General features: G+C 40.0%; 1 protein-coding gene and 1 long non-coding RNA gene across 2 annotated transcripts; one reads left to right on the top strand and one right to left on the bottom strand.

Moving 5' to 3' along the window:
• Positions 1-435: 435 nt before the first annotated feature.
• On the bottom strand, positions 436-81,592 carry IGF1 (insulin like growth factor 1). The gene is made up of 4 exons (XM_007072268.4): positions 81,207-81,592; positions 77,345-77,501; positions 22,285-22,466; positions 436-4,382 (listed from the first exon to the last, which is right to left on the bottom strand). The coding sequence occupies exons 1-4, from the start codon at positions 81,267-81,269 to the stop codon at positions 4,323-4,325; spliced, it is 462 nt and encodes a 153-aa protein (XP_007072330.1). The 5' UTR covers positions 81,270-81,592; the 3' UTR covers positions 436-4,322.
• On the top strand, positions 73,867-77,417 carry LOC119563841. The gene is made up of 3 exons (XR_005222535.2): positions 73,867-73,994; positions 76,836-76,888; positions 77,278-77,417. It is a non-coding gene; the product is annotated as an uncharacterized LOC119563841 (long non-coding RNA).
• Positions 81,593-144,179: the final 62,587 nt, after the last annotated feature.

The raw sequence follows: 144,179 nt of genomic DNA on the forward strand, positions 1-144,179 counted from the left end.
CGACAATAAATGACCGAGATCCAAACTCTCCCCAGTTTATAACACCCTTTGTTCCTATGTCAAAAAGGAGACCTTAACAATTTTTGTAAAAAAGGTATGTAATGAAGGATGAAATGAAAGAAAACACTTAGGCCAATATTTTTTTAAATTGGGTGCCTAAAGTTAGGGTCTTAAATCCATACTTAGGCACCAAAATAGGTTTTCCTGATTTCTTTTCAATAGAGTCTGTAAATTCACAACATTTTTGCAAATCTGGCCATCTATTTAGAGGCCTAAATATGGATGTTGGATCTATCTTTAGCCACTGATATTTTAAAATCTTGTCCTGAAGTTGGAAGAAACTTGGAAGAAATTTATGAGAAAATGTGAAAGAAGCAGAGAAGAAAAATTTAATATGTTATAGGTCAAATTTCACTGCAGATTTTTTTAAAAAGCACAATATACACCCTTTATGCAACCAGTATGAGACTTCCTAATGTAATGTAAGCATTAGGGAGGTCCTTGTTTTTGTCTCTGTCAGACTGATATCTATACTGTACTATATGTAATCAAGTTTCAGATATTATAACTTTCTTCATGTAAAAATCAAACAAAAGATGTGTATATATCGGGTATTGTGTTGGACATTGATCATCCTGTAAAATATTACAATGCTGTGACAAGCAAAACGTGTAGTGTAGGATTAAAATGAACAAAAAATTGCATTTATGATTTTTTCTCTTTCAAGACAGAACTTTGATCCATTTGCTTTACTTTATGCTATTTCTACAGGTAAAATGGATAATTTGTGAAGAGTCTTGCCAAGGCAGATTTAGACTTTTTGTCAATTTGTGAAAAAAATCCTTTAAAAAAACAAAACAGTGATGCAAAGGCATTTTAGCTAGATTTGCCATTTGAAAAAATAACAATGGAAAAGTCTGTTTGAATGAAACTTTGGCATCTTTAAGATTTGTTTGAATTGAAGAAGTGTTCCTAAAAGAGTAACCAGCTGTATAGGTTGAGTCCCAAATAAATTATCACAATTCCTTTTCAGTCTAAAAATAACTTTAAAATAATTTTAAATAGATGGAATATAACTTCATCAGAACATAAGTATTCTAGCCTATAGGTTCAAAGAATCTCTATTTGGGTTTAACTTACTAACTCTCATTCAAAAAATAATAAAACAATGAACTGTCATTTTTTTGCACATTAAGTTGTCCATAGTGACCATATAAAGTTAAAAAAAAAATTCACAGACTATTAGCCATATCTTTCAACTCTTTCTCACAACTCAGAATTGCTTAGTATTAGAAGATAACCTGTTTTTCATTGGCAATGCTTTTTCTTCATTTCCCAGCATGATCAGAGACGTACTTTGCATTACTTTCTGTACAAGCAAAAACCTTATTGTATGGCTTGAGGATAATAGTGAGGGATGGAGGGCTAGGCAGGAGAAATAGGGAGTTCCAGATTAATCATTCCCCTGAATTAGAACCTGGACTATATCGTGTCACTGCCTATAAGCAGAACCCACCACTGATTTCAATGATATGGGACCTTCCATTGACTTCAGTGGGCTTTGAATCAGACTCATGGTCTCATGACTTTAAATGCTTTCCTTCATCTGTAATACCCACTTGGAATAAAATGTTGATAATTGTATTGTGCTTGAAAGCCCTTACCCTGGCCCAATCCCTATAATTTAGCAGATTTCTTCATGACTTTTTTGTGATTAAAAAATTGAAAAGTTATGGCTAGACATTTCTATTTCAATAAGCTTATCTATATAATTGTCATTTTCATACTTTAAAAAAATATTTATATGCTTTCTTTTATATTTTAGTCAAGTACTTTCTTAAACAAAACAATAGCACCACTTCGGCATTGTTGGCCAAATCGGTAAAAGGTAACGCAAATTGCTACATGTTCTTTTCTGAACTTGAGTTGTAATGCATTTGCTTGTTGAAACCGAGGGTCATTGAGCCATTGTACTTGGCATACCAGAGGCTTCATGCATGCATTCATACATGCCAACCATCAACAGAAAGGGCAATCTGAACATGGCTACTGCTTATGGATGAAATTCACTCCTGCCTAAGGCCCATACAAGGCCTATGGACCACAAGCCTTAAAGACACACCTAGGCTGCATGTTCTCTTGGGCAGGGACCATCTTTTTTATTACATTTGTGAGCTAGTACCGTACAATATGACTCTGTTCTCTGATCGTGGTTCCTATTTATGCCATAATGTAAATAATAATAATAATAAGCCTTGTTCAGGCCCTCCTCACAGGTGTGAATTTCACTCTATATGTACAATTTTCCAGCTGTGCAGAGAATTTATTTGCGCTATCCTTTCAAAACGGTTAATGGTTAGTGCTAATTACGATTGAATGTGGGCTCAAATCTTGCGACCATTGAAGTAAATAGCAAAAAACATATTGATTTCAATATGTAAAAAATTGAGCCCTTTTTGCACTGCTTGTTAGTCAACAGTCAGGTTTAACTCTTTCTTTTCTTTTAAACTTCAGTGAAAGTCTATGTAGTAATTAAGTCTTATTTTGTATCAAATTTTAGAAGGTCAGGATATTTCCTGAAATTTAGTAATTTAAATTTAACACTTTAAAATTTACTAAGGGGTGGAGAGCGCAAAGCTGTCCAGATGCAGAGAGTAGAGCTATGTTGCACATCTTGAAGGGGTGTAGCGTTGTGTGTGCTCCTCCCCATAGTAGGTCATTCTGGTGCTCCCTCTGCAACAGTGTTGGTTCCACATCACCCTTTGTTTCAGAGCTGTTTTAGCCTTGAATCAGAGAGTCACATATGAAGGTTCTGTGAAATGGCAGCGATTAGAAACATGCAGTCTTATTCCTCCATCACCAGGGTATCTGGGTATATAAACGGTACAAAGTTACAGTCTAAAGAACTGCTCTGTCCACTTCTCCTTGCAGATTGTTTCTTCTGTTGTTTGTAACTGATGATCAGGTTAGCTTTTCTGATTTACAAAGGGATGCTGCAGTGTAATTAACACTCGATTTAGTCACATAGGGATGTGGGAAGAAATAAGAATATGATTAACCCCCGTTATAAGAGCAGAATACTAATGTTTCTTAAGGATTTAGGGCCTGATCCTACCTATTGAAGACTGTTAAAGTTTTTCTATTTACTTCAGTGGGCCTATGTGTATATGTCTGTGTTCAGAATTACTGTAACTGTATTCGTGTGTTACTATAAATACTAGAATCCAAATCTCAAAAAGGAAACTACTAGAACTTCACATCGTTATTTTCTTTTGAAGGTGAGAAACAATTTTGAAATAAGAATCTAAAGCACTGAGTCTTTTAAAAAAATATACTTGTGTTTTTTTGACCTACTTTCTTTTATTTCATCTTTGGCTTAGTTTTCTATCTTTACTTTTACCTTTTACAGTTTTGGCCAGACCCTTTCATATAACAGATTACAAAATAGCACCATTGTACTATAAAAGAGAATTTTACATACTGTTTGATATATGTGTATTATTGATATGCTAAATTTTACATATTGCATTATATGGAGGAAAAAAAGTTATTTATACCATTGCAAAACAATTTGTTACCTGAAACAATCATTGATGGTCTAATAGCCTACATATGCTTTAACTGCTTCTAACAATCATTTGCCTCACAAGTTGCAACTATTTGCATGTTAGCAAGATGTGGAAAAATAAAGCTTTGTCTTAAATGTATTTAATCCATATGCTGTCAAAATGCCACAGATGGAATAAATGGATGTCTAAAAGTTGTGTTACTTTACTGCTGCTGCTACTGGGAATATCAGACTGTGCAAATATGAAAGGGGTAGACAAACAAAGTTATCAGACACTGTAAAACAAACAGCCTGTTCTTGTATAGAAGTGCAAAAAAAAAAAAAAAAAAGACCAAACAAAACAAACCCCCAACTCTACGCCAAGGCTGATGAATGACTCCAGCGGCCAGGGTTCATAGGTTAATTTAGTGCAATTGGATCCATCAAAGGCCCATAAATTTGCAGGCTTTTGAGGGGCACAGGATTTTAAGAGTTTTCGTGCAGGACATTTATAACAGGTTAATACTCAAGCAGCATTGTACCAACCTCAGAACATTTTTAGCACTGGGTTGGTTTATAACATTCTGCTCTCTAAAGACTTGATGTTGGAATGTTTACTTGCATTGTTTATTGGGAGAATGCCCACTGGTTGAGATTTCATCAAGCTTATTAAACTATAGTTTTTAAGTCTTCCAATGTTTAACAAATAATTTATTTACAGTGAAGTGTCCTGCAGATGGCACATTCATTCTTCATTCTTGTGGATGGCATTTTCTTACATTCTGTAGTTCCTGTTTCCTGTGTTCCCTCTACTTGTATTCTTCAAATGCACTTCCTGAAAGTTTAAAAAAATATATTTTAATGAGTTTTTAATCTGAGATATGGTTATATGAATAAATTGGGTGGGTGGAATTAGGATTAGGAATCATGAACTCCTCCATTCATAGCCCTGGTTCTGATAGTGATGCTGTCTGCGGCCTTGGGCAAGTCAATCATGCAAAATCTACCTTGTAGATGTTTGTGGCAATTAATGAAGGTTTGTAAAACAACTGGAAGATGTAACTCTCTAGAGCCTGTGCAGTAGTGCATACTCAAAGGCTGATGGTTTCCAGACATGTTTTCTGTCCACCAATACAGATATGAAGATGCAGATATCCTAAGTGCGGGTGGTATTAAAGTTCTAACACCAAAACATACAGCACTGGGTCCTGCAGTCCCTTTGCACCCAGAACTCCCAGTACTCCTGGCATCAGCAGAAAGAAAATTACATCCAGTTATTTATCTGATTTGATCTGTAATCCTGCTCCAATACTCCTGTACCTTTTAACAGTCTCACCAGATAAAAGTTAGCAATCAAGGGATACTCCAATGATTAGTTCAATGAAATACCTACTCCCCTTTACCAGATATTACTTCTTAATGTCACTAATAAATAGTTGCCTCATATACCTTGAACACATGGGTAGACACATTTAAATATGATCTGGATCCACTATAACTTCAGGTCTCATTTGCAGCTTCCTTGTGGAGCCTGATCTATAGATTATGGATTGATTATATTGATTACTTAAGAATGACCATTTAACACTGAGGGTTGATAGGTTCTTGTCCCAAGATCAGGCCCAGTATTATTCAAATTATTATATAGTTGGGAACCCCAATGTACACAGCTGCAACACTCACACTATAGGAACTCCTCTATATTTACAAATAGTTTATTAATACATTTAGCACAGTCACAAACACCCCAACTCAGTAAGGTACATAGCAATGCTACAGAATGTATATCTGCACATCCATATACTCACACCATCCCTTGTAGAACAACCTGAAATGTTAGCCATCATCTTTCTCATCACCATCACCTTCTTCCTCATCATCAGTGGCTATCATTCTGGCAACTCCCAAAGATTACATCTCTTTCTCCTACTGTCGATAGGCTGGGATGCCCCTTTTATAATATGTTGTACTGATGCCACTATGTCTGATGTTTGTTTAGTAGGGATTTCCCCCCTTTTTCTTATTTGTTTATCCTCACGTTACTAATGATGCAGTTTTCTTCTCCTATCAGGTGGTGTATCAGTTATCTCAACTTCTTATAATATACATCAGTTCATTACCATGGCCCTCTTATGGTTCGGTATCTGCTGATGTAGCTCATGTACCTGTTATGTATGTCAAGTCATTGCTATGACATTCTTCTGATTGGACTCATGTTTCTGTGGTTGGAAATTCCTCTTAAACATTCTATTTTCAGCTCCCCAATACTTGAGGTTTTCCGTTGGGCTGTCTATCTGTTCAAAGTTTATCTGTTCAAAGTTCAACGGCCTCAGGCCTTATGATAACTTGCAGAAGCTAATGTTTTTCAGGATACAGGCCTGTAGGTTCCTTGCATTATTGCTGAATATAATAAAAGAAGAATATAATGCAAAGTAGTGACTATAATAAAGGTAAGCTGGCCCAATGTGCTATACTTGATTTGCCTCTCCCAGGCTTGGCCAAATAACTTTTCCTACCTGTGTCTAATTTTTCCCAAATGACTTCTCCTCACATACACTCACCCCAGATGAACCCTTTGGTTTTCACTGATTCATGTTGCATTTATGCTGCTGGCCCCATATCTTAAAGATACCAAGGATCCTACCCTAATCCACCCTGATGACAACAACAAATGGGGAAAGGATAAATTATTTGCATCTTCAGCCTTACAACTTCTGCTATGGCAATGGCTTAAAATACCAGCATGATCATTGTTGCTCCAGGATGTGTACCGCCTCTAAGAAGAATTTACTAAGAGATGGGGAAGGGACAAGTTATTTCACACAATAATTTTTTCCTTAAGTCAAGTATTCCAAAAATTATCCAAGTATATGATCTATAAACTAGAAAGTAGCACAAATGACTGTTCTTGATCTACAGCCGTATTGCATGGTAGAGGAAATGGCTTCCAGAAACTATTAGACTGATAATGAACCATGCAGTTTCCTAATGAGCAGCTATATCTTCTCCACTATTGTTGTACTTTGAATTTATGATAGCTTAGTCATCAAAGCAAAACATAGATTCTGATGGGCCTGGGTAAAATCATGTTTCAGTACTGAGATATGGCCAAATGAGACATTGCTTATTTTCCTGTCATAGCACATGGAATTAGGTTTGAATCTGAGAAAAGGTGGAGTTGCTCCTCTGTTCTGGTCATGGCCTCAGCATTTTCATCCCTGCTGCTAGACAGAGGAGGCATTGGTGGCGGTGGCAGCCACAGTGCACACCAAAAAAAAAAAAGGACTCTGCCCCAAGTAGCACATTTCCTACTAACATGAACAGCTGAGACCATTCAAAACTAACTGGAATGTCTGGTTAGTGTTTGGATCATCTCCCAAGGTCTCACATCTGGCCTCTTCATGCAGACAATGACAGCAATAGCGTAAAAGTATGCGGGGAGCTTGGTCTAGCTCACGTCTGCTGGTTCACACATGTTGGTTTTAATTCGATCATGCAGGGTTTTCTCACCAGTGCATGACCTATCCCAATCACGTTATGCGGAGTCATGCAATGTGTGCCCCCACTTTAATTGATCTCCAAAAGCCTAGGTTGCTCTGTCCCAAATTCAGCTAAAAAGCCCCCTTGCATTTCCGTGTCTCGCTGAATAGATAACAAACAGATGGAATCTAATTCACCGTATTCTTGATGAGAAATCGGTAATCATTAAATACAACATTATATAAAATAAATTGGGGCTGATCATCCAGCCCAGAGTGCCATTCTTTATCTTTTTTTTTTTATGGATCTTGGAACACTCTGGTGTATAAGAATGAAATTCTTCAACTGAACAAATAATACAACAAATTATCCCCAAAACATCCAAAAATGAACAAAGTGAAGAAAAATAAAGACCCTAGTATAGTCCTGATCCAAAGTGCTTTGAAAGTCAACGGAAGCCTTTCCAATGATTTTAATAGGCTTTCAATGAGGCACTTGGTCACTTATGCTGACATTAAAATCCGGAAATATATATATTTTAAATGGCTTTTTTCTTTTTCAACTATTTGAGAATCTGTTAGCAATTATTAAATACAGAGAGCACTAGCTATGGTCTTGTTCAGATGCTGGGTTCTGGGATAGACCTCTCCTTAGTTGCCATAACAGACAGAGATAAGGACTACAGGCAATTTTTAACCGACAAAGCGAAGTAGCCATGCTTTCAATGGCAAAATGCCAAATGCCTGGTTTACCTGCACAGAACCAGCAGAGAGTGCACATTGGCGCCAATCCTTCCTTTACACCTGTACAACTCTAATGAAGACAATCAGGCTGCGGAGGCATGAGAACAGAAATTGACCTTATCTTCTTCAGCTCTGACTTCTTTTACAGAAAGACCAGCCAACCTTTGGAAAATGACTATCTCCATGATCTGAAGGGTCATTTAACTGAAACTGGCAAAGAGGATTAGGAAGCATGCAGTGGTTTTCTTAAGCTTTCACGGTGGACATTCAAACCTAACATTGGCATAAAAAGACCTCTCTGCTTTACTGGTAATAATAATAAAAAGTCCAATGTTTGTAGTTTACAGCCACTATATCTTAGTTACGAACCCTCTAGAGTCTATTTTGAAAAGCTTTTTAGCTTTGTGGGCAATGTGGTCAGCGACAAAATAACTAGACTGAAAAGTCTTAAAGAAAACAGCCCGAATTCTGTTCTCTGTTACACCTACTGCTTCCCGTTGACTTCAGTGGTGTGGCATGAGTCCAAGAGGCGGTAGGATTCATGTCATTGTGCATATTTTGGCCTATGAATGTATATATATGAATTGTTAATTGCCAATCACCAGAGATGCTGCTAATCATTCAGAAATAAGAACTAAATCAGTCTCCACTTTTCCTCTTCTAATGATGTTTTCTTAATATAAAAATATTAACTTCCACAATTTTTTGTTGTCGAAAAGTCTACTTATGGCGAAAAGTATAGATACAATCTTTCTGAGATGACCAAATATCTGAATTTGTTAAAGATCAGCTATACTACTTGTACCTGGATGTTACTACATGGGGGGTAGGGAAAATAAGGCCCTAAAATAAAAGAAAGGGGGAATTAGATCATGAGTTGTCCCCTTCTCTGGCCCTTTTGCTAGAGGGTGAGCGGATGGTCTGGTAGTGAGTCTTTGTCTTCCCCTCTAGCCCTGATGTCTTTCAGGGAGATAAAGTTGGCCCGTTAACTCCAGAATTTGCACAGTACATGGGGTCTAAAACAAGATTTTATTTTCTTGTCCTTAAGGTTGGCTGTGACATCCTTACAAGACTGGCCAGTCATGCATTCCCAGAATACTGGACATTCCAGGAACAGTGTGGGCCTTCCCCTGCCAGTGTGGCCTTGAATGCATGGTGCATGTAAGGTCATGCCACACAGAGAACACCCTTGTGGGGAGTACTCTACCCCCACCAGTGTGACCTTGCATGCTGGCTGGGGCAGAACAGTGCACTTTTCAAAATGACGTTCCCCCCTCCCCCAATCCCTGACACCAGACAAAACTGCATCCGGTTTTGTCTCAGTACTGGACAGGCGACAAACCATTTAAAAACAGGACTGTCCATATTAAAAACCAGATGAATCGCCTGCCTAATCCTTACATGTACAATGGTGATGGTGCCTTTTAAGCTTAAGTCAACAGGCCTTTTTGTGCCCACTGTGGTAACCACAGCACTTCGATGTAGGAAAAGCCATAGCCCTCCCTATATCCTTGATTTATGTACAGGCTGTTGTGGTAATCTCTCTACCTCTTTGCCTGGACTAAAATTAATTTCCTTTGAGAGTGCTGGCCTGTAATTTTTCCAAATAACTGTCAAAACCCAAAACTCAATTTAGGGATAAATTGACTAAGTTTTTGTTGGCAGAAGAGAAAAAAAAAATCAGAAAAATAAAAATGTACGTGCTTAACACAGGATGTACAGCCTACTATATCTAGAACTATAAACTTAAATTCCATAGGAAAGCTGAGGAAAGCAACAATGTTACCTCATGGCCTAAATAATGGAGAGCTGCTCCCACAGTTTTATACTGCAATCTTAGATATTTTATACATGTTCTCCGAAAATCAGATTTCTACCTGAAAACCAGTTTAGTAATTGGTGTAATTCAGACTTTGGTATAAAGGTGTTACAAAGTACAGTGTACTTTGTACTTAAAACATCGCTTTGCTAATTGTAAAAATATAGTGATGTCTTCTTTTCTTGGTATTAGGCACATTAGCATATGATTAGGTTATGTCCTCTGTAGTAATTTGTTTGCTTCTTTACATGGATAACTACATTCACCTTAGCTGGGATTTAGGTATAAAAACTTTTCATCACACAAGGACTTTCAATTTTAGACAACGTCTTATCGTTTAATGATTCTGGCTAGATAAATAAACACTTTTTTTTAAAACAGACTTCAGTTACCTGGCCTATTGTATTGCTAAGAAATCTAGGTAATATCTTCCTGCAGAGTATTCCAATAACATACAAATGAACAAGCACTTTTAGCTACTTTGGATAAGCATAGTTGAGTAAAATAATGAAATCCAAATAAATTTAGGTACGATTAAAATTAGACAGCTATGTCACAATACATACTCAGTGTTTAGGGATATCAGTACCTAAAACTCCATTGGACCATACAGATTGAATCAGAGGTCTATCTCATTAACAATAAACTGTGACCATATGTGGGACTGCCCTTAAACTCAGTGAATGTTCGAAGACTTGGGTTGAAATTCACTCCTGGACAGAGTGCCAACACAAAGGCTGTTCGTCACCTTTAAGTTCTATTTTGAGGAGTTAAGTGGGATATAAGTGGTGCATAAGTTGTGTGCTGACCCTCTGCACAGGGGTGAAATTCATCCTTAATGAATTTGTATATATTTGGTGAAATCATGGCCCCACAGATGTCAATGGCAAAATTCCTATTTACTGCAATGGAGCCGGGATTTTACCCATGAAATTACTGCAAATCCTAAACATATAAAGTATGTTTTGAAAATATTTTTTCAATCTTCCCAGAATGCAACATAATAAAACTTTAGATTTGAAATATTAAATAGACTGTATGTGCTGCAAAAATATAATGATATGTATTCAAAGACTAAAAATTCATTTAAAACTAGTATCTTAAAAACATAGAGTAAAACTGATTTTTAAAAAATGGATTAAATGTGTTAGTTTAAAAGCTGCATAGTCTAGAAATGGCCTGATACTGAAACATCCATCAAATCTCCAACCTGTCAAAAGAGGACACTATTAAGTCCATATGATTTTTACTATAATTACATCTGCTTTAAATACAACTGGTTTAAAAGTAGATTCTGTGTAATTTATTGAATTTAGAGGTTTTTTAGAGGGTTTTAAGCCCCAGCTTGACAAAGCCTTGCCTGGGATGATTTAGTTTGTGTTCGTCCTGTTTTGAGCTGGGGATTGGACTAGATGACCTCCTGAGGTCTCTTCCAACCCTAATATTCTATGAGACTATGAATTCCAATGTATATTTGAGCATATAACTTTTCTTATGAAATTGCAGTATTCTTTTCCCAAAGGTACTTGGGAGCTCACGATTTATATCTTGAAATAATTTATTGAGCAATAGTATGTCATCAAATTGTCCTATGTGTATTTTACATTGCAGTTGTAGCCAGTTGGATCAAATTCTGCTCACGGTTACATTGGTGTAAATCTGGTTTAGCTCCACTGGCATTTTTGTAATTCACTCCCAACTTCGGAATTTTTCATGTGTGGCTTGGAAAACTTTGCAATAAAACATACATCGTTTAACAGTTTAACTGTCATCTAAGGAATCAATGAAGTTGTCTGTGGAACGTAATCTGTTATAGCAAGGGGAAAAATTGCTGCTGTCTGGTACTGGTAAAAACATATGTAGTACTGATAATTGTTCTTGCTAATTTACATGCAACCAAATAAGGTAGAATAGAGGAAAATTACTGGTGACTATTTTTGCTTTTTATGTTTGCAGTCTTATATGTGCTTTATATAGAATAAATATTTAGTTGATCACCACAACATAAAGGCCCCAGGAAAAGATGTGGGTTTGAGTGTTACTGAAATTAAACTCAGCATATGTTGAAAAAAATTAATAACACCTAACTTGCTTGAGAGAGGTTGGAAAATGGTTTTTGACATGGGACATTTTACAGCACTGATTTTACAGATTAGCCTGTGCCACTTCCCGCAGCTCCCATTGGCCGGGAACGGGGAACCATTGCCACTGGCAGCTGTGGGCGGCTGTGCCTGTGGACGGTCAATGTAAACAAACTCTCCCGCAGCCCACCAGCGGATTACCCTGATGGGCCGTGTGCGGGCCGCAGGTTGCCCACCACTGGATTAGCTTGTTCAATGAAAAGCTGGAGTTGGTGAGGATTTTTTGGTTGGCCCTGACCCTGCACACACTTACACACATGCTTAATTTTACACATTGAAATAGTCCAATTAAATTCTATGTTTCAAGTGAAATGTTTGCAGGATTGGGATTGTCATGGCTGGGTCATGGTCAGCCAGACCTAGTAGTCGGAGCCAGAGTCTGCAGTCACAGGACAGGAGCCAATAGTCTACTGGGTAGGGACACTGGAAGATCAGAACCACGAATTGGGGACCAGTCAGGCCAAGTCAGGATATTGGGGCCTGGAGGTTAGGAACTGCAAGTCAGATGCCTGGAGTCAAGCCAGGTTGGAATGCCAGTAGACCAGGGGAAGGAAAAGCAGGTAGTAGGTAGCAGGAAGCACAAGGCACACAGTCCAGAGCAGGATGGAGACCAGTTGTTCATACAGCTTCCTGTTCCTGCTGCTGGCTTAAATAGGGCCAGCGAGCCAATCAGGTGCTTTGGGACTCTGCCAGTTGGACCTCATGGATGGAGCCGGCTTCTTTGGTCTCAGGTAAGTTATTGCCAGCAGGCTGCTAGGTGGAGGGATGGAGTGTGGATGCTCCCATGAACCTTGTGGGCCCAGGTTGGAGACCTATAGGTCATGACAAGGCTCTTGTTTTGTAATAATACTAGAGTGACCTACAAAAGGCAAAGTATTAAATTCCAGTAACTTCACCAATATCTTCACAAGTCATATTAAAAAAAGGCAACTACATCACCTAAAACCATTTCACTTTTTTTATTGCATTTCTCTTTCAGGCTCAGGCCAGCTTCCACTGTGCTGAGATCAGAGTGATCGGAGCACTCTACAGGAGAATGGAGACAGCTTGTAGATGGTAAATGTAAGTTATTTATTTATTTTATGGGAAGTTGTAATGGTCTATACTCTTATGGTCACCACTTTTACAAGACTATGATAAATTTTGTACACCGTATGCCTTATTGAGGTATAATTTGAAAATTGTAATCTGTTGAACATTATTGTCCTGGTAAAATATATGATCAACAGTGTATGTAATGTTATAAATTTCTACAGTATAATGTTGCTGTAACATGTTCCAGAGTTAGACAGGCAGGCTGAAACCAGTTTTTCCGAGACAAAAACACACTAGCACCCCAGACAGGTGTTAGAGGGCCATCACCTATTTAAATGGCCATCCTCCAGCCGGGGAAAAGGAGAGATGTAAACAAGAAATTTACATTTAATCACATGGATAATTCAAACCTCACATCTGCAACGGACTGTGTGTCACCATGACTCAAGAAGGATGTTTCTAGCATTAGCAATTGAGTTATAAAGGGGGAGGAAAACATCTGACTACACCTTTCCTCCTCTTATCTCTCTGTTCATGACATCATCAATGCTCAAAGAACTGAGCTAAAGGGGGAGTGGTCCCAGGCTGGAAGGAGACCCAGCCTGTGAAATTTACAGTAGTGTATGATGAGACAAAACCTTTGCTTTTAAGGCCACTTAGTTTGTTGAGTTAGATATTAGCTTGTGTGTTACTCTTTAATTTTCTTTTGTAACCAATCCTGACTTTTATGCATCAATGTTTAAAATCTCTCTTTCTGTAGTTAATGAAATTATCTTATTGTTTTATTTTAACCAGTGTGTTTGGATTAGCGTGTATGGAAAGCTCCATTTGGGATAACAAGGCTGGTGCACATATCATTTTCCTTTCATGAAATGACAGACTTTCTATGGGCTTACATTGTTCAGAGGTGCGCTGGACAGTACAAGATGCACATTTCTGGGGGAACAAGGCTGGGACTAAGAATTTTCAGGTGTTACTCTGTAGTTTAATTCATGAGTGACTGGTCAGAGAGCTCATGTATTTATCTGGGAATGAATTTGCATGCTGGAGGCTGTGTGAGCAGGCCAGTACTGGATGTTCTGACTGCAAAGCAATGTAACAGGCACCTCAGGCTAGACAATTAAGGGGACACAGCTGTTTCATGGTCCAGATTGTATCCTGAGGAATGTCACAGAAGGCTGATGATTTTCTTTCACAGATCACTTTCAATGGAAGGTTTCAGAGTAACAGCCGTGTTAGTCTGTATTCGTAAAAAGAAAAGGAGTACTTGTGGCACCTTAGAGACTAACCAGTTTATTTGAGCATGAGCTTTCGTGAGCTACAGCTCACTTCATCGGATGCATAGCATATCGTGGAAACTGCAGAAGACATTATATACACACAGAGACCATGAAACAAAACTTCCAAGTTTTGACTATTTAAACTCTTGGTGCTGGCTGGACTGAAAATTCCATTATAGAATTAGGGCATTTTTAAATTAGAAGTGCAACAGTGTTCTCACCTTTGGCAAAGCCTGTGAATTTTGCCAGTTGAGCTTGGAAGTAAAAATTTTTGATATGTCGCTAGAAACAATTGTAGTTTTGTATTGGAGAAAACCATTTTTCATGATTTAAAAAAAAAAAAAAAAAGCATTTCCTGTCCACAAATAGTCCTTTCTGCCCAGAGGAAAAACAACAACCTCCAGTTGGCTGCCCTTGTATGCTGGGACCCCCAAAAAATAGTATCTTGGGACAGGGGACAGCCTTATCTTTCTTGTTAAGTAGGGCACTAAGGCCCAGATCCTTAAAGGTATTTCTGAGCTTAACTCCCACTGAAATGAATGGGAGTTAGGTGCCTAAATACTCTTGAGGCTCTGAATCTAACTCCCTGGTTAGCGAGTGAGTATAGGGGTTCCTTTGGCATCCTTTCAGGTGGCTGCCTGCGAACAGGTTACTTCCCAAGGTTTCCACACTGAGGACCGATAGAAGCTATGTGTCATTGTAGTTTGCAGTCTCCCCTAATTACCCATATCCTGAAATCTTGCTGGAAGGATGCCATATAAGACTGCACTTGCTCAATATGGAGTTTATTGTTGGCCTGCAGCCCCACCAGTTCACCTTTCTGCACCGATCACTTTATCAGATTATTTCCCCCCAATGCTAGCAATTGTGCATGTTTGGTGTAGTAGTTGGCTACGCTGGGAGAGGGCCATTTAGCAGAGCAGTGAAAGGGGGTGATGAGAGGTTCTTAGGAGGGCAGAGTTGCAGTGTGTGGTCAGTAGTGTGCAGTAGTTGTGACAATATTTTTTTAAAAGAGATACCCATCATTGATGAAAAGTAGGACTGCTAAAGAAAAATATGAGCCAAAACCCAAATTCAAAGTCTTCCTGTCAGAAAAAATTTATGAAAAGAAACCAAATAAAAACTACATAGAAAATTCAAAGGGAATAAAAACTAACCACGTGTGAAATTTCACTTTCATTGGCTGTCAAGTTTTAGAGCAAAACAAAAAATTATGCTCCATTTTACAACTCACTTCTAACTGTAGAAATGTCTCCATAACAGGAACTCCCTATATCACAGAGGTATTGTGAGGCTTAAATTTGTTGACACTGTAGCTGTGAAGTGCTTTGAGAGCTCCGGGAGAAAAGCATTGTAGAAGTGCAAATTATTGATTTAGTTCTGGGACCTGCAGGCCTATGAGATGTGGCTCTCATATAGTTTTTCCTCCAGGGAAGAAGGAGCACACATGTGAAACTTCTGTTTCTGAGAAGAAAATATTTATTTTCAGAAGATTCCCCAAGCTCAAAATCTGCATTAACCTCTCATAATGGGAAATCAAATTGAGACTTATTCTATTTCTGTATTATGAAACTCAAATTGCCTTTTGCTGTACTATGGTAGTCTCCTGAATTTGATTTCTGTTGTTCCTCATGCTACATCTTTTTATGCAAAACCTGTATGTAAAGTATCAGCCTGTTACCTTCTATCTGATGAACATACTGGGTCAAATTCCCACTGAAGTCAATGGGGCTGAATGGGTGTAATTGGGTGTAAAATTTATCTCATTGACTTTTATTAATGGTTTTTACTGTAACAGAAAAACTCAAACTTCTCAGAAGACACTCATCAAATCATAGGAAACCATGACTGAAATATAGCTTATTCATAAATAAATATGCTATTCCAATCTTACTTATATTTGTGAATTGGCTCATCACATTAGGTTCACTGAAATTTCTCAGTGAATGTTTAAAAGATTTTCCAATGACCTTATCAGCAGGCTATTATAGGGGTTCTAAAGACCTCCAGAACACCTGCTTTCATGGGCAAGAATAATCACTGTTATATTTGTATTGGCTTAGAGTCATGTTATGATGATGATGATGACCTACTTCTAGTAACTTAATTTCATTCTGTGAAGCTCTATTACAGAAGGATTGAAACATTTAGGCATAGCCCAGAATTGCCAGACTTTGCTCAGACATGCAGGGATAGAGAAGTTGATCCCTTCCTCAGAAAGAAAAGTAGTCTCCTTCCCAAAAGTGCTTATGCTGGCTTTGATTTTCAATGACGTTCAGATATTTTACTGGACTTCAGAGTCTCGTTACTCCCCTAACCTCAGTACTTGTTGCTTAATAGTACACTCCTGCGTTGGTCAGTACACTCCTATGTTGGCCAGCATGTTGGCACCAGCTACACAAGAAATCTTCAACAGTGTCTTTATGTAGGTGGGTAAATATGGGGTCAAATCCTCAGATTCCTACTCAGTTTTTGTTTAGGCAAGTCCCTCTTTGACTTCAATGGGAGATATGCTTGAATAAAGATTGTCAGCCCCAAGGTCCCATTCTTTCAAGCTATTCTGCACAGGAGGATCTTGGTACCCACACAGAGGCCCACTGAAGAGAGTGGGGCTCTGTACAGACACAGGATCTGCTTGCAAGATTAGGGCATAAGCAAGAACTTCAGGATCTGACCCAGAGGGCCTGCTTCAAAGCCCACTGAAGTCATTGGAAAGACTCCCATTGGCTTCAGTGGGCTTTGGAGCAGGCTTGTGTTGAGGAACCATGCAATGGATATTCTAAAGCAGACAAAGAAATTGTGCACAACCCCAGATTTTTTTTCCCATTTAACATAATTAACTTCATACATTAAAATGAGAGTGCCAGATCTACTCCATGGGTTAGCCATCAGCTAAATATATTCATATATGGCATGCATTAGAGGAAAAGACCTGAACCTCATTAGTCTATTAACCTTGCCTTCCCCAATGGACACTTCCAAAGTTGATTGCAAAAGCTGTGAAATTTATTAAATTTGAAAATGTACCTATTACAAAAATCGATTGCTTGCCATGTTTTCTGTTGTTTCATCTGTATGCTACATAAAATGTGAAGGTCTGTGAGCTTGTATTTATTAATTTTTTATTTCAAAGTGAATTTATGTTCATGAAAAGTCCTGTATTGACAGCCCTAGAGACTGAAGTCCCGGAAGCTGCATGAGCTTTGAAATATCCTACATCTCTATTTATTTTGGCATTCTGGCTTTGCATTTGTAAGAGCCTGAATTCATGCTCCAATTAAATTTTCCCTAGGTACCATAGTTTTGGAAAAGCTATTCCATGCAAGGAACAATAAAAACACATATTACATTAATTTAAGTGGTTCATAAATATGGTGTTTCTCAAACACTAACTCCACCACCTATAAAAGCCATTATATAGTATAACTGTCCTTTTTATTTAAATAAATTTAAAACTTGCTTTTCAGTTATAACATCTAGATGCACATTATTTCTACAAGTTCCTGAGTTAGTTAACTCATCCTCCTTTACAAAGTCTGCAGTACATTAATTGCATTTTGAACTCTCTAGCCTATGTGCTGTAGGAGAATCCACTGTTAAAATATTCTCTCATGCTTATTTTCATTTCATGGCAGCGGTTAACATAGACGAATAGAGGATTCAGGGAGGAAGAAGCTCACCAATTTTGGTGGCTGTCATCAGGCAGAGAAAAGTTTGTCTCATCAAACTTTATATAAAGCATTCTTCTAAAAATGTTCCATTTGTCTTTGTTTTGCTTTCTTTTTGCATTTCCCCTCTTTCCCTCTACTTTATCCCTTCATCTGCTGTAGATCTGAGTTTATCATTCCTTCCATCTCTTTCACCTCAGTCTGATTTTCCCCATGCTTAATACTTAGCAAATATTTCAGTTCATTTTTCTCTGAGATTGTTCTTCTTTCACCTCCCTTTTCTCATCTTTTTTCTGATCTCCTCTTTTCAACTCTCTTCCCCTCCCATTTTCCCCTTATTTATTTTCTCTTTCTTGAGCTGATATTTTTTTCTCTCCCCTTTTTTGAACTCCAACTTTTTCTGTTCTTGTAAGTGATTCCCTTTCTCTTGGTTTCCTTGAGTTCTCTCTCAGCCTCCTTCTTCTGTTCTCTTTCCATCTTTCCATGTATTCTCTCTCTTCCCCTCAGGTCCCTTAATCAATCCCTCCTCTCTTCTTTTTCTCCCAAAGTGCTCTCTTTCTTCTTCTCTTGTCCCCATTCCCCCTTGCTTATCTCCCACTCTCTTCTGGATTTCCTTCCCCCCAGCTTCATTCTCCCTCTCCTTTTGCCTCCCATCGTCCTCTTTCCCCCCTCCTGGTTCTCTCAATAATCCCTCCCCTTCTCTCACTCTTTTCTTCTTCCAGTATCCTCTTCCAAGCTCTCCCTCCCTTAGGATCATACTTTAGGTTTTGCGAGGATGCGAGGACCTTTCTGCTAATCCTTCTTCCCTTTGTGAGGAGAAGTGTGTTCCAATGTGATGAGGGCAGCCCCATCTTTTGTTTGTGTGGAGAGGAGAGATGTCTAGAGGGGGATTGATTGTTCTTGTGGCCCTCAGGAGGAGGTGTGTAATGGGGAACTAGTAGGGAGCTGCTGGGAATCTTCTCTCCCTTTAGCCATGGTGCGACTATTTTTTCCCCATCTCCTGAGGTCATCAAAAGGGTGTGGAGCACAAAGAGGAGTTGCCATGGTTCTTCTCTTCTTTTTTTCCCAAGGCCATGTGCATTGAAGCGCTGGGACATACAGAAACCGCATAGGTTGCTGCTCTATGATTGCTCTCTGCCTGGAGAAGACTCTACTCCTCATACATTCATAGTGGGAGGTACATCTCTGTGGTTGACTCTCAGCAAGTATTACAGAGCCATTTTTTCAGAGGGCTGACAAAGCCTTGGGGAAGAGGTGGGAGAGGGTTCACGTTCTTTCAAAAAAGAGTAAGATGTTGCATTTCTGACAAGACATTCAGACCTTAGAATTTGCTTTTAGGACTATATAAATTCTACTTTGCTCTTCTGTAACTTTCACTGAAAATGCTTTATCAGCTTGACATTTTGCAAAATATAAATCTCAGTATGCTGAGACAACCATTAATTTTTATTTAATTTGATTTAATTTAAATCCTTTTCTCACTACCTTTTGTATGATTATGAATTCAGCTGTCAATTTGGATTCCGTCTTTGAGAAAAAATCCCTCGTGTAACTTCCAGAGAGGGTCCTACAGGATAGAGTTGTGACACCAGGCCACTGCACACTGTACTCAGTCAAATGGCCTGGGCAGACAGGCCTAACCCCAGAAAATGTGCTGCACAGTGTAAAAGGCAAGTAACACATAAAGGGGAGATGCTCAGAGGCCAAACAGGAGACCAAGGTGGAGACATGTCCAGATGTGACAGTGGCCATGGCAGCTTACTTAGAGTCATTTAGATTGTAAGCTCCTCAGGGCAGGGACATCTTTTACTACATACATGTACAGCACTTAGCACAATAGGGCCCCGATCCTAGATGGAGTCTCTAGGGACAACTGCGACACAAATAATAATAATGCGGGACTCAGAGTGCTAGTGTAATGTATATGTGAAATAATAATGGAGAGCAAGACCAAAACAAGGAATCAGTGGACAACATTTATGCCCGTATATAATAGCTGTGGTGAATATTAAATTAATTTGGTTCTGGGGAAAAATGCCAGAACTACAGCTTTGGAGACTAAAATCATCTATTAATTTACAGAGCAGACACAGCACACGTGGGCAGCTGAAGTGCAAGTTTCTTCCCTCTGCTCTGAGCTAGTGAGAGAATTCGGAGGAGATCAGTTCATGATCATTTAGTGTTTGGCTTCTCTATTAAAAATGGCACCTACTGCCAACAGTAGTGATAGTTTTATGATGTGAATAATTGTCCAGTGGGATCTGGAGTGAGGTGTTAAACTCACTTCCAGTAGATCCACAATAGCCATCTGATTACATTTGGAGAGTGATGAATTGGTAACATAAGAAAGTAAGAACATAAGAATGGACATATTGAGTCTGACCCTGGGTTCATCTAGCTCAGTTTCCTGTCTTTCAACAGTGGCCAATGCCAGGTGCTTCAGAGGGAATGAATAGAACAGGCCATCATGGAGTGATCCATCCCCTGTTGTCCACTCCCAGCTTCTGGCAGTCAGAGGCTAAGGACACCCAGAGCGTGGAATTGCTTCCCTGACCATCTTGGCTAATGGCCATTGATGGATCTATCCTCCATGAACTTATCTAATTCTTTTTTGAACCCTGTTACAGTTTTGACTTTCACAACATCTCTTGACAACAAGTTCCACAGGTTGACTGTGCGTTGTGTAGAGAAGTATGTCCTTTTGTTTGCTTTAAACACGTTGCCTATTAATTTCATTGGCTGACCCCTGATTCTTGTGTTATGTGAAGGAGTAAATAACACTTCCTTATTTACTTTTTCCACATCATTCATAATTTTACATTTCTCTAGCATATCCGTCTCTTTTCCGAGATGAAATATCCCAGTCTTTTTAATCTCTCCTCATATAGAAACTGTTCCATACCCTTTATCATTTTTGTTGCCCTTCTCAATTCTAATGTCTTTTCTGAGATGGGGTGACCAGAGCTGCACAAAGTATGCAAGCTATGGGCATACCATGGATTTATATAGTGTCATTATGATATTTTCTGTTTTATTATCTATTCCTTTCCTAATGGTTCCTAGCATTCTGTTATCTTTTTTGACTGCTGCTGCACATTGAGGAGATGTTTTAGGAGAACTATCCACAATGACTCCAAGATCTCTTTCTTGACTGGTAATTGCTAATTTAGATCCTATCAGTTTGTATGTATAGTTGGGATTATGTTTTCAATTGTACATTTCTTTGCATTTATCAACATTGAATTTCATCTGCCATTTTGTTGCCCAGTCACCCAGTTTTGTGAGATCCCCTTGTAACTCTTCACAGTCTGCTGTGGACTTAACTATGTTGAGTAAGTTTGTATCATCTTCAAATTTTGCCACCTCATTGTTTATCCCTTTTTCCAGATAATTTATTAATATGTTGAACAGCACTTGTCCCAGTGCAGCTTCTGGGGGGACCCTACCTCTCTCCATTTGGAAAACTGACTGTTTATTCCTATTCTTTGTTTCCTGTCTTGTAACCAGTTACTGATCCATGAGAGGTCCTTCCCTCTTATCCTGTGGCAGCTTACTTTGCTTAAGAGCCTTTGGTGAGGGACCTTGTCCAAGGCTTTCTGGAAGTCCAAGTAGACTATAGCCACTGGATCACCCTTGTCCACATTTGCTGACCCCCTCAAAGAATTCTAATAGATTGGTGAGTCATGATTTCCCTTTAGAAAAGCTTTGTTGAATCTTCCCCAGCAACCTGTGTTCATCTATGTGTCTGCTAATTCTGTTTTTTACTATAGATTCAACCAATTTGCCTGGAAATGAAGTTAGGCCTGTAATTGCCAGGATTGCCTCTGGAGTCTTTTTAAAAAAATGGTGTCACATTAGCTATCCTCCAGTCATCTGGTACAGAATCTGATTTAAGTGATAGGTTACATACCATACTTTGTAGTTCTCCGATTTCACATTTGAGTTCCTTCAGAACTATTGGGTGGATACCATCTGGTCCTGGTGACTTATTACTGCTTAATTTATCAACTTTTTCTCAAACCTCCCCAACTGACAACTCCATCTCAGACTTTTCTTCAGATTTGTCACCTAAAAAGAATGGCTCAGGCGTGGGAATCTCCCTCACATCCTCTTCAGTGAAGACCGATGCAAAGAATTCATTTAACTTCTCTGCAATGGCCTTATCTTCCTTGAGTGCTCCTGGAGCATCTCAATCATCCAATGGCTCCACTGATTGTTTGGCAAGCTTCCTGCTTCTGATGTACTTTTTGCTGTTAGTTTTTGAGTCTTTTGCTAGTTACTCTTCAAATTCTTTTTTCTCCTGGCTAATTATAATTTTACCCTTGACTTGCCTGAGTTTATGCTCCTTTCTGTTTTACTCTGTAGAAAACTTAGAGGTGAAATATTCCACATTCAAGGAATCAGGTATTCCCTTGACAGACATTACTTTCCAAAAGTGCCACTAAATCTTTGATACCTATATTTGAAACCTAGGGATATTTTAAATAAGATTCACAATCATGATGCTTTTCCTTATTAGATAAAACACAATACTACTTGCTACATGACCAGGCTTGAGTAAAATCTCCTACCCTTTGTGCTTTTGGCATATCAGTGTGGCGCTGAGCACGTACAGAGCGTGCAGATTTGGGTGGCTTGATAGGAGCGCAGTACATTTCCAGCCTCCTCAGGTCACAGCTCTGGAAGCAGCATTCATCCACTATTCCCTTGTGGTGTAAACGTCTACTGGTGGATCCATACCCTGTTGGCTTACCTGCACACAACAGAAATGGGAGAATTTTATTGTTGGGGGAAAAAATGCAAAAGCCTCAGTAGCACTCCTGTGATAGGCTGCATTGTTATAGCTGGAATACTAGTGACAGCCTTAGTTAAGGCTGCCTATATGTTTCCATTCTCAGACCCTTTCTTCCATTGCTCATAACTCTCTGAATCATTCACCTGAAATTGGGCTATTATTTTTAACATTTGAGCAAAACCATAACTTTTCTTATAAAATGTAGTTAAAAGCTTTTTTGGAACTATTTTAGTGCTAAAGAGGTTGAGGGTAGGAAGCTTAAATTTGGCAATGTACCGATCATCATTTAGGTGAAAACTGACTTTGAATTGGTGGAATTCGGGGTGTTTAAAGATCATAGTTTGTTCATAAATATCATAGAAAAGTAGGACTGGAAGGGACCTTGATAGGTCATCTAGTCTAGTCCCTTGCACTGAGGCAGGACTAAGTATTATCTAGACCATCCCTGACAGGTGTTTGTCCAACCTGCTTTTAAAAACCTCCAGTGACTTCGGGCTAGTCTACACTAGAAGGGCGACAGTGGCACAGGGGTACCGATGTAGCTGTGCTGCTGGAGCCCTGCTATAGCAGACGCTTTGGCCCAATGGGAGAGAGCTCTCCTGTCAGCATAATTACTCCACCTCCCTGAGCAGCGGTAGCTTCTCCTGCTCACATAACACTGTCCACACTGGTGCTTGGATAGATGTAACTTACGTTGCTCAGGGGTGGCTTTTCTACACACCTGAGCGACTTAAGTTCTAGAAAAGTAAGCGCTAGTGTGTGCAAGCCCAGAGATTCCACTGCCTTCCTAGGTACTTTGTTCTAGTGCTTAACTACCCTTAAAGTTAGGAAGTTTTCCTAATGGCTAACCTGAATCTCCCTTTCTGCAATGTAAGCCCCTTGCTTCTTGTCCTGTCCTCAGTGGTTAAGGAGAACAATTTGTCCTTATTGAATTTCATCCTACTTATTTCAGATCATTGCTCCAGTTTGTCAAGACCATTTTGAATTCTAATTCTGTCCTCCAATGCATTTGCAACCCTCCCAGCTTGGTATCGTCCACAAACTTTACAAGTGTATTCGGTATGCCGTTTATCCAAATCATTTATGAAGATACTTAATAGAACCAGACCCAGAACAGATCTCTGCAGGACCCCACTCAATATCCCCTTCCAGCTTGATTGTGAACCATTAATAACTACACTCTGAGTATGATTTTCCAACCATTTGTGCACCCACCATATAGTAGGTTCATCTAGATTGTATTTCTCTAGTTTGTTTATGAGCAGGTCAGGTGAGACCGTATCAAAAGCCTTACTAAAGTCGAATTATATCACATCTACTGCTTCCCCACTATCCCGGCTTGCTACCCGGTCAAAGAAGAATATTAGGTTGGTTTGACAGGATTTGTTCTTGACAAATTCATGTTGACTATTACTTATCACCTTATTATCTTCTAGGTGCTTACCTTGATTTGTGCTGGAAATGGCCCAACTTGATTATCGTACACATTGTAAGGAGAGTGATCACTTTAGAAAAGCTATTACCAGCAGGAGAGTGGGGTGGGGGGAGAGAAAACCTTTTGTAGTGGTAAACACCCATTTTTTCATGGTTTGTATGTATAAGAACATCTTCTGTATTTTCCACAGTATGCATCCGATGAAGTGAGCTGTAGCTCACAAAAGCTTATGCTCAAATAAATTGGTTAGTCTCTAAGGTGCCACAAGTCCTCCTTTTCTTTTTGCGAATACAGACTAACACGGCTGTTACTCTGAAACTTGATTGTTTGATTATTTGTTCCATCATCTAAACTGACTGGTCTATAATTCCATGGGCTGTCCTTATTCCTCCTCTTATAGATAGGTAATGTATAGTAGTTTCTTTAAGATAATGGATAGTGCTGTTAAGATACTATTTCCTAACATTTTAAACAAAAGGGGGCTTCCTTGTGCCTGCATGTGAGGCTAAAATTAAGAGTAAAGGGGAAAAATATAGTGAATTTCTACAGACTGTAAGATGTTTAATCAGAAAACAGTAAGCAATAGAAAGTAAGGTTGAGTTAGCAGTATCAGGTAAAGTGCTGTAAAAGTAGTAAGCGTTAAGGTGCATGGTGAGTGAGGGAATGCTGAATACTGCTGCCTAGCACTGTATAGTTATGACATAATGTATGAAACAGGCCTGGTATTGCTTACTGTTTGCTGCTTATTGTACGCTATGGCCACTGAGCAGTTGCGATAAGTGTGTGCTCTGTGAACGAGGCAGTGTTTGCCCATTAAATGTTTGCGAAAGTAAAACTTGATTACACTAATGTTTACCCGATGTGAATACAGCAGGGGAACCAATGCAGCAGAAATGAATCCACTTAATAACTCCAATTAATGGTCACAGAAAATGTTTTGCAGTATTAATCCAGCTCTAGCCAACAGTGTTATTAAAATCCCCACAACATCCACTTTTATTTTTCTCTCCTTCTGATCCATGGCTTCTTTCTTTCTGACTGTCTTTTTTTGATTTCTCAGATAGTTTCTGCTTTTCTCTCCACTCTTTGACATTGGGCAGGGAGTTGGGCATGGAGCAGCCATCTCTTTGCTGGGCGTGTAGTTTCACTACTATCCAGTGATGACATCCAGTTGCACTGTCAGGAGACTGAGTTTTAGGAAGGGACGAGGGACTCAGGCTGGATGAAGAGTGAGACTATCACAAAGTTGATGAATTTAGTTTTTCATTGGGAAAATTTTGCTTCTTGCCCTTTTACAGTAAATTCTGGAGGCACATCCATAAAGACATCCTGGACTTGTCAGTTTGGGAAGACAGTACAGTTTGTACTCCTTTGTAATTAAAACAAATAATCACTGATCAAGAGCCCCTGAGACCACAGTACATCCATAAAAAAAAAGACTTTTTTAGTGATAAAATATGTCTAACTTTTTAGCCAGGGATACCGTCAGCTCAGAACTAACTGTCCCTGAGAGCTTTGTAAACTTAAACAATAGGGTTTTTTTAAACATCCTTTCCCAGGGATTATAAATTAAAGAAAAAGAAAAACATGCTTATTTAGTACATTGTAATCCACTGAGGACCTCTATACTGTACATTCTCTCCTAAATTATTTGTTTCATAAGGATAAACAGGACAGCAAGCCAGTAATAGATTATAGTAATATTTTATGGCATAGGTTTGTTTTTTGGGGTTTTTTGTGTGTACCACTGAAATGTCTTATAAATGTGCAGAGATAAAGACATTTTTAATGGATTATCTAGATTATTTTCACCCAATAAGGAACACTACTACCTGTGAGATGTGCAAGATCTGATTCTGAAGCTTTCTAACTTGATCTCCTCAGCATAACTTATTTTATAGAACTTAGTGTTTAGGGGTCAAAAATAGAGTGGCACTTACTTTACTTGATACTGGGAGCTGTCTCAGATTCTCTTAGTTATTTTCCATTTAAATAATTTCAGGTTAAATTATGTCCCTGGTTGTGCCTGTGTAACTCTCACTGACACAGATCTTCCAACTATTCCTAGAAACTAGTTTATTTATCAAATTTAGCTTTTTTCACTTTACATATTGCCCGTTCACAGATTGTAATTTTAAGAAATCTGTGTGTGGCTTGTTTTAATTTAGGTTGTAAAATGTTGAGGTCAAGAACTTTATTTTTCACTTGACATGTGTTTTTACAGTACCTAGAAAGTACTAATCCTGACTGGTTCCTCTGGGTGCTACTGAATTACTTAGGACCTGGGAATCATCATCAAAAAGTCAGTCTGTTCTCAGTCATTCTGTTTATCTTCTTAAGGTATGTAGAGTACAGACACAGCACACCCAGCTAGCACTGGTATAAATAGCAGTGTAGACAGTGAGACACTGCTTAGGTGAGTACAGAGACACACCAGAACCCTACAGTATATACCCTACATGGCTGTCTACACGCCCAAGCAGCACCTTCTCTATCTACGCTGCTATTTTCATCAGTGTAGTGTGCCACTACCTCCCCGCTGCTGGAGTCTTCCCCTGCTGCAGTGATGAGCTCTGGTACTGGGAAAAGGCAGTAGGGAAAGGCTCTGGGAGCTCCCCACTGCTGGAGCCTTTCCCTGCTACCTCCTACTTGCCACAGACTTTCACAGTGTGGACTTAGACTTCCTTTCACTGTGACATGGAGCTACATGTACCCCACGTGCTGCAGCAAGAGTAGACGGTCTTATACGGTCCTTATCACCATAATATCTGAGTCATTGGGAATGTCACCATGGTTTTTCATCGATCTAAATGCTATGAGATTTTAGCGATAATCATAATATTTAATACTTCTTTATCACCTTTCATGAAAAGATATCGCAAACAATAAAGCCTCCAGATGGGGAAATTGAGGCATAATAAGATTAAGTCACTGTCAAATACTCCTATAAAACATCAGTCAAGTTGGATATAGAACCAAGTTCCCCTTCACTGACTACATGTCTTGTGAATGACAGTGGCTTATGAATTTCCCCGAGAAGATAACAGTATCCCTGGTTCTTTAACAAAGCCAATGAGCTGTTATGCAGATGTATGAGAACATTTTTTACACTAACAGTTTTCTTTAATGGTAATTTTTTGTCTCACTGCTGTTGCTATTTGCTGTGAAGCACTGTTGACTGAATGGACATTTCTGAGACATTTGTACTTAAAGAGGCTATAAAGGAAGTAGTCAAATTCAAAGAAAGTTTAAAATGCCTGAAAACTTCCCAACTATATTGAAGTGTATTACAGTTAACATTTGATTTTGATATGAATAAACAAATCAGAAATGAGTTAGTAGGTTGAAATGATTCTACTGGAAAGTGTTTCCTCTCTTTTATGGATCAGTAGACCCTGCCAGTGTGCTCAGGGACATTCTATATTTATATAGAATATGCTTTTATTTGATCACTTTTTCCTAGGCTCAAGCGTTTGAGCTGGTGTTTCTTTTCATACATTAATCTTGACAAGCACAGATAAGGGAAAGCCTAGACATACTATAGCTGATATAGTGTACTACATTTTACTTTCTAGTATGATACTTAATCATCTCCCAGAAGCCCACTTGATCTTACGCTTACTGTGACCAGTAAAGGGACTCTAGCTGTCTGTTCCAATTTTTACATGACTGACTTAACTCTCTGCCCTGGCTTTAAGAAATCAAGATCTGCTAATACATAAATATTGGAATTAGACATGCTTTTATTTGTGGAAGTAGAAATACAAAACAAATATTTCAGAACTATCTGGGAAGGAGTGTTGTGTAATAGTAAAGCATTGGAGTTGGGACTTCTGGGTTCTGTTCTCAGCTTTACCACCAAGTTACTGTGTGATGTTGTGCAATTATGGAATTCCAAATAATTATTATTAGTCCTAGTAATTAATGTATTAATTATTATACTGGAACTACTTGCAAGCACTGAATAATAAACTTAGAAGGCGAGACCCAGAATCTTTAAGGAACATTAAATAGGCAATTTGGAATGGAAATCACTGGTATATTGGTGTCACACTGAACATATCTGTGTATACATCTTGGTATTTATTTATGTGTGGGTGTATGCATCTGGCACATGACATCTTGGATTCTCATTTTTCATTAACAAATAATACTTAGAGCATATTAAGGCTAACTGATATCACTGTCCTGGAGATCAAAGAACAATCCATGTTTCATAGATTAAAACATCCCCATCTATGTTGCCAGTTAAAGGGAAAAGGTTAATTTGATAGCTAATCAGTTTCAGAAAATGAGTTTAAAAGGTCATTTCAGGTCCTCACATGGTGTGCTGTTTTTTGTGGATCTCATTCTAAGGCACTTAGCTCTTTCCATTCATTGTGCAGGGAGCCTAGGTGCATAACTCAGGCTTTGTGGGTTGCAGTGTTGCTCCGTTGATTGTCTAGGCACCTAAAATTTAGGTGTTGTAATGCTGAGCATCACAATGCCTAAGTTGCTTTGTAGTTTTGGGCCTAAGTGCTGTCAATACACAAAGGAAGCAAACAAAGGAAAATAGATTTTTTTCTCTAGTCTCTTTTGGTTATGATAATTTCAGGTGTTACCTGTAATACGTCAGTATTAGAAAAATGAAACCTTTCAGACAGAAGCATGATTTTTAAGCTGACTGTATCCCCTTAAATCGAGTGCTGCAGTATACAATAACATTTATTATCCCAGACAAGGTCCCAATAATAATTACAGTCAGATATGATAACTACTTCACTGCAGACCTGACAAGGAGTTCTTCCTGCAAAAGGACTACAGGATCAGGCCCTCTGGCTCCTATTCAGCAAAGCACTAAAACATGCACTGAACTTCAAGCACAAGCTTTATTGATTTCCTAAATGGGGACAGACTTAAGCATGTGCTTGGAATGCTTTCCTGGATCAGGCCCTACCTGAGTGGACAGCATGAGAAAATATCTAAAAAAGACAAGTAGGCCTACACATGCAACATCAGTTGTCCTATTCCCAAGAAATTTTATAATAAAAGGAAATGGGCTGAAGGGGAGTTCATTCAAGGGAATGAGCTCCCTAACCTTTCATTGCTCATATTGTAATCTGTTACCTAAAAGCTAGGATTGCCTAAAAATACTGACAGGTTTCAGAGTAGCAGCCGTGTTAGTCTGTATCCGCAAAAAGAAAAGGAGTACTTGTGGCACCTTAGAGGCTAACCAATTTATTTGAGCATAAGCTTTCGTGAGCTACAGCTCACTTCATCAGATGCATTCAGTGGAAAATACAGTGGGGAGATTTATATACATAGAGAACATGAAACAATGGGTGTTACCATACACACTGTAAGGAGAGTGATCAGGTAAGGTGAGCTATTACTAGCAGAAGAGCGCGGGGTGGGGGAGGAAACATTTTGTAGTGATAATCAAGGTGGGCCATTTCCAGCAGTTGACAAGAACATCTGAGGAACAGTGGTGGGGAGGGAGGGAATAAACATAGGGAACTAGTTTTACTTTGTATAATGACCCATCCACTCCCGGTCTTTATTCAAGCCTAAGTTAATTGTATCCAGTTTGCAAATTAATTCCAATTCAGCAGTCTCATTGGAGTCTGTTTTTGAAGTTTTTGAACAAAGCCCGTTGCCAACTGTGTCCACATATCTATTCTATGATACCATCATAGGGCCTAATCACTTCAGCCACACTATCAGAGGCTCATTCACCTGCACATCTACCAATGTGATATACGCCAACATGTGCCAGCAATGCCCCTCTGCCACGTACATTGGTCAAACTGGACAGTCTCTATGTAGAAGAATAAATGGACACAAATCAGACGTCAAGAATTATAACATTCAAAAACCAGATGGAGAACACTTCAATCTCTCTGGTCACTCGATTACAGACCTAAAAGTGGCAATTCTTCAACAACAAAACTTCAAAAACAGACTCCAACGAGAGACTGCTGAATTGGAATTAATTTGCAAACTGGATACAATTAACTTAGGCTTGAATAAAGACTGGGAGTGGATGGGTCATTACACAAAGTAAAACTATTTCCCCATGTTTATCCCCCCCCTTCCCCACTGTTCCTCAGACGTTCTTGTCAACTGCTGGAAATGGCCCACATTGATTATCACTACAACAGGTTTTTTCCCCCCCTCTCTCCTGCTGGTAATAGCTCACCTTACCTGACCACTCTCATTACAATGTGTGTATGGTAACACCTATTGTTTCATGTTCTCCATGTATATAAATCTCCCCACTGTATTTTCCACTGAATGCATCTGATGAAATGAGCTGTAGCTCACGAAAGCTTATGCTCAAATAAATTTGTTAGTCTCTAAGGTGCCACAAGTCCTCCTTTTCTTTTTAAAAATACTGATTGATCCTGATACGCCAATATGACGTATCCAGTCCTACTCACCCACATAATTCTTTCCTTGCTTTCTGACTCAACTTCAAAACTGCTCTCTGGCTGCCATCAAACAGTTCTTTATATTTACTCAACCTTCAGAATGATGCCTTTGGACATGTAACAGTCCTAGGAATTCCTTTCTGCTGATGTATACTGATGTCCGTGGAGGTTTGTTTCCTTTTTTGTCAGCTGTTAGCTCCAAAGAGGTTTCATATCATGTAGGTCAAAGTTTGCTTAATAGAATTTTTGGCTACCATTTAATCTACTGTAGCAAAGTATTCTGCTGTTTCTTGAAAATGAGCCAAGTTATAGAATTCCAATGGTTAAACAGCTGGCTTCTGTAATAACAGCACTTCCCTTTAAACAATGCGTGGCCATGAAGTAATTTAGTAGGGCCTTCTCTATGCTAGACTTTTCTTTTTGCAGCAAATTCTCACTGCTGAGAGCACAGTTCAGCTCTACTGGTAGTAGCAATGTTGGGAGCTCTACCGTAGACAGCTACAGAAGGTCTAACCATCCTGCCATCTAGACCTCCTCTGAGGATTAGAAGCTGCACTAGTAATATTAATAATGAGAAATGTCATGAAGAATAGTCCGGAAGAAACACAGACCTAGCTTACTACTACAAGGGCTCTGGAAGGAATTGTGGCATCAGCTAAATCTGAATCATTACCCAAGTCTTCACATTGTGCTGTAATAAGTAACGTGTTTGTCATTATGGGAGCACAAGCTGAGAGTGATGTTTAGGCCCTGATTCAGGAAACCATCCCAATTTAGGAAACCACCTAAGCACATGCTTAACTTTAAGCATAAAATGCAAAACGTGAAATCCAAGTTAAATATCGTCAGATCTACAAAGCCAAGATTTTTAAATGTGACTAGTGATTATGGGTGCTCCACTTTTGGGTGTCTGATACTGGCCACCTAAGCAATGAGGTGCCCAAAATCACATTTGAAAATCTTGACTATGAGGGGGATCATTTGCTATTGGCAATGGGGGCAGTTGCCCCCCGGGCCTCCATCTTGGTTCCCCCTCCCCATCAGACTTTTCATATGCTTGTGTGTCTTCCACTTTTTGCCTCACTCCATGTGACTTTGAGGATATGATACTGTCACACATAATGTTCTATATGCTGACACAACTTTGCCCCCCAGAATTTTTCTGCAGTGACGCCCCTGTTGATGACTAAACTGTTCCCATTGTAACTTCTGCATGAGTTTACTTCTGTGGCATTTCTTTAGGGTTTCCAGTCACTACTGGGAAAACTAGAGGCCTGTGTTAAATGAAAAGGAAATGTCTGTGTTTTGATGATGGTATGAAAGATTTACAGAAATCTTGCTACCTGTAGTAAAAGTTCCTGTACGCTAGGAATGATTTAAAACTTAAATCTAGCAAGCAAAGCAAGCAGATTTTAATAAAAATGTAGTGCACTTGTTTCGAACCCTGAATCCTTAGTTGCAATTTTGCTTTTATGTTTTATTGAGTGTTGTAAAATTAATATGTTTGTTTATGTCCACCAAAGTGAGCATATATTTGTATTTGTAAATATATGATGAATGGATGTACTAGCTCTGAAGCCTAATTTTTACATGTATGAGACTAAAGGATGAGTTTTATCAAAATATACCAAGTAACATTTGAATGAGAGTTGTGCATTTTTTTTTTTAACATTGAGAACACTAGATTGCAGGATACTTGGTTCCATTGCATTCTAAATGTAAAACAATAGGGATATCGTCTCAAATCATTGTAAAGGGCTTTGTCTTTGCAAATCCTAAGAGAGTTTTGTTGGGAACGCAAGAGCACTCAGATGGCATAGCCATGTAACATATGAAATCATATGACTTTACTGAGAGTTTTGCCTGAGGAATCATATACTCATAAAGACTTAGGGCTGGAAAGGGACCTCAAGAGGTCTCTAGTTCATCCCCCCGGTGCTATGGCAGGATTAAGTGTATAAAGACTCACGGATTAGGTTTTATGAGAAAAAAATCACTGTGTTTTGAATAGAGAAATCCACACAGACAACAAAATCAAACATTGTATTTCAGCTCTGTATTAACAGGCTGTAGCTAAACCCACTGAGAAGGAAATTATTACTTCCATCTATGTGGATTTAGTCTCCAGTTTAACTAAAATTAAAAATTAACACAGTGTTTGTCAGACAACCGGCCACATAATTGAACAGGGTAATTTTCTTCCCCTAGGAATCTGCTTTCAGAAACAATTTTTTGCTCTTCACTGGATATTTAATCTTAATTCCCTCCACCCCCAAGAAAACCCAACAATCCCTCTTAAACTTGTTTCCAAAGTACAGAGTTTGTAACAATTTACCCTCACACATAGCTGCATTACACTATGCCATCTGCACAGAGCTGCTATTTGGAAGCTATTAAGTGTACTAAACATGCAATAAGGCCATTATTTGCCACATGGTAATTTCCAAAGTCAGTTGTGCTGATGTGAAGAGTAAGGCCTATAGGCTTGGGTAATATTGCACTGGGATACGAAGCAAATATTCTATAGTTTTAGAATTCTTAAAACAAAACAAAACAAAAAAAAATCTGAACAAAAAATTGGGAAACAATGTGATGTATTGCTTTAGACCAATACAATTCTCCAGGGGGTGAAAACCTTGCCAACACAGCACAATTTACAAGCCTAGGTCAGATTCCAGCACTGGAAAGTGCTAGATGCTGCCAAAAAAAATATACTTTGGCAAGAGAAATGCTTTGCTGGACAGAAATTCATTTCTAAGAGAATAGCCAGGTTTATCAAGGTCTAGGATAAGATAATCAGAAGCCAGTAGATCATTGTTACATTTGAATTCACAGAATGTTGCATACTATGGTGCAGCTTCCCTGGAGGACATTGGTATTGCATTCTTCCAACTGTAATGAGAATATATTCCCTATTCTTGTTACAATAAAATAAATTAACATTACACCATATCCTCTTTTTCTTGTATTTGTTCTCACAATGAAGTACTGCATAACCATTTTCTGTGGTAGTGGTGATGGCACTGCTCTCAGCTATCCAAATAAAACATGGACCCCCAAAATCCAGTTTAGATGGGGATAGAGGCATCTTTAATATTGTTAATGAAATAAATATTGGGAATTGTGTGATTATGGGAGACTTTAATTTCCCAGATATAGATTGGAGGACAGGTTCTACTAATAATGGTAGGGCCCAGATATTTCTGGATTTGATAGCTGCCAGATTTCTTCACCAGATAATGAACAACAAGAGGTGATAATATTTTAGATTTTTGTATTGGTAAGTAGCAAGGACCTCATAGAAGAACTGGTAGTAGAGGGCAGCCTTGGCTTCAGTGATTATGAGCTATTCAGTTTAAACTAAATGGAAGGATAGGGTCTTTGATTTCAAAATGGCAGTCTTTACAAAATTAAGGAAATTATTTAGGGAAGTGCACTGGAACGATGAACTCAAAGATCTGAGTGTGGAGGATACTTGAAATTACTCTAAGTCAAAGTTGGAGAGATTGTCTGGAGTCTGCATCCCACACCAAGGGAAAACATTTGTAGGAAAGGGTTGCAGACCAAACTGGATGAATAAGCATCTCAAACAGGCTATTAAGAGAAAGCAGGGAGCTTACAAGGAATGTCAGAAGGGATAGATCAGCAAGGAAAGCTACCTCTTGGAGGTCAGAAAGTATAGGAAAAAAGTGAAAAGCCAAGTAGGGCTTGCAAAAGAAATTAAAACCAATAATATAAGGTGTATAAATAAAAAGAAAACAAGGAAAGAAGTAGTAGGATGGCTAAGCACTGAGGATGGGGTGGAGATTAAAGATAATTTAGGTGTGGCTAAGGCTGCGAGTCTGTCATGGAGGTCACAGCAGTCATGGATTCCATGACTTTCCAAGACCTCCGTGACTTCTGCAGCAGCTGGTGCTGGCCCAGAGCAGCAATTTGGATGTGTGGGAGGGGGCTCAGGGCAGGGGTTTGGGGGTTGTGTGAGAGGTGCTTACCTGGGGTGGGGGGCCTCCCTGAAGCTCCTAGGGAGTGGAAGGAAGGGGGTGTGTGTGTCTCTGTGCTGCCCGCACCTGCAGGCCCCATCCCCGCAGCTCCCGTTGGCTGTGGTTCCCAGCTAATGGGAGCTGCGGCAGCCGGTGCTTGTGGCGGGAGCAGCGGAGGAGCAGCAGGCCCCTGCCCTGGCCCCTGCCTCTGCTGCCTAGGAGCTGCAGGGATGTGGAGCTGAGTAGGGAGCCCCTGCCAGCCCTGCCAACTTCCCCAGGGCCTGCGGGGGTCCTGGGTCACTTCCCCCAGCTCCCGTAGTGCCACCAGACTGCCCGTCCCCACCAGAGCACCTCCGCCCAAGTTTTAGTCATGGTGGGTATTTTTAGTAAAAGTCATGAACAGGTCATGGGCTTGTGAATTTTTGTTTATGGCCCGTGTCCTCTCCATGACTCTTACTAAAAAATACCCATGACTAAAATGTAGCCTTAGGTATGGCTGAACACCTAAACAAATACTTTGCCTCAGTTTTTAATAAGAGTAATGAGGAGCTTGGAGACAGTGGCAGGATGGCTAATGGAAACAAGGATATGGAAATAGAAGTTACCACATCCAAGGTGGAAGCCAAACTCAAACAATAATGGGACCAAATTGGTGAGGCTCGGATAATTTCCATCCAAGAATATTAAAGGAACTGGCACATGAAATTGCAAACCCAATAGCAAAGGGCTGTAACCTATGACTAGAAAATTGCAAATATAGTATCTATATTTAAGAAAGGGGGGAAAAGGTGACCTGGGAAACTACAGGCAGATTAGTTTGACCTCAATGCTATGCAAAGTCTTGGAACAATTTTAAATGAGAGAGTAGTTAAAGTCATTGAGATAAATGGTAATTAGGATAAAATACAGCATGGTTTTCCAAAAGGTAAACCGTGCCAAACCAACCTGATCTCTCTTTTTCAAGAAGATAACTGATTTTCTAGCCAAAGGAAATGCAGTAGATCTAGTCTACCCAGATTTCAGTAAAACAGTTTATACAGTTCCACATGGGAAATTATTAGTTAAATTGGAGAAGATCGGGATTAATATGAAAATTGAAAGGCGGGTAAGAAACTGGTTAACGGGGAGACTATAATGGGTCATACTGAAAAGTGAACTGTCAGGCTGGAGGGAGGTTACTAGTGGAATTCCGCAAGGATCGGTCTTGGCACCAGTCTTATTTAACGTTTTCATTAATGGCCTTGGTACAAATAGCATGAGTGTGCTAATAAAATTTGTGGATGACACAAAGTTGGTAGGTATTGGGAATACAGGGGAGATCTGGAATATCATACAAGACAACCTTGAAAACTGGAATAATAGAAATGGGATGACATTGAATAATGCAAAGTGCAAGGTCATGCACTTAGGGACTAACAACACCGTCATGAAAAAGGCTAATGCAATCCTAGAGCATCAGGTGAGGTATTTCCAGTAGAGATAGAGAAGTTTTATTACCATTATACCAGGCACTGGTGAGACCTCACCTGGAATATTGTCTGCAGTTCTTGTCTCCTATTCTTAAGAAAGATTAAATAAAACTGGAACAGGTGCAGAGAAGGGCTACTAGAATGGTCAGAGGAATGGAGAACCTATCTTATAAGAAAAGGAGTACTTGTGGCACCTTAGAGACTAACAAATTTATTTGCGCATAAGCTTTCATGAGCTACAGCTCACTTCATCGGATGCATTCATCAGATGCATCCGATGAAGTGAGCTGTAGCTCACGAAAGCTTATGCTCAAATAAATTTGTTAGTCTCTAAAGTGCCACAAGTACTCCTTTTCTTTTTGCGGATACAGACTAACACGGCTGCTACTCTGAAACCTATCTTATGAGAGGAGACTTAAGGAGCTTGGCTTGTTTAGCCTAATGAAATGAGAAATGAGGGGAGATATAATTGTGCTCAATAAATACATCAGAGGAATAAACACTGGGGGGAGAGGAATTATTTAAATAAAGAGCCAATGTTTGCAGAAGAATGAATGGATATAAACTGGCCATCAACAAGTGTAGGCTTGAAATTAGATGAAGGGTTCTAATCATCAGACTGAGCTTGATATATGTATGGAGGGGATAGTATGATGAAATTGCCTACAATGACATATGGCCCATTTGTGACTGCTATTAGCAAATATTTCTGATGGCTGGAGATGGGACACTAGATGGGAAGTGCTTTTAGTTACCATAGAGAATTCTTTCCCAGGTGCCTGGCTGGTGGGTCTTGCCCACATGCTCAGGATCTAAATGATCATCATATTTGGAGTTAGGGAGGAATTTTCTCCTGGCTCAGATTGGCAGAGACCCTGGCGTTTTCGGCTTTTTTTTTGCTTTCCTCTGCAGCATGGGTTAGGGTCATTTGCTGGTTTGAACTAGTGTAAATGGTGGATTCTCTGTAACTTGATGTCTTTACATCAAGATTTGAGGATTTCTGTAACTCAGCCAGAGGTGATGGGCATATTACAGGAGTGGGTAGGTGAGGTTCAGTGGCCTGCGATGTGCAGGAGGTCAGACTAAATGATCATGATGGTCCTTTCTGACCTTAAAGTCCAGTGAGTCTATGTATCCTTTCCTTGCCCACACTCAGTAAAGATATGGTCCTGAGAAGAACTATTATGCCTCTTTTATACCCATCTTTTCCTATGGTCAACATAGCATCTCCCTTTTTCTGGTTGGATTAGTGGGCGAAAAGCCATGTTAAAGCCATTGTTTGAGTAAAATCTTGGCTCCATTGAAGTCAATCTCAGAACTCTTGTTGACTCCAGTGGGGCCAGGATTTCACCCTAAACATTGCCTGCAAGAAGCTGCTTATGTAGGCCCTGATCCAAAGTGCATGGAAAGCGCATCCAAAACTTCCATTGTCTTCAGTGAGCTTTCGATCAGATCCATAGTGAATAATTCTCTGCTTTTCCTTCCATCTGTCCTGATGAAGAACAAACATCAGCTCACTAACATGTAAAGAGAATGGGATCAATGGATGTTTGGGGAGACCTTGAAGTAGGCAAGAATAAAAAAAGCTAGTGAGAGACCCTATATCAGAATGATCATTTTCCTGTGGTAATGCTTGTGAAAATGGAAAAGAGTTGACTAATCTGGCTACATAATAAAGTTTCTAACCATGTAGTGCTCCTTGTATGTCCTTCCTTAGCTGTATTCTGAGGAATGATAGAAGATAACAAATGACACTTGTGGTGTTCTTCTCCCTACATTTCAGCATCAATATCTTGTTAGGGACAGTTGGATTTAAGCGCTTTTGCATAATATATAGAATAGTATAATATAGACAAAATAGAATTTGTTTCTCTGTGGCATCTTTCACACTCCAGATATGTCAAAATACTTTACAAAGATGTGTTAGCCCAGCGACTATGTAAGACTGCACACAGCCATTATAACCCATGTTGTTATGTGATTTTTATTTATCCTATGATAACCCCCAAAGGTCCTGATCACAATCAAGCCACCATTGTGTTAGCCTCTTACAAACACATAGGTAGACAATGCTCCCTGTCTCAAAACATTTACAATCTCATTAAAGACAAGTGAGAATAATAAGCAATAGGAGGGACAGGAAGAGGGAGACTGAGGATAATGGTAATAATATTGTACAGTTATATAGGTTTGCAATGTGCACAATATGATAGAGGCTCAAGTTAACATTACAGACCTCTTGGTCAGCAAAGCAGCAGCTTCATGCTCTAGTCTACATGATGCAGAAATACAGAATGAACCGTAAATAAGCCACTAACATTTCATTCTGTATCTGTGGCTTCAGGTTGAGTAGCATTGTTTGAATCAGCCCTGACTAAAAGCTTTGTCGTTCCAGCTAGCGTACTTTTCTTTAGGAGTTAAAGGGTGATTGGTTACCAGAGCTGTGACAAGATAATGACTTAAATATGGCTTCTTACATAATTTCAGTTTGTAGATTTCTTATGTCCATAATTTTAAAAGTGAGTTATTTGCCAGGAAGTAGAATTTTGGTTTACTGCCACTTTCTAGCTACTGAGGTACCTGTATGTCCCTGTCATCACCATGTTCCCAATGCCTCCCAAGTATCTGTGAAGATATCCATGCAGGAACTCTGATAGCTAGTGATGTATTTACCTCTTTTTCAGGTGGGAAACTAAAGCACAAAGAGATTAATAGTTGTATTAGTTCATCCCTTCTTATGTTAAGTAGCACCTTGCTCCAAGTTCAGAAGGTTCCTCACGGAGCAAGAGACTTCTCAACTTGAATAGTGGTGGCAGAATCCAGCCTGAAGTGATTTGCCTAAGGGAAGTCTGTGAAAGTGCAAGGAAGCAAAGTTAGATCTCCCAAGGACCAGTATAATGCCTTAATCACATCACTATCTTCCCTTCAGCCCTCTTTTTAGTTATTAGATTTATGCTATTGGCTTGTAAAAGAGTAACCTTGAAAGAAAAACATTCCTGCAAAGTCATGATGCTCCTGTTAAACTTGTTTAATGAGCTAAAAGAAAAAGTGAAGCTTTCCAGTGGAGCACATGGTTATTAGAGAGTGAGGATAAAGTCACAGGTGAGAGAGGGACAGTGAGTTGTGTCTGGGAAAAAAAACAAACAAGTAGCTAAAATATACTGGTGGTCCTGATTCACCTCTCTCTCACACTGCTTTTACATTACTGTAACTCCATTCACTTTGATGGATTTGCTCTCATTTAACACTGAAGTCAGTGAAAAGAGAATCCAATTCAGCGATGGCAATAGAAACAAAAAGAAAAGGAGTACTTGTGGCACCTTAGAGACTACCCAATTTATTTGAGCATAAGCTTTCGTGAGCTACAGCTCACTTCATCGGATGCCTACTGTGGAAAATACAGAAGATGTTTTTATACACACAAAAAATGGGTGTGATAAACACCCATTTTTTCATGGTTTGTGTGTATAAAAACATCTTCTGTATTTTCCACAGTAGGCATCCGATGAAGTGAGCTGTAGCTCACGAAAGCTTATGCTCAAATAAATTGGGTAGTCTCTAAGGTGCCACAAGTACTCCTTTTCTTTTTGTGAATACAGACTAACATGGCTGTTACTCTGAAACCTATCAATAGAAACAAAGAGCATGTTTTGAGAAATAAATGAAGCTTCTCCAGAGATGTTCTTTGGATGATCGAACACCCCCTGCTGCTGCTGAGGGGATCCTAGAGGGATCAGCTCTGGTATAATGCTTGTAGGACCACAGAAGACTGTTTACAGGCAGTGAAATTTGGGCGCAAACAGGAAAAATTCCTGAACTTGCAGAGCTGACAGAGCCCTCCTAGTCCTGCTTTTTTTTTTTTTTTTTTTTTTTTAAAGGGCCACATGCTTTTCAAAGTGGGAATTTTTGAGTTCTTACTAACTTGGTATAGTCTTTTTAGTGGAGTTTCAATGATACATATGTTAAATTTCCCCTTAAAATTGAGTTTCATAAGTAACCAGAGTAATTGCTTTCTTGTACTATTTCCACTCCAACTTTTCTAAAAACTTGAATGATAACGGAAAGCCCAGAATCATTTAAAGATGTTTCTCTGAGATTTCTCTTTTATTTGGCAGTCTTTCTGTCTTATTCTTTCACTAGGTTCATTCTCTGGATGAAACAGGATCATTGTAAATTTTAAGAGAGGTGTGGTTATGTTGAAATCTGTATCTGAAATGAATCAAGTTTTCACTCCCGCTCCTCTTGGGATTGGTATAACTCCTAAATCCCACATGCTATATTAAAAGCTCACAGACTTCTTTTGAGTCCACAGTATTACCCAGATACAAGGATTTATGCAGAATAATCTAGCTCAGTTTATGATGTGGAGAGACACGATGAAACAATAGCTCAAAAATGTGTGAATTTTTTCATTTATTTTAATGCTATGTTAACTTGGAATCCTAGAATTGACCATTTAAATGTCCATGTTGATGGATGTGTTTTCCTCTTGATTATTCTTCTAGAAAAAGCCAGACAATGTTTTTGCCTAGTCACATCGTGACGGCCCCTTCAGTGGACGGGATGGTTCAGAGGACTAATGTTGCATGTTTTGAATATGCAGTTAGGTAACAGTCAGATTATTTGCTACTAATTTTTAAACTGGGTTAAAATTGAGGTTTATAGTGACGTGGGCTAAAAGTGGTTGACTCAAGCAGTGTGGTTTTTGGAATATTGCAGATTTTGTGGGATTTATGTTCAGCTTCATTGACACTTGGGCCTGGTCTCTCATTCCCCAGGCGAACAGAAGTTAGGAGTGTTCTGGAGCAAAAATAGTAGCAGGGGCAGGAGGGAAAAATACTTGTCTGTAACATACTTGAGAGGTTTATGGGCCACAAGTGCCATATTAGTGTGGTAGTAAAGGAGGGCTGAACAATTTTTATGAAATAAATATATTTCTACAAAATGTCTTGTACTCCTGTGTAGGTTATTGGAGAGCACAGTCTCTTTTAACTTTCTAGCCTTCAACATCTGTAATTCAGTTTTCATTTCTTTAAATGTTAATATCTCCAAAGCCTGGAGGAATTTGGAGGAAGCTTTATATCACCTGCATGGATTCTAAATTGCATCTGAAGCAACTGCAAAGGTATAGACCACTGTATGGATGTCTTCAAACATTTTTTGTTGTGTGCCCTGAGGTTCTTAATCAGTTCAGTCAGAGGTTTCTTAATCTATTATTCAATAAACTAGATTAATAGTTCCAGTTTCACATAAGGAAGTGATGTGAAACATGCTCCCTGGGCACCAAAGTTTGATTTAATGAGATGACAGACATTTTTGACTGACTTGAATATCCTTGAATTTGTATGCAGTATAGTTATAACCATGTCAGTCCCAGAATATTAGAGATAAAGTGGGTGAGGTCATATCTTTTATTGGACCAACTTCTCTTGGTGAGAGAGACAAGTTTTTGAGCCACATAGAGCTCTTCTTCAGGTCTGGGAAAGATACTTCGAGCATCACAGTTAAATGCAAGATGGAACAGATTGTTTTTACAATAAGTATTAAGCACATATTCCATTCTAAGGAAACATTCAAGGTAGAGTGGAATATGTGCTAACTACTTATGCTAAACAATCTGTTCCACCTTGCATTTTCTGTGCCGCTCGCAGCACCTTTCCCTGACCTGAAGAAGGGCTCTGTGTGGCACAAAAGCTTGTCTCTATCACCAGCAGAAGTTGGTCCTATAAAATATATTACCTCATCCAACTTGTCTCTCTAATATCCTTGAGTTTTACAGTTATAGCTGGTATTGAAATACAAGAACTGAGGCAAGTAGGATAGAAAACAGAAAAATCCCCACCACAAAACTGTAGACTTTGGATCAATCCCTGTGATTTTGGGGAGATAAACCTTTGCAGATCTAGAAAAATCACCATGCATTGCTATGGCTTCTGCTGATATCATAGGAAAGGATATGATTAATTATTTTATATATATAAATGCATTTTGTTAAACCAGAAGCAGTTTGTATGTGAAATTCTATTAACTGTGGGTACAAATGCGGGACCATGTTTTGAAAATCTGGCCCACGATGGAGCTGATCCAATAACTTCAAAGTGTTTGTGTTTCATTGTACACTTGTATGCATTGAATTAAAAATATCCACCCCCCACCCACACCACTAAGGAAAAATGACCGGCAAGTTATTTGATAAAATCTCATTAACTCTTTTAATAGTTTTTGACACCTTGAAAGAGAATGTTTCATTACCATGAAAATGGGGAGGAAACTCTTGAATGCAGTATTACATTCCTAAACATTTCTATAGTGAGACATGCACTGTGTTTACTTTTTTCCATGGTATCAATATTAATGATTAGTAACAGCTCAATTAAAATGGTAAGTAATCCATTTGAAATAGGTTTAATTTAAATAATATGGGATGATGAAATATGCAGGTGCAAAAGACATGAGGTTATTTTGTTTACTTCTTGCCATTGAAGGATAGTCCATACAGTATATTCTAGAGTAGCTTCTCCAGTCTAACTTGAAATGACTCAGGTAATGTGCAACAATGTTCCCTTAATGAGAATATTCCATGGTCTAATACCATAGATGTCAGTGTTAGGAAGAGCTTCCTTACACCTTATTTGGATTAACATTTCCTTGACTTACTTAAATTCCACTACTCTTACTAATACGCTCTTGGGAAAGTCTAAGTAGTTCTGCCACATTCTTGATGTATTTACACTGTTCAAATGTTTATGTAGATGTCTATTGCACCCCTCCTTTAGTCCTCCTGTACCAAAGCTATACATAGTTAGTTCTTTCCATCAGAGTGATTTTTGGATAAAATATGACTGCTCCTCTCACAGCACCTTTGGTCAAAATTTGTACCAAATGAGCCTTTTTTGTGGTTTGGGAAAGTTGGATTAGCTTTTTTCCTCTCGTTATTTTTTCATTTCAATGGGAAGTGCCAGAACAACCCAATGAGGTTGTTCAGGCTGGCTGGAAGAAGGAAGTACTGGAAGTCTAATAAGAGAGTCAATTCATGTAAAATTTCCAAATTAATGTCTTCATCATGTGAGATGCTTTGTGCCTTCAACTCCCATTAAGGAGAGGACGCTCAATATTGGCTGCTCAGCACCATACAGACCAGACCTTAATTTTGCAGATCCTCAAAATTTGTAGAGCTCGGAAAAGCTTCAGGTCAGCATCTGGGGTGAAATTCTGCCTACGCTGAAATCAATGGCAAAGCTCCCATTGACTTCAGTGGGGCCAGGATTTCACTACTGAGCTTTTGGAGGCTTACTCAAATTAAATCTTTTGCAATTTGCCTTTGCTACTTCTGATCTTTCCTCATATGTCGGCCTCTCATGCCTCTTGGTCGTTGCTGCTGCTCTTCTTTGGTTTCTCTGATGTTAGTCATTAGCTTTCTGCTAATGAATTGCCCAGATCTTGGATAGTAGCATTCAAGATGCCTTTTTCTTTATCCCTCTAGCAGTTAGACGGCAGTCATTAAAAAATAAAATGCAATTTCTTTAAAAGCCTCACAATTATATTTTTCATCTTCTATTTGTTATAATAAAAATGTTCTGCAATAAGCCATGATCATTCAAAATTCTTAGAGATTAAAAGATGATGACAAATAAACTATTGAATGAAGCCTCATTTATACAACACAAGAGTTATGTAATCTGGAGTCTATTCACATTTTAAAATATATATAATTTGTTGTTTGCGAGTAATGAACAGTCACCATAAGAATGGTTTATGGTAATATTTTTGGCACCTTAGAGACTAACCAATTTATTTGAGCATGAGCTTTCGTGAGCTACAGCTCACTTCATCGGATGCATACTGTGGAAATCGCAGAAGACATTATATACACAGAGACCATGAAACAATACCTCCTCCCACCCCACTCTCCTGCTGGTAATAGCTTATCTAAAGTGATCATCAAGTTGGGCCATTTCCAGCACAAATCCAGGTTTTCTCACCCTCCGCCCTCCCACAAACAAACTCACTCTCTTGCTGGTAATAGCCCATCCAAAGTGACCACTGTCTTCACAATGCGTATGATAATCAAGGTGGGCCATTTCCTGCAGAAATCCAGGTTCTCTCACCCCCTCACCCCCCTCCAAAAACCACACACACAAACGCATCCGATGAAGTGAGCTGTAGCTCATGAAAACTCATGCTCAAATAAATTGGTTAGTCTCTAAGGTGCCACAAGTCCTCCTTTTCTTTTTACGAATACAGACTAACACGGCTGTTACTCTGAAACCTGGTAATATTTTTGTTATCAAAACTGAAGCTATTAGGACCATATTAATATAACAATCCCAAAACAAAGGGTGAACCAAATGTTTTGATCCATTATACAATTACATATTACAGTTTTGTGTGTGTGTGTATAGTTACATCAGTAGATGTGTAGATCCTGGTATGTATGCAGTTATAGTGGTATAAAGGTACCACATACTGGTATAGCTTATCCCCTTTCACTTATGGCCGAGGCTTTTAGGTACTTAAGAAAATTTTGAAAATGGGACTAATTTACTTGGGCACTTTTGAAAATTTTACCCTACATCTTCAAGTATTTGTTCTCTATTTATTTTTTACACATTTTTGCATCTTGACACAACAGCCATAGGAACAACTGTAGAAATATAGATGAGTTGCTTCAGTGTTGAAAGAATTTGGTCTCCCCATCCCATTTCTTCCCATTCAGCTCAATGACTCATCTGGTTCTTTATCTGTCATGATTCCATCTGTGAAAGAGTTTCCCTTTCTCCAGGTGGTTGGTTAAATGAGATACCGTCGGAGCCAGGACATAAAATTTTGAGGGAGCGTCATGGAATGGCACTACGTAAGCTGTAAGCAGCTGAGCTGGAGACAACAAAGAAGAGAAAATGGGAGAGGTAAAGGGTTATTTATTTTCCCTGTCCTAATAGTACCGGTTTAGATGTCTTGCCTTAGCCAGCACCTTGTGACTCCATTTCCTAAAGTTGCTTCTGCATAAACCTGGTGTGGCTGACCTCAAGTTCAGTGGCAAACTGTCAGAGCTGAGCTTTGGAGCCTGTGACCGGTTCCCCTCCTCCTTCACAGTTTGGGATACCTAGAAATGTCAGGGGCTTATTTTATCTTTGATTTAAGAATAAATACGTTTCAGGTTCTTTTCTTGGTAAAGATAACCTTGAAAAGGTAAAACATTGTAAATTGGTTAGTAGGATTGAGTTTGTTCCAAATTTTTCCTAAAAAAAAAACCCCACAGGTTATTTAAGGTCCTTCTTATAGCCACCCATGGATGGACTTTGGGGTCTTTTGAAAATCATGACCACTTGTCGATCAATTGTTAGGAGGATCCAGATCACTTTGTGGACTGAAGAGTTAATTATATTTTGGTGGAAGAGAAATTATTGTGCTAGTTCACCTCAGAATGCTTAGACCAGCTCTACAAACTGTAATAGGTGCTTTATGTGTACCCAGACATCACAGATACAGTAGCTCAAACACCAGGAAAACAGTAGATTACAAAGGCAGGATAAGTCTTAACTGTAGCAGAAAGGCTCCCCCTTTTGATAAACTCCTCTGGTCTTGTTTATGTTGAAATTGAAAGTGATTTGACCAATCAATAATACTAAATAAAAATTGGTGATAAGTATGTGACTTTCAGGAGGTAAAATTCCTGTTGATCACTTTCCCCTTGCTTTGTGAACATCCAGTCTTGTGTTATGAATAATTTCCTGTTTTCATGGCTATCAGCTATGTATTCACATAACTATAGGTAATTGTTTAAATGTTACAGATATATTGATAGTGGATTAAATAATAATAATAAAAAACAGATGCTGAAGAACAGAACTGATTTAAGTGGTTTTCTGCTATATACAGAATTATTTTACTGTCAATCCAGCTAATCTTCCTTCCTTTCCAGATTAAATGGAAAATTATGGTAAAAAATCGGGCGATACAAATTTAGGGCAAGATTCTGATACTCTACTTTAGTAGTGCTTTACTCCAGAAATAGCGGGTCCCAGTGATTTCAAAGGGACTGCTTGTGGAGTAGAGGTACTATTCCATGTAAATAAGTATATCAGAATCTGTCCCTAAAACCTGATGATAATTTTTTTTTTATTGCTACTGATCTCTACAGACTTAGTTTTTAGCTTTATGCCACTCCTTGTCAGCTTTGTGCTGTGGAATGTCACAGGGCTGACAGCTGGTGGTGTGGAGATGAACAGCCCAGTCCTGTTTAGCGTCAAAAATATGCTTGGAAAGTATTGCCATAAAGTAGAAAGACAAGACACTGTAACTGCTGAAAACAAGATGTGCTGCTTATAAAATCCGTGACCTATTGTTTCCGACTGTATCAGAGAACTCCGTGTTGGTTCTAATTAAACATATATGTGTAGGTGTGTTTCACCACCATTCCTCAATAATGCAGCAATGAGGAGATAATCCTTGCTTCCTCTCCAAGGTGACGTCACTGCATTAGGTCTCTTGTGCTGATAAGCAGGACTTAGAAAAGGTTTATGTTCTTAGCACTAGCATTTAAAAATATAATACTCATTTCAATAGAATAATTTTAGCTCTGCTAACTCTTAATATTTATCTTACAAGATCATTAGAAAATTCTGTAATCATTTATCTCCAGTTTGGAGGAAGGGGGGGGAGAGAGAGAGAGAGAGAATGGGGTGATCTAAGGATAAATAAACTTTGTGTTGTAGTGTTCCTCAACCACATCTGGCAAGTATCTAGAATATCTTCCAAACTGATATGCTGAAAAATGACTAAGTAAATTCAATATTTAGGAGTTCAAACATATTGTTAACATTTTAGTGGTGAAGCTGGCAATAATTATTGAGTATATTTGTTCTCTAAGACAGTGGTTTTCAACCTTTTTTCATTTATGGACCCTGAAAAATTTCAAATGGAGGTGGACCTCTTGGAAATCTTAGACATTGCCTGCAGATCACAGGTTGAAAACCACTGCTCTAATAGAGCTGAAGTTTCTAATGTATGATTTCACATTGCAACTTTCATGTCAGACACTGCACTGGCTGAAGATGTCATATCAGTGATAGGGCACTTGCTTTTTCATACACACATACTTGTGCCATCTTCCATATCTTCTTGAGATTCATTTTGACTAATTTCCTTCAGAAATTGCTAAAGCCTCTCCATGTTTGCCATGGGCCATGTATTAATTACTACCTCTGTCCTGTTGCACAGACACCTAAAGCCTCTTCTATTAGATATGGAAGAAGAAAGTTAAAAGGGTTAGGTGCTCAGGACTGGCCCTGTGGCACTGGGACAGCTCAGGGTGGGGACCACTGGGCACCAGGAACAAGTTATACACTCTTATTGTGCAAATGGTACATGTAATAATTTGATAGCAAAATATCTCTGCTAAAATGAACAAAAAAATCCTAGTACAATGATCATCAATCTAGTGGAAGAACTGAGGTTATAATAATCATGAAATATAAATTGAGATTTCTGGCATAGACTATTACCAACCAAGTAAACTATAATTAAGGTTGCATGACAATTTCCATTATAAGACCCTGTTTTCGGTTACTTATAGCCTAGAAAACTAAAACCTTTTGGGTTGAAATTTTTATGCAAGATGGCTGCCCCAGGCTTAATTTTTTGGGGACGTTTCAGCTAAAACAGTTCTGCCATTTCTAAGAATGCGATTAGGGCAAAATACATTGTTTTGCCCATATTAAAAAAAAATTGTTCAACTGTTTTGTTGAGAAGCTGTAGCACTTTCATGCTGCAGAGCAGAGACTTGAAATTTGGCAAGTAGGGTTGCCTGGGTGTCAGGAATGTGCAATTTGCCATGCCTGTGAAAATTTTCCCACATTTGGCCAAGTTATAAGCCTCTGAAATATCTCAGTTTGCACATGCTGAATAGAGAGTTGTTACAGTTTGGCAGCTATAATCTCTGAAAACTGCATCTGTATTGAGCTTTGGTTCAGGCCCAACATATCTCCTACATGTTGTCCAGACTGTGCATGCGCTGTCCCCAGAGAGTGACGGACGGTCAGAGGGGAAGGAGCAACGGGAGAGCAATGGCAGCAGGAGCTGGGGGGGAGGAGGGAGGGGGGAAGGGGCAGGAACAGAAGGATGCATATGCACAAGGGCACCTGTTGTACAGGCAACATTAGGCATTTCCTAACTCTTGAGTGCGTGAATTTTCAACCTTGACCGCATAGACGTTTGTTTTGTTTCTATGTAATATCACTTGTAGAGTGCAGTGGCACTGAAAGGGTCACAAAGGCCCAATCTGTGCTTAAGCTGTGACTGGCACAAAAATCTAAATGAATGAACCTATTGGACTAAGAGAGCAAGAGTCTGCAGAGACAATGGAGCTGTCTTTGAAAACCATGTTAAAAAGCAGTTCAGTCTCAAAAGATTCAGAATTTCAATTCAGGTAAGATAAGTTCCATCCCCTAAATAGATATGTAGCCAAACCTTTTGAAGGCAACTCTCTCCTCTCTGGCAACCTCCCAAGTCTCATCCTTGCTGCCTTCCAGACCAAACAAAGTCTTCAATCATCCCTGACTATCCTCTTCACTTCCCACCAGCTCTCCCGCCTTTCTTTCCAGTCCAATGCTAATTCACAATTACTATCTTTTTGAAAATAGGATAGAAAATTAGCTTCTTTAATTAAGAAGGAACATCCTAAAAGTTCACAATAGAGGGGGTTTTTTTGGCCTTAGGAAATGCAGCAGCTAAAATGGAGCAGGAATAACTAGATTGAGACTTTTGAAGCCTCAACTGGTTTCCGCAGTTGCTCAGAAATCCTTACAAACGCTGCTTTCAGCCTGGTCCTGAACACACTTCAGACACACACGAATGTAAGTGTGAAACATGCTGAGTGGCAACTGAAGCTCCAGGGAAATCTCTGAATTGAGTCTGTTACTCTTTCGGGATTGATTTACAGAAACATTTATAGGGAAAGGAGTGGCGATGCTGCCCTGTCACTAGGAGCCTTTTGGCTCATCCCTGATGTGGCATTGGCTGAGTACTCTGGAGAATGAAGAGAAGCTGCTTGCCAGGCTGCACCACTGAAGTGGAGCGAAGCAGCAGTAGTTGCTGTGACACACCTAGGGAGAAAGTGGGAAAACATGAGCTGGAGGCTCAGAGAAAGTTAAAGGATGAGGAGTCAGAACATACCTAAAAGTAAACTGAAGACTGGAACTTGGTACTTAAAACCTAACTGCACCAGTTTGCTTAGCACAGCAATCTAAAAGCTTATGTGGTAAGAGAAACAAACCACTGTGTAAAGAGATATGAATTATGGTTGAAGATTAATGCTATAGATGGTGACCCACAATATTATTAGTTGTATTTATTATTTATTAATATCCTCCAAGAGTCTCAGAGCCCGGTATCAGAATTGGAAAAACAGTTTTTATCCTTCCCTTAACATTTCGAATGTATCCAGTACAATAATGCCGAGGTGCCTTTTACATAAATAAGGTACCTAACTATTGTTCTGTCCAAAACAGATCTAAAACATTCTTTCTCACCTTTATTTTATCTAATTATGGCTGTTTTTCATGAGACCATCGCAGGAGATCACTATTATTGTGGGAAAGCCTGCTCAAGCAGATCATGCTCTATAAATACCAAGACTTAGGCTCAACCTAGTCCTCTGGTGTTAGAGAGCTTCACAGCCTAAGGCCTTGCATCTAGAATACCTTGCCCTTGAGAGTTTCATTCTAGGGATTGCTAATTGCAGTATTGTGTTTGACCGCAGCTGATACATGAAGCATGAAGGGAGAAGTGGGCTCTAAGATAACACGAGCCTATCCCACTGAGGGCTTTTGAGATTCAGGATCAACACCTTGAACTCATGCCAAAATTAGATGGGAGCCTTTGTAAAGTGCAGAGCGCTGATTTTTTTTTTTTTTTTGCTCTTTAGCCTGTCACGTATTGAAGGCATGGTGCACCAGCGGCAGGAGTTTCAGCCTCCTTAAGGTTGCTCCTCTTCCTCCCCCTACAGGATAAGGAGAGAAGTCCTCCTTAGCTTTGCTTGGATGCAGTGGTGGTCAGATCAGATTATAGGCACTATTACAACACCCCTGATCTCTCCCTTTAGGACAAAAATCCAGTTCAGTCCTTGTTGGGCATTATGAGTAGGTTTGGAAGTCATTTCCATGAATTCTTTAGTACTTGTGGGCTGATTTGCTCTCCATTAGAGTTCCCATATTGGATTTGATCTGGGATTGACTCACATGGTGAGCACATTTGAAAGAGTCTGTTTCTAGAAGGGGTTTTCTTGCATTTTATGTCAGATGCAAATAGTATAGTACTCTACCGCCCTTGTCCTCTCTTTTTATGTGGCAAGCTGAGCTGCCTGGTGCACAGAGCTACACCAATTCATACAAGGCTGGTGTAGTCCTGACAATATCCTCCTGTTGTCATCGATAGGTAAATGGCAAGCTGAGTAGCATGGTGGAGCAAGCTGTGCCAGTTTATAGAAGACCAGTATAGTCCTGGCACTAGTCTCCTCCTGTTTAAACTAAGGGCTTGTTCGCTCTGACATCTCCACTGATCACAACTGCTGAGGTACCATGAAAGGAGAAAGGTGGCTTCTTAGATAGCTGGGCTTTATAGGTCAAAACTAACCTGAAAACAAATTGGAAGCAGAGCAGGTTGTAGAGCATATTTAGCAAGCTGCCCTATAAGACATTGATAAACAAATGAGCCACTGGATTCAGCACTAGCTGACATTTCCCAGTGATCTTCAGGTATAGCCCTGTGTAGACAGCAATATTATAGAGGTAATCCCAAGGTGGCAAAGGAAGAGTTAACTGTAGCAAACTCACAAAGCAAACTTATGTTTTAGCTATCTATGAAATGGATCATTAAATTATCAACACATTTTTCATCCAAGCATGTGGGAAGGCTCAAATCTAATTCTGCTGAAGCTAAAGGTGAGATGTTTGAACACATGGGAGTTTTGTTGTTGATTTCAATGGGGATGGAATTGGGCTCATATTCTGCTTTTAAACCAATGTTAAAATAATTCCTTTTGTTTGGAGAACAAATCTTAATACAAATCATGGACCCAGTCCCATGCTCTTTATATTGGCAATGTTCTTGCTAGTGTGCTCTACATTTAATTTCCATGAAATTTTGTATAATGGTACAGAGATTTACTAAAAGCTTTGAAGAATTCTGTGCAATCACGTGATATACAGTAACAGTTTTTTTGGAAAGCTGTAGCTAATTTTTATTTATTTATCAATTGGAATGTGTTTATTGCATTTGCTTGGGCTTATTCTGGTAGCTGATTATAACCTATAATTTCCCAGCATGTTCGTATTGCATTTTGCTTAAAATTTGGATTAGTTTTATTCCAACAATGCAATATAGATCAATGAATTTCTAAAGCAAAAGAAAAAAAAGAATTTATAAAAGGCGGAAAACATTCTTGAAAACATACAAAAAAGATAAGGTAGAAAAAGAACAATTGAACCTTATTGTGTCTAGTAAAACAGTTTCATTACACTCTAATATGAATAATATTTATATTGTTCTTTTAATCAGTGGATCTCAAAAACACTGAATAGGTGGATAACTAGGTTCCTCCTTCCCAATTTGCAGCTCCCACTTGTGGATTCATGGACTGTATGGATAGGGGCCAAGTTAGCCTTAATGGTGTCTTACTGAACTTGACCATTTCAATAGCTAAGTGCTATTGAAGCTGCTAATAAAAAATTTCAAAAAGGAATATTTAATCTCTTGGTCACCACTTTGAGACCATGCCAGTTTGGTAAAGTCATTACCATCTATTGGCCGCTTACTGACCTATGTGAAACAAAACTGGCATTTCAGTCTAGTTCTCAGTTGCTATACATCCCCATTACAAAATCTATTATCATAGTTAGTCACTTTGGGCAGCCCAAGTGTTGGCTTAAATATGCACCGAAGATGATGAACTACTTCTCTCATTCTTAGAGATGGTCACTCTAAGTCAGCGTTCAGGCATGCTGCCAGAACAAGGGTCATGATGCTTGTATTTTATTGGTGGTGAAACCTGCCCCTGCTGCCTCAATTCTGTGAATAAATAAAGGATTCCAATTTCCACTGCTAGCGTTCTGGCTTCACAACCTCTACATTCTCTTTTTCTTACTTAAAAAACACCAAAGAGCTCTCATATTTCAAAAAAATATCTTGAAAGATGCTTTTATTCACCATATGTGACTGTTGAGATTTTAAGTTGCTGAATGAATGCATAGTGCATTTACAGAAGTCACATTGCTATGGTTATGAGTTACGCAACGACACAGTGTCAGTCTTCTGACTGGAATCACGCTATTTAGCAATAGCATTTGGACGAGCGAGTTCACATACTGAAGCCTGTCCAACAGTTCTAAGAATTTTGTATTGAAAGTATTCAGTATATTTCTTTATGTATTGCGGCATGTGTTATTGTTCTCCACAAATCTCAGTGAACTTGGGGTCATTGGATTGCTTTCTTACTGGCTGCACTGAGACTGAGCAGCCGTCAGTGCACTTACTGTAATTTTAAATGCATCTAAAATGGACCACAAAGCAGTGCTTTAAAATAGCATTACGGCTGTACCTTTAAAATAGTATGAAGGAGGAGTCAGAGACTGAAGAAAAGGTAGATGATTCAAAGTGTAGTTTGTTACTCTGCCCTGGGGTCACGCTGCTGTGAGATTGTGATGCTCGACTTCAAAATTCCTAACTTTTGTTAGCTTCAGGCACAGTCTATTTATTCCAGTTTCTTTGTGATTGTAGGCCTTTCAGCAAGGAAATAGTCTTCCACTGGTATACAAATAGATCTGAGTTTGCCTCAGGGATGTGTGCAATTAAACTCCTCTGGGGCCGGGGTGGGGAGAGCAAGCTCCTCCATCCCGGGCCAGGGCAGGAGATTACAGCTCCTCTGGTCCTGGGGCCGTGGGGGGAGATCCAGCTCCTCCGGCTGCCAGTGGATAGCGAGCTCCATGGGCCATGGGGGGAGTGGTGTAGAGTCAGCTCTACTGGCCTCAGGGCTGCGGTGGGGAGATCCAGCTCTTCTGGCCTTGTGGGGGGGAAGGGAGAGCGAGCTTCTCCAGCTGCGGGAGGCACAGGAAGTGCCGCTCCAAAAGTGGCCACATTTTTATTCCTGCACATGCCCTTGCTTTGCCTGGATAGCTCACCATATCTTGCGTTTAAAAACAACTAGCAAAATGAAATCTTTCCTCAATGTATACTCCTCTTGCTTTGAAAACATAGAAACAAACAGCTATCAGTTTCTCTATTCTTCTGAAAAATTCAAGTCAAAGCCAGTTAAGATGGACTCATTGGGAAAAGCCTGATTTGTCAGTTCAAATTGTTCAAAGTAGACATCAGTTTTTGAGAGTTGCACACAATGGTGAGAGAAGAAAAGCCACAAAGGGAGAAAGCAATGTATAATGGCACTTTGACGCATAGAGAGGACTGGGATGGTTCAAGGTATTAGTGGGGTTTTTGTGGTTCATCAGTTCAATTCCAACCAGACTCAATAAGTGAAATGTGTTACAATCTGTAAACGGTTGGGAAAAGAGTTAGTCGTCTCTGTTATAGTTCCTAAGGGGCAATAATTCACATCACAAAACCATTGGCACTAGCTGGCACTCTTGTTAGTAGTTTCCGTAGACTGGCAATGGCCGAGTGAGCAGAAAGCCTGAATTATACTTTCACCCCTAGTAGTCTGGAGATAGTCAATCCAGCTCAGGGCTGAAACACATTACACCTTACTGTGAGGGATGCTTACACAACTGCTGCAAGTTCTGCACTTGTGGACTAATAAAGAGTTTCTGTCTGTTTCTCAGTGTTACCTTTCACTAGCTCCTACATTAACTTTTAAAAAAAAGACAGAGAAAAGAAGGTTGTCATAGTTTCTTTTCTTTTCTTTTCTTTTCTTTTCTTTTCTTTTCTTTTCTTTTCTTTTCTTTTCTTTTCTTTCAGCTAGCTAAAACCAGGAAATAGAGGAAATCATAGGAAAGAGTCAGATTTCATGAGATTTCCAGACCAAATTGGTTTACATTGGATAAGAAAGCTAAATGAATTTCTGAACCTTTTGAGGTTCACTGACAACTTTTAATGCTGGAGGCTTTACTGATCTAAACTATGCTCAGAGAAATATATAGAGATGTTGAGGTGTGGGGAGTTTAAGAAGTTATTGATATTCTCTTAAGAGGGTTTGCTATTACAGGGTTTTCTGTAAGTAAAATTGGAATACTGTACATTGTATTGAAAGATACACTGAGTTTTCTATAGAATATAAAAGTTAGGGAACAAGCAAAGGTTTTGTTTTTTTGGTGGCTTGAAAAAGATGTTGAATGCAGTGAACAATGAATTGAAAACAATATAAATTTCTTCTTAGAAACAAAACTAGAAATTGTTCTAAACATAGTGCTGAGGTCAGCAAAATACAAACCATCTTTAGAGGAAATCAGTGAATATAGTTAATTGCTGGATACAACTTTTAAGGAGCTAGGAAGGAAAAATCAAAAGGAGAGGAGGAAACATGAGAGAACATTTTTAGTGACTACACACATACACTGTAGCCACCCTCCCCTCAAGCTGAAAGAGGGTTAAGGCATTATTGTTAATCAGAATCACTGTAGTATCTCAGAAAAGGAGTACTTGTGGCACCTTAGAGACTAACAAATTTATTAGAGCATAAGCTTTCGTGAGCTACAGCTCACTTCATCAGATGCATTCGATGAAGTGAGCTGCAGCTCACGAAAGCTTATGCTCAAATAAATTTGTTAGTCTCTAAGGTGCCACAAGTCCTCCTTTTCTTTTTAGGGATACAGACTAACACGGCTGCTACTCTGAAACCTGTAGTATCTCAGCTTTCTCAGGTAAATTAGAATTGCTTCCTTTATGCATGGAGATGCACTTACTGCTGCACTTGTGACCCTGCTGTACAGGGCTACTCTGCTGAGGGTTCCGCAGTAGAACAGCTTTCTGTGGGCCTTCCACAAAGGTGAATTTCACTTAGTAAGCCTGGCTTCATTATACCAGAGTTTACCACAGGGCTATTCTACTCTTTGTGTATATAGGTTATAGGGGGAGCAGCAACAATTTATAGTTAGACTTGGAAGAATTCAATTTTGACTTTTTAAAATAATTTCAATGAATAATATCAATGTTTATTTTAGGTATTTTTCCTGTATTTTTATAGATTTAAATTTTCACAATTTTGGAAAATTATGGATGGGTGTGTGTGTGTGTGTGTGTGTGTGGGGGGGGGGGGGGTCAATAATTATTTAATGCCAGCAGACATTGAGATTCAAAAAGTTAAATCTTTATAGCTGTTAAAACACATCATATGGCAAAATATACAAAATAAATATCCTTAAATTAAACTCTAATAAGTTCTCAAACAGTATTTTTCATACTTTGCCTATCTGTAAATTTCAATTATCATTGATGGAAATATTTTTTGGTAGATTTGTAGGTGTACAGCGAAATTGACGTTTACTGACATTTACTAATAAAAATCTAATCCTTCCAAGCCTACTTATAATACAATTGCCTAACACTTCCCATTGTGCAGTTTTTCTGACTATTTTTTTGGAGAGTTCTAAAGCTTCCCTACTTTGCAGCAGGATTTCGATATTTGGCACAGTGAATACTTCTGGGTCAAGAAAAGCCCTTTACTGTCCCTGTGGATCTCTATCTGTTCAGATTTGGTGAGTTGTAAATCAGCCCACTAATGGCTGGTTCACACAGTATAACTCTATGCATCCGATGAAGTGAGCTGTAGCTCACGAAAGCTCATGCTCAAATAAACTGGTTAGTCTCTAAGGTGCCACAAGTACTCCTTTTCTTTTTACGAATACAGACTAACACGGCTGTTACTCTGAAACCTGACAGTATAACTCTGTATTCCTGTTGCCTTCTGTTCTAGTTAGTCTTTTAGCTCAAGTGGTAAAGGTCTATGCTACAGAGCCAGGTTTTAAACCCCATTGACAAGGCACTGGAGTAGTGGACGGGACAGTTACAGCTGCATATTATAGAATTTGTTTTTGCCTTGTCTCAATTTCACCATCTGCACAATGGGGATAATAATACTTAGATCTGAGGGGCACTATTAGGATTAATTAGTTGATGTGTGTACACTATTTTAAACATCTAAAGCTCTATTAAAAATTTTAAATACTCTGCAAAATCAGGCCTGGTCCCTCAATGTATTCAGTTGGATGCCCAATCAGTAACATATCTACATTTAGAAAACATCCTGCAAATTTTGGCCTTAATCTCTCTCTATCTCAGTTCTGTAAAATAGAAATAATCACAGGGAAGTTGTGAAGTTAGACGCATTAGTCTTTGTGAGGTGCTCAGATACGTTAGTGATGAGCAGCATAGGAAAGCGTGTAAGAAAATTAATAATTCTTTATTCAATGCAGTGTTTTGATTGTGTGCCATTGATAGGGCCATACATTGAATAATGAGGAAAAGATGAATATTGAACAGCTGGTCCTGTAAAAATAGGTGTCATTGTGTAATTAAAGACTTTTAACATATTTTTTAGTATGTAATACAATTGTGTGTGTGTGTGAAGTGTCTTCTGTTGAAGGATTGTAAGATGAATTGGTATATCAGACATCAAATAAAGTATTTCTGATTTACATTACTATGGGCTTCCCACATACCCTTCCCAAAATAACCAAGCCTTTGTGCCTGTTTACATATTGAGACACTGGCCAAAGATGGGGGTGATATCACACCCTGTCTGTATGTCCACACAGCAAAGAACAACCTTTGGCTGGCCCATGCCAGCAGACTCGGGCTGGGGCTGTGAGGCTGTTCAATTGCTGTATAAACTTTTGGGCTCAGGCTGCAGCTCAAGCTCCGGGACCCTCCCTCTTCGCAGGGTCCTAGAGCCCAGGCTCTGTCCCAAGCCCAGAAGTCTACATAGTAATGAAACAACCCCACAGGCCGAGCCCTGAGAGCGTGAGTCAGCTGGCATGGGCCAGCCCCCTCCCCCATTTTTCTGTGGTCTGTATTCATACCCATACATTCCTGCATTCTTAGTGAGTACTTAGAGAAGACAAAGGAGCAATACTGGTATCTTACAGCAACAGAGACTTTTGCAGATCACCAGCAATTCCTTATATTCTTCAAATTGCAAGGAATTTAAAATTATTTAAATACAGTTAGTTGCACCTCATTGTTATGGAGACCAAAACTATGGTCAGATTATTCAGAACCCACAGAAATAAAATCCTTTAATAATATGGGCAAAACTCCTTAAGAGGTTATGAGGTATTTTTATTTATACTGTTCTACATATGAGACATTGAAGACATTAGAAAACATGCATTGTCTCCTGCTTCCTGCATCAATTATTGTTTTTCTCATACTGAATTTTTATCCTCTATTGTTTTTGTCCCACATTTGGGCTTTGGCATGTTGTAGGGTCTTGCAAGCAATAACTTGCAAACTTGAGGTTTTGCAGTCTTGATTGACCACCATCTGTTTCAGACTACTTCCTGATATAGAATATTTGTTCATATTCAGCTTTCATTATTTTTAGCTCGCTCTAGAAATTACCATTTTTCATTTCATGTTTTACATACTTATGCTAGAAGATTTTATACTAAGCATATTAGAATGTTTCACATCCGAGAGGAATCACTATTCCAATTTTTATTTGAGAGTTTTTTATGTCTCTCTCTTTTTAAAAATGATCATGTTTTTTCACAAGCGGTGACAGCGTTTACAAACACTACACAAGTCTGCAAAGGGTTAAACAGCTGCTGGGGGTCCAATCAGCCCCACCCACCCGTAACATCTGAAGTAGGTAGGCTTTGAGGAAGAGGTAAAAAGGGAGAGCTCAGCTCAGCTGGTGACTGACTGGGAGGAAGAGCAGGCCTTCAGCTTTCACTGTGGGAGTGAAGGCTGCCTGGGGTGAGGAACTGAGGACCTCCCTGAGGGAACGTAGACTTGGCCTGGCCTGTTTGCTTTGTTTGGTTGCCAGTGACCAACTTAGACTTGCACAAGCCCATGCGGGGCAGAAGCATTTGTTTCTTGGTATGCTGCTAAGCCCAGGAGGAGTGGAGGAGTTTGTATTTCTTTGTTTATTTTGGACTTTGGGCACCCTGGATGGGGTGAAACTTCTATGTCACCTAGCCAGAAGGCTAATTCACCTCAGCCCAGAAGGTGTTGGAGGCTGGGCGGATCAGTGGAAGACCAGGAGGGAGACCGAGGCAGAGCCATGGCCATACTGCACCATGCAGTACAGGGGCACGTGGGAGAGCATGGCCACACAACCATTCATTAAAGTCTGTGAGTAAAACTTTCAAAAATGCCCAAGTGACTTAGCAGTCTATCTTCTATTTTCAAAATTGACTTAGGGCCAGACTTTTAAAGATGCTTATGCTCCTAAAGATGCAGATAAGTACCTAGTGGGATTTTCAAAAGTGCATGAGCACCTAACTCCCACTGATTTCAAGAGAAGTTAGGCACTTAGGAGCTCCTACGTTCCACTGGTTTTCAATAAGACTTAGGGCTTGTCTACACAGCCTTGTAATTTGGACCACGGGGGTGGGTGGGTGTGTGTGTGTGTGTGTGTGTGTGTGTGTGTGAGAATCAGGGCTGGCTCCAGGCACCAGCTTTGCAAGCAGGTGCTTGGGGCGGCATTCAGAATGAGGCGGCAGTTCATGTCCCACGGTGGCAATTTGGCGGCAGCTCCACCGATCTTCCGGGCACGGTGGCAATGCTGCGGCAGCTCCGCCACTATTGCGCTGGCGGTATTTCGGCGGCGACTGCTTGGGGCGGCAAAATTGGTAGAGCCGTCCCTGATGTGAATTGCACGTGCCCTAGTATTTTGCACTGAAACTCCCCTGTGTGGACACTGCGGGCTCAAACTAAAAGGTACCCAGTTTGTGTTAGCGTAGTCCTTTTGAACAAGGATTACCTTAATGCAGACAAGATATCTTTTAGTTCATACCTGCAGCTTCCACACAGGGGATTTACAGCACAGCACACTAATGCCTGTTACAGTTCAGGACTGCAGGGCTATGTAGACATAGCCTTAAGCTCCTAATCTTAGACCACGTCTACATTTACAAGCTTACAGTGGCACAGCTTCTACTGATACAGCTGTGCCACTGTAAAAGCGCTCATGTAGCCGTGTTATGCTGATGGGAGAGAGCTCTCCTGTTGAAATATTAAAACCAGCTCAATGAGCGGTGGAAGCTGTGTTAGCAGGAAAGCTTCTCCCAATGACATAGTGCTGTGCATGCCAAGTGCTTATCCCGGCAAAACTCATGTTGCTTGGGCTGTGTATTTTTTCACACTGCTGAGCGACAAAAGTTTTGCTTGCAGAAGTGCTAATGTAGACATGGCCTAAATAACTTTGGCCAATATGACTGAGGCTTCTAAGTTACTCTAGGGGATTTTGAAAATTCACTCTCTATGCGCAAGTGATAGGTGAACCTCAAGCAGTACACAGGTTGCTTATATAAGCCCCCCAAATGAGTGTTTGTCTGAAGCTCATTTGCCCTATCCAAGCCAAGTGTTGATAGTATCTGTCAATAGTCCCACAGCCATCCTGCTTTTAAACAACCAGGATGCACAAGTATCAGTCGTGCAGGCGGTGGTTCTTAGGGAACCCAAATGACAGTGGACATACAGAGAGACAAGGTGGGTGAGGTACTCAGAAACCAGATTGAACCCAACCAAGAGAAACAATCTATCTGAAGCTCATGGCACCTGCAGTCAAAAGGCCCAAAGAAACCAGCCACAGAGGTGAACGGGAGTCTTTTCATTGACTTCTATGGACTTGTGATCAGGCCTGATCTGATGGGGCATGGTGGTCTGGGTTGGTGAGACTATTCATTACCTGAAAGAATTCAGCTGATTGGTTCTTTAAGTTTGTTTTTGTTTGTTTAGATCAAATTTTTCTGAACCTAAAAATGGCTGAGATTTGGCACAATTAGAATTTTGGACAAAGGACTGAGTAGGTTCTTATGTTATCCAATCTGGTTCTCCCTCCTTTAGGATAGTCTGCACTAGTCTTAGCTCTGTAATTTCTGCCTCAGTTCTGCTCTGTGCATATTTTTTCCCGTTAGGGTGCTAAGTATTTATTAAAGCTGGGTGGAGTCCTACTTGTTTAATAATTCAAAAATAATCACTTTAAATTCAGAATCTGTTATCTGTTATTAGTTGATTCTTTTTGGTGGTATCAAATCTGATTTATTAAAAAAGTTTCAATCTATTTCCACTCAGTTCAGGTTGATCTGTTTGAAATCAGGTGATCCAGACTAGAACTCACATTTGAAAAGGGTCATAGAAAAATAGGATACCACCACCACCACCATCAATTGTCTTCTCTTTATGAGTCTTACTCTTTGTGATAACAATTAGGGTTACAGCATCAGCCCCTGTAGGTTTTGAAAAATAATATAAGATGCTTTTGCAACAGATATGCTCAACTTAAAACAGAGCTACAATAACAGAGGTAAACTACAGTGTTTGGAAAAACGAAAAGGCTAAGGGTCAAATTCTGTTGTCTCTGTAAATGTTGCATTTTGTAGTTCCTGAAAGAGTAATTCATGATCCACAAAATATTTTCTTAAAAAAAACCTAAAAAACATTCCGTGGTGTGGACAATAAATATCAAATTAAAGGAATTGACCTAGTGCAGTGATTAAGAGTTACGTGCAGTCACATAATCTGATAACGTGCTATTATTTCTTTTGAGGAGACTAAATTATTTTGACCACAGCTTGTGAAGCTAACATTGTATTTAATACATCTATTACTTGACTAGAGGGACTATTTAGCAGTGTTTCTAAAGAATCAGTGTTGTGAGCATGTATTTCTAGAGCACACCCTTCAGGTTTTAAATTGCTGACCCCAACACATTATTACAGCTTCTCAAACCTAATTTTCCGCTCACACTATGAGACAGACTAATTTTTTTTCCAAACCAAGTCAAATTGGTACAAGCCAAAATATTAAGATAGGGTTGAGAATGACAAGGAAACAACACGATTCAAGTAAACTACACATTTATCTATTCATAGCAAATATAAATCATCCTCTTTGTTTTTTTTAGTGCTATTCTCTGGCTCTCCTTGAAGAACGTAACTATTGAAAAAAATTGGCAAGATCCAAATAACTGAAGTACAGTCCTGGCCCCAGCAATTGGTTTGGAAATTGCAACCACAGCAATTAGCATTTCCAATTTCCAGTTCACAGAAGGTCAGGCAATGGGGTTATCTTTGGAGCAATTATATTACCTTGGAGGAAAAGAAAAACTGAAGGGATGGAGTTAAAGGGATTTTGCATTGTTGAGTCAGCGCATGAATTGGTAATGTCCTCAAGCAGAGTTTTGTCTTGTTTTCGTCAATCAATTGTTCTACCACATACATATCCACTGCTAAGCTAAGTAGAGCTACACTATCTGTTACTTTATTGAATCCCCCCAAATGCATATAGAACCTATGGGTCCTCCAAACAGTTCAGCTTAGTGTCATTCAGTGTTCACTTGCTTTTTGAAATATGGTCCCTTTCCCCATGTACTTTGGGGCACAGCATTATAGTACAGATGCTATTTCTTTCATTGTCAAATTGAACTGTCCAATGGGTTCAGAGATAATCCTTTTATAAAAACAACAAAAACGCTTTCCAGATTCAGAGCTCAATCTTGGCTTCTGGTAAAATTGTCTCCTCCGTCTCTAAAAAAATTGCATTGAGTCAATTTCTTCTATGTATACTCATGGAGCAAGACACTAAATATGAGAAAAGGTATCAAACCTGTCCCTGTATTTGCACATGGATGAATCACAGAACTGGAAGGGACCTCGAGAGGTCATCTAGTCTAGTCCCCTGCACTCATGGCAGGACTAAGTATTATCTAGACGATTCCTGACAGCTGTTTGTCCAATCTGCTCTTAAAAATCTCCAATGATGGAGATTCCACAACATCCCTAGGCAATTTATTCCAGTGCTTAATCATCCTGAGAGGCAGTTTTTCCTAATGTCCAACCTAAACCTCCCTTTCTGCAATTTAAGCCCATTGCATCTTGTCCTGTCCTCTGAGGTTATGAAGAACAATTTTTCTCACTCCTCCTTGTAACAACCTTTTACATACTTGAAAACTGTTATCATGTCCCCTCTCAGTCTTCTCTTTTCCAGACTAAACAAACCCAATTTTTTCAATCTTCCCTTAGAGGTTATGTTTTCTAACCTTTAATCATTTTTGTTGCTCTTCTCTTGACTCTCTCCAATTTGTCCACATCCTTCCTGAAATGTGGTGCCCAGAACTGGACACAATACTCCAGTTGGGGCTGTATCAGCATGGAGTAGAGCAGAAGAATTACTTCTTGTGTCTTGCTGACAACACTCCTGCTAATACATCCCAGAATGATGTTTGCTTTTTTTGCAACAGTGTTACATTGTTGACTCATATTTAGCTTGTGGTCCACTATGACCCCCAGATCCCTTTCTGCAGTACTCCTTCCTAGGCAGTCATTTCCCATTTTGTATGTTTGCAACTGATTGTTCCTTCCTAAATGGAGTATTTTGCATTTGTCCTTATTGAATTTCATCCTATTTACTTCAGACCATTTCTCCAGTTTGTCCACATAAGTTTGAAGTTTAATCCTATCCTCCAAAGCACTTGCAACCCCTCCCACCTTGGTATCCTCCACAAATTTTATAAGTGTACTCTCTAAGCCATTACCAAAATCATTGATGAAGATATTGAACAGAACCAGACCCAGAACTAATCCCTGCGGGACCCTACTTGTTATGCCCTTCCAGCATGACTGTGAACCACTCATAACTACTTTCTGGGAACAGTTTTCCAACTAGTTTTGTACCCACCTTATAGTAGCTCCATCTAGGTTGCATTTCCCTAGTTTGTTTATGAGAAGGTCATGCGACACAATATCAAAAGCTTTACTAAAGTAATGAAATAACCACATCTATTGCTTCCCCCATCCACAAGGTTTGTTACCCTGTCAAAGAAAGCTATCAGGTTGATTTGACATGATTTGTTCTTGACAAATCCATGCTGACTGTTACTTATCACCTGTATTATCTTCTAGATGTTTCCAAACTGATTGCTTAATTATTTGCTCCAGTATCTTTCCAGGTACAGAAGTTAAGTTGACCGCTCTGTAATTCCCTGGGTTGTCCTTATTTCCCTTTTTATAGATTGGCACTATAATTGCCTTTTTCCAGTCTTTGGAATCTCTCCCATTTTACATGACTTTTCAAAGATAATTGTTAATGGCTCAGATATCTCCTTCGTCAGCTCCTGGAGTATTCCAGGATGCATTTCATCAGGCCCTGGTGACTTGAAGGCATCTAACTTGTCTGAGTAATTTTTAACTGGTTCTTTCCCTATTTTAGCCTCTTCCGAGCCTACCTCATTTTCACTGGCATTCAAATACAACAACTGACTTCTCATGATACCCAGCAATACACACCATGTATTGTATTTTAAGAAGCTGTTCATTTTCCTTTGTACCTGGTATAATCTGTATATACAGTGATTGCCTTCTCTTTCCACTTTTGCTGTACCAGTGTTGAGTTCGCACTCTTACGAAACTCCCACTGAAGTCATCAGATGTTCTGCTTGAGTAAAAGAGCAGGAGGAGGCTCAGCTACCATGATCCACATGAGCAGATCCCTGTGTCCATGCAGAGTTCCACTGAAGTCAGACCCAACTAACACAAGCTCGAGTTTGCAAATGTAGGTCTGCAATCTGATCTGTTTCAGAGTAGCAGCCGTGTTAGTCTGTATTCTCAAAAAGAAAAGGAGGACTTGTGGCACCTTAGAGACTAACCAATTTATTTGAGCATAAGCTTTCGTGAGCTACAGCTCACTTCATCGGATGCATACTGTGGAAAATATAGTGGGAAGATTTATATACATAGAGAACATGAAACAATGGGTGTTACCATACACACTGTAACAAGAGAGTGATCACTTAAGGTGAGCTATTACCAGCAGGAGAGGGGGGGAGAGGGGGAACCTTTTGTAGTGATCTGTGTGAGCTATGCCCACGGTGGAGTCTACTGGAGTCAAGTGCGGGTCTGAAAGGCACAGGAGACAGCTTGTTTGGATCAGATGGGAGGATCCAGGCCTTAATGAGGTTTGTAAAATTAGAAGTAAACTGTCATAAAAGGAAACTACAGAGAGGAACCGCTAGCACTATTACATTATGCAATATTTCTAGCCTTATATCTTTCAGGTGCATGTACTCATATAAATGAAAAATGACACAAGCTTGTCACTGATCATCAGGCTGAGAAAGGACTGAGTGAAGAGAAAAACATCTTATCTTAATTTGACAAAAGAATCAATGGAATATTCAATATAGCATGGAAGATGGAATTATTCTAACAACACACCTCTTCATGCAAAAATGATGGGAAAGTAACATCAGTGTCATTGATCAGAACCTGGTAGAAAGAAAATAATTACTCTAATAAGGAATGTTTGTTTGCTGAATTCCAAAGTATAGTTAGGATCAAACTGGAAAAGGTTTCACTAGGATCCGTGTTTTTGTTCAGTGCCCATTGATTTAGGGGACAGTGCCAAAAACAATTAGAAAAGGAGCCAGGAATATCTTATAAAGCAATGCACAGGTATATTTGCATTTGATCTTTGTTATATATTTCAGGAATAACAAGACTTCTATACAGGATAAATATTTGGCAATAATGCATCTGTTTAAACCAAGAAAAATTACATGTATTATTAGTAGCTTGCTCCCAAATTACACAAGGAGAAATTGGATACATTTTCAGTAGCTTGCTCTAAAATCTCTTCATTCCATGAGTCACCAGAGTCACTCTGCCAAACTAAATATGTCTCTGAAAGGCTGGAAACTTTAATGGAAAGAAACATAAAACTTAAAATACGTAGGAAAATTTAAGCTTCTTGGATGACCTATTGGCTAGTAATTCAGGAATTTAGGGGATGCAGAGGCGCGACATTACAACTTTCTAATCTACAGGAGTTTTGAAGTATTGCTGAATGTGAACATGCATATTAAACTAAAATAGATGTCCAAATTAACTCCCAAAAAGCTATTGTGGCTGATGAAAAGTTACAAAAAGATGTTTTAAAAAAGCTCTTAGTAATAGTACAAGCACTTGTCTGTTAATTGACAGAGCTGACTGACATAATAGAAAACATCAGTATGTTGTGTGTGTATATGCATCCCAAACAAAAACTCTGTTATAAACCAGTCAAGGTTGCTGAAGTGTATACAACAGCAACACATCCATCAAAAGCACCAGGGAATTCCAAATTAGGATTTCCTCATCTTTTTCAACCTGCAACCATAATTTCACCTTCTCCACACATTCTCATCCACATCCCCCATCCACAACATACACACTTTCTCCCTCCACAACCACATAAAACACACAGCATTTAAATCTGACCATGTAGAGTCGTTAAAAATGGATGTCTGTCAGTTGTTTGGAATGTAGAATTGGTGTTGCATTGAAAGAGATGGCAAGTGTGTAGAGTTTAGATTTTTATCTCATGATTCAGTAACTAGTGTTGGATGACTGTTGGAGAGAATTGTTTAAGATTAAATAATTTGCTGTAGTGTTTATCATTTTGGTTAGTTTGCAATATTTCTGGTTGTGCTATTTTGTTGCTTACCTCATTTGGAGGTAGAACTGGTCAACAGGTGTTCACCCTTTATTTATCTTCAGTAATAAAACTACTTGGCCAGGGTGATTGGAATGAGTCACGTCCATTCTTCACTTTTCATAAAAAAAGGTTTACATGATAGAGATTTAAAAACCAGAATTTTAACTTAGATTGCTGCCATAACACTGACAAAATAAACCCATCTCTAGAATTGTTTCAAATCAGCAGTGAAGTTTTGGGAAGGGATATCATTTAATTTTACTCCCCTTGATAGAAGTAAAGCAATTTGTCACCCTCTGCTGAGAACTATTGGTTAACAAGTGACTATGATGAGCTATTTTGGATCAGGAAGGCAGTGAGAGACATTTTAATTAGATTCACTTGTCTAAACTTGTGCTTATAATGACACTGTTAAACTCTAGATTGTTGTGTGCAGCCCACTCATCAGTGTATGTTACATGTTCCCTTCTGTGCCTGATGCACAGAAGATATGGATCTGTTCCTGCTCTCCCTTTGAGAGACTGGCTCCTTAGCTCAAAACTGTGGAGATAAATGTTTTGAGCTCTGGTTTTTAGCTCTTTAATCTCTGATGCAGCAGTTTAGATGGTGACTGTCATATTTGCACTAAACCAAATTGTAAAATAGTTATGAATTTCTAATATTTTTTCCATTTGACATAAGGGGCCCTAGAGTTACTCCAGGCATTAATTTGGCCCAATATCTTTGGTAGGAGTAGCATGAAAGAATTTGATATCACTTTTCAATTTGTTTTTTATTAGTTACATTGAAATATAACTTAGCTGCGCATAATTACTTTAATTTGTAGTCATAATTTTGAACAAATGGGCTCATTTTAAGTATGAATGTTGATATTAGGTTTGGTTAAATGAGAAACTTATCCCAGACGTTTTGCAAAGCATTAGAACATATGCTTAAATCCATCCTTATTCTGCCAAGCACTTAAGCCCATGCTTACATCTAAGCACACGCTTACATTCCATTGAAATCAGTGGGACTTAAGCACATGCTTTGCTGAATAGACATAGACTGCTGAATTGAGTCACTAGAGAGGCTGCCTTATGAATTCCCTGTCCTGAAACACTTACAATATGGATTGCCTCAGACGCTCAAGCATTTAATGCAAAAGGTTTGAATTAAGAGACTGTGTGGGCTTGGTCAAAATTGTATGATTTGTCTTTGTGACTCTAGCAGCTGTGATCAAATATTGCAAAGCCATTAATAATATCAGGACAAATGCAGAGGACCATGTGCAAAGGTTTTGGCCAATTGCATAAAGGAATATGCCAGAAGTAAAATGAGTCAAGGGTTTTTCTTGGTATTTAAGGTTCAGTGAAAAAGTAAGAGGGGCAGCAATGCCAAGAATTAACACTGAGCTTGCCAATTGCTTCTTTAAGTGACTTTAGCCAACATGAGACTAAACAATGCATTAAATACACATACAACTAACTGCAGTTAAGGAATCAAACATCAAGTAGCAGCTTTTTGCTAAATGTTAAAGTTGAGCTAGCACATTGATAAAGACAGACATCATGACAAGCTTTGTCATCTCTTTTGTCTAACCACTGATGAGGGCACACATAATTTGAATTCTTAGGAAACCTACTGCACTCTCATTTGGATTTAATCGTATAGGGACATTTCACAAAGATGTACATGTGTGAAAGTTTGCCCACTGCTTCGGCTTCAGAGCAGCCAGTCAGCTGATCACTGTGCTCAGTGTAGTGCCATTGAATGAAAAGCAAATTTATTTGTATTGTGGTTGGGACACTCTCTAGGAGAACACAGTGGCATGAGCCCCCCAACCCTTTCCAATGTGGCAAAAATTGCAGACTCTCTCTCATAGGCCCTGCTTCTTTTTAAGGCACTCCTCCATGTTTCTTATGAATGGCAGTAAAATGTAGGTCATCACACCAGGGATTGAATTGGGAACTGCAGAGATAAAAAGCAGGAGCTGCTGCATCTTGAGCTAAACAGCCAAGACTCTATAGGTGGAGGTTGGAACAACTCATACCCTCTGTGGATTGGCACAGAGCAGGGATCCATAGAGCACACTCAGTAGTGGGTTATATAGACACAAAAGAGGTACGTGTCAGATCCAATTTGATTCCACAGTTGTTTCAATCCAAAACTGCATGGTTTCCATATTGTTACTACACAGGCTCATCTATTTCACCAGGATATATTTTGAAATGTCTATTAAAAATTTCCCTAATACAGTTGAACATAGTACAGTAATTGCAACTTTTCAATGTTTCTTTTCAGGACTTGGAATAGATAATTGCTTTCAGCTTGGGACATTTAGAGGAGTGAGCATCTATATGACTGTCATGGCCCCCCCCCCCCAGGTATGGGAGAGGTATGGAATGCAATGCAATGCAATTCCATCTGTTGTAATTACATTGATGAATTCTGCTGTCAGGCCTAAAAATCCTAAAGCCATTTTAAAAGCAGACTTTGAGCAGCTATTGATTAATAGGGAGGGGAATCATTGTCCTGGTACTTAGCAGAAGCACTGTGCTGGTCACATAACTACCTATTACTGGGCCACTGATTTCCTTCTCTGCAGGATACTGACTCCTTCATTTATACCTCCTTCCTACACAGCATGGGAGGTGTGATGACAGGTCTCATTTTAGGGATTCCTGCCCATTAACTCTTCCTGACTTCCTGGTGAACTGGGAGTTTGGAAGAATAATCCAGTATTCTCATGACATGTACAAGGGAGGGGGAATATCTCTGAGCATTCCCAGGGACACTGCATTGGTTTTGTTGTCTCAGTGTAAGAAAATCAATAGTAAAAATATGCCATAATAGTCCACACAGTGGTTGTCAAAAGCAATGGGAGGGCTGGATACTGGGAAAACCTAAATCTGCCCATCCCAGTTATTAGAGAGACAAGGTGGGTGAGGTAATATCTTTGAGGTAATATTTGACCAATTTCGATTAGTGAGAGAGACAAGCTTTCAAGCTCTTCTTCAGGTCCGTGTAGCTCAAAAGCTTGTCTCTCTCACCAACAGAAGTTGGTCCAATAAAAAATATTATCTCAACCCCCTTGTCTCTCTAATATCCTGGGGCTGTCACAGCTACAAGAACACTGAATACATTCCTGTTCAGAAATTCTTTCTTCTCTGTAAGGAAGCACGTCAGATCATTCTTTGAAGAATGTTGGAAGAGCTTCATAATGCTAGGTCCCTAACTTTAGCTTCCATTTTTATACATGGCCCCAGGTACATATTACATCTAAGTTGGGCCTGAGAAATTAGAATGACTCATTAAATTATGTAAGCATCTGAAAGGCCATTTATTTTTTAACACTTATATGCATCTTTAACTAAATTAACCATCCCTGTTTGGGAATGTGGCAATGCATATTTCTTAAAGAAGAAGGAACTGAATTGAAAACAATATGACTTGTTTCCTAGAGCAAAATGCACATGGTCTCCTCTCCCAAGCTAGTTCAATTTATTCATAACATAGAAGTGTGAGCTAGAGTAAACTGTATTCTGTTATTCTCTTTGAATTATATAAAGAAACAAAGAAATAATATCCTTTTAGAGAAATCGACAGAATAACTATTACAAGAAGAGTAGAACACTTACAGCAAAATTCTACCCCTCTGATCTGTGCTGTAGCTCTCCGGAGGATGTTCTGCTTCTATTCTTTACCTCTGAAGTGTCTAGTGAAATGTGAATGATGGAAGAATAATCTTCTTATAACACTATTTTCCTGATCAAGTTACACACAGATTTATCAGTTTGCCAGGCGAAATAAGCACGGGGTCTACAATGTATGAACCTGAAATAACAGGATGTGAGAATACAAGGTCTACATTGCCTAGAAAACTATGACAAAGAAGGATGATCTTGAGTTTCACACACAAGATTGCGTCAGGACGAGATCTGTGTTCTATACCTGGCTTCGTTACAAACTTCCTGAGTTTCCTCAGGCAGTCACTTAACTGGTTTGGTTTCAATCCAAAGCAGGTGACCCTTGAAGGTGTCAGTTGAGTTGTCTGTGTTCATTCTAACTTGAAACTCTGAGTGAATCATAGATATCTGACCGCATATTTTGGGAAACAAGGGGAAAGGTCCACACTGATGGCAAACCAAAACTGCAGAATTCCACCTCAGTGTAGCAATATTTATCCTTTTAACTTTCTGCTTACTTATGATAATATCTTAAATGAAAGGGAGGGTGGTTCAGAGAGTATAATAATTTGAAACAGAATCCTTAAACTCAAGATCACTAGGGCTGAAAGTGAAATGAGTGATCACTGCTGACTAATATCTTACTTTTATGTTTACCCCTAAGAAACCTAAAGAGCTCTACATACACTGGGTCACATTGTGTGGCATTAGTTGCCACAGTAGCAGTAAACAGATGCAGTGGTCCTTTGCACAAGCAACAGAAATTCTGCATGTGGGGAAAAGACAGCAAGGGAGTACGCACAGGACTCTCACACCATCATAGGGGCCAGCACATGCTTCTCACAGTATTGTCCTCAGCTGCCAACCAGTATGGACGGGGAATGGTACATGGTCATAACCTGCAGTGACATTATGGCCGTCCTCAAACTCCTACTTAGTGAACTCAGAGTGTGGGATTCAGGTTGCCTATTAGTGCAGGAACAGAAGGACATGCAAATCTCCCTATACTTCCTCTGCCCATGTCAGAAACCATGCAAGAGAAGCCAGAATATGGGCTTTTATTAATCTACCACTTCATGGAATGTACCAGCTGTTGAACATTACTGGATTCAGTGTTTAAAGCATCATGTGTCATAGGATGGAGAATTGACTGTCCCTTCAGGGCAGAGCCCAGTGTTTTGCATGTGCAGCAACTGGATGCCATGTTGACAGGCACTTTAGAAATTCTGATAAATAGATAGTGATAGGTAGATGTGAAACACAATAAAGAAGGATTCAGTTACATGCATGCAGGGAGGTAGACTGACTTCCCAAACTAGCCCACTGGGGCTAATTTTTCTTCCCTTGTAAAACATGAGCTAGGATCTTTTCCGTGGTTAGGACTTCTCTTAGTCTCATCCAAAGGATGGCACCTTCCTAATAGAATACTTTGTCACTGGCTCAATACTGACTCCCAGGGAAGAATACCACTTACTGAATATGCATCTCCTGCAGCAGCTTGTTGTTTTCCTTGGGGCTCTCCCTTCCAAATACCAACCAGGCCCAACCCCGATTAGTACACTAGTTCTAACAAGGTAGCAACAGAAAGTGATGTGGTTGAATTGAAGGAATCAGTCTTGTAGCTAATAGACAGGCGCTCACATCATAAAACTGCCATCATAGAAAGTACTATTTAGCACTCTTGACAGCATTCTCAGGAGAGAACTCCAAATATAAAAGCAGTGTGTAGAATGAACTACCCTCTCAGCCCTAGAGATGGTCCCTCCGGATCAGGGTTGAGGCACACTGGCAGAATAGTGTGGGGAAACTTGCACTGCGGCTGCCCATTTTGTGTTTGTTCTGTGAATAAGCAGAAGACTTCAGTCTGCCAAGCTATCAGTACAAAGCCTATTATGAGCACTGCATTCACCTAAAATTCCATGGTGTTTAATACTTAAGCATTAGTTAAGTTTGCTTTCCTCAGTGGTAATGAAGATAGCATGTGCTGTAACTAAATACTTGGCTGTGCTAGTAAATGGAAATTTAACTTTACATATAATTACACACACAACCCTCCACCCCACATTAAAAGAACATTATGAAGGTTGCAAAATCGAGCACTCAAAAGTGCCAGCATTAAGTTACCTATGCTCTTTGCATATGCATTATGAGACAGTTTTTAATTACATAGTCACATACTGTTTTTGCCACAGGACTCCTGCCTCTTTCAATGAATAGGATGGACAGTGCTCACTGTGAGAAACCCTGTACTCTAGTGGGTTCAGACTGTTCTGCCTATTTCCGCCCAAGCTTGAATGCTTCTGCCCTGTCCCTATCCCAGTCCTGTCTCTGTCCCACCCTGGCTCCTCATCCCAGTCCCATTCTCCTCACCTAGCTAGTCCCAGTCTCCACGCCTCAGGCTTCTCATCCCAGTCCCAGTCACATTGCCTAGCATACACTAACCTGACCTCTCCAGTATCCCTGTCCCAGTTCCCCCTTCCAGTCCTTTGTCCAATCTGTCTCTCTCCCCCAACCCACGCCCACCAGTCTCCCTTCCCAGGCTCCTTGTCCAAGCTCAGTGTCTCCCCCCTAGTGCCCTCAAGCTCCTTATCTCAGTCTCTTTGCCCAACTATTCCCAGTTCTCCCCCCAAACCCTGGCTCATAGTTAGATTTGTGTACTTTCCTCTCACCTCACTCTTCTGCCACACTAGTTCTCATCTCAATCTCAGTCTCCTTGTCTAGCCAATCCAAGTCTCGCTTACCTCAGCTCTCAGTCCCAGGCTTCCCACTGAACTCTCAGTTTCACTTTTCCTCTCTACCTCCCCCAGCCTCCAATCCCAGGATCCCACTCTCAAGCTTCTTGTCCAAATCTACTTCCTCTGTCCCATCAAGGGTCTGGCTTTTGTCCCTTCTGCATTCAATTTGGGTAGTTTCATTTACTGCCTGGGCCCAGTGGGGGTTCATTGAGAGTGCAAGAGATTTTGGGTCTGATGCCTAGCCCCATCATGGCCTGCAGCATACGAGAGCAGCAATTGCAGGGAAAATCCCGCTCAGCCCTGGGCTTGTGAATGCCCAGTGTGGATGGGATCTCTGGGAAATTTAGCTGAGAGGCTCTCTCAAGTCTTTACTGAATATGTGCAAACTATGATTTTTTTCAAAGACTCAGAGATTGGCCAAATTTGGATGCATATTTTCATGGGGATGGGAAAAAGCACATCCCAGGACAAAGACTAAATTCCAAGATCTTGCTGCAAAGTATGGGGTGCTACAGCTTCTCAAAGACAAGATCACCAGAAAATTTTAAAATGGGCAAAATAATGTATTTTTCCCCTTGTCTCCTTCTTGGAAATGATTACACTGTTTTGGGTGAATTTTTTTTTTTATTCAGCCTAATGTAGATACCTGGCATGGAAATTTGAGCCCAAAAGTTGGCAAAGTTATAAGCAACTGAAACCAGGGAATTATAATGGGAAGTGTCAAGCAACCTTAATAATAGGCAATGTACCAGTATCATCGATACTATGTTGTAAAACTCCTATTGACTTCAATGGGGCCAAGATTTACCCTACACACACACACACACACTATTGTCTATAACCAGTATAATACATAATTTAATATCTATATTAAAAATACTGAGTATTATTGAATGACAGCAGTTGCAACTGAGTTTCAAGTACATAAGCCTGATTTTGAACTTAGCCCCTACCTCTTAATAGACAAAACAAAACAAAAACAAAAAACCCCACAACAGCCATGTACTGGCCTCAAAATTTGTGGCTTAGATCTAGGGTTGACATATGATTTTTCTACAAAATTTGAAATGACTTGAACGATGTGTTTTTGAACTATGACACCCTAAACATAGAAGTGTTCACCAGAATTCCAGAAGTCTTCCGAGGATGGGTTTTTTTGGCACCAAATAAACAAAAAGAAAGCAGAAAAGAAATGAAACTTAATTTATTTGATTTCCTAGCTGATATATGGGGCCTAGTCCAACATAAATTAAAATAGCTGGGAGTCTTTTCACTGACTTCAGCGTGTATTTCATTGGACCGCTAGTGCGCAGCATCAGAATTCATATGATGAAAGTCAATTTGAGAAGTTGCCAACTTTTCAGTTGAGATGTTGCTCTGGAATGTTGGCTTTGGTGAACTTAGTACAGCTCTTAGTAAGCATCTAGCCCCTTTTATTGCATACATAGACCTAAACATGTAACCTATTCCCAAATGAGGCTTGGTGAAATAAAAGATAATTTTTTCCAAAATGGTGCATTATGGGCTTTGAGCCTCCTCAGGCTCATGGGATTTTGCACTTGTACAGACCTATGAAGATTCACAGGAAAAGGGGGAATGACCTCTCTGCTCTTCCCTCAAGCTACTCCTTCCTTGCACCTACTGAGGTCTTCCTTTGGGACCTGACCCAAAGCCCATTGAAACCAATGTAAATTCTTCTATTGACTTCAATTGGCTTTGAATCATGGCTGTGGTCCTCTGTGGCAGCAGCAGTCCCCTGTGACCAGCCCCAACAGGTTTGCTGAGTGGAAAAGGCAGGGAAGTGTTGAGGGGTAGTGTGTGTATAAGAGACACTTTACTTATTTTAGTCTGGGGAGAGCAGTGTTGGGCTGGTTGAAAAAAAAATTGATCTAAACTGTTTTTCAATAGAACATTTTCATGGGAAGTGCCTGCTTCCTGTGGGAAATTTCAACTTTTTGTTGAAAAACCAAAAACAGGAAAACCAAAAACTTTTGTTTTATTTTTCCACAGGAGAAAATAATAATCTTATAAGCTCTAGAGGCATGGTAACTTGGAGCAAAAGGCGAGCTGGGAGGTGTCAACCCACAGAGTTTTAAGTACTGAGGGTCAACATTTTCAGAAGCTCTGGAAGATCTCATAGGAGCCCAAGGTATAGTATATAGTATATTCTTAATATTCCTTAGGGGGAAAAATCCCAGACAAATCTTCATTGTTAAAGTAAGTAATAAACATCAGAACAATAAATATCAAGAATGTTACACTTAAAAATAGAAATAATAAGGAAAGTTTTATATATAGATTTAATTACTCATATAATTCAAGCATTTGAACTACTTCAAGAGTATAGTTATCAATGGTTCACTGTCCAACTGGGAAGATGTATCTCCTGGGGTCTTGCAGAGGTCTGTCCTGTGTCCAGTACTATTCAATGTTTTCATTAATGTCTTGGATAAGGGAGTGGAGAGTGTATGTATAAAAATTACAGATGGCACCAAGATGGGAGAGGTTACAAGCATTTTGGAGGACAGGATTGGAATTAACTGGAAAATTGGACTGAAATCAACAAGATAAAATGCCATAACAACAAGTGCAAAGTTTATTCTTAGTGAGGAAAAATCAAATGCACAAAACAATATGGGGAATAACTGGGTAGGCAGTAGAACTGCTGAAAATGATCTGGGGTTATAGTGGATCACAAATTGAATATAAGACAACAATGTGATGCAGTTGCAAAAAAGGCTGATATTGTTCTGGGATGTATTATTAGGAATGTCATATGTAAGACACAGAAGGTAATTGTTCCACTGTACTCAGCAGTGATGAGGCCTCAGCTGGAGCACTGTGTCTGATTTTGGGCATTAAGAAAGATGTGGACAAATTGGAGAGAGTACAGAGGAGAGCAACAAAAGTGGTAAAAGATTTACAAAACTTGTCTGGAAAGATTAAAAAACTGGGCATGTTTAGTCTTGAGAAAAGATGACTGAGTAGGAATCTGATAACAGTCTTCAAATATGTTAAGGACTGTAATAAAGAGGACTGATTAACTGTTCTCCATGTCCACTGAAGGTTGGACAAGAAGTAATGGGATTAATCTACAGCAAGGGAGATTTAGGTTAGATAGTAGGAAAAACTTTCTAACGATAAGGATATTAAGTACTGGAAAGGTTACAAAGGGAGGTTGTGGAATTCCTGTCATTGAAGGTTTTTAAGAACAGGTTAGACAAACACCTGACAGGGATGGTCTAGGTATAGTTAATCCTGCTTCAGTGCAGGGGGCTGGTCTACATGACCTCTCGAGGTCCCTTTAGCCCTATATTTCTATGATTCCATGATACTTCCACAAAAATGTAAACATGTAAAAATTAACATTAAACTTTACAATTACAGCCTCAACTCTGACCCCAGGACATAGCTTTCAAAAAACATAGCACTTCAATTTTTTAATTATAGAAAGATAGTTATAAAGATTTAAATAACAGTGTTCAAAGATAAAGCACTAACAGATCTACAGTAACTATAATCCCTTGCACCAAAATACAGAAACAACACATTCCAAGGTCTGTTGAACACAAACTTTCTATCAGAATATCGATATTTTATAATTATTAAACTATGCAGACATTGTGCAAAGAAGAATGTTGCATATTTAATATATGTAACGTATCTTTGTCCAGTACACCTTCTATTATGGTAATATATAATATCTATACATTTGGGAGTTGTTTTTATGACCTGTGCAGCTCTAGAACGTATGAATTTTGAGGACAGTGGCTGTACATAAGTAGAGACCTAATGTACTTGGTGTGATATCACCAAAGCAATGGAAAGCCTGTAGGAGACCAGGGAGGAGGATATTTGGTGTTGGAGTTCACAATAAAAGCATGAAGGAGATAGAGATAACCGTGTCAGAAAACTGATTGTGCTTGTGGGAACTGGGAAGAAAAAGAGGAAGTGACTTCATTACTGAAGTGAGGTTGGGGATGGCTGGAAAGAAAAGGAAGGATCTGAATAGACTGAAAGAATGGAGAAAGCGTCCAAAGATTTGGATAAGCTTCAGGTAAGTGTCCAGAATTGAGGCACTTGATCTGAATCTTTTGTGGTTTTCCCAAAATGAGGGCTAGTAGAGGCACAGAGTGAGCCTCATACCAACTAGAGTAACCTCACCAGACACTGAATGGCTTTTCTTTAGCAAATCACTGAAAGTTTCATTAGAGGCCACATGTCTTTCCGTGGACTCAAAAGCTGCAATCTGAGTAGTTACCAGACTGAGATGCACTCAACATGAGTAAATGTGGAAACTTTGATATTTTGAAGCGTATCAGTGGTACAGCCAGAATATGCTTGATATCGATGCACTGGAATCTTAGAATAAGCCACCTTTCAGGTAGGAAGTGACACTGAAATTCCCTCTGTTTCATAGCTTTACTCTTTTTGAATTGCAGACCACTTATAATTGTTTAGTATCAGGTATCAGAGAGGTAGCTGTGTTAGTCTGTATCCACAAAAACAATGAGGAGTATGGTGGCACCTTAAAGACTAACAGAAAGCTTGTGCCCAAATAAATCTGTTAATCTTTAAGGTGCCACTGAACTCCTCAAAAAGAAAAGGAGTACTTGTGGCACCTTAGAGACTAACCAATTTATTTGAGCATAAGCTTTCGTGAGCTACAGCTCACTTCATCGTTGTTTTTGTAATTGTTTAGGAAGGTATAATGGGTTTGAATTACCACTGCATTATTCCAGTTTCATACAAAAGAAGCTAAGTCCGTGAAATATTGTAGTGGTCTATCAAGGCCAGTTTTTGGGATATTGCTCAGATCAGGAATTCATGCGTTAACTTATGTTCAGCCTTATAGTTCATTCATTTGAAATGTTGGCTGCATTTGTGATTATTGTTTTTCATTATCCCAATGCAAATTAATTTTGTCTTCGCTTGAACTGAATTGATGTAGTGTATGGATATTCAAATGTTGTAACTTTCTGCCTTCCAGATTTCCTCTCTCAAACCGGATCTTGGAGCGTAGTGTGTTTTTAACATGATGTGGTATGTACTTAACTTGTTTTCTATTGCTTGATGTCTTAGTACATAGAACATCCAATAATATACAAATTGGTACATTCATGTATCACTGCACCTACTATGCTGCCACATGAACCTATCAGGTCTAGCATGTCCTGTCATTCCATTGATTTCAATGGAAGGCCAGCAGAAGGTAGCAGAACAGCAGGTGGAATAGAAGCAGCTGGGAAGTGGTTAAAAGGAATAACATAGTTGAAAAAGAAAACCCATTAAAACCTCAGATAAGCTGAACTCAGACTGTGCTCTATGCTTTATTGAAACTTCATGTTCACTTCAGATTTGGATAACTCCAAGATTTAGGATAGTAGCCATACTTCACAGTCTGGTTTGATTATTCTTGTGCATGCTTGTAGTGGTTGCAAAACCCAAAGGATTACGTGGAAAATTTTTGAAGCTGAACGATAGAAGGGGTTGACTTACTGAAATAAAAGCCTCTGTCTCCACATACGAACTGAAGAGCATCAACCAGCTCAGCACCACAGAGTGTCTCTGGGCCAGCGGTGGCAGAATTGGTTAAGGTAAGCAAACACAGGCCAAGGTAGAAGAGATGAATGTAGGACACAGTGTGCATCTTCACCTGCCAAAGAAGCAAAAGCACTGCGTCAGAGTTTCCCAGTAGAGTCCTAAAGAGAATGAAATACTGCACCCCAGTGAGTTGGGAATGCATACGCAGTGTAATTTGTTAAATAAAAGTAACCACATATTAAGAAAGCTCTCATGATAATACTGTAAGTCTTTACATTTTCCATTGTATGCATTTTATAACCTGTTTTTTTCTTCCTGGTGAACATTCATGGTTCATGTTTACACAGAGGTAAAGAACCTTCTAAGAATGGACTTTGACTTGTTGCAGCTGCATGTGGAAGCAGTAGAAGGAAGGCAAGGGAACTGAGAGAGGCCAAAATAACTAGGGTGGGAGAGAAAAAGCAGGAAACAGGAAATGTTCAAGAAATTAAGATGAAAATTAGTCATGGTTTATGGGCCAAATTCAGTTCAGTGCCAGCAGGTGTATCTTCATTGAAGTTAGAGTTATACCCATTTAGCTCAGATCTGAACTTGACCATATTAAGAAGAGATTATAATTACTTTCTCTCTCTTGTAGTTGTGGTACAGACTAAGTTTTTTCTTTCCTAGAAAAAATATTAAAGGTCCAAATTCTCAGCTGATGTAAATTGACAGAGCCACATTTGTCTCCATTTCTGTATTGATTTACAGCAGCCAAGGATCTAATCCATTGTGTGTAGTGCTACAGAACCCTTATGCTGTAGAAATGACATAGCAGTTTTAGAAAATACCATTGTTAAAATAGTAGGAAATCCCATTTATGTTTAGTAGTAGGGGCAGTGAGTGAGACAAACAATGAGCCAAATTCATGCCCCATGCTTACCATGTTGCAGAGTTCAAAAGAAGAAAATATATAAATAATTTGGAATGGTTTCCCTTTTTTCTAGATGGCATTTCTGCTGTGAAAATAACCAACAAATCCAAATCCCTTAGTATGTCATACAAAGTATGAGAATAATTATATTCCCATTTACAAGAGTCTTTAGCCAATTTTGCCATGGAAAAACCAACAAAATGTTATTGCATTAAAATGACTTCAATGGTAGATGCAAGAAGATCAGATTATAAATGACTGACAATATCGGGCATTATTTCTTGTAAGGATTCCATATTTTAACACCATCAGTTTCTGCTTTCCCCTTCCATACTCTTGAATTTCAAATAAGAAAGTGATGCACCTGCAATTTAACATAGCTCTTACTTCAGAGGAGATAAATCAGAAAGCTGTTAAACACATAGCCTCAGTAGACTGAAAGGCTTTGTATATATAAGAACATTATGTATTTAACAGTTTGTTCTTGAATAACATTTGGGACTGCAATAAACATAAATCCTAAGAATTTAACAATTTTATGTTTTTCAAGAGTTTTCAGCTGGGTTACATGGTAAGATAAATATCAGCATGTAGCTAGGACAAGACAGATTCTCCGGTGTTTTTCCTTTAGTGCAGGCCAAGAAAGCTGCACAGTCCAACCACAGAGAATTTCTGCAGTTTATCCCAAAATATAAAACAATCAAGAACTTGCAGACAAGTTAAAATGTTGAAAAAAGAAATGGATTCACATGTTCATAGGGCTCAATTGATGGATTTAAAAAAAAAAAAGTTAAGTACTGTTCCCTCCAAACTTATTCCAGAACAGGATTTATTTTCTTTATCATTTTAATTAAAGGTGCCATTAGTTGATTCAAGATGTTTGTGATAAGATTAAAGTTCCCATTTACATCTCAGGGGAATATAAGAAAAATACTTACAGAAATGTAACACCACAATTGGTCACAGGTTTTTTACAACAGGTTAGGATGTTTATTGTGAGTCCAATCTGAATAGAAAACCGAGGTATTTAAAAAAATGCACTGGTTGGTGGGTGGGGTTTACTGAAGCATTTAATTACATTTGGACACCAAATACAGGTACAGGATGAGCCTGGGTAAACACTTCTGTTAATTGCATCAAATGATTGATCATATTTTCACAGCTGGAATTTCCATGGATCTTTCTTCAGTAACATAACCAGCTATGACTGCAGTTCTGTTCCAACAGTGCAAAATAGTGGCACATAAATGAACTGACAGAGGCTGAACACTCCAGAACTCTTTTACACCTTTCATGTTTTCTAATCTCCACCCATTGCAAAAACTTTAAATCAGTTGGCACAAATTGTATGTAAATAATCTTTACATTCATGAAAACAGTTGTCCATTTAATTACATTTGCAGTTATAATAAATACTATGTATAAATACCAGTAATGACATAAGTAGCATGTATTACAGCGTAAAATAGAATATAGGAATTATATGTATATATTTATATATATATAGAAAATAGAATTATATGTATCTTCTGAAGGACAGGTTGCATATGAAACTGCTGGACCAAATTACCAAACCAGAGTATCTGAAGAAACATGTAATTACAATGTAATAACATAGTATTCACTAGTAATTATCATGTAAGTAAAGTATACATTTGGACCAGATCCTCAGCTGGTGTAAATCAGTGTCGTTCCATTGACTTCAATGGAGCTATGCCAATTTATACTGACTGAAGAACTAGCCCATTACTTTTAGGTCTCTTAACTTTTAGCATTGCTCAGCTCTTTCTTTATTTGTTCATCTTTCAGGTATGTTGGAATGAGGTGCCTATCTGGACACCAAAAAATTGTTCAATTGCAATTCACATATTTTACTTAAAAAAGCTATTATGAATTATAGTAAGGAAAGTGGATGAATTCTGCTTGTGACAGGCACTTTTTTTTAATGAATTGGGCCCTCAGGTAATTATAGCTGTGGAGTCTGTGTCAGCTTCTTAAAACTGTGCTTGCAAATTGGAAAAAAAAAATCCCAACATAATTCTTGAAAGATATGATTTTGCTGAGAATGGAAGCTTGAATGTGGGCCAGTTGATAGAAACAGAGGTCGGTGCATCTATTGCAGTCCAATTTACCTAAAGAGAATTGGCACTCCTGAATAAAAATGATAGTATTATCCCATGAAACTTTGCCTGAAAAAGCCCTCCCTACAAAGGGAAAAGTTGGACAAGATGATGGGGGAATATTTCCACTTTCCTTATGTACAATTGTTTAAACTATATGAATATGCAAGGTCAGCAAGAGTTGTAACTGGTTTCTAATATAAAAGGCAAACCGAACTTCATTTTTACTTTTAATATATGAAAGCACAAAAATAAGTAAATGTAATATAGTGGCAAAACATTGCTGCAGTGCTACCATCACCTATAAGTTTGAACACCATAAAGTATGAACGTTTTATATATTGTGTGCATAGAATAATAGTACAGTACTTTAACATTTACAATGTGTATAATGCATATATCAATATAAACCTCTGCACCTGCAGAAAATATCTAAAAGTTCTTATTCTATGCTGAACAACATTAATTAACTATAGATAATAATGTAACTGGAAGCTTTAATATTGACATAACAGAAATATTGTAAAGTTTTCCTAACAGAAGCAGAATTTAAAATAATTACCTGCAATAGTTCTACCTTTACAGTTGTTATCGGTATGTAATTGCAACTATCACATACAGCCATTTTTCAGATCATATAAAACTGCATATTCAGCAATTTATAAATAATTTCCAGTTCAGAAATAATGTTACTAAAAAGTGCATAACACTCTCTTAGCCAGAAGCAGACAATACACAATAAAATAAAACTCCAAAATGATTTCAAATAGTAATAAAGATTTACCTTCAAGAAATCACAAAAGCAGCACTTTAATAATTGTGTTGAAAGACTCTTGATTTTTTCCATTGCTTCTTAAAAGTGCAAAGTCTGGAAATGAATTTGTTAGCAGAAATAATGAGAAAAAAGAAATCCAGAGAGATGTGGATGTTGAGAGCAATGTCACATTTCAATTTTGAGGACTTTATTCCATTGCACAGGCTCTATTTGCTCTGATTTTAGCAGTGACAGTGAGATTTAGCAAACAGAAGAGGGATTTAGAGAAAATCCTCACATTTATCTACATTACACAGACACTGTAGACAGGAAACAGCTGGGGGAGCATTTGCCTTCTCTCTCTCTCCCTCTTCTGGCAAAGTTACCGAGTAAGGACTTTTTTGGGCATGGTGACAAATAACATCATACCTTTGTATTTTAAAACTAGAGCACAGAAGCATATTTTTTTCCCCTTAAAAGAATGTGCATTAGTGACAAAAGTGTTAGCACATGAAAAAACTTATGCTGCCATGGAAAACAAGAAAGTGTATTATGGTAACTTTCAGCTGGGTATCTATCTATCAGCTTATACACCTTTGCATTGTTAGGGTAGGAAATTTGGTAGTCTATACAGTGAGTAATAATTGAAACCTCCAGCTTGTAGTGATATTAACCCTAAAATAGCAGTTAGCAATTTGATATAAATATGAGGCTCGGTGAGCACTTACTTACTTGTGCTAAATAAGACAAAATACCTTTAACAACCTCATGGGAGAAGTGATAGCATTTCCTAGAACCTCCTGGAGTCAGAATATAGCAGTGCTATTGGCCTAGTATGGGTCACTGTCTCATGACTTTGCTCTTTTTTTGTGCAGTAAAAATAAAGTGAAATTTACCCTTTCACTAGTATTCTTCATAATTAGTCTTGGTAACAAGTTAAATGCCAAGAGGCAGGAGATAATTTTACTTTGTTAGTTTTATAATACATAACTTTTGCCTTTTTATTTTTCCTCAGTTATGTGTATATTATAAATAACACCAGCTGGCCAGCAACATGCTCTCACGGGTTATGATGTCATTCAAATCCCTCAACTGTTAGTGGCTTGCAACACAATCCAAGCCAGCTGTTTTTCTGTTTATAATGTATATTGCATTTCAATTTTTGCCATTGAGAATAAAGATGTGATGATATTTCATAGATGCAATTTTTACTTGTTATCCTTTGGGTTTGAGAGGTGGCCTATACAAGAAGATTATTAAACAACATTGCATGGCCAGGGACCAAACACATGCCATAGGCAGTGCATTATTTCTATAAAAACTGTTTATTTACATTGCATTTTGTCATTATCTCTTTCCACTCCTCCATATAATGAGGAGCTAGTTGGATGTTATTAAAAATCACGTTAGTTCATATCATTACATGTGTAATGGTTCAAGTCCAGTTTTCAGGTCCACCTTGGAGTACATCATATCAGTCAGGCAGAAAAGATACATGACAATGATTAATCAAACAACATTTGGTTATTCCAACACTCTCTCACTGGTTAATACCCCTTTGATTATATTCTCTGTATACCGTTCTAGGTGGCATACAACTGACCAAACTGAATACTCCTTGGTAGGGACTTCTCTCTCCTAATCATGGGTAGTAAGGCTGAATCATTTGTACTTCTGAGCTAAATTAAATATTGGCTGCTCAGATAACACCCAATATTAAAGGGATCCTCATATTCATGTGTGGTACAGGTACTGTATTTTATTATTTTTACTCTCCAGAGTGGCTTCAGTGTATTTTAACCTTGTCAATATATTTCAGAGAGTCCATTGAATAATCACATGGTCATGCAGAGAGTCAGACATATCCTGCTGTAACTAAGAATGCATGTATCACCTTACTTCATCAATTTAATAGGATTGTTTTGGAAAAGAGGTGATCAAAGCACTGATCTCCTATAGAAGTAACCCTTATAGCAACAAAGATGAGTATGCTTGATCCTTCCTCCACACTCTCCCCTCACCAGTAGAAACTCCAAACACAAGCCCTCTCTTACTCCCTCTCTCAGTCCTTCCTTCCTCCCTCCCACCTCACTAGACCTTCCTTGGTTGTACTCCTAGCAAGGTGGATACAATTATATTGGAAGATGGCACTAATATAGCTCCTATGGTGGTTGGAAAGATTTGTGGTCTCTGGTCACTTCACATCACTGCTAATTCTCCCTCCATACATGGATCCACTCTGAACTCCTGTAGTGAGGCAGAGTGGCTTCCCTCCGAGCCAGAGGGTGAGGGGCTTCTCTCTGTGCCTGGGTGGGTGAAGTCAGGCTGAGCTCCGCCCTCCCACTGGAAGTTGAGAGGTAGAACAGGAAGTATAAGAAGCGGGGACCACACCTCAGTGGAAGAGGAGCCAGGGAAGGAGACAGATGCCTCTTGTTTGCTGCAGGCCTCCAGCCTTGTAGCCAAACTGGGCTGCAGCCTGCTCCCAGAGAAGACCAAGCCCAAAGAGGAGCATCTGGGATTGCTGGTGGCCTAATACTGCGAGGAGATGGAGGACCTGTGGAGCTCAGAGACCGTCCTCAGATTGTGGTAGGAAGTGGCCCAAGGAAACCAGACTTTAGTCCATTTTGCTGTCAGAGCTGGAACTGGCATGTTTCGGTAGGATCTCCACTGACCCAGTGGCAGAGTCCTCCACCAATGTCAGGTCCTGGGCTGGGACTCAGTGGAGTAGGGTGGGCCCTGGTCCCCTTACCCCCTGCTGCCAATCCCACTTCTGGGGTGGCAGCCTCCCCACCTTAGGCCAAACAGTTTGTTTGCTACTCTTCCCTGCCTGAGGGCCAGAGCTCACTGGACTGTTTGCTGCCCTGCCCTACTTGAGGGCCAGAGCCCCCTAACCGTTTGCGGCTCTGCGCTGCTTGAGGGACAGGGCCTCAAAGATCATACCCTTGAGTCTCTAATTCCCCCTGCAACTGGGCTGACCCACAGTGACACAGTGAGGTGGAGTGGCCTCTCTCCTACCCAGAGAGGGAAAGATGACCGCTAAACCCACTACAACTCCACATTCCTTACCCAGCCTAACTTTCTGATGCACTTCACTTCTTTCTTCCAGTTCTTGGCCTAAGAGTAAGGTCTTGAACAGGCAACGAGGGGGAGCCTCAGAGAGAGAGAGCAGACCATGTTAAGGTGACGTTCCTGGCAGTGGCCCATTTACACGTACTGGTAGTAAGACTCTTAACCTGATCTCTCTTCCCATCATCCACAAACCATCCCTCTTACAAAACCCCTTATCAGACTCCCACTTACTTCCTCTAGAAAATTAACCATTCCATAGGTGACATCTACCTTCGGTTTTGCTAGTTCCTGAAGATGTAAGGTACAGAGTCACAGCTCCTTTTTCTGGTGGCCACATTCCAGTAACCTCTTTCTAGCCCTATCTTGAAGACAGTATTTGTTTAAATGTGTGGCCTAGCTATTGGGCATAAAACAAATAAAACTGATTTTTTGGTGAGTTGTAATCATCCTCATCAGCTGCCCATTTGGAAACATTCTAACTTTAAATGACAGGTTTCAGAGTAGCAGCTGTGTTAGTCTGTATCCGCAAAAAGAACAGGAGTACTTGTGGCACCTTAGAGACTAACAAATTTATTTGAGCATAAGCTTTCTTGGGCTACAGCCCACTTCATTGAATGCATAGAATGGAACATATAGTAAGAAGATATAGATATATATAGATATATATATACACACATACAGAGAATGTGAAAAAGTGGAGTAAGAGGCTAATTAATTAAGACGAGCTATTATCAGCAGGAGAAAAAAACTTTTGTAGTGATAATCAAGATGGCCCGTTTAGACAGTTGACCAGAAGGTGTGAGGATACTTAACATGGGGAAATAGATTCAATATGTGTAATGAAACAGCCACTCCCAGTCTCTATTCAAACCCAAGTTAATGGTATCTAGTTTGCATATTAATTCAAGCTCAGCAGTTTCTCACTAGAGTCTGTTTTTGAAGCTTTTCTGTTGCAAAATTGCTACCTTTAAGTCTGTTACTGAGTGGCCAGAGAGGTTGAAGTGGTCTCCTATCTGTTTTTGAATGTTATGATTCCTGATGTCAGATTTGTGTCCATTTATTCTTTTGCGTAGAGACTGTCCGGTTTGGCCAATGTCAATGGCAGAGGGGCATTGATGGCACATGATGGCATATATCACATTGGTAGATGTGCAGGTAAACAAGCCCCTGATGGTGTGGCTGATGTAGTTAGGTCCTATGATGGTGTCCCTTGAATAGATATGTGGACAGAGTTGGCATCGGACTTTGTTGCAAGGATAGGTTCCTGGGTTAGTGTTTTTATTGTGTGGTGTGTGGTTTCTGGAGAGTATTTGCTTCAGACTGGGGGGCTGTCTGTAAGCAAGGACTGTTCTGTCTCCCAAGATCTGTGAGGGTGAGGGATCATTTTTCAGGATAGGTTGTAGATCTTTGATGATGCGCTGGAGAGGTTTTAGTTGGGGGCTGAAGGTGACAGCTAGTGGCATTCTGTTATTTTCTTTGTTGGGCCTGTCCTGTAGTAGGTGACTTCTGGGTACTCTTCTGGCTCTGTCAATCTGTTTTTTCACTTCAGCAGGTGGATATTGTAGTTTTAAGAATCCTTGATAGAGATTTTGTAGGTGTTTGTCTCTGTCTGAGGGATTGGAGCAAATGCAGTTGTATCTTAGAGCTTGGCTGTAGACAATGGATCGTGTGGTGTGTCCTGGATGGAAGCTGGAGGCATGTAGGTAAGTATAGCGGTCAGTAGGTTTCCAGTATAGGGTGGTGTCTATGTGACCATCGCTTATTAACACAGTAGTGTCCAGGAAATGTACCGCTTGTGTGGATTGGTCTAGGCTGAGGTTGACAGTGAGATGGAAATTGTTGAAACATGGTGGAATTCTTCAAGGGCTTCTCTTCCATGGGTCCAGATGATGAAGATGTCATCAGTGTAGTGCAAGTAGAGTAGGACAAGAGCTAAGGAATCGTTGTTCTGAGTCAGCCATAAAAATGTTGGCATACTGTGCGGCCATGCAGGTACCCATAGCAGTACTGCTGACTTGAAGGTATATAGATTTCAATTTGGGGAAGGTTTTTTATTATCATGCAGGACTGTCTATTAACTGTCACTGCTAACTACTAGAAAAGTATCCATTCTTTCCTTGCTAATTCTAATAGCCTTGACTATATAAACCACAGGGAATAATGTGCCATATGATTACTATTTAATGACTGAGTGCTTACACGGTTACTTGTGCCCCATAAAATTAAGCACATCTATAAACTATAGATTACATTGTAGTCATAAAAATGATCACCAAGAAATGTTTAGGTCACAAACAAGGATTTAATTTGAATGTATGTAATCAATCTAAAATTACAGAATGATTGCATGGGTGGTGCTTTGTTTGGTGAGAGTTCATCTTAACTAGATCCTGAAATTATATAATACCCATACAGATAACTGAAAACATATGAGATAATTGGACTTTTGGAGATTTATATATTATCAGTGTCACTTTTTGCACTTTTAAGACCTGAATTATATCAATTACATGCTGTAATGGCTGTTTGTCAAATTTTCCAACAGGCACAATTACACCTTCTCTCTTCATCCCTACTTATACATGGGAGGAGCTCTTGGTAAAAATCTGCAAGGCTATTACAATAGCCTTATTTAAATCTCTCCTTAAAACCACTAATGGTGTGATGCCTGCAAAACACTTGACAATGGGTAGGCAATTGAGGTGCTGTGACTTCTGCTTAATACACAAATCATAACCATATCACTGTTACTTTGTGTTCCATGCATCTGTTGGTTATCTCCGGTCTTATACATAGATTGTAAAGTCTTTGGGGGCAGAGACCAAGATGGTGTGAGGGACGATGAGAAATACAGTGTCACCATTCTTGAGCAGGGAAGAAGGTGGGATGTAGGACGGCAGAAAACCATAAACAGAAATAGTAGTGAGTAATTTTGCCTCATTGTACATTTCTCTTTTCCCACTCTATCACAGAGACAGGGCAGTCATCTTATTGTGCTGCTTGAAAGACAATGATACTGAAAGAAACATTCAGAGAAGCAGTGAGATCAAGATGGTAGTGCCTTAGGAATGTGAGGCGATATCATGTTGTCTTGAATATCTGTGGTAAGATTCCTTCAGCTCTCGTTCCCCAAGAAGTAGAGACCCCTCTGGAGTGATGCCTAAATAAATATGATTGACTAGCTTGCTACTAAATTAAAGTCTTTGGCCTATCTGGCAATTGTCATTTTTGTGGCAGCTTTTCCTTTGTGTCCTTATTTGCTAAATTAGATGTTAACGCTGAGATTTCCAAAGGGATGAGAGGCACCCAACTCCCATTGAAAATCAATGCCTAATTGCCTTTGAAAATCCCAGCCTCAGCTTTGTAAAGTGGGGACCATCTCTTTTCATACATTCTGTCAGTCACCTTGCACGCTTTTAGATGCTGTAAAATTACAGGTACTATCTCCTGAAGCACACCATGATTGTTTGGCTTTTCTAAACTCTTGTGAATGAGGTGTAAAATGTCACATTAACCCTGGACAAATGTAGTTTTTATATCCTGGGAGGAAACTGGGCTTGGAGAGATGATGGGGGGAAAACAACAGTTTTATGAAATTCTGTGTTCCAGTAAGGGATAAAGTCAGGTGGACAATGAAAGACCATGTTCATCATGCTGCAAGTAGTGGGGAGTAATAATGAGAGAAGTCATCTTATTTATTTGCCTAGCAGAAGTGGTAGCAACTAAAAGGGCTGCTTTAAAAAGTGGTTCCTGCAGGGGCTCCTGACTTAGGGTTTTTTCCATGAAGTTATAACTTATTTTTGTGGAAATGTAGGATTTCTATTCAGCAGGTTCATTGGTTGTTTATTTTGCTGACTTACAAAGGAACAAAAATTAGAAAGTATATTATAGCCAGGTTACACATTTCCACACAAATCAGACAGTGTGAGGACATGGCAGGAAAACCTGTTTTTATCTTATCATAGACTGAAGCGATCTTGTGTGAGGTTTGATAAGGAATTTATTTACCAATGTCTGCAGTTCTATAAATTTCCTAGAAACAAACGTTAATGGGGTTGAGGGAGATAGTTCCAAATGGAAAAAGGCAAGCCAAACAGTCCATTTTCTTGTACTCACCCTCCAGCCACATCCCATGCAAGGCCTATGCGATGATAAAAGATTAATAATACAACTTATTTGTAATAATCTATTATTAATATTGTAAGCACTTCAGCATATGATATAAGGGTCTACCCAAAGCCCATTGAAATCAGTGGGGAGGCTTTCCATTGACTTCAGTGGATATTGGATACTTAATGATCTAGCAACCATCTCTCCCCATTTCCCTCCACCCCAAACAGTTTTGACTGGCCAAATTATATTTGGTTTTCACCCTGAGGTACAAACTAGATTGGGCTGGTAGGTACTTCTTGCATTAGGGACAGTATCTACCAGTATGGAACTGTTTTCCCTGAATGTGTTTGCCTAAATGCTTTGGTGGCTCTCTTCACATCGCTGAGCAAGAGCTTGCCTGTCAAGCCAGTTTATTATTCACCATCAATCTCTTTTATCCCCAGCAGCTCTTCTTTTTGGGATTATTTCTTTGTCCATAATGTTAGGTTTCCTGAATGGTGCTGGCTGCCTGGTTCATGGAAACTAGTTGTGTTAACCCACAGTTTCACATTTCAGAGCATGTGGGTGCTACAGAAATAATAAAATAAAAGCACATCTTTAGACATTTGTAATTTTTCTCAAATATGTTTCTGTTGAAAGTGGCTCCTAGTCCCATCTCTCCCTCTGAATTGCTGGGTGACCTCGGGCAAATCAGTTCTTCTCTCTGTGCTTCATTTTCCCCATCTGGAAAGAAGGGGTAATGCCACTTGTTCTCCTTTGTAAAGCACTCAGATCTATGGATGAAAAGCATAGATTATTTATTGATAGGGTGACCAGACAGCCTGTGTGAAAAAATTGGGACAGAGTGTGTGTATGGGGGTGGGGAGATAATAGGTGCCCATATAAGAAAAAGCCCTGAATATCGGGACTGTCCCTATACAATCGGGACATTTGGTCACCCTATTTATTGGAAAACATGGGAGCAGCCTGGTGGCCAAAGTGACATCTCTACATTCTTATAGGTAAGAAGTTACCACGTAACCGCAGGTTACATCTACACTACAAGCTAGGAGTGCGATTCCCCTGCTCATGTACACATTTTTGCTGTAGCCCTCATTGAGCTAGTGAGGCTATAGATAGCAGTGTAGCCGCAGCAGCACTGGTAGTGTCAGCAGAGAGGCATGGCTGAGCCGTGCTGAATACAAACCCACTTGAAACCTGGGGGTACGAACTCGGCACAGCTCAGCCATGCCTCTGCTGCTGTGACCTATGCTACCAGAGCTAGCTCGATGAGAGCTAGTGCAAGTAGGTGTGTGCGAGTAGGAGAATCACATGCCTAGCTCATAGTGTAGATGTAACCCTAGTGGTAACTGTCAATCATTTTTCCCAGGTGTTGATCATAGCTGGATGAATCTCCAACAGCTGTTTGCTTTGACTATTCACATCCCCCTTTTTATACACTATTCACAAAAATTCTTGTGAACAAGTTTGTCACCCAGTTGTTTGGGAGGATGGCTGTTCTTTGTTCCAATGCTAATATTAGTGCATAATAAATATGCATGGTTCATTATTCTCCTGGTTAAGAAGCTCCAGTTGTTCAATCAGGCAGAAAAAACCCACACAATATCATGGCCCGATTCTTCTCTCTCATAAGCCAAAGTAAAGCCAGAGTTGCTCAGCTGAAGTCAGTGGAATTACATGAGCATAAACCAGCGCGATAGGAGAATCAGGGCCCACAAGACTTAGGGGACCAGCTGCTTGCTGTTCATCATTTGTGATGTATAGGTGAAGTGAACAGTTACAAATAACCCATAGACTGAAATTTGTTCCCATAAATGATTTGTCCATCAAAAATTCTGATTAGAGAATAAGACTGTGATCCTACAATAGGATCCACTAGCATGGAATCCCTTGCTCGTGCAAAGTCCCATTGCAAGTTGCTGGCTCCACACATGCGTTTGCCCAAGGGGATTGTCAGGGTCTACATTTGAACAAATTGAGATCCGTTGGCAAACAGAACCATGGGCCTATTTTTGAGAGGTGCTAAGCATTTGAAGTTGTGGGTGCTCCACCCTTCTGAGTGTCAGGCCCTATTTGACAGTTGTTTGTCATTCTTAGTGATTCTATTGCCCTTTCTCCTTCCATGAGACTGGAGATGAATTTTTGCCACTGCTTTCAAAATAAATAACTGAGCCAAAAAGTTTTATGACATGTAGAAGTAAGAAAAAGGACAATTCAGCTGTAAAAAGAGATTTATAAAAATATTTTATTAAAGGGTTAGCTGTTAAAATGGTGAGGTGAAACAAGGTACATTTAGGGCTAAATTGGTCTTTGCTTAGGGTTTTTAAGCCTATACACAGAAGTTTTGATTGAGGGAGGGAGGAGACAGCTTATGCAAATTGTGCCTGAAACAATACACTCCTTTTTGATGGGGCTGTCTTCATAGCTAGCATGTTTATTTTGCTGAATTTTTTTTTTTTTAAAAAAGCTTGGCTTCAATGCACAGGAAATTTTCTGGATCAGGTAATACTGCTGCTTCTTTAGAGAAGTTCTGCCTTTATACTCTGACAGTTTATGATCTTTTCTTTTGTGAATAAGGGCATCATGATTGTAAGAGAACTGACCACTTCTGCAATTTGTGTGTGTGTGTGGGGGGGGGGTTCATCCGAACAACAATTCTGATTAGACTGTAAATGCATTGGGTTTTATGAATGGGTCAAAAATCTCTCCTTGTGAATGGATTAAAAAGGGGTTCTCTTTATTTACAGAAATGAGTATTTCTTCTTCTATTTATACGGCATTTAACACAAGGGAAAGCACATGCACAAGATCTATGGCTTAAGCAGGTATTTGTGCAACAATCCAATATTTTTCTCCCCATTTTCTAGTAGCATATTTTTACTTTTACATCTTTGGCAGAATGATTCAACCTGCTGCAAAACGCAATAAACCAGATACTCAGCTGATATAAATTGGCATGGCTCCAGTGAAGTCAAGGCCATGAGAGGATATGCCACTTTATGGCAGCTGAGAATCTAGAGCAATATCTGATTTCTAATACTGTTAATAATTCTCCCTCTCTGGATATGATGATCTCATTACCAAGACACAAAACATATTCTGGCTTCATTAGAAAGTTCTAGAGCCACTTCCATGAACAGTTTTTTAAAATTATATCTACATTACTGTAAATTATTGCCTTCTGAAAAAAATTGTAAGTTGTCTTACCTGTTGTTTACTGCTGTCGTTATTTTATTATGTTACAAAAATGTGCTGTCAAGATTTTGTCGTCATTTATGTATTCAGTTTTAACCATGCCAAAATACATGCGTAGCAAGGCGATGACTCACCGGCGTGGCACCTCCTGCTGGTTGTCTTGGGAATTAGCTCTCCAGCCTCTGGAGCGCCCTCTGCAGGCCGGTGTCCAGCTTGCTTCAGGCCCCCGTGTCCCTCCTGGACCCTGATGCCCCTCTACATCAGGGTTCTGCCACCTGTACTACCCCCTACAGTCTCTGGGTCTCTGCGCCTGCAGGAATCCCCACCCTCTATCCCCACCTTTACTCAACAGCTACCGCCAGTCCTCATCTAGCCCCCGCACACTGGAGCAGACTGCAGTCTGTACCACTCATCATCGTCAAGGAGGGTTTGGATCTGCTGCCTTTGTCTAACCTTGGGCTGCCCCTCTGCAACCCCAGTACCTGCTTAGGCCTTCAACAAGGCCTGCAGGCTGGGGGTTTTCCAGCCTGGAGCGCCCCAGCTCCGCTGGTCTTTCCCCAGCTCTGCTTCACTCTAGGCACCCTGGTGAGCTCCTAAGCAACCAGACCAGTCTCTCTCTACAGCTAGAGAGACTGCCTGAGTACCTGGCTCACAGTCTTTTATAAGGCCAGCTGTGGCCTGATTGGGGCATGGCCCCAGCTGTGGCTGCCTTCCCCATCAGCCTAGACTTTTCCCTCAGCCCCAGCCCTCTCCAAAGGCTGGCTTTAACCCTTTTGAGCCAGAGCGGGGTGACCACCCCGCTACAACATGTCTGTGCAAATCCTTTTGTTCAATCCTTTTCCAGGTGATCTGGGACATTTCTTCATACCAAGCTGCTTTGCCGGTTGAGCATTTATGGCACCTCATTTATGGTACCGATGACATAGTTTTTATATGTCTATGTACAAAGTTAAAAATGTTATTTAGATTGCAAAGCGAAGCACTCAAAAATTAGGAAATGTCAGATTTACAGCTGCCTCTGCAACCTTAATTCAGCCTCCTTATGTATCTAGCCTGTGCACTGAATGAGGCAGTTGTGATAACGTAATTAAAGATCATAATAAGGGGGCTGAATCCAGGTTGCATGGATAACGATACAGTTGGCATTTCCTAATCCATTTTCCATTTCTGCAAACATACACGTGACTAGTCTCATTGGTTTCAGTGAGACTACTCATACATGTTAAGCACATCTGTACAGGTTTGCAGGATCAGGGCCTTAGTTTGTCAGCAACCATACCATCTTGTGTTGTGATCTTGTCATGTCTCACACTCTAATAAAGGTTTAATAAGGTAAGTATTTGAATGAAAACCTGCCTCAGAGAAAAACGCTATCCACTGCAAAAATTGTTTTGTCAAGTGGCCCTCTTCCAGTAACGTGTGTAGACAGTCTGGCCTAGCAGTCACAGCTAGCCTGAGGTCTGCCTACTAGGGACAGGAGTTGCCAGGCAGGAATTGGAGGAATTGCAAGGCTGGGTCCCATAAACAAGAGCCAGAGTCAGAGACCAGCGGTAGTACCAGGTTAGAATTAAGAGGCAGGAGTCAGAGTCCATGTCAGGCTGGAGTCAGAGATCAGGAGATGAGGCAAAGTCTGGCATTGTAGCAGGCCAAAGTCTGTGTGATTGCCCAGACAACTTCCTTCCTGGGGCAACCCCTGGGTTTAAGTAGTGGCATTTGGCCAACCACAGGGCTGTGGGGTACTTTCACTCTAGGTCTCTTGGGCTGTATTTCCTGTGGCACCTGCGCTCCACACTGCTTCCTGGCTGTGCCTCCTCTTGGCCTCCTGGTGGCACTGTGGGAATATCAGTTGCCCTATGTTCCTGGGCCCTTACACATCGCCAGCATGGTACGAGTGGGCACTGTGCTGCTGGAAAAGCTGCCTTTTATTCCTTTTACCTTTATTGCAGGAATGAGGGGCATCCTGACAGATCCCAATATGGTTCTGTATAAACTTCCTACATTCCCCTGCAATTTCAGTTGGCTATGGCATTCTGGATGTTCTGGTGTGCAGTCCTTTGCCATGAAAATTGGTGCAGCGTGCCACTCTACTGCTGCATGAAGTGCGACTTTTTTTGCAACGCACTTTAAGATTCTTCAAGATACACACTATTATATACTAATTTATTGTGTTTCATGGCCAATGCAATCTATATTTAAAACACGATCACCTAGCACTTTGTGCACAACATCATAATTAAGGTAATGTTTGAGCTATAGACTGGAGAGAGAGGTTCAATAACAAAGGGTCAGTTACTTACGGACCAGGTTCTGCCACCTTGACTCAAACTGAGTTGTATCTTATTACATTAGTATTCCCAATCAATGAGACTACATGCGTTTTTAAGTATTCAGTGTGCATGTAAAGGGTGGCAAAATCTGGACCCAAGTTAGGTAGAGGAAACTTGCAAGAAATCCAGTGAAATGCATTATATCTTGCAATACATTTTTTCAAACAAATGTGAGGTGAACATCTCATCTCTGGGTAAATTCATGTGTTACAAAAAACAGCTGAAGTTCATGCTGTAACCATGTTAACACTTTTTTATAGCTCTGTGAGAACAGAACAAAATTGTGTTTAATGGTAATCATTTAAAGAAAACTCCATATGTTCCAGATGTTGAGTATGTAATCTTTTTCACTGGCAAAAGAGGTGTTTCTGCCATGTCCATGTTCACTTTCAGTGACTGGAACCTGTGCATGAATAAAGTTGTTATGTTTCTTTATAGACTGTACTAATAAGCCAGAGTTTGAATTGTGTGTGTGAAAATAATAGTGAAAGAAAGAGAGAGATCTAGAAAAGCATTTTCTTCTTTTGGTTTGGGACCTTTAGTCCCCAGCAGACTATAGTCCAGGCCCACAAAACCACTACAATTAGAATGACTGGCAGACTCGGCTCTCATTGTCAAACTAGCCCTTTAAGGTAAATTTATAAGAACTATGAAAATTTAGCTAACACCAAAAAGTAGAGAAAAGAAAGCGAGCCACACGCAGATTCAAACATACCATTAAATAACTGATTTTGAGTAAACCATGAAATTAGATGACCTATATTAACAGAAAACATGGCATTTACTTATTTGTTGTTTAAATTTCAAAAACTCTTCCAAGGAAAATTTGACATTCAATATCTAATCAACAAGATAGGTGTGTCTTATTAGACGTACAGTAGACAGATATGTCTTAACTTGTTCAAAATGTTAAATAAACATTCTATTTAAGGTTATAACTTAAAGAAATAAATAAACTAGGGCTTTGGGAGGTGGTGGGGCATTTTCTGTATATCCATTCCACGGTAGTAGCTGTCAAATGTCTCCAGTTGTGGGAATAGGTTAGAATAAATTTCTATTTCTAGGCCTACCTTTTTGCCTCTCTCTATCCTACATGAATTAGGAGGAATTAGTATGGCCCAAATGCTCTTCTGCACCTAGATCTGCTCAAGGGAAATAGGGAAGGGTGCAGTCAGGGAACTAATTATGGCTCCTTGATTCTCAAGCTGCACTGGCTCTGACCACAGCCTTGGCATGACTATTTTAAATCCACTTTCCCCAGTTACCCCATCCCATCCCCTGATCTCTCTCATGCACACTCTTATCCCTTCCCTTACTCTTCTCCTTAACCTCTTGCTCTCATAGACTTTAAGGTCAGAAGGGACCATCGTGATCATCAAGTCTGATCTCCTGCACATTCCATGCCACAAAACCTCACCCACCCACTCCTGTAACCTCTGGCTGAGTTACTGAAATCCTCAAATCATGGTTTAAAGACTATAAGTTACAGAGAATTCACCATTTACACTAGTTTAAACCTGCAAGTGACCTGTTCCCCATGCCACAGAGGAAGGTAAAAAATGACCAGGATCTCTGCCAATCTGACCTGGGGAGAAAATTCCTTCCCTACCCCAAATATGGCGATCACTTAGACCCTGAGCATCTGGGCAAGACCTGCCAGGCAGATACCTGGGAAAGAATTCTCTGTAGTAACACAGAGTCCTCCCCATCTAGTGTCCCGTCTCTGGCCCTTGAAAATTTTTGCTACTGGCAGTCACCGATGGGCCACATGCCATTGAAGGCAGTCTCATCATACCATCCCCTCCATAAACTTATCAAGCTCAGTCTTGAAGCCAGTTAGGTTTTTTGCCCCCACTGTTCCCCTTGGAAGACTGTTCCAGAACTTCACTCCTCTGATGGTTAGAAACCTTCACCTCATTTCAAGCCTAAACTTGTTAATGGTCAGTTTATATCCATTTGTTCTTGTGTTCACATTGGTGCTTAATTTAAATAACTCCTCTCCCTCCCTGGTATTTATCCCTGTGATGTATTTATAGACAGCAATCATATCTCCCCTCAGCCTTCTTGTGCTTAGGCTAAACAAGCCAAGCCCTTTGAATCTCCTCTCATAAGGTAGGTTTTCTGGATCATCCTAGTACCCCTTCTCTGCACCTGTTCCAGTTTGAATTAATCTTTCTTAAACATGGGAGACCAGAAGTGCACACAGTTTTCTGGATGAGTTCTCACCCGTCCTTTGTATAATAGTACTAACACTTTCCTGTCTCTACTGGAAATACCTCGCCTGAAGCATCCTAGGACTGCACTAGCCTTTTTTTCACAGCTGCTTCACATTGGTGGCTCAGCGTCATCTTGTGATCAACCAATACACCCAGGTCTTTCTCCTCCTCTGTCACTGCCAACTGATAAGTCCCCGGCTTATAGAAAAAAATCTTGTTGTTAGTCCTAAATGCATGACCTTGCAGTTTGCACAATTACATTTCATCCCATTTCTATTACTCCAGTTTGCAAAATCATCTAGATAGTCTTGTATGATATTCCAGTCCTCCACAGTATTGGCAATCCCTCCCAACTTTGTGTCAGCTGCAAATTTTATTAGCGCACACTCACTTCTTGTGCCGATGTTAAGTAAGATTGGTCCCAAGACCAATCCCTGAGGAACTCCACTAGTAACCTCCCCACAGTCTGACAGTTCACCTTTCAGTGTGACTCGCTGTAGTCTCCCCTTTAACCAGTTCCTTATCCACCTTTCAATTTTCATATGGATCCCCATCTTTTCCAATTTAGCTAATAATTCCCCATGTGGAACCATATCAAATGCCTTACTGAAATCCAGGTAGATTGGATCAACTGCATTTCCTTTGTCTAAAAAAAATCAGTTATCTTCTCAACGAAGGAGATCAAGTTGGTCTAGCATGATCTACCTTTTGTAAAACCATGCTGCATTTTATCCCAATTACCGTTCACCTCTATGTCCTTAACTACTTTCTCTTTCAAAATTTGTTACAAGACCTTGCATACAATTGAGGTAAAACTAACAGGCCTGTAGTTTCCTGGATCAATTTTCCCCCCTTTCTTTAAAATAGGAACTATAATAGTAATTCTCCAGTCATAGGGTATGACCCCTGAGTTTACAGATTCATTGAAAATCCTTGTTATTGGACTTGCAATTTCATGTGCTAGTTCCTTTAATATTCTTGGATGGAGATTATCTAGCCGTCCCCCTCCCCCGCGATTTAGTCCTATTAAGATGTTTTTTTCACCTCGGATATGGTAATTTTTACCTCCATATCTTTGTTGCCATTAGCCACCCTGTCACTACCTCTAAGCTTTTCATTAGCCTCATTAAAGACTGAGGCAAAGTATTTGTTTAGGCGTTGGGCCATGCCTAGATAATCTTTAATCTCCACCCCATCCTCAGTGCTTAGCGGTCCCCCTTTTTCTTTCCTTGTTTTCTTTTTGTTTATATAGCTATAGAACCTTTTACTACTGGTTTCAATTCCCTTTGCAAGGTCCAGCTCTGCCTGGCTTTTGTCCCTACACTTTCTGACCTCCAAGAGGTAATTTTCCTTACTGATCTTTCCCATCTTCCATTCCATGTAGGCTGTCTGCTTTCTCTTAACCTGTTTGAGATACTTGCTCATCCAACTTTGTCTGCAATCCTTCCTACACATTTTTTCCCTTGCTTGGGATGCAGGCTTCAGATAGCTTCTGCAACTTTGACTTAAAGTAATTCCAAGCCTCCTCCACATTCAGATCCTTGAGTTCTTCAGTCCAGTCCACTTCCCTAACTAATTCCCTTTATTTTTTAAAGTTAGCTCTTTTGAAATCAAGGACTCTTGTTGCAGATTTGTTTATCCTTCCATTTAGTTTAAACTGAATTAGCTCATGATCACTTGAACCAAGGTTGTCCTCTACAGCCAGTTTTTTACGAGGTCCTCACTACTCTCCAATGCCAAATCTAAAATGGCATCACCTCTTGTTGGTTCAGCAACTATTTGGTGAAGAAATCTGTCAGCTATCACATCCAGGAAAATCTGAGGCATAAACGTCCATAAAGCTACCTCATTAAGAAAGTAAAATCCATTGACTCTGAATATTGGTGACACCAGAGCAAAATTTTTGGAAGCCTTCTTGATCCATCTCTGAAGATTCAGCAGCTAACATCAAAGTGATCTGCAAGCACCTTCTATGCATCTGTTCGCTGGTTGGCTCCTACTGAGATGACCTGCCAACATTCCTTCCATGATAAATTTCTTGAGGTTATTTCCATTTCTACACCTGATGCGACCAAAGTACATAAATTTGCGCCTGTTGATTTCTAACAGTATGGTGTGCTTCTCTCCAATATTATTTCTAACATAACCATTTGTCTTCTTTTCTGTCCAGGAGATATGCAAGAGTCTTTGCCAGCACCACATCTTGAAGACTTCAGTTTTTGTCTTGTTAGCAGCATTAATTTCCCATGATTCACATCCAAAAGTCACTAAGGAAAAAAATTAAGCTTTTAACCAGTTGAACCTTCATACATTTCCAGCTGCCACATTTTTTCCAAACTTTTGTAACTGAGGCCATGGCTGAGAGAGACAATCCTAGTCTTTTTCTGATTTCTTTTGAACTGCCTTCTTGGTTATATAATATATATATAATCCGAGATAATTTAATTCATATACTACTTTTACAACTTGACTATTAATTGTGTTGTTTGATTGCATCTTATTTTTGTTAATCATGTCAATATGCAGGCATTTCATTTTTGCCATATTCAGGAACAATCCATATTCCTCACTAACTGTTTTTACAGACTTACATTGCCCTACAAGAGTGGTTATAGTCAAGAGAATCATATCCTCATCAATCTTAGGTCAGTTAAGAGGTGTCCACCAATTGAAATCCCAGTTCCTTCCACTTTGTCAAAACTTTCCAGGGTGTCTCATAATAAATTCTGTGTGCATGTTGGAAAGGTCTGGGGACAGAAAACAGCCGTGGGTCACACCCTGCCCAGTACAAAACCAGTTGCTGTTGCCTGCTGCTGTTTGCACCATGGTCTCTTGTTGACAGTAGAGACTCATGATGAGTTAAATGAGGTACTTTGGAATCCCCATGTCTGCCAATATCCTCCAAAGATGGTCATGTTGGATGGTACTGAGTGCTTTTGAGTAGTCAGTGAAACATATGATCAATGTGTGACTGTGCTCCCTGAATTTTTCAATGATGTGAAGGATGTTCACTCTTTGATCACATATACTTCATCCCTCTCTGAAACCAGCTTGTTGGGGTCGTAGTTCTGCTTCCATTATTTTCTTCATCTGATTCTAGATTATGTAGAGCAGAACTTTCTTGTGTATGATATCATGGAGACGATACTATTATTACTGCATTCTGTTATGTCTCCTTTCTTTGCTAAGGGCAGAAAGATTTGTCCAGTTGTATAGTCAATTTCAAGTAATCCATATATCATTATTCACCTTCAAATCCTTATTATCCACCTTCAACTCTCTCCTCAAAACTCTCCTTTGCTAAATGTTACGCTCTCTGAAGTGGCTCACGACTGTGAGTGCCTATCTCAGGGCAGACTGTCAAAGACAGGTCAGACACTCCCAGATGGTGGTGTGTTCTAGAATTAGATTTCACCAAGCCAATAACAAATGTGAACTCCTGGATTGCTATAATTGTCTTACCATGGAGTCACAGACAGTCCCCTTGGGCACTCCAGTCTATCTTGCGATCCAGACAAACTGGACTTTGTGATAAATGGTCACTTACACCAAAAATCACACCACATTCAGATTCCTTCCAGTCCCAAGAGACCAGTCACTTACCCTTTGGTCAATTGGTTCCCTAGATCTTACATCAAAGAGAATGCCTGTAGCTAATCCTGAAATAAACTATCTAAAGGATTATTAACTAGGAAAAAGAAATAAGAGAGTTATTTACAGGTTAAAGCAAGCAAACATGTACACACAAATGAGTTATTATCTAAATCCTAAGAGTGACAGAATTGTTGTGCTCTGTCTAATCAAAGGTTTCAGAGTAGCAGCCATGTTAGTCTGTATTCGCAAAAGGAAAAGGAGTACTTGTGGCAGTGAGCTGTAGCTCACGAAAGTTTATGCTCAAATAAATTTGTTAGTCTCTAAAGTGCCACAAGTACTCCTTTTCTTTTTGTCTAATCAAAGTGTCTTTTAGGACAGACCCAGGAGGATCTGGCTTCAGTCTCGAGAATCTGGCCCTTCAGAGTTCAAACAGCCAAAAAGATGCAGTTTCTTCCTGTCAGGGATTTTTATTCCCTTCCCCCAGAGTTCAAAATGATGGGTTTAGTTCATGTGCAGGTCTCCTCTTCATGTTTGTGTGTGTGTGTGGAGAGGAAATCAACAAAGAGTTTTGTCCTATGATATTCCACAATGGTTTGTCTGGTGTCTATGGGCCTTCTTTTGTTGTGCAAGAGAGAACACTTTCTGTGGAAAACTAGTATTTCACGCTTGGTAATGACAGGTTTCAGAGTAGCAGCCGTGTTAGTCTGTATGGGGGTGGGGCGTTACAGTTTCAGAGCAAACACTTTTATAGTTACAGAGCAAACACACAAATATTACCTTATAACAATGGTTTTCAATCTTTTCTCATTTGCGGACCCCTAAAAATTTTTGATTGGAGGTGTGGAACCCTTTAGAAATCTTAGACATAGTTTGCGGAACCCCCAGGGGTCTGTGGACCATAGGTTGAATACCACTGTTCTGTGGTTACAACAACCATTCTCGGACCCCTTTGACGTAGTCTGTGGAGCCTCAAAGGTCCGCGGACGACAGGTTGAAAACCACTGCCTTAGACCATGGGCTATAGATATTATAAGTGAGATTAATGCATGCAGCAACATACAAGCATTTCATAGAGTCTAAACACTAAATACATACTTATAAGAGTAATACCTTTTTGAACAAAACTAACACAGGTGACCTGGTCTGGTCCCCAGCTGTTCTTAGTTAATTCCTGCAGCCTGGGCAAGAACTGGCACCTGGCCTGCCAGAGTCTCACTAGCATGCCTAGAAAAAACTTGACAATAGTTAAGCTGTTGATATGCAGGGACCCCAGTGTTTTGTGCTGATCAGTATTGTCTCATTGGTCACTTAGAATTAGCACTTAAACTACTTGTTGAGTCTCCCAATGATTTATGTGAAGGTTTATGACATTTTGCAAAGACATATGATTGACCCTGGTGTGAATTGGGGAACTGAATGTGTGTGAAATGTGTAGTTCTAAAATACAATGTCCCCACTATACTTGTAATCCTCATTATTCAGGAAATACTACCAGAGAGCCCCTATAGCTAGCAAACGTACATTGTTAACAAAGCCTGAGTCGTGTGATGGATGCAGTGTCAGGTTTACATCACACAGGTAGTGAATTCAAATCTAGCTGTACATATTCTTTTATTAATAGCTGGCTGCCTATAAAAACTTCTTTTGGGGGAACACTGGCCTTCCCAGGAGATGCCTGAAAATGAGTGATAGAGATGCTCTTAGGACCGTGGGAATGGCTAAATGGAAAAGGGAAGGAGGCTCCTCAGGCTTGTTCTGGGAGGGGGTGGAAAGGTATCTGATGGAGGGATATAGTGAGTACAGGGGCCTATTAGTGGGAAAAAGGAAAAAGAAACATGCAGATTTCATTAGAAAGTTGGTGACTTGCTCTGTTTGTACCAGTTTCATCCAAAGGATTTGGGATTCAGTCATCCCTGGGGAGAAGAGATGGGTTGGAGGACGAAGTGTTGCCTATAACTTAGACAAGTCAAACTGGACAGTTTTTGTTGGCCCAAACAGGATAAACCAAAAGTAGCAGATATGGCAATCCTATATGGTAGCAAAGATAGGCTCATGTGGATCCCAGCTTTCCTGAACGTTGGGCCCTATCCTGATAATAAGTCAAAGCCTTGAAGCCAAGCATCCCCATGCATTGTAACTGAAATTGAGGTTCAAAATCAATATTTACATTTCCTGGTTTGGGCCTGTCCTACAGGAGTTACCGATAAAGCATTAGATAATACCGCAACTTGTGGCCTCGATATACAGGCTTGTATTAATGGCAAAGTCTGCATCATTCATTAATTAAATCTTCCTGAAACTTTTTTCTGTTGCTCTCATTTCCTTGTATCACTGCAACCAAAAGAAGCTGTAGTGGCTGGATGTTTTTAAAATAAACAGAAAAACCCTTGCTGTTATTGGACTAGATGTTCTTGATAATATGTTGCCAACAGAAAAGTTCTCATCCTTGAAGAAAGTTTTTCAAGTGGTCATGACACTCTCAGTCATATAAGCCTCTCTTTGGAACAGACATTCAGTGCCCTCAGATCACTCTCCAGACTTGGCTCAGAAACAGCCTGACACAAAAGGGGCTAATTAACACACTGATTTTCATGTGGAGGAATCTGGTTTCTAAACAGATTTTTACCAGCAATACAGCTGACAAACGGATTCTGCTAGGGCTGCTTCCTTCCTTCCATTTGAATGAAAATGGAAACAGAGAGGGGGAAAAATTTCATTCCCGTGATGATGCTGACATGATGAATTCCTTTGAGCTGAACTCCTGTCATGTCAAGGTTCTACTTGAATGAAGCAAGACACACAATTTCAGGGTAAGACAACAGATGGTACTTTATTTAAAACAGACAAATGTTAACTGTGCCATGTGCACAACAGGACAGTGTGTTAGTCATCCTCTTTCTAGTACATATGCCAATTAGGTAGAAAGATGGCCCTATGGCTAAAGCGCTGGACTAGACTGGGAATAGAAGCTTTATCTTCACACTTCTTCCATAGACTTTGTGTCTCTTAATCCTGCTGTGTTTCAGTTCAGTCTGTAAAACTGGTTACAATAACACTTCTCTACTCTAGTTTATGGGCGTGTCTAGTCTGCATACACAGGTGAATATGAAAGAAGCCATTTGTTGGCCTCCGGTGGGGGTGATGACTCTGGTAGGATCCAGAGACTAGACAAAACACTGACCCCTGTGAGGGGCATATGTCCTCATTGAGTTGAGTCACCATTGTTTCCTTTGACTAGTGCAGTCTGTATTTCAGCTGGATTGATTTGGAGCCAGTTACTGCCCTTCCAGGTCCCAGGGGAGATTAAATATACCCCTGTCCCCACTAAAGGAACAACTACCTAAGGTTGATAACTAATTGCTCCAGACTAATCCACTGAATGTGCACATCAGACTGGCAGGATATTGTATTGGCTGCTATCAAGGGGTTCTGGAGATAAGAACAGGTTAAAATATGTTTTAGTGCATTACAAAGAGTCCATTGAAACATTATGCCCTTTGGATTAACATTAAAGAAATGTCTTCTTTGTCAGTTTATCAAAGGAAAATTAACGCTCTTGGACATCAGTTATATTGAACATGAGCCTTTAATCAAACTGACAAGAAAAGATCGAGAATGTATTCGAGCTGAAGAATGTGCTTATAGCCTTAATGTTGGGCCCCTGGGATTTAACTCTGTGCCACCTACTGCTTTTAAACCAAAAGAAAGCAAAACAAAATAAACAATGGTCCCCCCCCTCCCCATTTCCATTTCAGAATAAAATATTCCCGTAAACTTCATGATCATGACATCTGACATGTACAATATGTAATACACTATTTTTTTAATTCCACAAGGTATTAGACATTATTTCATATAACTGTAACTGTATATTCAGGAACCACTGAAAGGCACCAGCTGTTTAGCAGCCTGCAGCAATACCAGATAGTAGTTTAGGACTGAAGAGCCTGATTTTCCCTTACATTAATGTCTCTGTATACCACCCTGGCACTGTAGAGGGCTCTTTATGCGAAGGTAGTTATAATTTACAGAGCACTGTAAAGGGGCCTTCATGGAAATAAGCATCAGGCCCCAGATGCAGACCTCCGTATCCATTTGAAACTGCACTGCAGTTGCAATACTACCTAAGTCAGAGTATAGTCACAATGGTAAGATCAGGAAAATTCCCCTACTCTTGGAGAAAGATCCAAGGGATCTTTAATGAACACAAGAAGTAAGGACCATATTTTTATGTCTAATTCAAAAGATAGCGCTTCCAACAGCACAATGAAGTGACCCAGGGGATGTAGTAGAAGACGATGCCTCAAACCTTAGTGGGGAAGTCCCCAGCTTCATAGGGCCCTGGGTCGAACCTGGTGGAGTCGGAGGAGCCAGGTTCCCCTACCACACCCCACAGACCAGTAGGCATGTTTGCTCTCGGTCCCAGCCCGGAGGCTCAGGGACCATAGACTGTTTGTTTGTTCTGCCCCACCCCAGAGGCTGATTCCCCAATTGCAACTGTCTGCTCCAGCCAGGAGGCTCAGGGGCTATAAACTATTTGTTTGCCCTGCCCTGGCCGGGGGCTATAGAATGATAACTGTTTGGTCTCACCCTGATGGCAAGAACCCCAATTACTACTTCCTGCCTCAGACAGGAGGCTTGGGGACCATAGACTTTTTGTTTGCCCAGCCCTGCTTGGGGGCTATAGGCTGACCTTTGTTCCACCCTACCCAGAGGGCCAGAACTCCAACTGTTGTTGTTGGCCCCAGCCCGGAGTCTCAGGGGCTACTGGCTGTTTGCTTGCTCAGCCCCACCAGGTGTCCAGAGCCCACCATATTGCAATTACCTGATCTAACAGGGAATCCCAACAACTGGATGACGGGGTGTACCAACCCCACACTGGGCCAATGGGGGCGGCTCAGCCAGACAATGGGGCCCCTCGTTACAATCACACCACATCCAACAACATCTTGGGTGTTCACCAGAAGTCTAATATCCAAATAGTGAATAGACCTGACCCTCTTTACATCTCTTGCAATCTCAGCTCAAGGTGGTATGACTGTGGAACTGAAAATGCTGAAAACTTCATGCTTCTGCTGCTTCACTGAACCTCATAGTTCATAGTGTCTCAACCCCAAAATGATGTAAAGAACTAGTGAAAGGGCAGTAGTGAGTGCAAGAAGATCCCTTCCAATCTTGCTCCTCCTGTAGAAAAAAAATGGGTTTCTGGTGTTATCCCTTAAAAACAGAAGGGGGAGCAGGCCAATTAGCTGCTCCCTCAAGATCTGTGTGTGGAAAGTGGGTCTACCAGCCATCCTCTAAAGATGAGAGGGACAAGAGAAGGCCACTGATCATCCAAACCAGAAGATGGCTTAAGATAAGAAAGAGATTGGGGCCTGTCACAAGAGGTTCTTGGCTGGATCTGTTGGCACACAGTCTGAACCAGGTCAAGACTAACTCCTGAGTTTCAATGAAGCTTGACTGAACTTCTGATTAGTTTTGGATTTATAAACAGTCTAAAGTACCTTGTTAAAATGTGTTCAATCCTACTGAACTTCTTTGAACTTGAACATAGGCTTGGAAGGGACCTCTTGGGTCATCACATCCAGTCCCCAACTTGATTTGTTCATAAATCTCAATGTGAATGCTAGTCCAAACTGTGCAAAAAGGCTGTCTTCTGACACTAAGGGATAAAACTTCTGAATTTTGATTTGTAATCTTAACAGCATAACTGTATCTCTATTTGAACGGCATCAACTGTGGGTTTGGGCATTTGTTCAACACAGGTTTTCATGAAAGTTACCATATAAATACTACAAATGTTTTTGCCAATAAATCTTGCAGGCTGCTGAAAGAAAATGTTGAGCCACAGGAAAAAGAAACTTTTTCATCTGGTGTGTGAAGACCATGTCCTCCTATTTTGGGGGTGTCAAGTTTAGTGTGATATCTAACCACAGTCCTTTATAGTGGTTGATGTCTAAACTTGATCCAAGTGCATGTTTAGCCAGATGTCATTTGAGATTGCAGGAATTTGGACTTTCAGATAAACCACAAACCTGGATGAACGACTGTTGTTCCAGATGCATTAACTCTTAATCCTAAAGAAAATAAGATTGGAGAGGAAAGAATAATATAATTTTTCCCTCTATGAGCACTTATAGCTAGGGTTAGTCCTTAGCCTATTAGAAAAGATTAACCCACAAGTGTATAAAATTTTAGCCAAACCAGAGCTGAGGATCATAGTGCCTTTAGTATCCCTCAGATCCGTAAAGGGGCATTCAAAATTATCTGAATTTATTAATTAAAAGGATTTCTTTGGGATAAGAAATTTTAGGTTAAAGCCAGGGATGGGAGAATTATGCAAGATGCATTGAGTCAAAAATGTATCCATGGTCTTAAGCCATTTTGAAAAGATCTGACCTGGTGAATGTTACAATTCTAAATTTTTGCTAGTTTGTTACACTAGCATCATCCAGCTAGTGGCAGTGCTTGGAGCATATTAGTGTGCAGTATCCTCATGGTGAAATGTAGCTATAGAGCAGTGACATATGGGCTTGCACTGTTGTCAGGAAACAGCATAGTGATATCTGTGAGTAAAGCAGGACCTCAAGATTAAGACTTTGTGAGGGTGTGAAAGAAAAGAAGATGTGAGGAGGAGAGAGGGAATGTGTAGGAGAGTTGGGGTAGGTGGAGAACCCAGGGCTCCATGATCCCGATTAGTGCATGGTACAGATGTTCTGTAAAAGTTGCACACAAATACTCTTCCTGAGATGATTACACATCAATTTCATCCAAACTGACTCCCTGCAGCTGCAGCTCTGTGCTCTGACAGAATGACCAATCAATGCCGTTGTGCTCAGTTACTTGTTCTTATATAATTAGTCTTCTGGAGTGACAGAAAAAATGTAATTAAAAAATAAAGGGGAATATAACAGGAAAAAAAATCTGTACGCCTTTGGCTCACCTTCAGCTCCAGTACCATTAGTGCTACCCCACCATTCACTGGTTACTTAGCTGAAGATGCCCTCTACACTTCTGACAGCATTGGGACTAATACAACCTATCATTAAAGTTAATTTCTATGCAGATACACTCATTCACAAAACAGTATAGTCACCATGAATGACAAAGCATTTTGTTAGGTCACTAGGATTGCTGAATTATAAAGAGAGAGAGCACGCAAGTGGACTGATAGCTTCCTGAAGGAATGAAATAAAGGAGAAAGTTCTCATTTTTTCTTATTTACAACTGGACTGTTGTGGTAAGCTGAGGGAGAGAAATAGACTATCCAGATAAAGGGTGTTTATAACTTCAGTGTCAAAAAGAGGAATGATCAATGAAATTGTCATCCAACTTTTCCATTCATGACACATTGTTAATACAAAAAGAAAAGGAGGACTTGTGGCACCTTAGAGACTAACCAATTTATTTGAGCATAAGCTTTCGTGAGCTACAGCTCACTTCATCGGATGAATACTGTGGAAAGCGTAGAAGATCTTTCTATACACACAAAGCATGAAAAAATACCTCCCCCCACCCCACTCTCCTGCTGGTAATAGCTTATCTAAAGTGATCACTCTCCTTACAATGTGTATGATAATCAAGTTGGGCCATTTCCAGTACAAATCCAGGGTTTAACAAGAACATCTGAGGAGGGGTTGGGGTAGGAAAAAACAAGGGGAAATAGGTTACCTTGCATAATGACTTAGCCACTCCCAGTCTCTATTCAAGCCTAAGTTAATTGTATCCAATTTGCAAATGAATTCCAATTCAGCAGTCTCTCGCTGGAGTCTGGATTTGAAGTTTTTTTGTTGTAATATCGCAACTTTCATGTCTGTAATCGCGTGACCAGAGAGACTGAAGTGTTCTCCGACTGGTTTATGAATGTTATAATTCTTGACATCTGATTTGTGTCCATTTATTCTTTTACGTAGAGACTGTCCAGTTTGACCAATGTACATGGCAGAGGGGCATTGCTGGCACATGATGGCATATATCACATTGGTGGATGTGCAGGTGAACGAGCCTCTGATAGTGTGGCTGATGTTATTAGGCCCTGTGATGGTGTCCCCTGAATAGATATGTGGGCACAGTTGGCAACGGGCTTTGTTGCAAGGATAGGTTCCTGGGTTAGTGGTTCTGTTGTGCGGTATGTGGTTGCTGGTGAGTATTTGCTTCAGGTTGGGGGGCTGTCTGAAGGCAAGGACTGGCCTGTCTCCCAAGATTTGTGAGAGTGTTGGGTCATCCTTCAGGATAGGTTGTAGATCCTTAATAATGCGTTGGAGGGGTTTTAGTTGGGGGCTGAAGGTGACGGCTAGTGGCGTTCTGTTATTTTCTTTGTTAGGCCTGTCCTGTAGTAGGTGACTTCTGGGAACTCTTCTGGCTCTATCAATCTGTTTCTTCACTTCCGCAGGTGGGTATTGTAGTTGTAAGAATGCTTGATAGAGATCTTGTAGGTGTTTGTCTCTGTCTGAGGGGTTGGAGCAAATGTGGTTGTATCGCAGAGCTTGGCTGTAGACAATGGATCGTGTGGTGTGGTCAGGGTGAAAGCTGGAGGCATGTAGGTAGGAATAGCGGTCAGTAGGTTTCTGGTATAGGGTGGTGTTTATGTGACCATCGTTTATTAGCACTGTAGTGTCCAGGAAGTGGATCTCTTGTGTGGACTGGACCAGGCTGAGGTTGATGGTGGGATGGAAATTGTTGAAATCATGGTGGAATTCCTCAAGGGCTTCTTTTCCATGGGTCCAGATGATGAAGATGTCATCAATATAGCGCAAGTAGAGTAGGGGTGTTAGGGGACGAGAGCTGAGGAAGCGTTGTTCTAAGTCAGCCATAAAAATGTTGGCATACTGTGGGGCCATGCGGGTACCCATAGCAGTGCCGCTGATTTGAAGGTATACATTGTCCCTAAATGTAAAATAGTTATGGGTAAGGACAAAGTCACAAAGTTCAGCCACCAGGTTAGCCGTGACATTATCGGGGATAGTGTTCTTGATGGCTTGTAGTCCATCTTTGTGTGGAATGTTGGTGTAGAGGGCTTCTACATCCATAGTGGCCAGGATGGTGTTATCAGGAAGATCACCGATGGATTGTAGTTTCCTCAGGAAGTCAGTGGTGTCTTGAAGGTAGCTGGGAGTGCTGGTAGCGTAGGGCCTGAGGAGGGAGTCTACATAGCCAGACAATCCTGCTGTCAGGGTGCCAATGCCTGAGATGATAGGGTGCCCAGGATTTCCAGGTTTACGGATCTTGGGTAGTAGATAGAATATCCCAGGTTGGGGTTCCAGGGGTGCGTCTGTGCGGATTTGATCTTGTGCTTTTTCAGGGAGTTTCTTGAGCAAATGCTCTAGTTGCTTTTGGTAACTCTCAGTGGGATCAGAGGGTAATGGTTTGTAGAAAGTGGTGTTGGAGAGCTGCCGAGCAGCCTCTTGTTCATATTCCGACCTATTCATGATGACAACAGCACCTCCTTTGTCAGCCTTTTTGATTTGATGTCAGAGTTGTTTCTGAGGCTGTGGATGGCATTGTGTTCCGCATGGCTGAGGTTATGGGGCAAGTGACGCTGCTTTTCCACAATTTCTTCCCGTGCACGTCGGCGGAAGCACTCTATGTAGAAGTCCAGTCTGCTGTCTCGACCTTCAGGAGGAGTCCACCGAGAATCCTTCTTTTTGTAGTGTTGGTAGGGAGGTCTCTGTGGATTAGTATGTTGTTCAGAGGTATGTTGGAAATATTCCTTGAGTCGGAGACGTCGAAAATAGGATTCTAGGTCACCACAGAACTGTATCATGTTCGTGGGGGTGGAGGGGCAGAAGGAGAGGCCCCGAGATAGGATAGCTGCTTCTGTTGGGCTAAGACTATTGTTGGATAGGTTAACAATAATACAGTTGTTTTATAACATACTTCGTGATGAAACATACATAAACACCAATATTGGCTGTCCTTTCAGGTAATACATAGGTATATATGGAACAATTTACGAAGGGCTTTGGTGAATTCTCCATCACTGGAAATTTTAAAATCAAGGTTGTTTTGTTCTAAAATATATGCTCTAGGTCAAATGGGAATTAATTTAGGGAAATCCTATGGCTTGTGTTCTGCAGGAGGTCAGATTACAATGGACTCTTCTGGCTTTATAATCTGTTAATCTAAAATGCACAAGTAAATGTTCTATTGTGTTGATAAGGAAGTACCTTTGTCAAGGGAGTGACAGAAAAATGTAATTTGTACTTCTATAGGACTTTTCATGAAAGATCTCAAAGTGTTTTACAAACCTTGATTAATACAGCTTCACCACTCCCTTTTAAGTACTTGTAAGACCAAAATTTCATTTTGAATTTCTTATACATCTCTAATTATAATCCCCATTTTGCAGAGGGGAAAGCATATGCTGTTTTATTTATGTAGATTTATCAAGTTGCCCAAGAAGGCTGCATAAAGAGTCAGTGACAGAAGGCCTAGAAGCCAGACACCTAGTCTCTTGTTCTATACCTACATCACATTCTGTCCCTAAACAGCAACAACAAATCCCCGCTTTATCTGTAAGAGTGACATTGCTTTCTCCCCAAGAAAGAATGAAAAAACAGAGAACCAAAGGAAATAAAAGAAAAGCTACTGTAGGTCCAGCATTCTAAGTTTCAGCTTTGTTCAGCTGATCTATCTCGGGCTGGTTTGGAGGCTGGCCTTGTGGCTGACAAGTTCTGTTCAGGGGTGGAAAGAAAATTCTATAGCTAGTGCTGAATCACGTCCTATCATTTGGAAATGCTATTGTGGAGTTACATGCAACTCTGTATGTCATTACCATCCAGCGTATAGAGTTTGTACACAGGCTGAGAGAAGAGACTGTGAGCTGGAGTTAGTCTTTCTGTCTTCTGGTGGGGCCTTCAGTATGTGATCACTGAGCTATATCACATCCGGACAGTCCTAGAGTTCTCTCTCTCTCTTCATAACACCAGCATTAAGTGAAGAAAATATTGTGTATTGCTGTTGGTTCAACCTGTGCCATGAGAGTGATTGATCGTTTCTGAATTCCAGTTGTGGAAGGAGCCAGAGAATGAACAGATGTAGCGGTATAGGAAACAGTGACATGGTCTGAATATGCAGGATGCGGAAGTCAGTGATGCTAGAAATATTACTGTTAATATCTTAGCAAAATATCCTGGCTCTTCTCACAGCATATATATCTTTGAGATGTCTGTGGTTAGCCAGATGATGAAGATTTGATCAACCTCTTATCAGTAGCTAATTGGTAAGGGTTTGTGCCAAAGAAGAATGGTATTGTTTTAATTAGGGGTAACTGACACCTTGTGATAGATATTTTATGGGAGAATTGTCTTATTGATGCCATATGTCATCCTCCGGTCTTGGTGAACATTGCTATAATGAGGAGTGCAGAACTGTGGGTAGTGATTCTTTCCAACCACAACTCATTAGGATCTGGATGAAAAGCTGAAGATTTGCTAACATGCTGCTCAATAATCTATATCTGACTACTTAACATTTGACTTATAGGTGCCAATTTAGTCCTACTTGTATCTTGTTTACCTCAACCATTTAAATGTCTAGTCCTTGTCTGGCTTGGTCATTTTAAAATAGATGACACATCTTTATAGGGCTGAACTTTCTCCTATCTTGACTTCTTTCAGAGATGATATATTTTGTCTCAACTATTATATCTGTTTTCACTCTTATTCTTTGGGAAAATAGTAAGAATAACTCATTAATGGCATTGATAATAAAAATTATTAAAAGAATATGTACAGCTAAATTTGAATTCACTACCTGTGTGATATAAACCAGATGCTACATCCATCATGCTACTCAGGCTATGTTATCCATGTCCATGTGCTAGCTACAGGAGTTCTCTGATAGTGTTTCCTGAATAATGAAGATTACAGTATAGTGGGGAAATTGTATCTTAGAACTACAAATTTCACACAAATCCAGTTCCCTAGTTCACACCAAGGTCAATCATATGTCTTTGCAAAAGGTCATGAAAATTTGACTTATGACAAGGTAGAAAGGTGTTCCACAAGCCCCAGTGCATGGAGAGTTAACCCTGCCTATCCCCTGGGTGATCAGGGTTGTACATATAAAGTTGGAGGGGAAGCGGTCGTGGTGATGGTTAATTCGAGGGAAGGATGTGTTGTTTCCTCTCCTAGCTGTTGAGAAGCTGGAAAGGTCTCTTGCAGCTGGCACTCACTGTTCTGAGTGACTTGTTTTGGTCTTGGATCCTTCATTTATGACTCAATAAAAGAAGACCCTGAGGTAAGGCACTGAAACTCAGCTGCTGGTGAGAACATTATTCATTTTCCCTGGCTGGTCATTCTGCCCACAGATTCAGTATGTCAAGCATGTAGATTAAACAAATAAATGACATGATGAACATCAATTTTCTTGCATTTATTTATAAATCTTTCCATAAATAAAGCCTCTATTCAAATAACTTTTCAATATGATGTGATTAGGTGTGTGCAAAACACAGGAAAACTAGATTTCCAATACTTGCTAGATCCTATGCTCCTTTTTACCTTCCTCAGCAGGATTTGACTTCCAATTTTGAATGGAAGCCTTTTCTCCTCTAATTGCCTCTTTTACTCTGTTGATTAGCCATGGTGGCATTTTTTGGTCCTCTTACTGTTTTTTTTTATTTGGCATATGCATTTAGTTTGAGGCTCAGTTATAGTATTTTTAAATAATTTCCATGCAGCTTGCAGGCATATCACTCTTGTGACTTTTCCTTTTAATTTCCATTTATCTAGCTTCTTCACTTTTGTGTATTTCACCTCTGAAGCTAAATGATATTGTTGTGGGTTTCTTTGGTATTTTCCCCTTCTACAAGGATGTTAAATTTAATTATGTTATGGTTGCTATTACTGAGCAGTTCAGCTATATTAACCTCTTGGACCAGATCTTTTGCTCCACTTAGGACTAAATCAAGAATTGCCTCTTCCCTTGTGGATTGGGAGTAGGTGCTCCAAGAAGCCGTCATTAATAGTGTCTAGAAATTTTATTGCTGCAGCCCACCCTGAGGTGGCATATGCCAAGTCAATATGGAGATAGTTCAAATCCCTCATTATTACTGGGTTTTCTGTTTTTGTAGCCTCTCTAAACTTCCTGAGCATTTCACAATCACAGTTACCCCCCCGGTCAGGCGGTTGGTAGTATATTCCTACTGCTATATATGGTATAGTGTGATTCATTTAAGATTTTTACTGCATTTGACTGTATGCTTTCTTTCACATATAGTGCCATGCCCCCACCAGCAAGAACTACTCTGTCATTCCTATATATTTTGCACCTTGCTATTAACATGTCCCATTGATTATCATAATTCAATCAAGTTTCTGTGATGCCTATTATGTCAATATCCTCATTTGATACCAGGCACTCAAGTTCATCCATCTTAATATTAAGACTTCTAGCATTTATATATACGCACTTATAAAATTTGTCAATATTTGGTTGTCTGCCTTCATGTGAAGTAATTGAATGGGACAGTTTTTTTGTTTGACTGTTTCTCTTCAGTTCCTACTTGTACTTTATACATTTCTATTCTCTCCTCTTTACTACAACTGGAGAAATGGTCTGAGGTAAATAGGATGAAATTCAATAAGGACAAATGCAAAGTACTCCACTTAGGAAGAAACAATCAGTTGCACACATACAAAATGGGAAATGACTGCCTAGGAAAAAGGGATCTGGGGGTCATAGTGGATCACAAGCTAAATATGAGTCAACAGTGTAACACTGTTGTGAAAAAAGCAAACAACATTCTGAGATGCATTAGCAGGAGTGTTGTAAGCAAGACACAAGAAATAATTCTTCGGCTCTACTCTGCGCTGATTAGACCTTAACTGGAGTATTGTGTACAGTTCTGGGTGCCACATTTCAGGAAGGATGTGGACAAATTGAAGACAGTTGAGAGAAGAGCAACAAAAATTATTAAAGGTCTAGAAAACATGACCTATGATGGAAGATTGAAAAAATTGGGTTTGTTTAGTCTGGAGAAAAGAAGACTGAGGGGGGGAACATAACAGTTTTCAAGTACATAAAAGGTTATCATCAGGAGGAGGGAAAAATTGTTCTCCTTAACCTCTGAGAATCGGACAAGAAGCAATGGTCTTAAATTGCAGCAAGGGCAGTTTAAGTTGGACATTAGGAAAAACTTCCTAACTGTCAGGGTAGTTAAGCACTGGAATAAATTGCATAGGGAAGTTGTGGAATCTCCATCATTGGAGATTTTTAAGAGCAGGTTAGACAAACACCTGTCATAGATGGGCTAGATAATACTTAGCCCTGCCATGAGTGCAGGGGACTGGACTAGATAATCTCTTGAGGTTCCTTCCAGTCCTACGATTCTAAGATTCTACGATGATATAGAGTATCCCCTTTAATAAATCCTTCCCTAAGGGATGTTTCATAGTTGCCTCCCTCCCATGTCAACCCTCGGAAAGCTGGGAAGAGAGCACTATTGTTACTTACTTGTCTCAGGTCACTCTCATTATCTTCCAAACTAGATAGTAGTTTTAGAAATATGTTGCCTTTTTGCTGCCTGAAGTTTTATGTTTTAACTTTTAGCAGAAATGTGTCACCCGTCCAGAAGTCTGATTAATTGGTACATACTCCATTATATCACAAAATACTAAATAATGAGTCAGAATGATTTGCAAAAGCCAATGAATAGAATGACAAAAATAGATGGAATAATTGCGAATCTCAAAAAGGATGCTGAGATGTACAACTTACATAAATCAAAAGTGAAGTATGTACAAGACAGCATGAGTCATCCTGTGAATAAGGGGAAGATGAATTCAAATGTTGTGTGCCAGTACTAAAAGATGGTACCACTTGGGTTCTGTCAATTTGCTACATAATAGTGATGCACCTGATCCTGCATTCCAAATACTGTACAGGAAGTCAGTGGGAGTTTTGCTTGTATAAGAAATGCAGCACAGAGCACCATCAAATTTCTGAAGTTAAATAAGAAGAGTGAATTGCATTGGGTCGCCTTCTGATCCCACTCTGGATGAAGTACGTGGGAAAATGTTCATTAACATTAATGGGAACAGGAGTAAACACCTAGATAAAAATAAAGTATTTTGTTGGTGCCAAAGTGAAACCTTAGATAAATTGCAAATAATCAGTCTAGTATTAATTTTAAGGCCCCCGCAGTATAAAAAGCTTCCATGTATGTCATTTCAGTAATGAATTTTACCATCCCCTATGCTTGTGCCAATAAAAGACCAAACAGGAGAAAGCAATTCATTTGAGAGGCAGTGTTAGATTTATCTGCATTTATTTTATATTGCATGTCACAATATACATGAAAACAAAATGCATAATAAGTACGCAGCATGAGATTTTGGTAACTTCACTTGGGTAATGTTTGTTCCTTTTAGTCCTGGTAAGTGAAGATACAGAGCTGAAAAATCTAACCTGGTGTAGGTGGGCGCAATTACATCGCATCAGGTCTTCAATTGGTCTCGAGTGTTCATCTTTGGAACAGAGATTGTCAGTTCGAATTCAAATGGTGTCTTTTTACATGGGAAATTCAGACAAAGGATAGGAGGACCACAGATGGTTCTGAAAGTCTCCATTGGTTTTTAGGCTTTTGGGCTGGTTTGCAGAACTCAGCTTTCAAGTACCTTCAGAAATGAACATGTACCTCCATCTTTCCTGTTCCTATGTGTAGATTCTCATGATGAAAACTGTCCAAATGTTTTCTATTTTACTGCTTCTGTGAACCTGAGCTCTCTGCATTTTCAGCTGTCACTGTTCAAAACAAAGAATAGTGCATTTTTGGTACTATGGAATTTATATTATTGGTGCTCTAACTGCAGGAAGACTTGGCTACAAAAGGGATAAAGAGAGACGAGAAAGGCAGAGGGGAAATAGAGTTGAAGGAAAGAGTCTGAAAGAACAGACAAAACAGAAAAAGAAAGAAAGTTTGGAGGAGAAAGATGGGCCTGGAAATAATAAAAAGGGCAAATTAATTTTTGGAGTAGAGAGAAGTCTTGGACTCTTAGAGCAGAACAAAACAATGAAAGAGGATTTGGGGACCAGAGAGAGAGAGAGGAATCACACATTGGACAGAGGGAGAGGGAAACAGAGAGACCAGGAAATAGGGCTGAAAGAAAGATGTGGGGGAGAGATGGAAAAATGAGATTTTGGGAGCAGTAGAAGGGCTTTGAAAGGACAGAGTTAAGCAAAGAGTTTTGCTGAAGGATCCAACTCTGTGAAATGTCAGCCAAGGTGGCTGTCTGTAAATCTCAGGGTTTGTTTATTTTTTCTTGCCATAATATATAAAGGAATTTATTTAGTTAGGGAAACATATTTTTATTGCATTCTGCAGAGCCTATTCTCCTTTCTGTGTACATGCTAATGGGAAATAGTTCAGCAAATCGGTGGGAGAACAGATGTCTCTGAGTAGTTTTTCACCGACTTACCATTTTTAGAACTGGAAAAGTCCAGAGAGAATACAGATAATTTATGCAGTGCAAGTACCCAAAAGTTGGAATGTATCTCACAGGTGAAGGACTAGACTGTGTAACTCTTAATCACTTTGTTGAGCTTTTAGGCTTGGATCCAGAAAGTTACTTAGGTGCTTAAGCCCCAATTTTAGGTACTAGTGCAATCCACAAAACTTGCATGCAGCTACTGCCTTCCCTATAGGCACCTTAACTTACTCGGTACTTACATTTTTGCAGTAAAAGTTCCCCAGGCACCTATGTTTCTGGCTCTGGGCACATGCACTGCTGCTTAACTGAACACCAACATCCAACCTAAGCCCCAGAACAATCCACAAATTGGGGGAAATAAGTGCTCCTCCACCTAATTTGTGTGTGGGCCACGATCCAGTAGGTGTGCTCATAGGCTGCCAGATCTACCCAAAACACGTAGGGGTAGGGGGGAGGATGATGATGATGACAAACTCTCTTCTAACCTTTAGCTCAGTAGTTAGGGTATTCACCCAGGATTGTGGAGACCCCTGTTCAGTTTCTTCCATCTGTCTAAAGGATTTGAACAGGGCTATACCACCGCTCAGGAGAGTGCTCAAACCACTACGCTATGGAATAGTGTGATGTGGATTTCCCTCAGTCTCTTCTATTGAGGTTCTTCCACTTTAATTAAATAATTAAATATTAATTGGGCCAGCAAGAGTGTGACTGACTCTATAGTCCAGTGGTTATGGCACTCCCCTGAATGGCAGCAGATCCCTATTCAAATCCCTTCTCTTCATAAGGGGGATGGGACTTGAGCTGGAGGTCTCCTTATTCCAGGTGAATACTGTAACCACTGAGCTGAAGGTTTTACTGAGCTGAAGGTCTTCCCTCCACCCCAGCTGCTTTGTGTAGATCTAGGTGGCCTCTGTGCACACCTATTGGACTGGGCCCTGCATGTGAGTTCAGCAGAGGAACACCTATCTTGGCCTGGTTTGTGGATCACTAGCAGAGATAGGTGCCTCCCTGCAGCCTGGACTTACGTTCTGATCTCTGCAAGAGGGGCAGGCCTTAGGACACATCCCTCTCATCAGCATATCCCATTGGCTAGTTTAGATAGCTCTCTGCCTAGCTTGATGGCTTTATGAATCACATTTTAAGGCTGCCTATCCATACAGGGACCCTAGGCACCTAAATGAGGCTTTGCGGATCTCAGTGTTGTTTGTGTGATTTTTCTAGGCACCTAAAAGTTAGGCTTTGTGATGTTGAGCATCACAATGCCTATGTCCCTTTGTGGATTCAGGCCTTACTCACCAGAGCAGTCCAGTTGGGTACTAGTGGTGCTACTTATGAAGTGCTCACTCATGTGAGTAAGGATTGCCCATTGTAGTTCCCAAATGAGCACCTCTGATGGTGAATTTAAATAGGCTGCATGATTAATAGATATAGTTTGTACTAAATGGATTAATCAGCCATGGGTGGAGGGTTGAGGGTAGTGGTGGTAGAGAAGGAAATGGAAGATATAAATTGGGTCACATGTGCTCCAGCGGTACAGAGCTTCCATTAAAGAGTTTGGAAGATTTTAGCCAACTGTATATTTATAATGAGATACAACTGTTAGGACTAGATTCTTCCACCCTTACTCATGCAGATTAGTGCTTTACTTCTGTACTAGTCCCATTGAAATGGTGGGACTGCTTTAGAAATAACATATTACTCATCATAAGGTTGAGAGAATCTGACCCTTATTGAGTAAGATATTAAAGCTACTCCTTCATCCTTTCTTTATTTCCCCATGGCAGGCAAACGAAGTCCCAGCATAATATCATCCTGCTTCCAAAGATTTTATTCCAAACACATCCTGTTCTTCTGCTTTCACCACCATACGTAACTGGGAGCAAACCCAAACTAAAGGTGGCTAATCTTTGCAGTTTTCCATATGCTTAGTGTTCTTAAAATTTTTTCCAGTGGCTTGTCAAGGATTAACTGTATCCAAACTTGTAGCTATGTGGTAGCAAAACTCATTACATTTCTCATGGCATCTCCCACAAATGTGATTCTTGCTGGGACGTGATAAAACCTAGTGTCATGATGACTTGGGATTGGGATCTGAAAAAACAAAAATTAAAATTCCTTTTGCACTGAAAATAAGCTACAGTTTTGGATCCTTCCTCAGCTTCATTTGTATGTTTTCTTGTTATAGCCCCTAAAAAATGTTTTCTTCTCTGTGTGTCGCATTGACACACGAATGTCAGACTAAATATAAATAGAGGCAGCAAAAATATGTTCAGACAGGTTTTTCTAAACTGGTGTGATGTGGGCAGAAGGGATAACCCTTCTCCCTGCTTGTCTTTGGATGTGGTTTCTCTCTCTCCCTGAGTAGAGGAAAGAGCACAGCTATATGCAATAAGTACAGGGATTGTCAGGATAGCAGCGTTGGGCCAGCTGTCATGAACTTAGTAATTCCCCAGCATGCTGCGAGGGAAAGTTAGGTGGCTGGCACGAGGCGCCGGGTCCTTCTTTGGGAAAAGAGAAAACCGTTGGCCTCTTTGAATTCTGTTTCAACAATGACTTATAAGCACCTTCTGTGTATCAGAGCAAATGGTTGATGCACAAAAAGAGGGCCGGTATCACAAGGCTTGCCTTGCAACTGACCTCAATGAGACTTCATCCACAGCCTCCCATAGGGATCTGAGTGAATACCAGACTCCCTTTAGGTCAGAGAGCTCTGCCAACTTGCATCAAGTTTACATTAAAACAAGGAAAGGAGAAATGAATTCTCAAACCTTTCAGATGGGGAAACATTTTTTGAATTAAGATTTATGACTTGGTTTCATAATCTGTTACTTGACAGCGGCTGGTCATACAAAGTGTGGAGTCTATTGGATTAGTTTATATAACAGATGGTTCTGTTTTCAAATTTACTCCAAATGTTCAGATGCTGGACTAAATTAATATTTACCATGTGATAATACCCGATGGGCTTAGCTTTAATCTTTGGTCTTTCAACAAAAAAGAGTGAATAAAGACCATCAGGGTTCACTGACATTTGATTTTAACATGACAGATTGGAGAGTGACAGCACAAGCAATGCCAAATAACAAGGATGAGGAGAATATGAGATTTTTGTTAGAAGTACAGTATATACAGTCTTGTGTTTTGCACTTCCACAGGCCCTTTCATCTGAGGATTTCAAATCTAATTACATATATTGGCCTAGAGCCTATTTTCCTTGCACCTTCCAGAAGTCCCACTTGAACTAATATACATTTTGAGGGTGTAAGGAAAGTAGGATTGGCCCAATAAATTAATTAAGCCTTACAACAGCCCTGTGAGATTGGGAATATTGTTGATGTCCTTTTCCAGATAGGATACTTGTAATTAATGGGTCATCTGTGTGTAATTTTGAAGGGGGGGGGAGTGAAGCCAAGTCAGCCCCAAAAGACCTACAAACAGTACATTATGTTCTCTGTCTCAGGCAGTAGACTCTCTCTCACACACACACACACACACACACACATAGCTGTATTAAACTCTTTCTCTGTCTTTATCTCTAATTATTTCAAAACAAAAGTATTTTAAAAGAAAATTAAGGTGGCAAAGTCAAGCATTCAGAAATTGCCAGAATTAAGGTTGTCTGTGCAACCTTAATTTGGCCCCTTCATGTGTGTGCATTTTGATAGTTTTTAATTACATGATCACATACTTTTTTTCCACAGGACCCCTGCCTTCTGAAGTCCACAGGAGGAATGGTAGCTATTCAATCATTCTATTTATCTTCATCATTCAGTGTAAGGCCCCATGCATCATTTACTGCATACCATCCAAACCCTGCCCCAAATACAGAATTATTATTTCCTCCTAAGTGTTTCTATGGCTCTCATTTTAGTGTCTTAGCTTTTTTACAAACAATAATGAAATTTTCTTTGCAACACCCCCGTGAGGTGAGGCAGTATTTTACACATGGGGAACTGAGGCACAGAGATTAAAGCCAAACGTGCCACAAGTATCAAGTCCTTTTAGGTGCATAGTTTGACACGCTTAGGGTCTGATTTTTCAGAGTACTTAGCATTATCTAGACCTTATACGTACACAGCTCCTACTGAGCTTCCATTGACCTCAACTGCCGTTGTGATTGCTCAGCACTTCTGCACATCAGATGTCTCAAGTTGTGCACCCAGAAAATAAGGAATACACAATTAGTGACCACTTGTGAAAAGATTGGTTTGAGTGGCTTGCCTGGCATCACGTAGGAACTCTATGGAAGAGGAAGGGATAGAAACCAGTTCTCCATGGAAGCATTCAACTGCTGTAGCCACAAGACTGTCCTTTCTCTTCCTGCAATCCCCTGCTTCATTCACAGCACACCGAGAGTTAGATCTCCAGGACTGGACTCTCAGTCAGGGCTCAGTCCTGTGATACACTGAAGACCCTCAAATCCCTAATTGTCTTGGCCATGTATACTACTCTGACTGTGTCACCTCAGGCTTTGATTATTGTATTCTATTATTTTTCTTAACCCTGTTCATTTTATTCCCTTTCCATTCATTCTAGATTCGCCGCCCACCCCCCCCAGTGGTGAGTTTTCATTTACTATAGGCCTGATCTAACTCCCACTGGAGTCAAAGGGGTTTTGCTATTGACTTCCGTGGGAACAAAATCAGCCCCTTCCTATTCTTTCTCTCGTCACTGTCCCACAGCTGTCATCCATCTATTCTTGTGTTGTATTTCTAGTTTTTTTAATCCTCTGTCCAGTATTATAAACTTCATATTTTTTTAATATTTCCCTGGCCTCTTCATGCGCTGTAATCTGACTCTTTTGCTATTCAATCTCCCTAACATTTCACACACCCATTCCCCCATCCCTGTTTCATTTTGTTTTGCATCCAAATCCTGGCTTCCCAGTTTTAATTTCTCTGACTGAAATAGGAAACAGAAAAAATAAATGAAAATACAGAGCACTCTACACAGTAGCTGATCGAGGCATGGAGTTGGATTAATCGAAGGAAATTCATTTTTCAAATTTTAATGACCAGCTAGAAATTCTGTTCGTAATTCATCTACTTCAGAGTTGCAGTGAAAAGTTCCAGCGATGGGAATTGAATTTCCAGGCAGAAGTTTCAAAAATAAACTAGCATTTCATAAATATCAACTTTTCTGCCTACTCATTATCAGTTCTTAAATTATAATGAATGAATTATCATGGATAATTATCATATCCATATAATGATAGAGAACCTCTACATATGAAGATAGTAGGATAAGAACATAAGAATGGCTATACTGGGTCAAACCAAAGGTCCATCCAGCTCAGTATCCTGTTTACCGACAATGGCCAATGCCAGGTGCCCCAGAGGGAGTGAACCTAACAGGTAATGATCTAGTGATCTCTCTCCTGCCATACATCACCACCCTCTGACAAACAGAGGCTAGGGACACCATTCCTTATGCAATCCTCTTATTTCAGGAGATTGAAATAATCTATTTAGCCACAAAATAGGTACAGCACAGGCAACAGCAGTGCAAGATTCTCTCCCTCTTCCCTGCCAATGTACCTTAAGCCCTTACTGGAAGGACAGCCTCTAGGAGGAAGAGGACAGTTAAGTCTCCATGGCCTAGTCAGTCACCAGAATTCCTGTTGAGAGCGTCAACAAGAGTATCAATTGTGGAACTGGACAGAGACCGCCAGCCTCATTTCACAGAGGGAACCAAACTGCTATCAGGTTAATAAGACAAGGTGGCTGAGGTAATATCTAGAGCTCTGTGTAAGCTTGAAAGCTTCTCTCTCTCACCTACAAAAATTGGTCCAATAAAAGATATTACCTCAGGAGACCAGACAGCAAGTGTGAAAAATCGGGACAGGGGGTGGAGGGTAATAGGAGCCTATATAAGAAAAAGACCAAAAATCGGGACTCTCCCTATAAAATCGGGACATCTGGTCACCCTAATATTACCTCACCCACCTCTCTAATATCCTGGAACTGACACAGCTACAACAATACTGCGTAAATCAGGTTAGTAATAATTTTCCTCATCACTGAGCTAGAATGGGTTTGAACCAGTGACCTAGAAATGAATGGAACACCATTATCATGAGCTTTAGTTACAGTATATCCAAACAGGGGAGGGAACTCACCAATTTCCATTGGGGTAATGATTATTCATAGATTCATAGATTCATAGATATTTAGGTCAGAAAGCACCATTATGATCATCTAGTTTGACCTCCTGCACAACGCAGGCCACAGAATTTCACCCACCACTCCTGCAAAAAACCTCACACCTATATCTGAGCTATTGAAGTCCTCAAATCGTAGTTTAAAGACTTCAAGGAGCAGAGAATTCTCCAGCAAGTAACCTGTGCCCCATGCTACAGAGGAAGGCGAAAAACCTCCAGGGCCTCTTCCAATCTGCCTTGGAGGAAAATTCCTTCCCGACCCCAAATATGGCGATCAGCTTAATTATTATTGCTTAATATTTATATCGTGGTATCACTGCGAGGCCAACCAGGATGGGCTGTGATGTTCTTGGTGCTGTCTAGGATATCCCCCAAATGCTTACAATCTGAAAGTGGTTGCATGTCATTATGCAGGTTGAGGTCATGTTGTATCGTTTGGTATCCTGGGAACTGGCTTGGAGGAGAAAATGGAGGCAGTGGAATGAAGGTGTCTGGACAGAATCTATCCAACTCCTGAAGACCTACCACCACCAAAAGGTGTGTACATGTGAAGAGTATGGAGCTAGATTGGGGAGTAACCCTTGTGCTCCCAGGCTCTCTCCCAATCCCTACCTCACCCACACAGCCCCATTTGGAGTGGCAGGAGGGAGAGAAATTTGACAGCTGTGTTCTGAGCATCTGGTCCCTCATGGTGGTTCCTATCCCTCTCCAGTGGAGCAGAGCTAAAGAGACAGAGCTGCATGTTGGAGAAAGGAAGCAGGTAGGGGATTCCCAGGTTGAGCGATTCTTCTTCTCCTGTCAAGTGCCAGTGCCTAAACATTGACAGGCAGGAAAAGCTTGGAACTTTATAAACTCCTCAGTCATGGGTCAGTTTCTCCTGCTGCTCCCAGTTCAGCTTCTCCTGCCTGATGTGTCCTTGTTTCACCAGCCAGCGAACAGACAGAAAGAGGTGGGCTGACCTCCCTCAAGCTCAGGAGAGGATAGGAAGAAGAACCCTGCCTCTTCACTTAGCAGAAGAAGTGGAGCTAAGTTCCCAAATACTCCTCTTTCTTTAAGATCCAGCCCAGAATCTCTAGCTTGCTGGACAGATGCCAAAGATGTCAAGCTAGCGAATCCTTTTTTCCCTGGGCTTATGTCAAGTTGCAACCTGAGCAAAAACCAAGGAAAAACCTCCCATGCTTGCTGGCTGTGTATGAAGGTTTAGATGTCTATGACATCTATGGATGAGAACTTCTGCATTGTTGTAAGAGGACAATCCACAAGTCACTAACTGAGCATCTTTTATCATGTTGGTGTGATGTCAAGGGGCAGGCCTCTGTGCGGTCACTGACCCAGCAACTCTGGTTTGATGTCAAGAAAAGGGCTGCTGTGTGGTTACAAGATCAGCACCTTAAACTTTCTGTGCTCTTTTCCTTGCACAGATTACTGTATGGTCTCTTGTTCAGAGACCATGAATCTCTAACTTTCTGGGTTGATATCATGACTCTGAGTTCATTGGCAGAGCAGCTCTAGTTTTCACAGAATCATAGAAATGTAGAACTGGAAGGGACCTTGATAGGTCATCTAGTCCAGCCCCCTGCACTGAGGCAGGACTAAGTATTATCTAACCCACCCCAACAGGTGTTTGTCTAACCTGTTCATAGAAGCCTCCAAAGGTGCAGATTCTACAACCTCCCTAGGTAATTTTTCCACTGCTTATCTCCCCTTATAGGCAGTGGTGAAAGTAAGCTGGTACAGGCCGGTATGGCGTACCAGTACAAATGCGTAAAATAGTCTAGGTTTAACTGTAGTAATAACAAAAATCAGATTTATAGCTTGAATTAAGTATATTTTACATTCTCTAGAAAGAAAATGCTCCTCTTCAGTTTTCAGTTTTTACTTCTTGTCAGGTGGAAGACATACATGTGGTTCGGAACGTTAGCTTTTGAGTGCCATCATGGTAACCACTTGCTTCTTATTGGTCAAGTCTGTTGTGTAAGGTGCGCAATTTAAAGTAGAAAGCACCCGGTGTGACTGTCCCCTCCATTGGAACAACTAAATGTAGTTGATTGCAGAATCACACACTGCATAATTCAGCCTTCGCTAAGAGGGAACGAGTCATCGGAGCGGAAATGTTGCTGGAAGGGGCCGGGTTTTGTGAAATCCATGAAGGCAGAATGTATTGCAGCAAACATCCCTCTCTGCAAGCAAACCAACCACCCCTAAGCGTAGTTGGAGAGGGAATTAGAGTTGACCTCGGAGAATAGGGGAGCTGAAAGGTGGCAGGTGGCGGGGGGTCCTAAGGAGCGCAATGCGAGCAGGACCTAGGAGTGTGATTGTGCAGAAAGCCCCTTGTTCCCCACCCGGTTCGCTCTTGGGCTGGTTCTCCTGTGGGCCACCTGCTCTCCAGCATGCAGATCCACATGCGCGGGCCATTGGGGGACAAGGCAGCTTGGGGAGCGAGTGTTATGTGCAGGCTGCAGGACGGAAGGGTGGCTTTGCACTCTGTGCCCAGGGTGCTGCGCTCTGTTTCCAGCCCTTGGGTTCATTCATTATTCAGCCAGCTGCGGGAGGGAGAGGTCATCTGGCTGCAATCGGGGAGAACCAGAGCCAGGGACCCTCCTTCCTTCTCCTGTGCCCGGGATCTTTGGGGAAGTCTCTGTAGCAGTCCCTGTTGTAGGAGGCTGTGGAGTGCCAGAGGCAGGAGCCAACAGCAGGAGGGGGGCATGTTGTGGGGCTTGGCCTTGCGCGAGCTGGGTTCCGAAGCAATTGGTGCCCTGGGTGAAACTTCTCCATCTCGTGCCTCTTTCCCAGTGTGGGGGCTTGCTGCTGTTTGCTGGTCTGTGGCACCCCCCCAGGCCTCTGCTCATCTTACACACTAACTGGTATTTTTAAACGTAAAAGTGAAGAAATGGGGGATTGATAGTCAAAAAGAAGAGCAACAAATGAAGAAGCTGAAAGTCATCCACAAAAGGGTATGTCTACACAGCCGACATGAAAGTGCTGCAGCGGCAGCCCTTTAACGTCAGCTGTGCAGATATACCCTTAAAGCTACTACCAGTAATCAGGAATAAAACTAATAGCTACTGTATCAAAGTCATGCCAAGGGATCCATGAAGTTAAGTGTATAGGAGTGGAGGTGGGATAGGGGTTTGTGATACGACTGTACCAGTAATAAATTTAAGTTACTTTCACCCCTGCTTATAGGTAAGAATTTTTCCTAATATCTCACCTAAATCTCTCTTGCTGTCTTTTAAGCCCATTACTTCTTGTCCTGTCCTCAGTGGATAAAAGAACTATTTCTGGGTTTATGACATAGTACAAGCATCTGTACAGCTAGGCTTCACCTCTTCCACACCTCCAGTTTGAGGGATTTTTGGAAAGGTTCAGATGGGCAAGCATCTCTAGCTGGCTGGGATGATGCAAAGGTCCTTTTGAGATTACTGTCTCATCACCCAACTTTGCCTAGCCAATGGGGAAACGCAGGTCTCTGAGACCCTTTCCAATATTTCCTATTGTCCAACAGAGAGAATAAAATTAATACACTAAAACTGATCATATTATCTCATTGTTACCCTGTGCTCCACTCAGTCTGTTTGTTGTATCCTTCTGTTGGTTGTCTACTTTTACTTAGATTATACCTGTTTGTATAGTGCCTAGTACGATGGGGCTGGGGCTGCTAGACAGTATTGCACTACAAATAAAATCTGTATATATTCACATTGTCTTGTTTCATTCTTTCCTTGACCTACACATTCATATGCCTTTATTTTTGACAGAAGTAATAAAAAAATAAAAATAAGCAGGAGTTATTATTGGTAGGAACATGCTCATACTGCCTGCTATTAAGTGTGAGGTTCAGAAATGGATCCTCCAGCAGGAGGAGATTGGTCTGTAGGAAACAGAGGCCCCATCACCTGGTCTTGATGACTAGGTGAGTCACAGACCTGAGCCTGTTCATGGGCAAAGGGAGGTAGAGAGGGAAGAGGAAGCAGGAGGCCATGACTGAGGAAAGTGTCTCTTTTGGTGCTTGAGGACGTGGTAGATTGTTGATGAGCTTGCAGACCCAGAGATGGAGGAGGAAAAGGCGGGACCAGAGGCCGTAGGAGGAATCATAGGACTGGAAGGGACCTCGAGAGATCATCTAGTCCAGTCCCCTGCACTCATGGCAGGACTAAGTATTATCTAGACCAGTGCTTCTCAAGCTATCTGACTGGCAAATTTTTTTCCCAATGTGCACAGAGACCGGCAGCCAATGGCTCGCAGACTGGCACCGGTCTGTTGAGTAGCACTGATCTAGACCATCCTTGACAGGTGTTTGTCTAACCTGCGCTTAAAAATCTCCAATGACGGAGATTCCACAACTCCTCTAGGCAATTTATTCAAGTGCTTAACTACCCTGACAGTTAGGAAATTTATCTTAATGTCCAACCTAAACTGCCTTTGCTGCAATTTAAATCCATCTGTTCTTGACCTATCCTCAGAAGTTAACAGCAACAATCTTTCTACCTCCTTGTAACAGCCTTTTGTATACTTGAAAACTATTATTATGCCCCCCCTCAGTCTTCTCTTCTCCAGACTAAACAAACCCAATTTTTTCAATCTTCCCTCATTGGTCATGTTTTCTAGATCCTACCTCATTTTCACAGGCATTCACTGTATTAGATGGTGAAAACTGAGAAAAGTCATTTAGCACTTCTGCCATTTTAACATTTTCTGTTATTGTCCTCCGCCCCGCCCCCACATTGAGTAATGGGTCTACTTTGTCCTTGGTCTTCCTCTTGCTTCTAATGTATTTTTAGAATGTTTTAAGAACATTAGAACAGCCATATTGAGTCAGATCAAAGGTCCATCTAGCCCAGTATCCTGCCTTCTGACAGTGGCCAATGCCAGGTGCCCCAGAGGGAATGAACAGAAGAAGTAATCATCAAGTGATCCATCCCTTCAGCTTCTGGCAAACAGAGGCTAGGGACACCATCCCTGCCAGTCCTGGCTAATAGCCATTGATTGACCTGCCCTCCATGAACTTATCTAGTTCTTTTTTCATTTTACCCTTTATGTCTCTAGCTAGTTTAATCTCATTTTGTGCCTTGGCCCTTCTAATTCTGTGCCTACATACTTGTGTTGTTTGCTTATATTCATCCTTTGCAATTTCACCTAGTTTCCATTTTTTTTAGGACTCTTTTTTTGAGTTTCAGATCATTGAGGATCTCCTGGTTAAGGCCAGGGTGGTCTCTTGCCATACTTCCAGTCTTTCCTACGCAGTGGGATAGTTTGCTCTTGTGCCCTTAATAATGTCGCTTTGAAAAACTGCCATCTCTCTTGAACTGTTTTTCCCCTTAGACTTGCTTCCCATGGGATCTAACAGTGCTATCCCATGGGATAGTATTTAATTGTTATTAATCATAAAGTATTATAGACCTTCTCAGAGTCTGCTCTTTTCATCCTTAGCTTATTTGATCTTTAGCCAAGTAACCAGCATGATTCAGTATTCTCCCAGGATACACTATTAAAGTTTGCAAACGTGATTGGTAAATGCTTTAATAATTTAGATGGCATCATTAATGACATCTCTTGTCAGTGACCTAACTGGGATAATAACTTTCTTGTGACTTGCATCAAAGATTTTTTTTAAATTGATTTCTAAAGGTTTCTAGATGTCTTTCAATTGTTTGCCAGTGACGGAAATAGCTTTTAGCTGTGGTGTGTCTTGAGGTTTATGCATTCATTTCTAAGAAAATGCGATAATCGGTTAACCAACTATTCCTCTGTAGTTGGGCTAACTCTTTAACCTAACAACTCCAGCAGTAGTTGCTATAAATAAAAATAATAATATATAATTTTCATCATAATATTATGCTGTTACTAACTAGTTTAAGATGGCAGCCTGTTATTGTCACACATTATGTAAGTCTAATATAGAAGAAAAATATTTAAACCTGATCTCTTGTAGAACAGCAATTAACATTATAGAATTTTGATTAGTATTATGTATTCCTTTTCCTTCTTAATATTTTCATATCAAGACATTTACATATTCACATAGGGTGAGATTATGACTTTAGGTGTAGCCATGAGTAGCCCTGGCAGGCACTGTGACTCTGAGACACAGCTCTGACTCACAATTGCCTACCTCCTTCCCCCAGCTCTGGGGAAAGAATAAATTACAGTACCCCTTTTTGTGGAGCAGCTTACTTCCTGCCTTGTGTGCCCAGCCATTTTATCTCTCTGTCTAGTGGGAATGCTCCTCCCACTCCCTTCTGTCTTCCCCCCCGCCCACAACTTGCTTACCTGTGGGAGTATCAAGTGAGTAACCATTGCTCTCTCCTCCTTCCCCAGATGGAGTTACAGTCTGAGCGAAGGCCTTACTCCCCTATGTGGCCCAGTAAGGAATGTAAAAATCTAGCCCCTAGGGACAAAGCATCAATCTCCACCTAAGTAAGGAAGCTAAGAAAAATGTCCTGGAAACTGCACTGCAAACTGTTAAAGCAATGGGGAGGAAAGAAACTCAGTACAGACACAGTGTTTTCACAAATCTGTGCAATCAATCTCATAGCCACTTCCTTCTTTGGCTGGCCTGGTGTAAAGAACATGGCTAACGGAATGGTCACAAGAAGGTCCTCAGGATTTATGCCGAGGCAGAGGTCCTGACCATGGTCCTTAGTTTGTGAAGCAACACCCCATTTACCTCTTCTATGGATCCTTGCACTCCAGTGAAGCTCACTCCCAGTTTGCAGTGTGCATGGTAATCAGCAAAACTAAGATTTTGTCATGATTATTTTTACTAAAAATCATGGCCAGGTCATGGGCAATAAACAAAAATTCACAGAAGCCATGACCTGTCTGTGACTTTTGCTGCTGCAGCTCCATGGTTTTCCCCAGCACCATGGTAGCTGGGAGCTGTGTGGATCCCCCTCTGCCCGTGGCAGCTGGAAGCTGCGGGGAGGGGCCCTCTGCCCAGGCGGCTGGGAGCTGCAGAGTGACCATATTTCCCAAAAAGAAAATGGGACACCTCCAGCCACTCATCTGAGGCGTCCCCCTCCCCCTGCATGAGGCTGTCACCTGTCGCTGGAACCCTGAGGAGGGCCCCCTCAGGAGTCTGGCACCTGTTGCTGGAACCTTGCAGGGGGCCCCTTGTCGCCTGTCGCTAGAACCCTCTCAGGGCCCTACAGCAGAGAATGTCAGTCTGGTCTCTGGAAGTTGTGGATTCCATGACTTCTGTGACCTCCGATACACCCAATGAAGTGAGCTGTAGCTCACGAAAGCTTAGGCTCCAATAAATTGGTTAGTCTCTAAGGTGCCACAAGTCCTCCTTTTCTTTTTGTGACAAACAGTTTTAGTAACCTGTATTTTACATGTATGTTTTTTCCTACTGGTTCCCCTAGTTGTGCATTATCAGCAATGATCCAACTTTTGATTCTTGTGCACTTGCATTACCAGGTTCAGAATAGGGCCTATAGTGAACATACCCAATAAAAGGAATAGGGTGTTGCATTGCTATAATTCATGGTGTATCTTGTGCAGAAAACAAGACAGCTTGGTTAATTTGAAAGACAATATTTTTCCTTTACCATTCAAATGACTGCATGCCTGCTGTAATGCTAAACACATCAATTAATACTGCAACATCATTTTCAGGTTCAGGTTATTATAAAGCCTTGACAGTATACATGGTGTGGTACAAAATAAAGCAAAGGACAGTCCCTGCCCTGAAGAGCTTACAATGTAATAGATAGGCATAGGAAAGAAATGACAAAAGTAGAGAAGCAAGGGCGGGCACTGACATGATGATTTCATTACTCTCCTAAGCTCCCTTTTTGTGGGCAGTGCATTCTGAGCTGTTAGAGAGGAAGGGAAGAGGAGAGAGTAGTGGTCTGTTGAATGAAGATAGGGATGTTGCTCCAAGCATAAGGGACAGCATGGCAAAAGGAATGGGAGAAGGAAACAAAGTGGCTATTTAGGCTAGGTTTTGGCTCAGGTTCATTTTCACAATCGAGTGGGTTTGCAGATGCAATAAGAGACCATGTCTGAGATGTAGACTGTGGCAGAGTTGCTCAGGGTATGTAAGGTGAGGGAAATTAAATTGAAACAGGATGTAGTGGACAAGGGAGAGTCAATGAGGGATCTTAAGGATGGAGAGGATGGCATACATTATTGAATCGGTACCCTACAAACTCAGTAGAGTCACCAGCTAGACATACACTACTAATTTTGAAAGACAATTTACGTGGACAAGGATCATTCTAGTTGGGTGACTCCACACAAATGAAGCATTAATGATAGTACTTATATAACACTTTGTGGGCTTGATTTGCTCTCATCTTGCACCTTGTGTAATCATTTAAATCTGTGCAAAGCGGGCTAAACTTCTCCAGGCTGGCCAAGAAGCACACAGCACAAATCTGGAGGATGGCAGAATGACCAAGCTGGCTTTGAGCCGTCCTTGTGGTTCCCTAGACCTGGAGCCACTACACTTTAACCTGATCCTTAGCGCACACACTCTTTGTACAGTTGTGAACTGTGGTATATTGAAAACTGTATTAATTGTAAGTAGGGCTGTCAAGCGATTAAAAAAATTCATTGCAATTAATCATGCAATTAATCACACTGTTAAGCAATAATAGAATACCATTTATTTAAATATTTTTGGATGTTTTCTACATTTTCAAACATTGATTTCAATTACAACACAGACTACAAAGTGTACAGTGCTCACTTTATATTTATTTTTGATTAAAAGTATTTGCACTATAAAAAATAGTATTTTTCAATTCCCCCATTACAAGTACTGTAGTGCAACTTCTTTATCATGAAAGTTGAACTTACAAATGTAGACTTATGTACAAAAATAACTGCATTAAAAACAATATAAAACTGTAGAGCCTACAAGTCCACTCCGTCCTACTTCTTGTTCAGCCAATTGCTCAGACAAACAAGTGTCTTCACATTTGCAGGAGATAATGCTGCCCACTTCTTGTTTACAGTGTCACCTTAAAGTCAGAACAGGCATTCGCTTGGCACTGCTGTAGCCGTCGTCACAAGATATTCATGTGCCAGATGCGCTAAAGATTCATATGTCCCTTCTTGCTTCAACCACCATTCCAGGGGACATGTGTCCACGCTGATGATAGGTTCTGCTTGATAATGATCCAAATCAGTATGGACCACTGCATGTTCATCATCATCAGAGTCAGATGCCACCAGCAGAGGATTGATTTTCTTTTCTGGAGGTTCAGATTCTGCAGTTTCTGCATCAGAGTTTCTGAAAGCATGTTCCACATCTCATCCCTCTCAGATTTTGGAAGGCACTTCAGATTCTTAAACCTTGGGTCAAGTTCTGTGGCTACCTTTAGAAATCTCACATTGGTACGTTCTTTGTGTTTTGTCAAATCTGCAGTGAAAGTGTTCTTAAAATGAACAACATGTGCTAGGTCATCATTTGAGATTGCTATAACATGAAATATACGGCAGAATGCAGGTAAAACGGAGCATCATTTTTTTTCCATTTCAAACGCTGTAAAACAGAAACAACTTCAAATTTTTTAATAATGGTCATGAAATTGTTTTTCTGTTTGTTGACAAATTCAAATAACTTGCAGGATACAGTAGTGTGCATATATTTTATATTCGGAGTTAGCTGGCTTATGCAACTACTTATATAAGTAAAGCTATGCATATCCTTGTTTGAAGGATCAGGGCCTTACACATTGGCCCAATTAGTAGATGATGTAAACATCATAAAATGATTTTTTTTTAATAAGTGGATATTTAAGACCACATGAACCCCAAATCAGCTGTCCATCCCTATGCCATAAATCACTTAAGCACATGCTAAAACTTTTGACTTCGGTGGGAACAGAGTTCAGTTCAGATTTTCAGAAGTGCTTATTGTTGGCCTAAGTCTATGTCTGAGCCCTGATTTTCCATTTAAGTTAATGGGAGCTTTGCCACGGACTTCAACAGGAATAGCATGAGGGCCTTGTTGCCAGACTGATACTTTTACTCACTTTGGATAGTACTTTACACCACAAGAAGCCTCACTGAAATAAAGAGTAAGATACTACTCATTGTGACTACGGTGATCACACCTTGATTTTAAAGTAGTAACTTTTTACATCAAGCTCTTAGCTTCCGTGTGAGCTAGAACAGTATTATACCATATACCATAGCACCTACGAGCCCTAGTCAGAGACCATATCTTTTGGAAGATATCTCCTCTTGATTAAAATACTTCAAGTGATGGAGAATCAACCACCTCTGTTGGTAATTACCCTCACCTTATTTTCAGTCTGAATTCGTATAGTTTCAACTTCTAGCCATTGGATCTTGTCATGCCTTTGGCTGCTAGGTTATTAAGCCATCTACTATCAAAACTCTTCTCCCCATGTAAGTGATGAAGTCACCTCCTTACCTTCTCTTGGATAAACTACATACATTTAGTATCTCTAATCTCTCACTTTTTTCAGACCTTGGCTCATTCTTGCAGCCCTTCTCTGAACACTTTCCAATATTTTACTATCCTTTTAAAAGTGTGGACATAACTGAACACAGTCTTACAGTAATGGTCTCACTCCTGAGAATGAAGCCTAAAATATCTTACTAAATACATTGCTCAAATACTGTTGTGATAGGGACCATATAAGTATCTAGCTAGACAGATATACATAATATCTGTAATAGCATTCCATTCAAACCTTTCTTTTGGTTTTGGGTCATGTGGTTATGTTAACTTGCCCTGTTCATTTTGCTGTAAGTTTTGAGTATTCCAAGAAACAAAGTGAAACTCATCCCAAACCTTTCCCCCACCCTCACCCTTATTTTGAAGTGATGCAAAAATGTGCATTTCATTGAAGACTAAAATCATTTGGACTTACTTTTCTCGAGATTGGGTCATGGATTTCTCAAAATATTTGCAATCATTTCAAGGAACATCAATTGCATTTAGAGATTGTAAGGAAGTCTTAAATCAGCTAACTTACAGAACTCACTTGTGAACATTTTTCTTCACTATAGTTAAAATGGCTGAGCTTTTAATATTTGAAAATTGATTACCAGTGGCCAACTCCTACTTGCCTTCACAGGTAAGTAGCCCTATTGAAGCCAATGGGTGCTTAACTAATTTGTTTTTCTTCTAATGTGTTTAGTACATAGGAGTGAGAGGCAAATGCAGTCCATTCAAGTCTGGGTATTAACAATAGAGTTTGATGAACGTGAAAATGAACCCATGTTCCTGCCACAGTTGCCAACTTTCATGCGGTAAATAAGCACCCCAACTTTCACAATAAGCCAAAAATCAAGTTAATCCCATTTCAAAACAAGGCCAAAACAAGCCAATCCCTAAGAACCCCAACACTCTGTGACTAGATCCCCCTGCTGTGCACCCCTGACTCTCTCTACCCCGCTTGCCAGGAGCCGATTAAAAAAAAAAAAAGCAACAAGCTACAAGCCAAACAAGAAACAACCTACAAGCCAAAAACTAATCAACAAGCAACTCACAAGCCAATTAAGCCAAAAACAAGCCCAATTTCTGGATTTTTTTCATGGGTTTGGCATGTCTGGTTCCTGCTAGCATACTGGGAATATGTTTGCATCCTTGAGTTAGCAGTCTTCTGAAAAGGCAACACAATGTGATGACAATTGTCACACAACACGGTGTTTTCTGACCAGATTCAAAATGTTCTGGCTTAGTTAGACAGACATAAATGTAGGTGATTCCCTTAGCATGGGATTTCTGCCAAATTTTTCCAGCCATATCACAGACCCATATTATATTGCAACTGCCCTGTTTTATCCATATATCAAAGCTGTGAAAAGCAAGTCTGGGTCAATTTATGTTTTGAACTGAAAACAGTAAAACCTGGCTGTTTCAATTTAGGGGTTTTTTTTTAAAACTTGATGCAATCCTTTATGCAAAATGAAAATGAGAAAAAGAAGGCTTTGGCAGCCTTGCAAACTAGACCCAGCTCTACAGTCCAAATAAGACTGGACTTCATATTAAGGGCATGTCTACACTTACAGCTAAACTGGCACTGCAGCGATCAATGCAGTGGTGTCAATTTAGTGAAGACACGCTAAGTCGATGGGAGAACATTTTCCTGTTGGCTTCTGTACTCCACCTCCCTGAGAAGCATAAGGTAAGTCAGCGGGAAAGCATCTCCCGTCGACATAGCGCAGTGTAGACACCACTGTAAGTCAACCTAAGTTATGTCAACTTCAGTTATGTAATTTATGTAACTGAAGTAGCATAACTTAGGTTGACTTACAGCTTTAGTGTAGACCAGCCCTAAGGGTGAGATTCAGTGCAGTGCCTCTGAGGTTGAGAGGGCTGCGGTAGATTTAAGTTACCTCCTGATCCTCACCTTAATCACGGATGATATAGATATAAAGTGCATTTTAAATCTATCAGATAAGTTTGTTTTTAAAGGGAATATGTGTTTACAAGTCCTCTGTTTCCCTTAGAAGCAGGAGAATTAAGCCCTACAAATGTATTTTCAAATAATACTAATCGCTACACTTCCAAAGCAGTACAGAGGGATTTAAAACATGTGAATCCTATTAACATCAAACAGTGTCATATTGCTAAAGCTCTGTGCTTTTCCTTTGAAAATAAAATTCTGAATGCAACCCAAGAAGTGGACAGCTATTGCTCCATCTTTAATCCAGCTCCTTATATTTAGTTGTTGTAAGGAGTCACAGAGCCATGAGTGACTTTCTACTCTGTCTTATGGAAATCTGTGCAACACTTTTGATAAGAAACCTGGAGTCATTCAAAAATCCACTGTTTCATTGGAACCTCAAAATCCAGGCCAGTTTTTCTGAAAGGTTCAGAAATCTTTAGTGAATCAGACTCGGTTTTGAGAGAGCATGCACCAATTAATGATTCTGCATCTGAACCAAGGGAAATTGTGGTTCCAACTAAGCTCTGGGGTTCATTCCCTTTATTGGGTCAGATTCTACTCTGTTACACTAATGTAATTCTAGAATAACTCAGTTAAAGTCAGGTTTCAGAGTAACAGCTGTGTTAGTCTGTATTCGCAAAAAGAAAAGGAGTACTTGTGGCACCTTAGAGACTAACCAATTTATTTGAGCATAAGCTTTCGTGGGCTACAGCTACAGTATGCATCCGATGAAGTGAGCTGCAGCTCACGAAAGCTCATGCTCAAATAAATTGGTTAGTCTCTAAGGTGCCACAAGTCCTTCTTTTCTTTCAGTTAAAGTCATTAGCGTAAATGATAGCAAAATCTAAACTTAGGGGATGCAAATGCTTGTGAATCAAAACCAAAGATAAGGGGCCCAAACCAACCCAATGGGTTCTTCCATTGACTTTAGGGGGAGTAGGATTGAGAACAGAGCAAGGCCTACACTTAAAAGTTTTGCCAGAATAGCTGTATTGGGCAGGAGTTGAAAAACATCACATCCTGAGCTAACATAGCTATGCTGGCAAAAGCCCTACTGTAGACGCAGCTGTACTGGCACAAATATTCTTTTGCTGGTGTAACTTATTTCGTTCAGGGGACTGGTATAAGCGGTACCGGCAAGGGAACTTTTTTACAAGTATAACCTGTTTCTCCAGTAGAGGCTCCACTATAGCTATAGCAGCAAATCTTTTCTAGTGTAGACAAGGCCCAAGTTTTGCACAAATCCTTGTAAACCAAAACCACCATGTTTCACACAGCCCTGCTCGTATATGCTACAATACCTCAACACAATGGGGTGAGTTAAGGACAGAGTTTCAGTCCTAACTCTGAATTTCCTAGCTTTTATGGGCTTACATCATACCCTTAATGTTATTTGAAAGTATTTCTTTGTGGTTTAATATATACCATAACTTGTTATTTTGTGACAACTGGATTTACACTGGCTTAAGCCCTAATACCACTGGAAACTGGAAGCAGGCTCACAATGTGAGCCTGTTGTCCAAATATTTTAAACAGACAGCAACCATTCTGCACTGATTTGGTTTGCACTGCTGCTGTTCTCCCATAAAAGTTCTATGTGGCATGTTAATTAGAATGATACCTCTTACGTCAATACCACACTCCACTTGTTGGCCTTTCAGCCGGCTAAATGTTAAAGTAACCAGCAAAGGAACAAAAATGTTGTTGTACCCTTTTTTCACCTTCTTCTTTGTGTTATACAAAAAGGCTTGAGGAATGATGTTAACTTTAAAAAAAAAAAAAAAGTGGGTGGGAGATTTTGGTTTTTCACATTAGAAATTCAGCTCTTGTCCACCCTGTTTTCTTGGCAGACTCTGGATGACCATGGGGACTCAGAGGTGCACTATGGCACAGAAGCAGAACCAAGGAACTTGCTTTAACTGAGAAAGGGAAGTGACTTTTATTCAGGCTGTTTACATCTTTTACTCTGTTTTCATGAATGCCTTTTTAACTCAAATGTCTAACAAACAGTTGGAAGAAAATACTTTTTTTTTTAAAATCAATTCCTCACTCCCTCTTCAATTAAGAAAGGCTGGAGAGAGCACTCTAAGAAACCTCCCAGGACTTTATAAAGAAATAAAAGGGGGACACACTTTCTTGCTTTTACTTTGCAGGTCATCTGTGAGGAGGCAATTTTAACATTACCTTGTTTCCCTTAAAGTTTTTAGTTGTGAATGAGAATACTGGGCATTTGGCAGACAAAGGGTTAACCTTTATCTCTTATATTTCACCACATACTTGTTTCTTTTACATATGCTAAGGTGCTGGGCCTGGACCTTTCTATGTCCTCTTTGTGCTGCCCAGTCAGTGCAAAGGGGATGGAAAGCTTGTGTAGGTTGTATAGGGGAATCTTTAAGTGGTATAAAACTGGCATAGCTGGCTGGTTGTCACCTGCCCCTCTTTCTCTCTTCCCCCCTCTTTCCCCATATAGGGGTGTGGCCAGACAGCATGCTGGGCTCTGGCAATCCTGGCTGGCAAAATAGCCTCTGGCGAAACACTGATATTGGTGAAAGCTAGAATAGCCTTGAGAGTGCTTTACCTTGTGCCAAGGAAGGATCTGGCTTGGTTTGGTTTCTCCCTGCCACTGGTTGCTAGTAAAAAGAAGTGATGGCCAACTGAGAGGGGGGACACTTGAATCCGGAGGAACGTGCTCAGATGCTCAAAGGCTGCACCAAATGGATAGTGTTTATATAAGGCAGAAAGCATGGTAACGACGGTTGCTGCTGCTCCTCTCAGGAGATCAACTCTTCACTACTAATAGGGGTCTTTCAAGAATATAAGTTCCTTTTCGTTTTTCATTCTTTTTGGGCTGTGAGTTCTAACTAAACAGCCAAGAGCTGAAGACTTGGACTTGGAGTTTGTTATGCTGACTATCTGAAAATAAACCCTTGGGGGTGAGGAACCCTTCTTTTGAAATGTCTATGCCTGTTTGACAGACAGGCTCTGTTAAAGGCTCAGCCATGATGCTGAACCAGGTTCCAGCTTCCTCTTAGGAGCTGGGTGCAGAAAAGTGGCAGAAAGCAATTGCCCAATCCTGTAAACTCTTCACATGTGGAAATACCATTTGAATCAGTGGGTGATCTTCATGCAAAAAGCTTTCAGGGGTTGCTCCTACATGTCCACAGTATTACTTTAATGCTTAATTTTTCAAAGCTGCTGAGTATCCACAGACCCCATTGACATTGAATGGAATTATGGGTGCTCAGTACCTCTGAAAATTGGGCCCTTAACCTTCAAGACACTTTGACTTAAAACTAATCGCTCAAAAGGGATTTAAAAATGTAGCATCTGGTATTTGGGTTTATGTACAGTTTTTGCTCAAGGTGACATTTCCTGGAAAAGTTACACTGCAGGAAAAAAAACAAAACAAAACCCCCCAACCCCAAAATCCTGACTTATTCATAGTCTAATACTGTGCTTTTAAAACTTATAAATGCTCTTAACCACAAACAATTTGGAGCAACCAACTGCAATCTATTAAGTTTCAAGTCATAGGAATTTCATTTTTTCCCCCTCAGCCCTTTCTTGTATGTTACACAAGTATTTATATGAAACTCACAGATCGTACTGTATTAAAACATAAGTTTGTGTGGAGAGGCACACTAATGTCCACACTTCCCAACTTAGACTTCTGAAATGGAGAACAGTCTTCACTATTGTTTGATGTATATTTTCTGTACTTTGGCTTTCTTTGGGAAGTACATCATTTAGATTTACAGGACCAAATCTTGCCTGACTTATGCATGTAGCATCACGGAGGATAATGGAACATTTATCCTTTTGCTTCCTTTGCTGTGACTAAGGCAAATATGATTTGACCTGAAAAACAAATATTCCCAGATTATTCTTTCAAGAAAAGTCCTATCATGTGACACATTGTTAGTGATCCTTATCTCCGTATGAATGGTCTTCCTTACAATTGTTAACAGTTTTAATAGTGCACTTCTCCTAATAACCACAATACCAAGCAGTTCTACTTCTCTCTTTAATCAAATAGTGACATTTAAGAGGTTCCAGTTAGGACTGACATATGTTCATATCAGGGTAACTTTGCCAGAGTGACAGGGGTGATTTATTTTTTTTCAATATAATAAAAATGCCAACAAAATTCCATTGGTGTATCATCCTGACAGGGTTTCCCCCTCCCCATCTTTGAAACTTGATTTTTTAAAAATCACATGCAATAGATACTGTTAGAAGAATGTTATTATCTGTTTGGTTTGGTTAAGCCAGGAACTAATGAAATCTAATGACTAAAGCCTGTCCATAGATTTTATAGGGTTGCTCATTATGTGCTTTTCTACTTTTATAGATTTATTAAATATTTTATGGAGAGGGCTTATTTCACATTTTATTAGGATTTGTTAGGACAGCAGGTCTTGGTATTTGGGAATAGATACCTGGCAGATGAGTGAAAAGTTTTACAACGCTGTTAAAAAACTGATTAAATGCAAATAATGTTTGCTTTGGGACTTTCGTGATTTTTAAAGTTATTAAAATATTCATTTTATGATCCTCCCACACTGGTTATAGAACATAATGTGGGCCAAATTCTTCTCCCAATTTCACCAATAAAACCCCACTGAAGAGAAAGTGGTTGCACCAGCTTGAGAGTAGAATTTGGTCCTGTTGTATAAGTAAACACTAGAAGCCAATCCTTACATTTTATCTCTGCTTGATTTGTTCTTGGAAAGATGGGGTATTTTGGAGAATTGATATTATGTACTGTTCACTTCCACATAAGTGAGGAAAGTACTTATAAAAACAGTTTATAGAGTATCACTTGAGGTTACTTGCATTGTGCCAAGTATCTGATCTAACACAGAGATGTCCTGGAATCCTGTCCTTTTGAATGTAGAGGGAAGATACTTTTTTTGTAAGCTTTGGACAATCAATCAATCAATCATCAGTGGCATACAAATGGAAAAAAGATGTCTTTCACACATCAATAAATTTAAGCCTTGTTAACCTAATGCAACACTAGACAAATACCATGTCTTGTTGTTCATTAATCTTTTAAAAACCCAACTGGTTTATAAGTTTTGAAAATAAAAATTGCAGGGCCAGATCCTCTAGCCTTTGTACAAAAATTTCGTGGTCTTCAGTGTATTCCAAAATTGGGCGAAGATAGTTTGAAGATTTACAGTGGTAGCAAATGGTAGCTAGATATTACACTGAAGAATGTTCTAACTCATATAAGGATGTTGTTTCAAAATTTCTACAATTTGTTTGTGGTAAGCCTTGTTTTCCAACCAGAGACTAGCATGTTCTTGGTATATACATGTCTAGGTTTGGGCAAGTCAAAAATAAAGACTTAATTCCCACAGATCTGGCTCTGTATGTTCCCTGCGCTCTCTGAAACATTGTAAACTCTGCAGATTAAAGTTGATGAGTATATTGCAGGGAAACTCCCATTTGTCTAAAATTATTAAAATTTTATTTTTCTCCCATAGCATTTTTTTTTTGGGAACTTACAGTTTCACTGAAGATTATCTTGAATGTGACATCACCAGTACCAGTCATCGCCCCCATGCAGTGCATGGTCTTTGGCATATTGAGTGAAGCATTCGGAGATATCCTTAGTTAACCGGAAATAGGAAGAGGACTTAATTCAGGGGGAAAAAAATGTAACAAAGATTATTTAGAACTTATTTCTGTGCTGAATACGCCTCACAAATTTTATGAAATGTGATCACTGAATGGTGCTTGACTCAGTTGAAGATTTTTACTTTGCAGTTGACCTTTCATAAATTAATGACCCAGTTTGGATGGTAGGGAACTAGTGATCTGCCAATGGCAATGATTAAATAAAGATACCAAAGGAAACCACATAGGCTGTTGCCTAGCATAGAACCAGAGCATTTTTCCAGCAAGCGTAATGAACGTATTTTCCAGGTTTTAAAAATGCTTGTGCATTGGACAGACATGGAAACTGGGAAAGAGTAACTGTGGGTATTGGTTATTAATAGTACTATATATAATAATAATAATAATAATAATATCCTAACAGAATTTCAAAGATTTTTATGAAAATAATATAATGAAGCATTTGAGCTTTGAATCCACTTTTCAGCAAAATGCTTAACTTTAAATACATGATTGAGTAGTCCTACTGAAGTCAGTGGAAGCCAATGGGATTGCTCCTGTGCTTAAAGTCAAGCTTATACCAGAATGCCTTGATGAATTGAGGCCACAGAGAGGTTATGCTATAACTCTTCCTACAGCTATAGCTACACGTGCAGCGTGCTGTGTACATACTTCAACTGGGACCTGTTTATAATCTTATTTTGTAAATGTATCTATTAATTTTCATCCCAGTATGAAAAAGTAACAAACTCATGAACACAACAGAATCTTAGAGAACCCTCCTAATGCTTTGAAATGAACAAACTTAAAATCTGGAATTAGAATGGTTAAGACATTTTTGTAATAAAATCCATATAACATTTAGATTAAGCTGAATTTCAGGACTATTTGGCTGAACATAGGCCAAATTTCAAGGGAATCTGGACCAATTTAGGGGTGGGGGAGAGAACGGATCAATTGGATGGAGCCAGGCAAAAAGTAGGTTGGTTTCATTTGCCTTGCTTTGTTTTGCATTTAAATTTGCGTTCTGGATTTGAAATAAAAGACATGCAATGCCAACGCTCTCTTTTCCCTCTTCGCCGATTAATACAATTCAAAGCACAGTTCTGCTTCAGTCCTCCCTCCACGTAATGGAAGGGCTGTTATTGTTCTTTCTCTGCTTTTTCCTTAGCAAGATAAGGGCAAATCTGTTTGCTGCTGCTCCTAATTTCAGGAGTTTCTTTACTGTGACCCAGTCTGCATAATCTATTTGTTCTACCTATTTCTACTATATTCATCACCCGTGCTTTCTGGGTGCCAACAAAATTACAATAAGCGACCATCAGTCATAAGTATTGTACTCTAAACACATACATAGCCTCCTCCCCCTGTAATAAGTGATTGGGCTGTATAAGGAAGTTTCTGTTGAAGGGCTTTAATGTTGGGGTTATTTCTTATCATGAGGGAAATGTTTTCCTGGGCAGTCTTGTGGGTTATTGTGAGAAGTCTACATCAAAAGCTTTGTTTTCTCTTCTATTCTGAGGCGGTAAGATCCATTGTTAACCTGTTTTCTGGAACAGGCTTTCCCCAGCTTTTGTGTCTGCTTCTGGGATTTCCCAGCTCCCAGCCTGTGGAAGCTTTCCCCTGGGTACAATCAACTTCATAGCCCTGGATGAAGACTGGAGTCTTGAAGCATTGTTGGAGAGAGGCAGATGCAGAGTGCCAGTGTCCAAGCCACTGGCAGCTTTGAAGCTTAAGGCCAGAATCTTGATTCGGATCTTGTATTGGCAGGGAACAAGTGCAGTGAATGAATCCTCAGAGTCATATGCAACCCGAGTTGTTTGGTATTGTGAATGCGTGGGTATGAGTTGAGTGTGGAGGCTCTCATACTGCCTTCCGTGCTTCAAAGACTTCCAGTTGTATGACGAGGCCACATTCTGTGAAGAGACTGTTGCATCCATTGCCTTGTGTGAAGTCTTATTTTCCTAGGATCTGGAGAACTCCTTCTGGATCTGGTCAATCTTTTCTGCAAAGTATATTGAGAATTCCTTGCATCAGTTGGTGCTAGCATCTGAGAATGAGTGAAGGCAGACAGTTCACTATCACAGATAGTTCCTTGAGGGAAAATTTTGCATCTGCTACTGTGAAAGAGGAGGTTCTTTGCCGATTCTTTCATGCCTATGGCACAGGATACAAGTGTACCTTGAGCTATAGTTTGTTAGGTAGCCTTTAGGAGCCAATGTGTCAATTTGTTGACCTTCTGTATAGCCCATCTATTTGAGTGGGCATTGGTGCGGGGGTGGAGGGAATTGAAGGGAATTTGTCTGCGGGTGGTTTTAAGCTGTGTTGGTCACATGACTGATAAAGGTCCCAATTCAGCAAAGCATGTAAATGTGTCCTTAAAGTTAAATATTTACTTAAGCCCTTTGCTGAATTGGGCTCCAACTTTTGTCTGGTAGGGTGCGAGGAAGTAATACTTCTGCTTTGTTTTTTTTTTTTAAAGTTGTCCTATGTTGTTGTATGTTAACTGTACCTAGAGCTTTGTGTGGTCATCTTTTTGTATGTATGAAATTTGTATGACCAAAATCTAAATATATATATTTTAGCAGACAATACTCTTTGGAAACTTGATCCTGTGATTGGGTAGCATTCTTCCATAAGGTCTTCTGGAAGTTTATTGGGCTCATGAGTTTTGGTGGGTGATTATTTTCTTTTCCTGGCAGGAGTACTACAGTCCTTTGTGAGGCAAAAGTCTCATTGAAGTCAAATGGAATGTTGCCTGAGTAATGACTCCAGGATTGGCTCCATGAAGATAAGCACAAGTAATTATAGACTGGAGGAACCAGAGTATTCCATTTGTGGATCATTAGTCCCCTCTGTACGAGCCTTGAATGTATAATTGCATCTTATTTTATATTGAATTTCAGAAGGCTTCACTTAAAAGTAAGTCAACATTAATTAAAAGGTGAATATTTATATCTACCTGATACCCAGATTACTTGGTTTGATGCATTCTTTTCTGGCAGAGAAGGAGCATCAGAATAATTTGTGTTAGTGCTATTTTTCTTGTCTCTTTGGTGACTTGGGTCCTATTTTAGTGGTACATTCCAAATAAGAATAAGTTATCATTTGCTTGTTTTGAAGGCACTGGCTTCCATTGCAGGTATTCTGGCATTCACTGTGATAAAGAAACTGAATGGATTCTGATTTGTTTTCCTTTGTGAATGAATATTCAAATAAGTTGAGCTCTCAAGACATGAAGAATCTCCACGTGATGTTCACTGTAGAGGTTAACCCAGTCTCAAAAAGACCAGAGTAAAATGATTGAATGGACCTTACTTACGGCATTACCACAGAAATAAATTGGGGAAAATACTTCATCACATGAAAAACAAATAAAAGTGTCTCATAAAAGGGTGTCCCAAACCCAAATGAAACAAGGATATGATTGAGTCCAGGGAAAAAATTGAGGGAAAAAATTGAAAAAACTTTTAGGGAACGGTGCCATTTTGTTTTACAGAAAATGAATGGATAAGATCCCATTTCTGTGGAAAACTGTAGAGGTACCTCATATAATTTATAATTGATTTTCCACTAAACTGTTGAAAATTTTTTGCTTCAACTGTTCAAATGCAACACCAGCAAAAATCTGCAGAACATCTTGGCAAATTATGCAGAATTTAAGTCTGTCTCAGAAGCTTTAAAGCATGGTCTTTCCCCCCCTCGTATTTGCAAATGAGAATAAAGTGAATGTGTGGAATACATTAGTTTCATGGATCAGTAAAACATGTCACAGTATTGTAGTAGCTCTTTCTAAACAACAGTAACTTTTAGTAAAGTATTACAAATGATGCTGGCAGGTGAATTTTACATTAAAAATCAGTTCACATATTTTAGATATTAAATGTTTTTATA

This window comes from Chelonia mydas, chromosome 1 (assembly GCF_015237465.2).
Source record: "Chelonia mydas isolate rCheMyd1 chromosome 1, rCheMyd1.pri.v2, whole genome shotgun sequence".
NCBI classification, from domain to species: Eukaryota; Metazoa; Chordata; order Testudines; family Cheloniidae; genus Chelonia; species Chelonia mydas.

What these genes read in the sequence shown, in the direction of transcription:
- IGF1 (XM_007072268.4), bottom strand. Translation starts at nt 81,269, where the DNA reads ATGGAAAAAATCAAGAGTCTTTCAACACAATTATTAAAGTGCTGCTTT. An exon ending in GCTTTTGTGATTTCTTGAAG is followed by an intron (nt 77,502 to 81,206) that starts GTAAATCTTTAT and finishes CTTCTTTGGCAG; the next exon opens with GTGAAGATGCACACTGTGTC. An exon ending in AGACAGAGGCTTTTATTTCA is followed by an intron (nt 22,467 to 77,344) that starts GTAAGTCAACCC and finishes TGTTGTGTGCAG; the next exon opens with GTAAGCCAACAGGGTATGGA.